Source organism: Marmota flaviventris, chromosome 13, assembly GCF_047511675.1.
Source record: "Marmota flaviventris isolate mMarFla1 chromosome 13, mMarFla1.hap1, whole genome shotgun sequence".
Taxonomy (NCBI): domain Eukaryota; kingdom Metazoa; phylum Chordata; class Mammalia; order Rodentia; family Sciuridae; genus Marmota; species Marmota flaviventris.
Window position 1 is genome coordinate 58071434 of NC_092510.1, and position 144179 is coordinate 58215612.

Genomic DNA, 144179 nt, shown 5'->3' on the forward strand with positions numbered 1-144179 from the left:
AACAGGACTCACTCCCTCAATGCTTTGATTTTAGCCCAGTGGAACTGATTTCAGAATTCTGGCCTCCAGAACTAAGAGTATAAATTTCAATTGTTTTTAAGCCATCAAGTTTGTGGTAATTTGTGGAAGCGGCCAAAACAAACCACACACACACACACAAAAAAAAAAAAAAAAAAAAAAAAAACCTAATGCAATAGTGCTAATCTTCGGTAGAAAGTGATCTCAATATATACCAGGCCACAGGAGACTGACCTTCTAGAAAATGGATTCCTGAGGGCAATCCCCACCTCTGGTGACTGTCTCTTGGCCCTGCTATAGAAAGAGGAGGGCATCGACTTATATGCTCTGAGTGCAGTGCTTTTGAGTCATACACTGTTAAAGGATGTTAACTCTAACTAGGAGATGTGAGCCCGGTTATGTGACACTTACCTAGCGAAATGTCCACTTACCATTAAACATGTATTTCCTGAGATTTTTATTTTGTGTTTAAAATCATCTATTTGGCTGGAAATTATTTAAGCAAATACCTGATACAACTATATACCCAACTATCTGGTGGCAAATGAAAAGCTCTACAAGCCTAGAAGAGATAATATTGTGGATAGGAAACAGGTGAGAAAGAGACAGTTCACTTACCTTTATTATTGATTAAACTTTGAAGGAATAAAACATATACTGTGGAAAACATCAGCAATTGAAGAAAGAATTGCTATACTTGTAAATCAAATTCATTCCACTTAAGAGCTCCATTATCTCCTGGTAGTACCAAAATTGAAAAGAGGTTATTGCTTTTAAAGGTTTAATTTAAATTTAGGCCCTTCAACAGCAAGTTCAGTGATTTATCACACTGATTGAATTCTAATTCTCTTACTATGCTGAATTCCAGAAAACCATTTCCTTCAAACATTAGTACTACTGAGACATATACCACACTTAGAGAAATGCCTTAATCCTCCAAAAATAATGTAATCTATACACGATTTAGTTGAGCAAGGCAGTGTACTGTCACATGGTGATAAAAGTAAGGTCCTATGTACAAGGAACACTGTGAAGTAAAGCACAGTATTTTTTTCCCCATGTAGTCTTCTGGTGGTAAATTTGGCTTTGCAAAATGAGAAAGTACCAATAGCTTAATGTGTCATAAAAATGGAAAATATTATATAACTACTACAGCACAGAGGTAACAATCTGAACAACTCACTTTTCTTCAGGAGAGACCAAATGCCCTCCCCTATTACCTCACTTCATCCCACATTCTACATAAAATTGGCTTACTATCTCAATGAATAGTAACACAAATTCAAATACGAATGTAGATTAATTCTACATAAAGGTTACAGTGGAGTTCTGCTAGCTATTGCACACACCATTTCATCAACTTCATGGGCATATAGCTAGACTGATTTCCAAGCTTCACCAAGAGTTGGAGTTGAGCAAAAGACTGAGACTTGGCCAATCAAACATAGGTACTGTGACAGGCAACACTTCCAGGCCTGGCCCATAATCCCCCAAAGAAAGAATTCCACACTTTTCCCTTCTGAAGCCCTGGGAGCCACATTAAAGGCAGCTGTCACAGCCACAAAACAGGAGCCTAAAGGAGTAAGAATAAAATATTGGCATTTATTTCTTGCAGTAACTAACATGAGCTTTACTAACACAGAGGTTTTGCTTGATTTCTTTATTTACAAGTTGATTTAGTCACAACAAAAATACACTGGGTATTCAACACATGCCATAATAAGAAAACAAAAGGAAAGCCTGTAAAACTCACCAAGTCAAGGAAACAACACAAGTAGATGAAGATCCAACCACACTCAGTCCTATGTCTTAGGAATGAAACAAGTACAAGGTTCTGGAAGGTTTTTTCGGAAATGTTGATTCAGAGAGTTCCCAAGGGAACATGACACCCAAGTTCACTCCTGGAACACAGGCATGGCAGACACTTTTCCAAACCACAGGGAAAACCATGCGCAACAGCTGTGAGTGCCACAGGCTTTGGGCCCCATGCAGATGGGACAGAGCAATAGCAAAGCATGAACCTACACAGACAGGCAGGAGGGTGACACTACTGCCTGGTGAGGCTGTCATGATCACTGAAAAGAATGGATCTTGCAAAGACCCTGAAGGCTTCTGTGGTAGATATGGGCACAGTTACAACTGTAATCTGGGGAACACAGCCACCATTAGAAGAGACCAGGGTTTCTCCTTTAAGGGTTAGGGTAGTTAAGAAGGCAAGGACTCAGTAACAAGTAGGTTCAGGTTTACAGGCTGGTCGAATTCTTATATCACAAATCAGAAGTTTTGTTTGTGACTTTTAATCCACCTTCTAAAAACGTACCTAAGGTAATATTTTCCCAAAGGTACAAATTCATTTATGCAAATCACCCCTGTCTAAATCTAAAAACTTCTTCAAAAAATTACTGGTACATATTAGTTATACAGTTGTAATAGCAAGTTTCTTTTTGATATTTGTTCATGCACATTGCTTTTTTATATTACTACTTATATCTTATCAGAGAATTTCCTTCACATCTCTTTCTAGATTTAGATTAAAGGAAATACACCACAAAGAAACAGCCAATACAAAGCAACATTCCACTCATCCAGAGCCTGGCTGTCAAACAATCATACCCATGAGTACCATCTAAAAAGTGAAAAGGTCTCCGAGCCAAAAACACATGCCACACCGTTTACTGCCTCAAGACTCGGTACTTTTCCCATAGGAAAGTCTCACAAAACCTTATTTTGGTAGTTTAAATTGTATTAAAGTAAAAATAATATGGAAAAGCTAAGCATCTGATTTTTTTAAAAGTTAAGACTATCTTCTAGGGTCACAGAAAAATTGTGCAGAAAGTTAAGAATCTCCCATTTACCGCTTTTTCCCCCTGCTCTACATACGTAGCATTTCCTGTTAAAATCTTTTATTAATGTGGGATATTTCTTACAGTGATGAACCACTATTGATACATTACTGATAACTTCAGTCACTAGTTCACATCAGGATTCATTCTGAGTTGTGCATGCTGAGTCTGAAAAATGCATGATGTCATGTACCCACCTTCATAGTATGATACCAATGATTTCATGCTCCTTGAAATCCCTTGTGCCCCACTAGTTCACCCTTGGAACATCTGACAACTACTGATCTTTTTATGGTCTCTGAGTCCTTTGCCTTTTCCAGAATGTCATATACAGATGGAATCAGACACTGTGTCACCCTTTGGAAAGGCTTCTTTCACTTAGCAATGTGCATTTATGGTTCCTCAATATCTTCTCGTGTCTAGAGAGCTCATTTCTTGTCACTGGATAATATTCCACTGTATACACAGCAATACTACTGAAGAACATTTCCAACATTTGCTAATTATGAATAAACATTCATGTGTTTGTGTGTTTTCACCTCATTTGGGCAAATAACTAGAAACCTTATTGCTGGATTGCATGGTATGACCATAATTAGCTTTGTAAAAAACCGCCAAACTGTCTTACAATGTAGCTATACCATTTTGCAATTCCAAGAGCAAGGAATGAGGTGTTTTTGTTTGTTTGTTTGTTTGTTTTTAATTACTCCACATTCTCATTAGCATTTGGTGTTACGGGTTTGGGGATTTTAGCTATTCTTAATAGGTGTCTATCATCAGTGTCTCATTGTTTTTTAATTTCAATTACCTAATGACATTTGAATTTGGCATCTTTTCGTATGTTTATTTTCCATCTGTACCTATTCTTTGGTAAAGAGTCTATGTAGTCTATGTGCATGTCCATTTTTTTTGTCCATTTTTTAATTGGGTTATTGTCATATTGTTAAGGTCAGCTTATTAATATTTATCTTTCAAGAATCATTCTTTTGGTATTATATCTAAAAAGTCATCACCAAACCCAAGATCACCTACATTTTCTCCTAGGCTATATTCTAAGAGATCTATTAGATCCAATCTGAACTAATTTTTGGGAAGGTTTAAGATTTATGTCTATATTCACTTTTCTGCATGTACCAAGTTGTCTAGCTGTTTCAGAATCATTTATTAAGAGGACTTTCATCAAATTGCCTGTGCCCCATTGTCAAAGGTCAGTTGATATTTGTGAGTCAATTTCTGGGCTCTCTTCTGTCCCACTAATCTAATCTTTCATTCTTCCATCAATACCACTGTCATGATTACTGCACCATTATAATAAGTTTGAAGTCAGGTAGCGATTTTTGAACTGTTAATTAGAAAAGAGAGAAAAAAAAAAAGTCCCACCATAGGAAGGTTGATAGGTGATGCATTAATCATATTTAACTTGAACAGAAGCACTAGTAGAAGCCAAGACCATTCTGTCAGCAGATACCCAGCAAGCAGATGACCTGAGCAGAGCCTTCAGATGACCTAAATGAATGAGTGAGAAACAAAGTATTGTCATGTTAAGCCAATGGGGTTTTCTATTACGGCTGCACAATCCAGCCGATTCTAGCCACAGAACCCTGGTCTGGGAATACTTTTGACAATCTCAATGAAGAAAAATAAGCACCAAGAGAATGCTCCTCTAAGTGTAGCCACAAAGCATTAGACATGGAACTCTTAAGAAATAAGAAGTCAAACCTTCAGCTTTGACTGATGAACATTTGGTTCTCAGATAACAATTTTTCAGCTGGGGTTGTGGCTCAGTGGTAGAGCGCTTGCCTAGCACATGTGAGGCAATGGGTTTGATCCTCAGCACCACACAAAATAAAGACATTGTATCCATCTACAACTATTAATAAAAACCCAATTATTTAGATATTTCAGGGAATCTGCACCCAATAAAGAAACAGCTGTTAGTCTGAACTTGAATTAGGCAGGGAATCTGACTACACCACACAGCATTCCCTCCTCCCACCACTGTGGAGACGCTGGAAGCATGGACAAGCCCCTAGAGTAGGCAGCTGGTATAGTGGCCACCAGGATCCGGAGATCAGTTCCCTGACAATCAGTGATTAGTTGTGTGTTTTGTGGAAGAAACTATGCTAAAAACAACTGGTAAGCAACTGAAAACTTTTGTACTTTAACTTTTTTTATCAATTTCATTAGCAGAAACTAAGAAATCCATGCCATCAAAGTAACTGATTCCAGAATAAACTTGCAGGGTAAAACAAGAACATGTGGGATCATCAGTGGAACCCTGATTGGCCAAAGGGAGACTATCTGCAGCCACAAAATATGGTCTCCACCAGATCCTTGGTAAAGAAGATCTATTTCATATCCCATTCTTTGAACTGTATAATTATTGTACACATTCACATTTTAAAACAGTACACATTTAAATGAATAACAGAGAAATCCTGGCAAACTAGCCGTGTACAGTCCAAAATTCAGTACCATGGTATAGCCACATCTATGTGTTTATGTATTATCCACGTCAGCTTTAGCAACAGAACAATGGGGTTGAGTAGTTACAACAGAGATTTTAAGTATTTAACATTTTGCACCTTACACAGAGAAAAAAATTTGATTATCTTTATTTAAAGACCCTATCTGCCACCTAATGACAATATTCTTGTATTTCTGGGAAAATATTCATGGCACCTACTCTGAGGAGAGGTCCTGGAAGTTTTGGGAAAGAAATCTCTACACTTCACTCTATTCTTCAAGTTCACACTGGAGGATCACGAGTTCAAAGCCAGCCTCAGCAATTTAGCGAGGCCCTAAACAACTCAGTGAGGCCCTACCTCAAAATAAAATACAAAAAAAGGCTGGGATGTGACTCAGTGTTTAAGTGCCCCTGGGTTCAATTCCCCGTATCAACAAAAAAGAGTAAAAAGAGTGCATTTCTCGATAGAAAATCAATTTCTATGTATATATGCATGTATGTACACCTTATTTAACTAATAAAAAAGTAGTTTTAGCAATCAAATATATGTTGTCTGGAAGTTTTATTAGGTTTTGTTCTTATTTATCTCAGTCATAATAGTAAAGAAATAATATTAAAAAACAATTAAGTACTGAAAGAATGTTTATAAAAGCAAAAAATAGAAACCACGTAAATATCCAATTTTCCAAGAAAAGAATGGCTCAGGTAAACTGGTGTATATACAATGAGTGACATGTTGTCAAGAGAATAATGAATTAGGTATGTGGGAAGTCATAGGGATACATCTTAACAATATGGTGTTAAGTGAGAAAAGCCAGACACAAAAACAAGATGAGTCTCACAATACTGTTTCAGTTTATATATTATATAATACTATATATATATATACACGCATTGAAAAGACAGGATATATGTCAAAATGTTAACAAAATGTAAGGAATAATAAAAGATTGTAATGATTTTCTCTTTTTGCTTCTGTAAAATGCAATGCCCACGAAAGTCTCAGACAAGAAAAATTTTGGCCTAAAATGTCAACATTGCCAATGCTGAGAAACCTTGACCTGGGCCTGTATTGCTCAAAGTGTGGTCAGTTGACCAGCAGTTCTCAGCAGCACCCAAAGTAGGTCAGAAATTCAGACTCTTAGTCCTGCCCTCAGATTATTTAAATCAACTGCACAAGACCTATGCTGTCCCTTAAGCACATAAAGTTTGAGAAGCACAACTCTCAGCTCCTATGACAACTGGAGTCAGGTATTGACTTTGTATACTATATACTTTTAATTTTTTCAACATGAATAAATTTTTGTTGTTATTGAAAACAAGGAAAATTTAGGAGATTACAGAGTGAATGAAAGGGGGCACAAGGGAAGCTTCTGGGATGCTGGTCATGTTGTTCCTAATCTGGGGGCCTGTAACACAGAAATGTTCCTTTTTTAAAAAAAGATCACAGAGCTTAAAAGAGGAGGGGGGAGAATGTACGCTGCATTCCCTATAGAATTTCATTCATTCAGCATTTATCAGCTGCCTCCTCTGGACTGGACTCCATGCTGAGCAATGAAATAGCATTAAAACTACAACACTTGGAAGGTACATTTACAGAGCTTGGTGGAACACACAGGCAACATACACAAAAGCACACAAATAACTACTTACATGTATGTGTGCTCTAGGACCTAATCAAAAATATCCCACCAAATTAGCTCAGGCAAAAAGGAAATCTACTGGCTCAGATTTCAAAGAGCTAAAAGCAAACCAAGGACAGAGAAGCATGTAGCTCACTATTACATATGGCAGCCTGTGACTTAAAATGTTTCCTTTTCACATTCTCTAGTGGGTGTGATTTTTACCACTCAGGACATTCAGTAATATCTGAATACAATTATGGTTGTCAAACCTGCAAAAATGCTAGTAGTATCTAACAGGTAAAGGCCCAGAACGGTGGTAGACACCCTGCAATGCCCACAAAAGCCTCAGACAAGAAAAATTTTGGCCTAAAATGTCAACATTGCCAATGCTGAGAAACCCTGACCTGGGCCTGTATTGCTCAAAGTGTGGTTGGTTGACCAGCAGTTCTCAGCAGCACCTAAAGTAGGTCAAAAATTCAAACTCTTAGTCCCGCCCTCAGATTATTTAAATCAACTGCACAAGACCCATGCTGTCCCTTAAACACATAAAGTTTGAGAAGCACAACTCTCAGCTCTTAGGACAACCAGAGTCAGGTATTGACTTTGTCAGGCAAGTCTCTCCCTGCATGACATCCCTTCTCTTGGTGCAGACAAGATTCTGCCTCATACAGAAATACCAGCAGCAGTGGGCTCCAGAGGCTCACGACTCCTACCTCCCACCTCAGGAGAGACACTGACTCTCTTTGTCAGGCGCTGAGCTTCCCAAATAATGGGAGAGGAAAGAATGGTAGTACTACAGAAAACCTACCTGGATCAGGAAGGTCCATGATGAAAATTCAAGATGATTTCTGAAAAATAAGGACAGTTAGCAAGATAAGTTAAGACATCTGTTAAATATTTAATAAGCACTATTCTGTTCCATACACAGTTCTGAATTTGAAAATGTGCTAATGTAAGGAACAAAGTCCGATCTTGCCCTAGAGGAACTTATATTCTACTAGCGGAGGAAAGAAGGGAGGGAGGGAAGAATCTTGAAAATAAAGAAAAGATGTGAGGGAACACCTAGGGCACAAAAACAGGTATTCCAGGAGGGAATCTTCAAATGAGGTAAAATTTAGTCTGAAATCTGAAGGATAGCAGTCGCTAAACAGCCAGGGAGAAAAACATTTTAGGAAGATCAGCAAAGGAAAAGGTCCTGAAGAGGAAGAGAGCTTGGTGGGGTCTAGCACAAGAACAGGGTTGAGGGGAAGGAGGTGGAATCCTAGTTGGTGGGTGAAGAAACCAGTGAGAAGCAGCAGCCATCCTGATGGTTACATTAACCCTAAAACTGAGCACCTAAAACAGGCAGGAGAATGGGGTCCTGAAAACTAAGGTGAGTGTTTCCAGGCTTGGATGCCTCTGTGTGGACCTCGGGTCTACTATTTATTAGAAGAGCAACTATCTCATAGAGCTGTGAGGATTCCAAGTAATACGTGAAGACTTATGGCAGGCATCAGACAGATGTAGCTCACTATTACATATCCCTGTGACTTAAAATGTTTACTTTTCACATCCCTAAATGGTCACATTTTAGTGGTTATGTCAGTACCTACTGTAACCTTGATTTTACCACTTAGTCCAAAAAGCCTAAAATATGTACTATGTAGCTTTTTACAATACAAGGCTGTTGCAGAACCAGGCCCCTAAGGAGAAGCTTTAGGAAATGAGAGCCATCATTGCCGTCTTTTGCCCTCACAAAGAACTTGACTTTCAGGTAGACACTACCAGAGGCTCTTTCTACACCCCTCATGTAACCACTAACCTAATTTTAGAGTTAAACCACAGGCAAGAACTGTCCAAGAACATGCACCTTTAATTCTAGAATTAAAGCACAGAACTCCATGTCCCCAAAGCCTTTATACTCCACAAAATAAGCCCTCTTTTGTTTTCTCAGCCAGATATTTTGTCCTCTGCATATCTGACATACAGATATTTAAAGATGGAACTGGGTGCATTTATAACATGTTGCTTATTATATGCCAAAAATGAAGAAGAGTGGAGAAAAAGAAAAGGAGGTTGTTTTTGAAGGTGGTACTCATACCACTAAAAAGTATTCTAAAAGCTGTTCTCCCTTTTCAGTTTTCTATAGCGAATATGTTACTTCTGTAATAAGGGAAAATACATATTTTTTATAAAGAAAGCAGAAATAATCAGCCTCACCCAGAGTGTCTACATTGTACTTTTTAAAGACGGCACTATTTTGACAGCCAAAAAAGACACTTAGGAATACAGCATTACAAATTCAAGATCATGTCTATGAACTTGGCTTGAAAAAAAACCCTTTGCAAAAATACAACCTACCATCTGTACGATGCATTCAAAAATGATTAGCATAGTATGAAAAAATAATGCTGGAACAGCAGAATTTTTTCTTCCTTCATTTTTAAAGACTATTTGCTGCTCAGTATTCTTTTCAGATTTCTCCACAAGGTATAAGCAAAGGCGAAATGGAACATTAGGTTATGAAGATGGAAACAGGAAGTAAACAAAGATGAGAAAGGAACATAAATACTCTTCACTGAAGATGTGCTTCTACTCTAGAAATTTCACCAAGTCCAAGAAAGAATCTTCGAGTGTGCCAATGTAGAGAGCTACCTCTGGGAAATCTCTCATTTCTGGCTTCTCATGTTAAATCTGAGTCCTACTTACACTATCTCAGTCATCCAAATCCATACCATTGTTCTGACAGTAGAGGACTCTCACTCTGGTATCACTCAAGGTGAGTCAGCACAGTTTGCAGATGCAGAGCCAGGAATGTGCCCCTCAGGGGACTGTACACAGAGCCAGGACAATGAAGCTCTTGAGAGTCCTCTGTGGTCTCCAGCCCCTGACAGAAACCTTGTGCCCTGGAATCTGCTTCCTCAATGATCAGGGTACTGTCATGGGACAGTTCCTCAAACTCTCGGGAGTCCTTAGTAAAACCAGAGAGTAAATTCCCAGCACAAGTCATTCTATGCTTTTGAGATTTGGATCACGAGGTCAAGGTCAAGTCTATATACTCTAGGAAAGTGAATTTCAAATAATATCAGTTTTGAGAAATTATAACCACCGACTGCCGAATACACAAGCATAAGAATCAGCAAACTATTTCTATAAAGGGCCAAATAGTAAACATTTTAGGTTTTATGGGCCATATGGTCTCTGTTGCAGCTACTCCACTCTGTTTCAGGGCAAAGCAGTTATAGAAAACACATAAACAAATCAGAGTGGCCATGTTCCCATACAACTACTTATGAACACTGAAATTTGATTTTCTTATCATTTTTGCAGGTCATGACATATCCTTTTTTAAATTTTTTTTCCTCAGCCATTTAAAGAAACATAAAAATGATTCTTAGATCCAAGCCATACAAAACAAAGCAGGATGTTTGAGTATATCCTGACCAACTGTCATATTCCACAGCCTACCATGGAAAACGCAAAAAGCAGAACAGTTCTTCATAAGCTTGGTCATACTTAATTCCATTACCTCTTCAAACCTAATCTTCCAAAATACTCCTCCAACGGGTTCACGTATCTCCACCTGACTTATTTCTGCTGCCATCATCCTGCCCACAGCCTCCACCTCATCTGTACAATTCTTTGACCTTCAAATCAGTCTCCACCCAGCACAAAGAGTGATGAGCTTTAAAAGAAGTATGGTCAAGCGACTCCTTGCTTAAGTTCCATGATGTCCCCCCAAATATATATTAAAATGAATCTGAAATCTCTTATGATGTACAGTAGGCTCTTTTTGTTTTTGACTCTGCATGATGGCTCATTTTGTGTCAGCTTGACTGGACTAAGAGATGTCTAGCTACCTGGCCAAATGTTATATTGAATAGATTTGTGAGGGTGTTTCTGGATGAGATTAACATTTGAATCGGTAGACTATGTAAAGGAGACTGCCCTCTGTATCAGTCAGGATTCCTCAGAGAAACAGAATGAATATGATGAAAATACATCACTATTCACCATGAGACTTATTATAAGGAATTGACTCAGATGATCAGAGAGGCTGAGAAGTCCCACAAAGTGCTACCTGCAAGCTGACAGACCTAGAAAACCTGCAGATGCAAATTATAATCCAAGTCTGAAGGCCTGAGAATCAAGAGTGGTGATGGTACAGGTCCTACACTTCAAGGGCAGGAGAAGAATATCTCAACTTAAGCAGTCAGAGGGAGAGAGATGGTACTCTTTTGTCATTTTGTTTTATTCAGGCCATTAATAGGTTAGATGCTCTCCAGCTACAGTTTGGTTGGTCAATTTCTCAATTCACCAATTACAAGGCTAATCTCATACCTGGTGATAATGTTCAATCACATGTAACCTGGGCATTCATTGGCTCGGTCAAATTGACACACAGAATTCATCGACTCACCCTCCCTAACAGGCATGATCCTCATTTTATCAGTTGAAGCCCTGAAGAGAACACAAAGGCCCACCTCGCAGTGAGTAGGAAGGCATTCCTCCTGCATGACTGCCTCTGAACTGGGACATTAACTTTTTCCTGTCTTTGGAATAAAAATGAAACGTCAGTTTTTCTGGGTCTTAAGCCTGAGACCCCTGGGCAGGAACTACCCAGTGGCTCTCAGGATTCTCAAGCCTTTGGGCTCAGTCTGTTACTGTACCACCAGCTCTTCCTGAGACTCCAGCTTGTTGACTCACCTTGCAGATCTTGGGCCTTTCCCTCATACATGTTTGTGTGAACCAATTGCTTAACACAAATCTCTTACACATGTAAACTCTATTGCTTCTGTTTCTCTGGAGAATCGACTTAAACAACCATGAAGTGTCTCACTGCTTGTCTCTCACTGGCACACAGGATGCTCTTGCCATATTTGAGCTTCTGCATGTTTCATCTTTCATGAATGCTCACTCTTTTTACCTTCTCAGTGTCTGCTTAAATTTCTCCACCCCAAATATTTATTGAAAAATGGCTTCCTCTTACCCTCCATCAAAGATTCTTGATGATCAGTCTTTTGTATTTTTGTTTCCCTCAAAACATTTATCAAATCTGTAATGATCTGACTATTCACTTCCAGTAGTCTTCCGTCAATGGAAGGAAAGCATCATTGCAGTCTCCACCAAACACTGTGTTCTCGAGCCTCAAGGCAGAGCCTGTCTCAATACCTACTCTAATTCAATGTGGTGAAATAAATGAATAACCCAGTTTATAACTTCTGTCATCTTTCTTGGGTATCCCACTTGATTTATTAGAAAATGATCTTTGTATGAACCAGATGATCTGGGTGATGATAAATGTCCCCCCAACAAAGATGAGGCCTGTTCTCCTACTCTACCATGAAGTCCTTTGTCCTCTTTATGCTATTCTTGCTCTTCATATACATCACTGAAATGGGGCCCTACTAATAAAAGGGGCCACATCTTCCCACTTACACAATTAACAGTTTAGTCCTCCCTAAATAGTTCATATTAGGAACTGTCTCTCCTACTACCAGCTCATACAAAGCTCAGGTTCTGGGTACATCCAATTCCCAGACACATGGTAGGTGCCTAAGAATTCAATGAATGAATCTACTTATTTATACTACTTCCTCATTAATTCAGTGGCTTCTCCCAAGTCAGAAAGATCTGAGGTAATAATGAAGTATCAGTAGCAGGGATGAAAATTAATAGGTATAAACTTTTAACAAGAACAATCTTTGCTTAGAAAAGTAGCATCTGAGAGCTTACCAATTTAATCGCCCTTTCCCATGTAAAAATTAGTTTTCCTCTGTTACTCTTGACTGCCTTGGCCGGGTGCACACAGGCATTGTGTTCCTTACACTGACCTGAGAGCTCCTACTTCACAGCACAGGAAGCAAATGAAAGCCAGACAGGATTTGCTGACTTGTTTGTGGTCAGTTAGTGGTGAAGCAGATGAGCTACTCACTATTGTAGTTCAATTCATCCTCTAAGCCTCTCCTGCTCCACAAACTGCAACAGAAAGAACATCTTTAATTTAGGTAGAACAATCTGATCTCGGTGCATGCTGAAACTTAATTGAAGATAAAATAACCTGTCCGCACTAGTTATGTGAGTTCGTCTACCCACACCTCAAAGTCCCCAAACGAGGCCAGCCACAATCGTCTGAAACCTGAAAGCAAGTCAGGGAACTGGGTTCTGGGAAAGCTGCCTTGGCCAGAACTGTTCTATCTTAGGCAAAATCACAAGCCTTAAAAGATCTGCGGGCTATCTATGCCTGGGGGAGTATTCTGCTCACTAGCTCTTAAATGCATAAAATGTGACTGGAGTGTGAAATGTATTTATTTCCTGTACAACAGTTTTTCTAACCAAGTTAGAAGACCCCTTGCACCTACTCCACTGAAAAAGGATTAATCCTGTCACTTCTCCAGCTTAAATTTCATGCTGAAGAGCCTAAATTTGGGGAAATCAAGGCAGTTATTTTTATACCTGCCCAACTTTCTGTTAACACAAATAGGAAGATCCATGGTGATGACTCCCCAAAATCTCTTTAAAGAGATCCTTGATTTAACACTACTTATGACTGGGCACTTTCCCTTTGAATATTATGCTTTTCACAAAGCAGCTCCTGGAGGTGTAATCAAGGACTGTAGTGAAACTGCAGGTATTCTTCTTTCCTAGCTCCAGATAACACTAACTATGATGTTTATTTTTCAGCCATCTGACATAATATTGGGGTGATATGTCTGTCTTATTGCAGTAAGAAAACCGGTTACACGGGTCACACTTTAAGTGATCAAGTCTGGCCACGACAGCCAGTGCTGCTTCCAATTCATCATAAATACATTCACTCCTCTTGCGTTTTTACAAAGCAATGCGGTTCAGTTGGTATTGCAGTTCTTTTTTTATACAATACTCTTTTATTTGACTCAAAGTACACATTTGTTAGAGATTGCTGAAAGTCACAAAAGGAAGGAGGGCATTCATTGATCATGCATCTCCTCCTAAAGCTTTGTTTCCACAATGCATGGTAAGTGCTAGAAATGAAGAAATGTCTCAATTTGCCTGCACACCTCCAACATGGTTTTCTAATAAGTAAGGCTGCAGGGTAAAAGCATTCCTTAGCATTTGACTAGTGAAGACTCCCACAGCTGCTAAGATTAGGTTTCTAGCAGGACTTCCCCTTCTCTCCTCAATTGCATGCATGAAAAATACAATCCTCTCAGCTTGATTCCATCTATACTTTCTTTTCTGAACTTACACTTTTGTTTTCTTTAGATTGTTTTAAAGTCCATTGCAATAACAAAAAAATAATGACACTGTCACAAATATTCTTACTGAAAACTACTGTAGCTGGCCAACACAGCTAAGATGGTCAGTCTATCCAAGAAGGCAGGACCAAAGGTGACAGGTGCAATGTCTATCTCAAGAATCAATACAGGCTGGCATTTCTAAACGTAAAATAAATAAGCGAATGAGAAAAGTTTTCTAGGAGCAATTGAATACAAAAGTCCAGAGTTAAATAAAAAAAATGGGTTGTTTTCTGCAGAATTCCTCTAAGCCTTTAATATTTTGATATGTATTATGAATCTTTCAAAGATTTTCCCCACTGAATTTTTTCATAAAATACAACACCATGTAGGCCAAGTGTTCCACAGAATAAACTTTTGGAATCCCTGGAATAGACCCCTTAAAAGCATCAGAAATAGTTCACTATCTTTTCTGACCCTCTCTCATACACACTCACCTTTCTATCATAAAGGCATTTTCATACAGTGCAATGTAAAATACAGCATTATAACAGAGAAGACACAGGACAATGAACACATCTCAGAATGCTCTTATTACTCAGATTTCCTACTTGACTGGCATCTTGGGCAATTCTGATACAAGCCTTTCCTCCATTGCACAAGGTGATTTGACAAAAGCATGAATGAACAAAATGAAGGGCTGCAGAGAAGTGTGACTGCCACATCTGTTAGCAGCGCGTTTGGTAAGCCTCCCCTGTCACTATATATATTCAGAAATAATGACAAAGAAATGTAGTTCCTCCGGGCAAATGAAACGGAGGTGCAAATTAGAATCACACCTCCAGTCTCATTTTGGTATCACTTCTTGTCTGGATAAACAACACTTACTCTCACTCTCCTACTCGTGGCAAGTAGCCACTGTTAACACTTGCATTAGGGATCAGTCACAACAAATTACAGTTAAGTTTCACACTGCACTGCAGGAGGCAGCCCGGGGCCCCAGGAGAGTGGAGTGAAGCTGGGCTGCATTACCAATTTTGAGATAACTAGCATTGGAGCTGAAAGGGCCCCCGTGCCTCAGCCACATGAAGTGGTTAAAATTCTAATACTCTAAGTGGTGTCTTAATATTTCTGTGTATGGTAGTTTACTATTCTCTGTGGAGAGCAGCAGTGGGTAGCTGCTTGCAAAAGGGGTGATTTTAATCACCAATCATTTTCAAGAACACAAGAGATCAGTGGTACTCGACTGTGAAAGCTTTAGTGTAATGAGAAACTGCCTGTGTGGATTAAAAACACAAACAGATTTCACTTCAAGATAATTGTGTTAGATGCTAAACTTTCAGGACATGGCGAGCATCTATAGACTATGAGCCACATTTAAAAGAAAAAAAAAAAAACATTGGTAATAAGAAGAAAATAAGGACTATTCGCTCAGATCATCCATAGATTGGCTCTGTCTAATGGCTGGGCAGAAAAGGGGGTTATATAACTTGAATCCTATATGGCTAGTCTATCAGTTGCTTAAGTAGGGCAAAGTCTGCCTTTCCCAGTGAAATACATAAGGGAAATCTGAGGGTAGGGGGAAGAGTCCATAGAATGCATGCAACTGATCTCTTCTAAAACACAAAAATGGTAAAACAGAACATTAAGAAATCTTAAGAATTGTTGGGTGCAGTGGTGCATGCCTGTCATCCCAGCAGCTCGGAAGGCTGAGGCAGGAGAATACTCACAGCTAGTCTCAGCAAAAGTGACGTACTAAGCAACTCAGTGAGGCCCCATCTCTAAATAAAAATATAAAATAGGGCTGGAGATATGGCTTGGTGGTCAAGTGCTCCTGAGTTCAATCCCTGGTATCCCAAACCCCCCAAAAGAAAAAGCAATATTAGGAATCATAACTATGTGTAATTATGAGAAATAAGTATGGTTAAATTGAAACACATGCAGAGGAACTCATTCACTATCACCAGACTTGCTACTTTTTGAGGCATATTATTTACCTCGGGTACCTATAAGAAGCTCCCTGAGTGATCTCCGAAGATGGAAAGGAAGGGTTTGAGGTGCTTTGTGAAATGGAACCACATGATTTTCCAAGATCTTAGAACAGGATTCATTCCATAATTAGGCAGACTAAGAAGGGAGATAAAAGGTTTTCGATATTCCTTAACAGGAAGTCAAATATGGTTGGGTCTATTGTAGGTGTAGTTCTCTTTCATAAGGCTCCTGTTGCTAAGTTTCAGGTATCTGCTAGCTCTCAGAAGTAGGGAAAAGTTATTGGAACTTATAATTTGAACATCCTTTCAATCATGCACTCGGGGACACCCATTACTATAGATGTTCTTTCTGATTTATAAGAAATCATTATGTGAAGGACTCCTTGCACTCCAGAATTTGCATTGCTATTGGTGGCTCTCCATAATGGCAGCTGCCATGTGCCACATCACCTAAGAACTGGATACGCACTGCATCATCCTTCATAACAAATCTATACGGTAAGTGGTAAGTGTGATGCTCATTTTTACAACGAGGAAGTTGAGGCTTAATAACATGAACTAAATTACTCCAGGTAACAGCAAGTAATATGGCACAGATTCAAGCCCAACCTGTTGACTTCAGTACGTGTGTGCATGTTCTTACTTAAAAAACTACTAGGGGGCTGGGTTTGTGCCTCAGTAGTAAAGCACTTGCCTCACATGTGTGGAACACTGGGTTTGGTCCTCAGCACCAAATAAATAAATAAATAAAATAAAGGTATTATTGTATCCAGCTACAACATTTAAAAAAAAAAAAACTACTAGGGACAGTGGAAGGAATCAGATTTGAACAAATCACCACGTACACCTCAATGAGTTTAAAACTTAACAGAGCCAGGTGTGAGAACCACTAACCATTAAGACCACAACAGATTCTAGACCTAGAGCAGAGGAGGCAGAAGGTGGCATATGAAGTGAACCTCAGGAAGAAAAGGTTCCCTTTTCCTATTGAAATCCTACTCTCCCTCCCAGGCTCATCAGATTTTGGTAAGTGGAAAAGGATACTGAAAGATGAAAGGGGAAAGTAGAGTGCAAATACAACAAATGAAGCTCATCTGAGAGGCAATGAAGATGGCAAACTATCCAGGCTGCTTGAGGTGCAAATCCATGAAAGGTAAGAATGGAAAGGCAGGACTGGGACAGTTGTGCACATGGAAAATGCTTTGGACTGTTCCATAAGATGCTGTTCCATAAGACAGCCAGATTCCAGCAATGTCCATCCTTGCAGCACCATGTAAACCTCTTCTTTTCATTTCCCCAGGCATTTGCCTTTCCTCTCGCCTGGCCTACTGCAAGTCACTTGGTCTCTAAGTCTTCTTACCTCTCAGACTCTGCCACCATCTTTCATCTGCAAACCTGACCTCACAAAGAGCCTGCCTGGATCTCCATAACTTGGCCCCAAGCCTCATTTCTTTACTTTTTAAGTAGATAACATCTTAGCTAAGTTCAGCTTGATCCTCTTCCTAAACAGCTAAGACGGCTTGGGTAAGACACCATCCATCAACTTATTTCCTGCTCCCAACCCTGTCTCTCTTCCAGTGTTCTGTATAGCAACAAATGGGCAACTGAATACATAGCAAAACCAAATCAGGATACTCAGCATCATCCCAAACTTCTATCCTTCTTCACTCTGGGTCCAAATATAAAAAGCTACTACAGCTATTATTCCTAATTGGACTGATTTTAGAATGAGATGCCATCATTCCTCATTTGCTTTATAGCCACCTTTAAACTGATCTTCTTAATCACAATCTTAACTTTCTCTCCCAATCCATTATCCAAAATTTTCACCCAAATGATCAAATTGGATTGTATCACCCCCCTGCTTAAAACTCTTCAAATATCCCACTCACCCTGGGGGTTAAAAAACAAAAACAAAACCAACAACAAAAAAACAAAAACAGCCAGGAGCGGTGGCACACACCTGTAATCCCAGTGGCTCAGGAGGCTAAGGCAGGAGGATCTCGGGTTCAAAGCCAGCCTCAGCAAAAGTGAAGTGCTAAGCAACTCAGACCCTGTCTCTAAATACAAAAATAGGGCTGCGGGGGCGGGGTGGGGTGGAGTGGGGTGGGGAATGTGGCTTGGTGGTCGAGTGCCCTGGAGTTCAGTCTCTGGTACCAAAAACAAAACCCAAAAAGCTAGTGTTGGTGTACAAGGCCTGTCAAGGTCTAGTTCCTGTTCATACCTGTGAGCATTGCCCCTTAGTATTCCCTCCCATGTCCTTATATTCTACCTAAAAAAAAAAAATTACTCGGACATTCTTAAACTCACACTTATTCCCTTTCTCACCTCCTGACCTTTGCACCAGCCCTGCTTTTCTTCCACTCACCTTTCTGAGTCCTAGCTCCCATGATACTTCTGCCAGGAAAACTGGTCTGCCTCCTCACACCTAAGTGAAGTGCTCCCCTTGTGCTCCTGTACAGCACCCTGACAGACCTGCCTTGCCATTCCGTGATGCAAATGCGTTTCTTCTTGTCTTTCTCAATCATTCTCTTAAGAAGCTGTTGAGTATCTCATCATGAAATCCTCCCAACCTCCCTCTCTCTCTCTCTCTCACACACACACACACACACACACACAACCTATTTTCTATATGAGCCAATAAATGTACCCATATTTGTATATTATTTGCTCATTGTTCCTAACTTGCTGCAATTCTGAAGAAAGATGTAGAATGGTTCTTCCAATTCTGAGAGGCAATACTAAAATAAACTATATATTCACATAATTTTTCTCTACTCGCTTCCTTTTATTTCCTCTACTCTTAGTTAGCAAGCTTGGCTACTGGTCCTCTGAGGGATTTCACAACCACCTGTCAATATGAAAATACAGTGAGTTAACATAATCACAAATTAGTACAGACATTGACTCCACCAACCATTTTTCATGAGACTATAAGAATTTCATGAACCAACTAAGGCCTAGAGACTGCACTAGGAATAAGACAGAAAATAAGTCAGTATTCACCTCTCTGTCTCACAAGAGTTCTTTACCTTCTCTCCTTCATTCTTCTCTGCTGTCCGACAGTGAATTCTCCTAGCAAAACCAAGATCTGACGTGCACAAGGCACTGTTGGCATTTGGGTTTGGTTTCCATGTATCTCTGACATTGAGACATTTCAGTGGGGCATAAAAAGGTGCCCGATCGCTTGACTTATGTACCTAAAAAATTAAGTCTCACAACAGATACATAAATATTAATACTGTCCTTTGCTCACCTACCAAAAAGTATTGGATATAAGAAGGCCCTGTCTCTGCAAAAACAGAACTTTCAGATGGGCACAATTACCACCCCCCTCCCAATGGAGAATGAAGAGAGAGGAAATGATACAAAATAATGCAGGAACATTTGACTATTCGCATTCTAGCTTGTACACAATTTCTCATTCACTTGCCTAGACAGTTAACCATCAGTCTGGATGTAAAGAATTAAGCCCAACCAAGAAACAGGAAGTATCAGCTCTGTCAGAAGTGTGTTTATTTTGGTGGCTCACATCTGCAGCTTTTTCCCTTCAATGTTTCCTTTCAGAACCAAAATGGGGAAGAGAACAAAGGTACTGGGCCTAAATCCATCTGTGATTGTGATATGCTGAACCACCCACAGCATCACAAGAAGGAAGTCATTAGTTTCATACTGAAGAATTCCAACCCACATACGAGCAAATCCTAGAAGTAAAGGAACAGTCTATTCAACATAACTAACTTTATTCAGTATACCTAATGACGTCCCAGGACTGAGTTAGGCGCACCCAATTTGAAAGAGGCATATCTAAATGGATGTGTCCTGACTGACATTCACAGACACCTGATGTTCCACTAGGAGCCTAACATCAGCATGCAAGCTTAGTGTCATGTTGTGTTGATGAAGAAATTACTTCCAAATAAGAGGCTCCGTGAATAAACAGATAACACTGTGGAGGAGGATGGGTGACTACCTGAAGCCAAATTTACAAAACCAAAGGATAGAGAGTTCACAATATCAGCCTTGCCACCAACTACACTGCATAAGTATAAATCCTTAGCTGGGAAAATCACCCACATAAACTAAATCCCTTTGGTCTGGGAAAAAACTTTGCAAGATGCATCTAATGGGCCAAATCCTGCTGGCCACCTTTTTGCAAATAAACTTTTATTGGAACACAGCCAGAACTGCCTATTTGCGCATTATATACAGCTGTTTTTGTATCACATAAAAGCACAGTTGTAGCAGAACTCATATGTAATGGTTTATCAGCCCCTGGACTCCAATGGTGGACCACTTGTTAGTGCTCTATAAAACTAGGATCTGGATAAAAATTATCTTGTCTTGATTCTGCAATTCCTTGAAGACCCCAGTACTTCAAAGATTTAGGGTTGGCCCAGAGATATTCCAATTCTCTACTTGGAAACACTATAGGAACAGGTCCAGGTGGCAACCCTACAAACCTGAACAGATGCCTATTTTTCTTCTGCCCATGAGACAGATGGTCCTCAGAGAGGGGGAGAAGAATTTGTCCATAAGAGAGAATTCTCTGTGCAGCACTAATTTTGGAAATATATCCCTGGTCCATCTGGCCAAGGAGGATTCCTTAGGAGTACCTTTGCTATTCAAGTTTGCTTAATATTCAGGAGGGGAATCCTGGGTTCCAAAGCTAGAACCTCAGGCATTTACTCTGTTAAAAATCTTCACAAAGCGTTCCAACTCTGCCCTTGATAGTAAATCTCAAATAATCATTAACAACAGAAGATTCTCAGGACGAAGACAAGGACAGTGCCTCATTTGGGCACCCCATTTCAGAGAATTTGTTTGCTTTCCTGACAGTAAATATTCTAAGGTGGCGGAAGTAACACCACATAGGAGCAGTAACACCAAGTAGAGGCAGAAGCACAGTCTACCTTCTGCTCTGACAATAGCTAGCTCTCCTCTGTTAGGCTCAGCAGTGCATCTCCTCAGGAACCACTTGAACTCATCTTTGATATCCCAACCTTTTTATTCTAAAGGGTATTTCTCCCTCACCAACAAATCATAAATGTGTGGTTAATTAGAACTCAGACCTGACAATTCTCTCTATGCCATTACTAATTCTCTATAGCATGGAGCATTGGTCCATAATTAGCAAAGAGATAAAATGAAGATCAGATATGGGGGAAGTCAGGCAACTAGAAGCAGAGATATTAAGAAACTGCTGACAGGGTTGGAACATCAGGGGTACAGCTCATGCCTAGCACGTGTGAGGCACTGGGTTCGATCCTCTCAGCACCACGTAAAAATAAATAACATAAAGGTACTGTGTCCCTCTACAACGAAAAAAAAACTTTTAAAAAATAAAAACTGCTGACAAGATTCTTTCCACTTAATCTCAGCCATCAACCTTCTGAAGATGATGGACTCGGGCTTAGATTCCAGTTCTACCACTTATTACCCTGTATTTTCAGGGCCCTTGTCTATGAAAGAATAACCTAGTATTTTTGACAAAGTATGAGGAATAAGGGAAAATGCATATGACTCATTTAACTGTCTGATTTACAGTAAGCCTTTAATACATACTTAATTGCTGAGCAAAGTTTCTGCTAAGAGAATAGTTGCTATCAAGAGGCAGCCGTGAGGATAGACCAGGGAAGAAGTCACTAGGAAAGTTACCTTTCATGACTTCCTTCAGAGTCATGTTTTTGAAGACAAAAGGAGATTCTTATTAGTAAAGATGTTACATGCTACATTCACTCTTCCTATGGTCAGAATTATTAACATTCTTTCTTCTTCTTTTTTTTTTTTTTTTTTTTGATACCATAGACAGAACCCTGGAGTACTTAACCACAGAGTTACCCCAGCCCTTTTCATTTTTTGAGACAGGCTCTCACTAAGGTGCTTGGGGCTTCACTAAGTTGCTGAGGCTAGCGCTGAACTTGGCAAGTCTACTGCCTCAGCCTCCTGTGCTACTGGGATTATAGGCATGCACCACTATGCCCAGTATGATTCTGATTTTTAAAGTGTTTTTGGTCCCATGCCATCATGTGGAGTCACTTTTGAGCCTAACAAGGCAATTTAGCATTGCCTCATATGGTTTTAACACCAAAGAGAAGGACAAAACCACCTCAAGTAAGTGGAGGTATTAAAATGTAGCTTTAACATCAGGAAAATAACATAACTGAGCCCAATGTAGAAAAACTTACTTGGCTTAAATTCAGTCTTACAACCTTTTAAGAATATACTATTTGCTTACAAAATTTGACTCCTTGATCTTCCAAAATTATAACACCCTCTATCTGAGATTCCTAGACACATGTACAAAATGTAGGGACAGGGACAAATAAACAAATCATAAAGCAAAAACAAAGAGTTGGTTTTCACATATGAAAAAAAGAAAAAAAGTTGATTTTTCATGACAACCAGGCTGGGGACAAAAATGACAAAGAGCTTTACAGAAGCAAACCAACACTTGAATTGTATCTGGAAGCAAAAGGGGCAGCCAGGACAGGCTACAGAACAGCAACAGTGACTTCTGGTTCTAGCTGCTGTGAAAATCATAAAGCTTACCTCTGGGGTAACTCCCTGAAAGCAAAGCAAGACTACCCACCCACCTCTCGCCAGATGCCTCTCTTATTCCAAGCTCCATGGGTTTAGGCTACATCTGAGCTTACTTTCAACCATGTTGCGAGCTAATTACAAAGAATTCAGAAATGTGGGAACAAACTGGGAATACTGTAGGCTGCTCTAACAAACCTTAGCACCATCTGCTGAAATATTAAGATGCTTGTTTTAAAAGTTGGCTGTCAGAGAAGGAGGCCACAGCACAGGCAGTGGGGAAGTTCTCTTTAATAATTACTTCTTTCTTCTTTTTCCTGTACACAAGCAGTAGGGCACTGAGCCAAGGTGAACAGTCCAGAGATAAAAGACTATCTCTGCTTACCTTCTCTGGGTCCTGGTGCCAGCAGGAGAGAACCCAGAGCCTCAGTCATCAAAAGAGAAAGACATGGCAAAAGGTCTGTGGCATGTTTGTGTATCTCAGTGATCAACCGTCCTTTGGGAAATTGCATAGGGATATCATTCAATTCTGTTTTTAACTAATTGGCAGAGAGACAGTCAAAGTGAACATGTACCAAGGAAAGATATCCCATTTATGATTTTTATGCTGGTATAGTGATTCCTCAGGAACTTGAGACTTGCGGGATTTGGGGCTCCCTTTGTTGATTAGATGTTTCTTTTCCAACAGGAACAGGTGAAAACAGCCTCAGGTCCATAGATGAGGACAAGGCCAATGATCAGACTTTTAAGGGTAGGGAAAGCAAAGGGAAGCCTTGCATCATTTAATGTCACCATCAAAAGGCTCCACACCACAATCACACCAGTGGCCAGAAAATGGACAACTATTTGCACTCTCCCAGCACAGAGATCTACTCATTAGTCTCCTCTGAGTAGTAACAATGGTAATGGCAATAATAACAGTGACAGCAGCATCTAACGTTTTTTGACCATGTTCCAGGTGTTAATGCTAACACTTTCACCTGTAATTTATTGTCTTGCAACATTGTGAGGACGGTACTGTTTTCTCAAGTCAGAGGAAAAGAAAACGGATGCTTACAAAGATTAAGGACCTTATCAAGGAATTCATCAGCTGGAATGGGTAGAGCTGGTATTGAAGGCACACTGTTTACTTCAGAGACTGGCTGCTCTTATAACCACGATGCTTGAGTACATGTGAACAGAGACTCAGAGAGGCCTTAATTCATGAGGGAGCACTGTCATAAGGACAGAAGTGACCATAAGGAAGACAGGACCAAGATCCTAACTACATGCTTCAAGGAGCCACACTAACTGGAGAGGCTCCAAGCAACAGAGATTTGTGGTGCTCCACTGTTGTGAGCCACTGTTCCTGAGACAGACTCAGCTCTTCTGCCTATTAACTTACTCCCATTCTCCATAACTTGCCCAAGTCACCCACTGGTTAGCATCTAGACAGCTTGTCCTTGAGGCAGGTACCACTAGTCCAATCAGCTGAAGGCAGGTAAAAAAAAGCCTGGCCAAATAGGGCTGGGGTGAGTCCCAACCTCCGGAGTTGTGAGAAAGAGAGACCAATGTGGACCGGGCTTTGAGCACAGTGGGCCCCATGCTGTTCATGAACCACAGAAGCAGGTCTGCATCTTAATGGTGTCCAACCTCACATGCCCTTAGCAGCAATTACTTACACCCAAAAGAGTAAAGAGGATTACTTCTTAGTCTCAGTAGTCTGTGAGGAGTAACCACATAGACGAACAGACATCAAGACTTTCCTACTAATAAGGGCAGAAAAATACCAATGAGGACAGACGGTTAACTTAGGAAAGGCTTTCTTCCTCCTCTTTTGCTTTGTGTTTCTTTTTAAAGTCCTGTTGACAAGAACTAAAAGGTGCCTGGGTCTTGATTTCACTTACCAGGAGGCTGGTCATTTTTCATCATTATGTAGAGGGGTGGCTCTGGGTTTAGGCCAACCATCTGTCATCCTTCACAAGCCTCAGGGATTCACAGCAGGACCAGGAGAGTTTGCCAAACCTCTGAAGCAGGCTCTCAGGAGAGGGTTGACAAGTCACTTCCCAAGTCTGGGTGACCAGACAGAAAGACCAGACCCACACATGACTAGACATGCCTGACATGCTGGTATGATAGGTGTCAGCAAAAAGCAGTGTTGCCCTTCAGAAGTAAAAGGGCCTACCTTACAATAATTACTATCAGAGCCATGGATGCTACCAATACACTCCAGAGGTCTCTAGAGCAAAAGGGCTAGAAAAGCTCTTGCGGTAAACCAAATCCTGCTCACACAAGCCAAAGTTAACTTTGTAAGCATCAGGCTGCAACATAAGCCAAAAGATCAACAAACTTTCACACTAAGCATTAAGTATCTGCTGAAAAGAATGTTGAACTTTAAAAAGGGTAAAACACTTAGATCCACCTCCCCCCAAGAAAATTAAGCTCTCAAGTCATGGGTATTGAATGTCCATAAGTTAGAATGCACCTATTAACAAATTTCATCCAGGTGGCGCTCAGCACCACACAGCTCCCCACAGTCAGTTTGTAAAGCACAAGGGAGGCAGAGGGGCCTTAAAGTAAAGGTGCATTTTATAATGCTTTGTATGAAATGTTACAGTCCCCAGACCTTCTGCTTCAAAACCTCTCCAGTCACTTTTAAAAGCACTTTTAACAGGTTAGGCATGAGAAAGCAGGTCAATAGGAGCCAAGTGTGATCCCAGGCACTGCCACTCACCAGCCTTGTTATATCCAGCAGGCCCCTCAACCTGGGCTTCAGGTTCTTCCTACTAAATACAATCTCACCTGTAAATGAGTGTAATAACACCCGCCCTATCTATTTCATGAGATTCTGGGGTTAAATTAAAATATACATTCAAAACTTTAAGACCTTGAGGCAGGTATTCTCTTTTTTTTAATTCTCAAATTTTAATTTAATTTTTAAGATATTTTTTGGGTTTTTTTTTTTTTTAAGTTATACATGACAGTAGAGTATAATTTGACTTATTTATACAAATGTGGAGTACATCGTATTCTAATTAGAATCCCAGTCTTGTGGTTGCACATGATGCAGAGATTCACTATGGTGTATTCACATATATACATAGGAAAGTTATGTCAGAATCATTCCACTGTCTTTCTATTTTGACATTCTCATTTTTAAAGCCCACATGGACTCAAACCTACTTTACTCAGCTTTCAATGAAACAGGGAGTACGCTGAGAAGAGGTTCTTGTGCCCAAGTTCAAATCCCAAATTTAAATCTCAGCTCTGCAAATAAATCTTAAGACACCTGTTTCCTCAGCTATTAGAAAGTGGAACACAACTCATTTTGAGAGCTGAGAGGGCTAGGCTTATAGTGAAACACTGGCTTTCTTCTAATCTCATGGTCCCTTTCAACTAAAACCTCCAGAATTACCTGGCGGTTTTTGGGTATCATAATATCTTATGTAGTATGTAGATACACATGCAATGTCTAAATTGAGCACAAAGCACAGATTTTCCTATCACCACACATTTTTCAGAAAATATTCTTGCAATTTTTTTTTTTTTTAACTCTTATACTATCCTGAAAAGCACACCTGCATAAACTGAAACAAAATAAATTTTGTAAGGCGTGGGCTTTTAAAATTCTGACACCTATCATAGAATCTTAACTCTTAGCAGTTACTTCGTGTATCTATAAGCAGGTTACTTCTTATTATTAAAAAGATTTAACTGGGCTGGGGCTGGGGCTCAGTGGTAGAACACTCACATAGCAAATGTGCCGCCCTTCAGCACCATATAAAAATAAACAAATAAAGGTATTGTGTCCAGCTACAACTAAAAAATAAATATTAAAAAAAAAGATTTAGCTGAAAATTAAGGGCATTTGAGTCAAACCTTACATACCTAAAGTTTACCTACAGCAACTTGCTAAGCACTGCACCTACTACAAGAATGAAGCAACTGTTTTCCCCTTTATTAACACAATCAAGTATATAATGTCAACACAGAATAATGGTTCAAATGTCACAGGGGGAAAATCCTTAGAAAAAAAATTTACTTTTGGAGAGAGAGTGCATTTTCCAGTGCCACTCCTGTTTAAATATTTCCTGATACACATGAAAATATATGTCAACTCAGAGTTTCATCTTGACAGGAGCACAAACGCACCTATTAAAACCCATCTACTATCCACATCGTAGCAGATTTAGCTGTCTGGCACGGGTAGGAGTCTCCACTTCCTGACCACGCTGATCAACAGACTGCTTGTGAGCCTCAAAGGTACCTACGCTCTCAAAGGATAAACACATAAAAATGCCTGAAGGCAAAGCAGTAGGCAGCCAAGCCGAGGCTGCCCGAGAACTGCTCTAAATCAACTTAAAAAGGAAAAACCGGATGGCTATGTCGGTTGCTGAGATCTGGTCTGTTTGTTGTACAGTTCTTGGCAAGAGGAGCAATGAAAACTTATCAGAGTTCTTAGAAGGAAGTGGAATTTAAGAAAAGCTGAGATGGACAATTTTTTTTCTTCTTTTTTGATGGATAAAGAGGGCAAAGCTTCTAGCCAATCCATTAAATGCTTTACAGGAAACTGTGTGAGCATTATTCTCCTGTTCTATTTATCTTTATACAGATATTCATCTCTCCCAGTGACTATAGAACCGTTTTCTATCAGCCTTAGGCCTCTGCAGTATCACTTTTCAATAAATAAATGTGGAAATACAGTGAATCCACATTCAGTCCTTGATTTAAAAAAAAAAAAAAAAAAACCCAAATTGGTTGCAAAGGATCTTAACATCACTGCGCTCCACCACTCAAATGATATTTGAAATGACCCTGTTCCATGGGCCATCCAATCAAAAAGCTGCAAGATACCCTGTGAAAGCACAACTCTCAATGCACACACCCCAGGCCAACTGAATTAATCTCTGGGTGCAAGAGTCTGTTTTTGCAAAGTCTTAGGTCAACCTTAAGCACACTCAAGTTTGAGAAATGCTGCCCTACAGTACTTCTTCTCAAACTTTAATCCGTACACCATCACTTGGGAACTCTGCTAAATGCAGATTACACTTCAATAGTTTGGTGATGGAAATACAGTACATCTGCATTTCAAAGCAGTTTCTAGGTGAAAATGCTGATCCATGGGCCACACTATAATAAAAGCATGTTAGAGAACAGAGTCCAGGGCTTTTATTCTGGGCACTACAATTATTTATTAGCAACCAGTTTGGAAACCAAGATTATATGATATTGAAGCCCCTGTGGTGGTGATGGTAAGTAATCAGACCACTGCCTGAAATACTGTGCATTTTAGACAAGCTTATGCCCTCTAATTTAGATAGAGAGTGCTACTAGAAAATGTATTTGAATATTTCCAGGTATCATTTCACATGTTTCTAAATCACAGCCTGGTACCTGCAGGTTTGCAGTTCTAATCACACAATGAAGGTTCAACATTAGTCAAGTCAATTGCTTCTCCTTTACCTGAGTTGCTCACCTGCCAAATAAGGGCATTTATACCAACACATCCACAGGCTTTTGTACTCCTGCAGCTATAATAACACACATGACCAACAGTAAAAACAGAAATAGCCACAACTGCTACTGAGATAAGGACTATCCACACACAAAAAAGGATAAGATAACTAGACAAATGCTCTCTTGTCTCTGAAGGCAGACAAATGAAGATTTTAATCTGAATTCTATTCCACTAAAGCTTGCTAGTTTTTGGATCACAAGGCAGAGAATTATCTGGGTTTTGGTCCCAAAATTTAGTCGCTGAATCATGATTTAATTCCCAAATATACCATTTATCATCCACCTCCCTGGGAACAGAGAATTCTCTTTCCATCTTATTTGGCAATGATGAAAGCAGCAAAAACACTGTTTTATTTCCCCATAACTAATGTTTTCCTATCTGTGAAATGGGGTTACTATGTACCTTTCAGAATTACCATGAAAATAGCAATAACCAATGTGAAATGCCCAGTCTAGTACCTTGGTCATGGCTGAATTCAAAAAAGAAAGCCAATGTAACAAGACAGGTTTTGAATGCTGAAAATCATTTGAACACATTCAAGAAAAAAGACTTGTCACCAGATATGGCCCCTTTTTGGACTCTGATCCCAAATAAACCACCCTTCTTTGGCTTATCTAGTTTGTGGTGCTGTGTTCTTAGCAACAAAAAATGAACTAATATACAGGCATAGGATCAACACCAAATTCTTGATAAAGAAAATAAATTTTAGGGTAAGCTAAGTCTCACACACTAACTTTGAATAAGTAGCAGTAACTCAGACTTCATCCTTCCTTAATAAAAACAAATACATAACCATTCTGAGTATTTACAATACACAAAGCACTGTGGTAGACACAAAGAGAAACACCAAGCTAAACTGCAGAAAGATCCCACGCTAAGGAGTTTTCCAGTCTAGAAAGCTAAAACATGAATAAAGATGTCTAAAATATGTTACAGAGCACCCCACTGAAAAGAAAAAACTCTCAGCTGGTGGGCTGTTTCCCAAGAGATTGATTTTTAGCAGTAAAACCAAGTCACCTCATTTAAGGGCACAAGTCAAGTATCTCCATTATGGCCACTATTCACCACCACCATACACAGTGGCAAGACTACAGACTCTGACATTGAGGTGCAGCTCCAGCTCAACAGTTACTAACTATAGTCCTTGGACAATGTTTCTGATATCCTGCCATCTCATATTTTTCCTCTGTGAAGCAGGGAATAATAGAATGCCTCTTTTTGTGTTAAATGAGATATTGCATACAAAGCTGTCACATCTGAGATTTTTGTGTGAAGACTGGAGTAGGACTATGCAACCATGAGCTTCCTGCAACCTGAAGAGAACACAATCAAGGAGGAGGAGGAAGAGAAGGAAATAGAACACCTCAGATTTCCTCTGCTTTCAAGTTAGGTCTAGCCACTAAACCAATGGTATGTCTGCCTTGGCTAAAACATCCCTGGTATGGAGCTCTTCTGGAACTCACTGTACAGTCACTGAATCAGAAAGCTGAGGTGCCTGAAGAATCTCTGTGAATAAGCTCCAAAGTGGGTCCACACATACCTAAGTTTGAGACCTACTGAAGAAGACAAAATGTCTTGTAAACATTCAGACATTTGCTTTAGATGTGACTCAGCTGAGATCAGATGCTTTACTTTGAGCCAGATACTGTGCTTCCCCTTGATCTGAAGTTTTGCCCTCTGTAATTTCAGGTATTCCCCATCAACAAGAAAGATCAGTACAGTATGAGATGTTTTCAGAAAGAGACCCCATACATATAACTTCTATTACAGTATGTGATTTCAATTTTTCTTATTTTTTATTATTGCTAATCTTACTGTGCCTAACTTATAAATTAAATTGTATTGTAGTTAAGTATGTATCTCCCCCCCCCACCAAGAAAAATAGCAGTCTCCAGCTTATAATTTTATGACTTTATGATGCCATGAAACAATACAGGTTCAGGAGAAACTGCACTTCAAAGTTTTACCTTTTTCCCAGGCTAGTGACATGCAGTACAATACTTAAGATGCTGGGGAGTGGCTTTAGCTGCAGCTCTCATTTAGCCACAAAATCACTGGGAAACAACCAGTAGTCTGATATACAGTGTTGCCAAGATATGATGCTAGGTAGGTGAGGTGTATTCAAAAAAGCATTTTTTACTTACTCTATATTCAACTCACCATAGGTTTACCAGGACATAATCCCATCATAAGTCAAGGAATACCTGTATACACAAAGTTTGCTATCATCTGTGGTTTCCGGATCTTATGAAGTATCCACATATAAAGGGATGTAAAGAAAGGTCCACTGACCCAAAGTCCATTCAGAAGTCTTTTTACTGGAGTTCCTCCTGAGGGCTCCTGCTCAGTATGTGGAAAGGGAAGCATGACAGAGGGGTGTCCTCAGCTCTCACTGGGACATCTGGCTTACCCATCTATCCCTCTTCATGGTTCCTTGTCCTTCTCATCTCACTTATCTATACCTCTGTTGGGTCTTACGTAATTTATCCAAGATGATGATGTTGTCATACTGCTTTCATAATCAAGTCTGAGTACTAAAAAAAATTTTGTCTAAAGGGCTGTGGATGTATAGCTCAGTGTTAGAGCATGTGCTTAGTATGTCTGAGGCCCTGAGGTGGATTCCTAGAACCAAAAAAAAAAAAAAAAAAAATCAAACAAAAAACTTGTCTTACAGACATACTTCAATTCAAAGACATACTTCAACTGCAAAGTCTTCAATGTTTCAATTTTCAACATTTCAATTCCAACAGTTTCTTATATTCAGTCAGTTTCTTAGAACATGAGAAATTGTCTCAAAGAGTTTGAAGAAACAAAGAAACAAATCCATCAACAATTTGTATTACCACAACTAATCTTCTTTGGAAGGGATGAGGGAAGAGTGCATTGCATTTTGCAGAAACTTTTGTGTGGTCAACTCAAAACATGGAGACTGTAGTATCATTTTTAAAAAGTTATCTAAGAGGAGAGAAAATATTCACAGAAAAAGTCAATTAAAATTACTAGATGAGGTTTTTATTCACCAGTGTCCATACCTCTCCAATTATATGAAAATTATTATTGGAGTGGGGTGTGATTAAAAAACAGCCATACCACTTGACTTAGTAATAGTTCCAAGCTGGCTGATCAAACAGATTGCCATCTGGTCAATCAACTGCCATTTGAAAGACTGCTCTAAAAATATCTTTGTATAAGTGTCTAAAATCTCATCAAAATGTAATGACTTCTCATTAATTTATGCTAGTTAGCTACCAAGGACCAAACTTTCAGTGTACACTTTAGATGCCTACTTAAAATATAATTATCAAAATCCTCCAAGATTCCTCAATTACTCCTCCCTGAACAGACAAGGCAACATACCCTGATTCTATTCTTTTCTACCAACAAACCATGTAAACCAGTCTTGTTCATGAGTACAATTTCTACCAGCTTTTAAAATAGAGTTGAGACTATTAAGCTACTTCAGCTACCAGTAAAATACAAAAAAAAAAAAAAAAAAAAAGCGTTTTCTTATTTGCAGAGTGAATGGGTCCAGTACAGAAAGGTAAGCAGGTGGCTGGCTACTCACCAAGCCTGAGCCCACCTACTCTGCAGTGAAATGGAGACTATTTGGAATTCTCTGCCTCACAGGTCACCCCGGAGAGTCAGATGAGAAATTATGTAAAGGCACACTCTTGAGTCCTAAAGCAGCACAGTTATTAAGCAGGCAGAGACACATACAGTGCCCTCTCAAAAGGATACTCAGAGGCAAAAGTACAGGCACTATAAAAATAGGGAAACAATCCCTTCATTTGCATTGCTGTTTCTAAAGTGTCAGGCATTAAACTGGAGCCAAGATTCTCTAAGAAGCTACTCTAGAAAAAGACATAAATCAGTGGGCACCAGATTGTATCTGTGAATCTCCTTCTCATACTCACACATGCAGATTATCCCACAAAAGCCCCAACAAGTCAAGAGCAGCAAACAAGAAGTAAACACAAAAGTCAAACTTCCTGAGAAGACAACATACTATCTTGGGATGAGTCACATCCAGGTTTGCACAGGGAGAATTCAGAGAGAAAGGAGCAACACACATTCTCTCTGCACACAGCAGCCACAGCCATCCTGGTCTCCACAAAGCAGCAAGGTGTTTAAGTGGCTCTGATCAACACAGCAGGCTGATGAGCCCACTGTACACTTGATTTGGCTCAGGCTCGCCCAACCAAATTTGCTCACACAGTAGACTCCAGAAACATCACCCATTAAAAACAATCCAAACACAGACTCTAAATGTGCATAAGGCCTTTTGTGATCTCTGCTGGAGCTTATGGTATCTAACAGCTGCAACTGTGACTGTTCTAGCTAATTGCTCTCAGCAACAAAAATAAACAATCGCTCCAGGAAGAAGACAGTACCCGCCAAATATTAATGAATTTTTTAACAGAAATTTCAAATCTTGGTTGAAAAGCCTTGCTAGTGGTAAAAGTCTTAAAGAACAAGCACAGGGTTGAGGAGGCCCAAAAGTTAAGTCCTTATTTTGTATCTGATCTACCCCTCCACCCACTCCCAGCCCCCCAAAAAGGAAAAAAAAAAAAAAGGAATGTGCCTTGCGTCTGGAAGAATTTAAGCAATCTGAGATATTTTAACTCATGTATAACTTTTAACATATGGGGGAAAAAAGTCGCACTGATTGGAACTATTTTTAAAGTGCAGCTCTATCATAAAAATAGACATTTACTCATAAGGATGCTTGAATAGAGAACAAGCCCAATCTACGTCTCATTGTTAAGAAAGGGGTGAAAAAAGGCTGCCGTGCTTTCTGGAGAGCCGCTTATGGTCCGCTTGTGATGTCATGGCAGGATCCAGGTGCACTCTAACGAGTGTCTTTCAGTCTTGTCAATCCTTTTAAAAGTGCCATCAGCTACTTCTCTGAGCACATGCAATAAGGAGCCAGTATTTACCCAGACTCTTGCAAGAGAGAAGATCACTGCAATCAGAGACCCAAGGAAGAAGGAGGAAAAATTACTCACCCACAATTGGGTTCAGCGTCCTCATCCTCTCCTACTTGTCCCCACTAAGGAAAGAAGCATTTTTTCTTGCTATGAAAAGAAAGAAGTAGTTGACTTATTGGTCCTCTAGGACATCTACTTACCTTTGTCCAAAAAGAGAAAAAGTATCTGCATACTTCTTTCCCCATCCAGGAGGACCCTGCTGCAGAACAAGCTTGACTCAAACTGCCCACCTACGGCACGGTGGTGGCAAGCAGTTATTTTAGGCATCACCATCCCCAAAACTGAGGTTTGCAGAGACTGTCCTGGTTTCTGGACTTCCTTTTGTCTTAAGCCTTATATGGCATGGAGAAATGGAGTTGTAATGGGAAACCTTGCAGAATTCCAGATTTTTATTTCTTCCTGACATAATGTCAACAATGATCAATACAATAAAAACCAGACAACAGCTTTCATTTGACATGCCTTAAACCCAAATCAGAATGCATTATTTTATGTCTGTTAAAATTTTTTCAATACACTAAAGAACAAAATCAAATGGAAAACAACCTTATTGAAGGGAAAAAAAGCAAATTTGAATGTTTAAAGTGTATGGAAAAGATGATATATATAATTACAAGAAAAGTGATAAATAGGGAATAAAAAATCCCTTTTTCAGGAGAGGATGAAGTAAATATTGACTTGTATTTTATGTACTTACTATATTTTCTACAGTGACTATTATCTTTGATTGAAATCATTCACAAGGATACAAATGATGTGAAGTGAATCCAATAAACGACATGCATTTGCTTATGTTCAACTTCTAAATGCCACACACATCTCCTGTAGCATTTCAGAAATTTGGCTCCACAAAAGGACACAGTTTATGAAAGTCAATTATGTTTATGTTTTAGTACTTCAATGATAATGAAGGGCACAGTTCCAAGAGTTAGGGGAGAGCTGGGTTAAAAGTGCCAGGTTTCAGGCTAGCAAAAGAATTCTGGAGAGCCTGAAATTCTCTGGGATTGACTCAGACATCTACAAAATGAGGTGCTGACCAAGACTCCTGAAGTGTCTTCCAGATCAAGAGTGAAAAATAGACAAAAATTCTATCTTCAGCCTAGAAGCAGCACAGTGACTGGTACAAAGTGGGCACTTGACATACATTTAGCAAAATAATGGGAATTAAAAATAAATACACATGTATTTTAAACAGAGATTTCCACCCTGTGTTCCATGGTGTGCTTCTGAGCTTGGGTGTGGGTATAAGAACTGTCAAGACAGAGTTCTCTCAGGACAACAGCCCTTATCATTTGGTACTCAGGCTGTCTAAACTTAATCCAAAAAATATGAGTTGCAATTTACTTATAGAAACAAAGAGGTTTTCTTATGCAATGTATGGATGTAAAACAGGCAGTTCTCTAAGAATAACTTCTAAAAAACGGAATAAGTTTATGTATAGTTGAGTACATACAGAGAACACACCACAGTAATCATTCTTGAGATAAAATCTTGCTAAAGAACATTTACTATAATACTTGCAATTTGTTTCATCTTTATGGCAATTCAGTCTTTCTGATGGTAAATGGGAATTTTTGGTGTGAACCTCTGAATTATTTCTTGTAATTATTACTTTTGCAACTTTGAAAAACCTATTTTGGGGGAAAGAAGATGATTTATAACATATATATAAATGTGTGGGGGTTAACGTTCCACACAGTACTCCATAGTGTTTCTTGATATGACAGTTTTAATTTAGGGCCTAAGAAAATAAAAGTTCTGCATCCACTGGATGTCTGAGCACCTGTATTTATGATTCATGACCTTCCACCCCCATTCTCCTAGACAACTTTTGTGCCTTTACCTCTATACAACGAAAAGCCTGATATCCAGGTAATAAAGCTACCTTGCTGTCTGTGCTTCATTCCAAAGGCTGGTCACCCTTAACGTAGCTGCTGGTCTCCGCATGTCTGTAAGTCCACAAGTCGGCTGGAAACACACATTCAGCTACACAGGAAAGACTGTCAGAAAGCAGCAGGTCATGAAAATCAGTTAGAGATAGCCCATGGTAACAACAACCTGTAATGTCCAGTTCAAGGGCCTTCCCTACCAAATGAACAAACCCACCAGCTCCTTTCACTGACTTAAATGATATTTGTTTTATGTGGCTCTTTATCAAAGGAGAAGGGACTGCTATTAAGCTTCCAAACAACAAAAAGCTAAAAATCTGTCAAATGAAAACCTCTCTTGGAAACATCTGAGAAACATTTGGATTTTATAATTCTCTTCTCAACTTTGATACAGGTGATGCTTGAGTGATATGGGTAAGAATAATGTGAAATACATGTGCAACCAAGTAAACCAGGTACTATGGCACTGCACAGAGTATAAATGCTAAGAGGATCACTCTATTAAGTCATTCAGTTTGAAAAGCACATACTCTGAAAAATAATCAGTCCAGCATTCTATTTTGGGCAGATTTTAATTTTGTTTGGTCTTTGGACATGTCATACTGCTCACCGTACTGCTCACCATACTGCTCCAAATAAATGCCTCTTCTAAAAGAAGGCAATATCTTCGCTAGCAAGTCCTATACAACTTCCCAATTCACATATAATCTATCTTGCCAAATAGTTTCAAAGTTGCAGTAGGAATGGGCAAGAGAAAAAGGATGAAGTTTCAATGAGCAGTAGGTACTATTTCATCATGAACTCAAATTTCTAATGACTAATATGAGCTGCAGTTTACTTATCTAATGACTAATCTCAGATTAAACTAGTCATGTTCACAAAAATGTTTAAGGAACTCAGTCTACACCGAATATGACTTAATAATATTAACTTCCCCCAAAATATTACAAATGGACAGAGGCTTAGCCTTGCCTTTGATCACAGGGTTCTCTTCAATTCCCTCCCTCAACTTCTTTTCCATCCACCCACTCTTAATGGCTAGCTCAATTGCTACCGCTGCTGTATGGCTTGGCATTCTCTCTGCTAATCCCCAGCACACACCTGAAGAGCCCAAGTTGTCCTCTTTTTTAAAACAATGTCCTCAGTGACAGCACTCTTTCCTTTCCCTGTTTAGTTATCTGTAGAAGTGGAGTAAGCAGTCTCAAGGACAGGGTCCGTGAGGGTGGAGGCTTCTTTTCCATGCATTCATGCATGCACAAAAATTTTCTCACATTTACATCTAACAGGTTGCTAATAGATATTTACTTGAAAAAGTAACATCCATGTTTCTGAAGGTTAGCATCAATTTAGTCCTGACTTACATCGTTAGTTCTTTAAACTAAAAGTAACATTAATACCAAGTTCGAGACCCTAAGGTTGTAGTGTGTCTTATAAAGTTGAGTGGATGCAGTCAAGCACGTTCTGATATTCAGGTATTTTGGGCATATTAGTGCTTACCAAATTGTTGCTCTATGTGAGACACATTTAGAGAGAGTAAGAAGATCCAACCAAATTCCTCAGTTGATCCAACCATTCAGGTATGTAGAGTCTTATTGCGTATTATGAACTTGTAATTTTGCCTCAGAAAGGATTTGGACAACTTAACCAGTATGGGTGCATCTGAAGACTTGCTCAACTAAATAATAACAGGGTACTGAAAATTATAGAGGTGAGCTAAAAATTAAAGAAAGGCAAAGACGACTCTGTAAGAAGAGCAGGCTGGTTCACATCTATGAGCTGTAAAATGGGTTTATAAACGGTACAGCAAATTATCTCGACTGCTTATCGGCGCTCATGGATCTGATATCATTGCCAGCCATGCATTGGTGGCTGGCTGTCCTCCTTTCTATGTACTCTCCAGGAAGGTCAGAGGGGCATTTGTTTGTGTTTACAGACCAAGGCACAGCACAGTAGGCAGATAACCAAAATCCCACATGGACCCACTAAAAAACAATGCTAACTCGAAGAACCAGACTTCTGGAAATATTAACTTCAGTAAGGTCCTACATCAACACCAACAGGCTGCCCATATTCATGGTGTAGAGGTTTAAGCCTTCCAATTGAAGGAAAAAAAAAAAAAAAACTTGTCTGGGAATTTTCAGAGGAAGTATGTAAAGCACACTATAGGCAGAATGATACTGGACTATTCATTGCAATGACGAGTCCATATATGCTCATCGTGCAAATAAATTATGATTTCATCAATATTTCCATTTTCCGCTGCTGCTTGAGATTCCAGTTTGGTAACAAAAGCAAAAAGGAGTAAAACCACTGCCTTTTTTTCTTATTCTACCCAATAAAAGCCAAAAGCATATTGCTCTGGAAGTACATTAAGAAATCCAAATGTTGAAATTTTAACATACCTATTGTTAAAATATGTGTTTTCGTTTCATTAGGTAACCCTGGGAGGAAGTACTTTCAAGTTTCCACTATAATTTATTTTTGATCCTCTTATAAGTGTCATAAATCTTGCAATCTATTTTTCAAGAAATGATTAAATTGCTCACACTTTTCCTCAGATCAGATTAAACTAATGTAAAATGATGTTAAGATTACGAATTTATGTCAGCCACTCTAACAGTGAACTGCAATACCATTCAGATGATTTGCAAGCACATGTGAGGAAGGATTCCAAAGTGGGGGAAAGAAATTTCTCCCCACAATACCAGCAGTTTCACAAACCTCCTTTACTAAGAATTTTTCCAATATCTGCTCAAATATAAAGGAAATACTGACATGAAAACCAGTCAAAATACTGATAAAGCATGCCAGAGGAGAGAGGTGAGGGGAGGATATTCCAATGTCTCCAAATTACGAGTATTAAATTCATATAATAAAAAAGGGAGTATGGAGATTGGAGATTAATTGCATGTTGAAAGAAAAGGAAGCATCTTGTCACTCAACTGAGCTCTTGACTACTAGGTTGCAAATTTAGGACAATTACTTTAGAATGGCTTTTACCAAAAAACTCGACAATCAAATTAAAATAAGCCATTTGGTATAGAATTTTTTAAAAAGTACTTCATTATTATATTTTCTTAAATTCTAGAGAAGTATAATTCTCGCACAGAACACTAAGGAATCTTTTTTCCATTCATAGATCTGTTAGAGTGTGTGTTTCAAGAATTGAACATATGTGTGAAACACTGGGTTGACAGAGTTCCTGATTTGTAAGCACATGAACATGTGTGTTATACACACCCACCCTAACCTAACAGAAACTACGTTTCTGACTTGAGTCTCTTAATAATATACCAATTGTGCAACTGAAATAAATATTGCATACCAACATTTACTCCCATGGATAAATAACACCATGCCAGTGGAAATGGTGTAAGTTACCATCATTCTACTGGGTTTGTTTTTTCTTTAGCTCAAATAAGTGTGAGTAATTAACATTTGTGCAAAAGACTGAAGGTAAAAATCATAACTACAGAATAATATCAGTATCTGATTTTCCAAACTTTACAACTAACAGATGGAAGTACATGCTCCTATAAGAATTAGTTTATTAGAGAGCTGACCAATCAGAAAGTATCATTCAAGCAAGGACCCCCCTCCCCCCAGTTCTACTTCAATTAACTTGCCTTTTGGAATTCTTTAACACTGCTTTCAACTTAAGCTCTGAAGGAACCTCTCTTTAACTCAAGACAGTAAATTTTATTAGAGCACAGTAGCCCCCCCAAATGTGTATAAAGACCTACTCACCACACTGTTCTTTCCCTTCAACTTTGTTTATTGATGTACTGAACATGAAAAAGTACAAAGAATTCAAACACAAAAGAAAACATGTACAGCCTCTTAAATACTCAACAGAATATATTTTCTATTCCAACAGATGTGAAGTAAGTCATACTGTACAACTTCAAATAAATACCAGCCTTACATTTTATTAAGTGCTCTGATAAACACTGTAAAGTGAAGCACAATTTGCATGCCCTCTCATCAATGCCTCGGTTTGCTACAGTAGTATAGGAAAGAAGCATGTAGCTGCTGTTTTCCCCTGAGGGAAACCTTATTTTTTTTTTAAGTATATACATGTATTTTATTTATTTTTTTTAAACGCAGAAGGTTAACTCTGACAATCTAAATGCACCTAAGGATATGAGAAAGTGCTAAGCCAATTGATCTCTGAACAGCATTGAGTGGGTCAGCATGAAAACTCGCTTATTCACTTTAGCACGCGCCTCACAGTATATGTACTGTACTATACTGAAATTTTTATAACTACAATTTTAAATAATAAAAAATAAAACTCAAAGCAACCGCAAAGATAATGTACAACTATGTTATGCATAGCACATTGCCTGTTCTAGGGGAAGCATGTGAGCATCTCAGTTTATACAAAAAGCAGGACGTAACTATATAGTTCTCAGTGCATCCTGATGAAGGCAAATTCTGCCTTCAGCTTTTTTGAAAATTTATTATAAGCTAGATGCTAATCAGAAAATATTTTGTATTTTTTAAAATTTCTTTCATACATGGTAAAGACTTATTTTATTATTTCCCCAAATAGTGGTTTAAGCATCATACAAAGTTAAATTTCAATAGCATACAGATATTTATGATTTTTGTATGAAAAATGTAAGGAAATTTGTTCAAAACCTATGGTTATACTCATTTTTCTTTTTTACCACAAACATATTTATAAACGAAAATGTAGCATCACCATAAACAGCTGAAGCTAGACTATCTACAGACAAAATTAGCAACGAATCTGATGCACTGTAAATTCAAGTCCTCAGGACAACAAAAGTGATTAAGCAAGACCTCAAGTAACAATGTTAATGCCATTTACAAAGGAAAAAACTGATACAAAAACATTCAAAACCTGAACATCACTTGGCATGTAAGGGAAAAAAAAAAATCAAATTAGCTGAAAGGTTCATAAACACAAGGTCTTATTTACATTACACAAAGCTCAGGTGTTAGCCTTAAACGTAACTTTCAAAATACCTTCAAATATATCCAACTCAGATCACTTTTGCCGATTTGCTGCAGTACAAATCATGTGCAACATCTTTTTTCCTTAAGACAAAACAATTCTTCAAACAATACTGCAAGTACATCACTAAACACCATGAGCTCTATCTGAAGGGATTTCTTTAGGAAGAACAGATTTTTTCCCCCGTCTCTTGGTAATTTAAATTTCTTGCCTGCTCTTATATATTCTTTTGTAAATTTTTTTTATTTGTTTCAAAATCACAAATCAATGTGAGCCACCTATCACATAATAACCAGGATGATCAGACGCTCCACTGGTGATTACAAAAATGAAACCAGCAGTGTTTCCCTCATTGATTCTATTCCTTTCATACAAAGATCTCAAAAGTATTTTCTACATCATAAATCTTTCTAAATTTTCCAACCACTGCAAATTTCCTGGTAAATTTTAAAAGCTCACTAGGTGTCATATGAAGAGATTTCTCAAAGTATTCAAGTCAAAATATTTGTTCCAGGACCAGTAAAAAGTTTCTCCAAATTTTCTTTTTTATAAAAATAGATGCTTTTTTTAAACCCACATCAAAGAGGCTCTTATCTCTTTGGCAAGGTACTGCTTTACGAAAAGTTCTCCAGTATTCTTACAATAAGCGTTTATAATGTAGCCCCCCCCTTCCCCAACCCAAATCATAATTACAAAATAAATACTGTTTTTAACTTCATAAATAAAAATGTAAACTTCAAAATACTTTTCTTAGACATAACAGCAATGCTTTAAATGTAAACCAAACACAAAGCTAATCAGAAAATGAAAAAAAAGGGGGGAAAATAAGACACAACCAACTGAAGAATTACAACACAAAGCCTCAATATTTACTCACAGGTTCAAGGCAGTTATGTAAAAAGAAAAGAAATGTCTTCCCTTAGCTGAAACACTTTAAAAGGTCCACCTTCTTCAAAGAAGGCAATAGAATGCAATGTGACAGGTAAAAACCCTGTACCTCTTGTCCATATTCAAACATAAAAGATATTTAAGAAGTTTTAATTCAAATACTAGCAATAAAAAATCTCACATATTTCTTAGGATGCTAAGTAGTCGTTTTATCCCCATCTCAACACTGACTTACAAAGACATTTACTAATGTATAAAGTTTCTCTTAACTTGCCTTTGTTGTATAGTTTTCATATATAAATGGACTGAGGACAAGAGCTCATTAGGCTTTGTGCGTTTTGTTTGTCTTAAAGGAGACCTGCAGTACTCTGTCTCCCAGACGGTATCCATTGAGGCTAGCTATCGCCATGGCGGCCTCATCATAGTTTGTCATAGTCACAAATCCAAAACCTTTGCATTTATTGGTGTTAAAGTCACGGATGACCTTCACGTTGGTGACAGCTCCAAAAGGCCCAAACATTTGCCACAGGATACTCTCATCTGCATCGGGAGCCAGGTTGTACACAAATATACACCACCCTGTTCCAGGGTGCCCAGGGATATTAATTCCAGCCAAACTGGTCATTCCATCAATGGTCATTGGAGAAAACCTACTAAACAAAATAGGGGACATACATGCATGTACACACACACACACACACACACACACACCAAAAAAAAGAGAGAGAGAGAAAGAAAAACTGGTTACAGCAATGGACTTTTTTTCCATTTTTTTTAATCCCCCCAAATTTTAGCAATTCTCCTCCCCAAAAGATACATGTATAGCTATTCAATTTTTCAATCAAGCTATGTGTGGCTTGCAGTGACATGCTGCACTATCGAGGTATTACTAAACTACGAAATGGTCATTACTTGCTGCACTGAATAATACCATCTACAATGGCAAAGAAATGTACTTAGAACGGGCTTCATGAGGTATGCAGGACTGGGGAGCAAAAATCAACACAAATAGAAACATGCTATAATGTTACAACGCAACACTAAAATAATGGGTTTTTATATGACCAGGTGGCATCCAGTGGTATAGAAATATTCCATGAGTCAACCATGCTTCAGAAAGCAGCTTTTCATTAGATTAACATGCAAAATAAAATCCAACACAAACTTATGAGGGTAGAAATATCACTCCCCAAATCAAAGAAACTAACTGTGGGAAGGGATTATGAATATCATGAACCTCTATCATTACCTCTTTACTCCATAAGCCATATTGAGCAGATTGTCCAACCTGCAAAACACACATTTAGCAAACTTCAGTTTTAATGTTTCCCCTTGATGTTGAAGAAAACTGGGCTTGTTACTGCCACGTTCCAAGGGGACATCTGTACATTACTTCTATGTGAAGCCTCAGAAGACTGGGTCTTTTCACATTCCTGAGAAAAGGGGTACCACTGCCAGCTTGTCCAATGAATAAAGCCAATCTCTACAAGGGTCAGTGCAGGGGAAACAGTGGTGGTCATTTGAGGAAACTACTTGGAGGAAATATGGAAGCTCTGGAAGAGTTAACATGTGTGCTCTCACTGAGCAAATGCTGGGTGCCCACAAGTACTTTAGTATTGTAAAATTGCTTTACTAATTCTTGAAGATATCAATACACACACATAGACTGGGTGGCATGTCCAAGAACATAGGGCTAGCAAAATGAAGGAATTAATATTCAAACTCTGAAGTTTATTGAATTCTTTAAATTTCCCTTTATCTCTCAGCTTTGAAGGATTTTCATCTTTTAGATTCAAATGGGTATAATTACAGATAGAAATACCTTATGGACCATCTTGCTTAATCCTCCCATTTCTTAAATATACTCTGCTAAGGTCTAGAGAAGGACCTTAGCTTTAATGAGCAAAAAGTCAGGAGCTTAAGACTCTGAACCTGATGCAGTGTTTAACTGTGCCATGAAAGGTATAGGACCATTTAGTTTTAAGAAGCTAGGCAAGAGACAACCAACTTGAACTTATCTTAAAATAATTTTTTTCTTCAATGCTAGAAATTGAACCCCGGGCCTGGTACATGCCATTGAGTCACATACTCAGCACTTAAAAATTTTTTTAAAAGAAAGTGATTGGGATAATTACATACTTTTCCCATTGCATAAATTAGTCTTGGAGTCTCTGATCCTTCCTGGTTTTGTTAGTTTCAAAAAAACTAATGTATAGCTATATGACCACCATAAGCTGCCACAATGCTTAACACTCCCCAAATGCCAACCCAGGTAAGGGGGCACAAATATTTTCTTCTTTTAACACCTCTGAAAGATTAAGTTTGAGAAAAGTATCAACCTTTCTATAGAGCCCGAGGTACAGGTTGCAGCACATATGAATAAGCAACTACCTTTAGTCCTATAAAAGCCCAATCTCTCTTCTGGTCTTTTAGAAATGGATGAATGTTTTCTATGCCCATCCCTGCCCCCAATTTCCACTAGGAATTTATGTGTTTTGCAAAAATGAGAAAGACTAGGTCAATGTAACACGAACTAAGAAAATGGAACAAATCACCATGACACAGGATCCTCTTCTGGTGTGTGTCTTGTCCCACTACCCTCTCAATGTACCACTAAGCACAGTGGACAGGCCTGGGTCACTGCTGGTTAATTATATATACCTGGTGACTAAATAAAAGCAACAAGGTTACCAAGATTATAAGCTACTTAAACCAGGATGCAAACTACCAAAAAGACTGGTTCGGTAGACCTGTTGGCACATGCAAGTGGTAGAGCACACGTATGAAGAGAACCTATATGTAAGGTCTTTGTGTTCCATAGAGATGATGACTATACTCAAAGATGCCAGGCCTCTATACCGAAGAATAAAGGTCACAAACACCGTAACAAAGATGAGTGCAAATTGGCATTACCAATTTGAAAGTTATCTGATACAGAAAACTGCATCAAGCTGCAGGAATGAGTAAAGGATCCATCTGGATATGATAACCTGAAGAACAGAACAGCACCACGAGGCCTCTGTCCAAAGTGCTGAAAGGCCAGAATTCAGAGGCATCTTGTTACTTCACTCCAAATAGAGATATGCCATCTACATCTACTAATTGTGTCCTCAGGATGGGACTGCCATGATTTCCCTCCACCCACATAGGACATCAATCTCAAGTCCAGAGACAGAATTTGCTAAAAGTTTTCAGTACTTTAAAGTAAAAACAGAGTGGAAACTAAACCTGCCCCAGAACTGAGAGAAAGACATCTCAATCCACCCCATCCCTGAAATCTCCAGGCAGGATGTCTAGGACTTTTACACAAGCATCTCTGAGGACCCTCTGATGGGCCTCACATATGCCCTACATGTGAAGTCCTATGAGACACCATGATCTTCACTGAATTCTTTATTTAGCTCCTACTTTAGGAAAAACTCAGTTTCTCAGAATTTAAAAGCAAGTTATCTACCCTTCTCCTCCCCCACTATCAGGAAATGTAGGGGGGGACATGGATTCAGGAAACTGGGCCGAGACCCCATTGAAACCCTCTGTCTATACATGGCCCAGTTTTCCTTGTTCTCTCAGTGTTATGCATCCATGTTTCCAAAGCAGCTTAGAGCAAGCAGAGGGTCCATCACATGAGCATCTCACAGCACAAGCCTAGTGGCAGTTGGGAAACTATATACTAAGCAGCGACAAGATAAAATAGTTGATTGCTTGGACCAAAGAACCACTATTACTCCCTACAATTGTGTGTGTGTGTGTGTGTGTGTGTGTGTGTGTGTGTGTATGCTGGGTCTGTCCATAGCTCGAGGATATCTTCCATACAGAGTCATTTAAAAATGACCGTCAATTTTTAAGTGGAGACCAAGCCATCAGAATGACTCAAGTTTGCATGCTGAGATACTATACTATGGGAAGTAAATGTTAAGATTCCATCAAATACATACTTTTATTACTTAAAAATAACATTCTTTACTTATATTTTAACAGATGCACTGCACCCAAGATCTGCATTCAGTCCCCATGCACCATGCATGCTTCCCTACAGAAGACTAAGCAGTCCTCAGAGGGCAGAGGTGACCAATGGCACCATCATCTGTCTTTACCCTGTACATATCCCCTTATAAATAACTTTAAGTGGATTTGGAGGATTAGATTGGATAACCTAGCTTTAATTAAAATTATCTTGACTTAAAAGGTAGCTTAAAAAGGATTCCCATGTTGTGGAAGGGGAGGGGCAATCTAGTTGAGAATGATAATAGTAAGAAAAACTAAGAAAAGGGAGAGCCAATTATCAATTCTAGTATAAGCCACTTTCTGAAGTTAGACATAAAATAATCTAACATGTATCACATGAAATTAAGAAATCAAAAACTATCAATAAATCATGATCCATAAAATATTGTTATTGATAGTTTTTTTATGGATCTTGATTTAAAGGTATGTTATTTACTAATACATTAGGTGAATAAAATATAAAGCCAGCCAACAAGAAAATCAATAACACATTTGATATACTGTACAGTTCATCTTTATTCTTTCTTTATTATCTGATCAGAGTTTATAATTTAATGTATATCATAGCCCAAGTCCACATGCACATATAATTTATGAAAGAGCACACACAAACATGATTTTATCAATAGGAATTCAACTATAATTACTTATTACTGGAAATATTCTGAATACACCATATGTTAGATAAAGCTTTCCCATTTGAAAGCCAGGTGTTTATAAATAGAGAATAAAAATAAAGTACCTGCCTAATTTTCAAGAAGCATCTGACAGACTGTGGGAGAGGCTATATTCAAGTAAAGAAGTAGTGAGGAATCAAAGTCAGAAATAAAAAGTATGAAGAGACTACTAATGAATAAAAAAATAAAATTCTACAAGTAACTGTTATCAAAACTTCTCCAAAGGACTGACCAAAGCAAGATGAACAAAGTACCCCCTCACCCAATCAGATGGGATCATCTGTCTCCTATGAACGAGGAAAGTTATCCCAGAGGCTCGATACCAGTTTCTTCCAAAAGGAAATTGTGACAATGCAACCAGCAACATGCCCTAAATGCAGCTCAAGTACTGACTGAAAAGACTCTTTCAACAATATATATTATATAGGCTCACATAAGCTGGCATTAATCTAGATCACCTCTGATGAAGCCTGAGCTGCTCCATCAGAAAAGAACATGAAGAGATTTGGCTTAACATTTATTCAGATATAATGACCAATAATATACTTAAGGGGCTGAAATTGAACTATCCTCCCAAATAAATAAGGCTTGTCTTATTTTGAAAACTATAGTTGATTTATTGAGCATATTAGATCAACAATGCTCATAATAAGAAAACTTACTAGTAATGGGAGTTGACTGAGTCATAAACCTCACATGGGCACTTTTAAACCTGATCCTCATTTACATGGATTTAATTTTTTATCTTATAATATGTGGTACACTTTTGGATATTAAAATCTCCTTGACTATTATAATACTTACAACTGTTTTCTCCAATCCCTCTCAACTCCCAATGTACTATAACATAAAGTGAGACATTATCTAAAATGTCTGCTTGAAGGTGACAAACTCAAAAGCTGAGGGCATCAGAACACAGACAAAGCCTTTGTACAGGGCACTAGACCTGAACTATGCAAAACACCAACAAAACACTCAAGACCCTTCATTCAAGGGACTTTGTAAATTGACAGAAGGGTCAACCTTTATTCAACAGAATGACATGGGGGGAAAAAAAAATCCAGGTAATGACAGCCAAGGTAATGACAGCCAAGTTAGAGAAAATGAACAAAAGCACAAATCACATCAGGTTAAACCTGAATTCTAGAAACAGATTCTCTAATACCCATTCTAGACCAAACACCTTCACTGAGCACACTGGAGAAGTTCACATTTGACTCTCTGGACAGAAACTGGAGGAATGGAGGTGAGGAGAGAGACAACAGTTAGGAGTCTCAAGGAGGACTGATTCCATTTGCCATCTCTTCAGTCCTTTGGCCCAGCCTTGCTCAGAACTCAGTCTTGGTTCTAACACTGTTTTACTTAATGATTACCACAGAACAAAAAAAGGAGCTTAAATCAGAAAAACAAATTAAAAATAACTAAAACCAATAGAGTTTTCTTATAATAGTGTGCTGAAGTTAACCAACAGGCTGCCAAGGAATCACCTGTAAAATTCATTTGGGCTTATCTGTCCTCAATTCTCAGAATGCATACATACATACATACATACACACACACACACTACACCACACAGAAACTCATGGAGGAAGATGCCATGGTGGAAATCTACAGGAAGATAAGAAAAGCTCAAAATGAGTATTATGTTATTTCTTTCTCCATCAGGGCAAGTATCAAGCAGCCTGATGCATCTCTCTTCTAGTCCAACTGGCACTACCATCCACCAAAGTCAAAGGTGACACACACTGCTTTTTTCCTCACAAAGTTACAGCAGCAGAGCTCAATCACATAGGAACCCAATCACCCAGTTCAAACATAGCCTTTGACAGTACCATCTCTTCTGCCATGGGAAGAGCCGATTTAAGTAGGAATTCAATGTGGTGTTTATGGCAAATTTCTTTCTCACATTTCAGGTAACATACTTGAATATTTTTTAAAATAAGATATTATGAATGATTTATCCCACTCTCTTGAGTACTCTAAAACCCCAATGAAAAAAATACATGTGATTTAAGTCAGAAAACATAACTTCCATCTCATTAGGTCAAGTTTGGTTATATTTTTGCTAATTATTCTGTCTCAGGAAAGAAATAAAATTAATATGTGCTTGTAATAAAAAAATATGTGGGGGTTAGATGGCATTATGGCTATAGTACACCATATGGCCAAAAAGGATATTAAAAAAATTCTGGAAAATAAAAACTGACTAACTTGTTCATGAAACCAGAAACTGTGCTCTGTTGAATTTCTTAAAGTCTCTATTTTCACATGCAAATTAGGGATGGTTTTGAATGATTTCCTAGGTTGGTTGTTATCCCAGGATTAGAGTAAAACTTGAAAAGCTGAAATATTTATACCTGTCAATGAGACAGTTCTTCCTTGGGTTAATGTCCTGGTCATTCTATGGACTACAAAGAGGTCAAAAATTACCACCCTCAGGCCAAATCCACACAGCCACCAAATGCTACATGGTCCAAGAGATAAGAACAGCTTTTACATTTGTAAAGACTTGTTTACTTTAAAAAAAAAAAAAAAGACATTCAAATACTGTATGTAACTCATAAAGCTAAAATATTTACTATCTGGCCCTTTACAGGCAAAGTTTGCTAACCTCTAACCTACAACAACAACAACAAAAAAAGGAAAAAAAAAAAAAAGGGGGGGGGGGGAGAATCCATTTTTAGGAACTTAAGTGTATTAGCATAGGTTATGATTTTTGGATGATGTATATGCTACAAAACAATAACTCAAAGAGCTTGACTTAAAAGTTTTTTTGTGTTTCAACTTCATCAAAAGAAAAACTTTTTACAAAGGGGAAATAAATCAGAAGCTCTGGAGGCAGTTTATTAGACCATCTGTAGGTTAGGATTTCTCAATTGATGTTTTAGGCCAGATAAGTTGTTGTTGGCTATCTGTACAATGTGAGCTATTTAGTAGAATCCCTGGCCTCTACCCACTAGATTCTAGGAGGTCAAAAACATACAGCTCCCAAATTATGCCAATATGAATATCTCCAGGCACTGCCAAAAGTCCTCTAGAGGCAAAACCACCCCTGGTGGAGAACCACTGTCCACTGTTGTAGATAATTGTCCTTTTGTCTCCACTTCTAAATAGCAAAAGAAAACTATTCCCCCAAGTAGATTTTTTCCCATTTAAAAAAGAAAAAAACGACATTAACAACAAAACAAACCAAATATCCTGTTAATAAAAGCACTGGACAGTAAACCTGAGCATTCTCTTTTAGCTCAGTAGCTGGGCATGAGAACTAGACCAGACTTACCTAAAACGCTGAGCCTGCTGAGCTAGCGGTCCTGGATACCTTCTGTTTGGAGACTGGTACAGCTGGGAAAGGATGGCCTGATTGGTTTTTTGGCTTGGATTATTAGCAAACTTTACAGTGATTGGCTCTGTGGCACCAGGAGGTTTCTGGCCATTTAGGCCTTTGATAGCTTCTTCTGCCTCAATCCGCTTGTCAAATCGAATAAACCCTACACCCCTTGATATGCCTATGGTAGATGTGAGTAAAGATATGGGGAAGAGGGAGTGGAAGGAGAAGGGGAAGGAGAGAAGAAAGGATAAATTAATTTTTCCTTCTCAAGAACATCTTTTCACTCACATAAAGCATTTGCCACAAAATCACATCAGAAGGAATGTTTTTCCTTAGCAATTCGATGCAGAATCATAATTCCGCATTTTTTAAAATGCATGAAGTCAGCTAAACAATCTGAGTTATCACATGCCTTCCAATAAGCCAAGACAACGAGAAAGCACAAGTATGTCTGTCCATGTTTTCCCTCACACACTCCCTTTCTCTCTCCCATGCACTCTCCTTAATAATGTCAGCAGCAAGGATCAGTTCCATTTTCCGAATGTACTATGGAATAAATAGTTCAGAAGTAAGGGGCCCAACAGCTCCCTTTCTTGTAATAAGAGCAGAACCAGGCATTTACTAAAAAATACATGCACTGTAGTAGAAAGATACACTTTAGCTCAAACTTTAAATAATATATTCAGCTTAATAATATTATGTAGGATGTAGGTCCTGGAAAAAAAATGTCCCAAGATGGTCTTCTGGTTCTCCTAAACTCCCCTGTATTTCTAATGAGCTAACTTATATTAGAAATGTAATGTTACATGGAGGAAAAGAGGGAAAGGAGGACCCAGCTCTTAAAAATAAGTAAATAAGTAGAGATTCAAAGCATTCTGGCCTCTACTGCATTACTCTTAACTATGGAAGACCATTCCTGTTCATATTCTCCCCACTTTGAGAGACAAGAATGATAAAGCAAAGGATGGCCAAGAACCTTTTCAGCTTATGAGAGATGGCAGAGGAAACCCAGCTTACTCCACAAAATTACTGTGAACAGGCTAGTGGGGTGGCCATGGCTGGTCACCATGAGGTGAGCAGCAGGATAATGCTTTCCTGGCAAGCAAGTAGGCACTAATGGCACCAATCTGGGACCAGCAGGTAGAAAAGTACCGATGATTCAGAAACTGTATTGATGAAGAAAAGGGGAGTTACTAAGAAAATGCACTAGACCATCATCATTTAGAGGAACTTTATAAAGAAATGAAGGTCTACTTGCCTTACAGTTAATTGTGTATAAGGTCAATGGCTCAGAATTTTCTGAAGTAGATAAGGCATTTTTTTTTCTGGATGCACTTAATCTCAGAAAGCCCTTATCACTTTACCTTTTGTATGTAAGCTATATTCATTGCACATTATTACCACCTGATGGCTAAATAACAAAATTGCAGGTTTTCATTTTTTCATTTCAGGTAAAGTAAGTTTTCCTTGAAAGCCATAAGTATGAAGATGAAATTACAGCAAATATATCCCTTCACTTATCTACTACCTCCTATTAAGAACTAATGACCACTAGGATTCAGCTGTTCCATTAGGAAAGCATTAGATTTGCAATGAAATGGCCTTTACACAGGATGAGTCACCTAAACTGGTGGTCCTAAAACCTGAGCATGCATCAGAATAATCTAAGAGCAAAATGCCCATCCTCTGAGTTTTATTGAGTAGATATTTTGGGGGGAGGGGTCCAAGAATTTACAATTCTAGTAAGGTTCTAGAAGGATGCTAATGATGTAGGTATCATATCGACCCATACTTGAGAATCACTGACTAAAACACAAAGTGGTGAGCTAGGTCCACCTGTGATCCCACATGCTCAGAATGAACTATCAACTAGTTAAGAGGTGAGATGGGCTTTCTGTAACATATATGAAGTCTACTCTCAATTTATCAACTTCTCTTTAAAATGAATTAAATAAAAAGCATGAATGATATGAACAAAATAAAAAAGGGCATTTTTGTTGCTTTGAACAAATTTTATCAGGATTACTGTGTCTGGATTTCTATTTGACCCCCCCTAATAATCTATTTGATACAACAGTATGATAAAATGTGTAAGGATTATGAAATAACTAATGCAGCTAAAACCATATTGTATATGCTCTTACTTGACTGAATTTTCTCATGACAGCAAAACCTACAGGCCATTCTTCCAGGCATGTATACAGTGGCAGAAATCTCTAACCACAAGTCGAAGGGTGGTGCTTCCTATGAAGCCAATTACCAGCACATAAGGGCAGAACAGGCTCTCTTGATCAAATTCAAATCAACTACACTGATCTGCAATTGAAGATTACAAACTCAGCCTAATTTTTATTCTAAGGCTAATCTGCTACTTTCTTTATTAAAAAAATATTCACACATTGTAATATGTAAGGGTCTTAATGTGGCTGCTTGGAAACACAGTACTATGGGTGATCATTTTTCCCCATGTTATCATGATTCTCTATTTTTTAAATGTTCATAAAAAAATGAGTACTTCTGCTGTAAAAATATGCCTGAATTTTTTTTCTAAAAATCCATAATCAACTGTCAGCTTTTCTTTAAGAAGTACTGACAGAAATGTTACCTTATATACAAAAGTTTCTTTAATAAACATATTATTCTTCTCAGTTCTGTTAAAAGCTGCATTAGGCATAACATAAATTTTTAACATTCAAAATTCTGTGCTCTTACTGCATATGACTGTACAGTACAGCGTGGACCTGGAGAATAGCCTGAGCAGCAATCACCAGCATGGTTGTAGTGTGATCCTCCCTTGGAGGACTAGCTGCATACTGCTGCATTAAACTTTGCTCTTTACAAAAATAAGATTGTTTATTAGTATTTTATAAGGAGAATGGGGGCTTTTTTCACGCAGTGGCTTGGAAATGAAGATTATGGCATCTATAAATTTATTACAAGCCATGAAACAGGCTTCAAACCTGCACCTTCAGGGTGGAAATGACTCAAGCTCACGCACTACACTCCACAATCTATTTTTGTCCATGCATATTTATGAACAATTCCAGCAGAAAATTGCATTTTCTGGCCCACATATACCTTTGATGTGTTCTAGAGGCAAGACTGCGGCATGGGAAGACAGAATATTTCACAATCTGCCAGCTAGAAAGAGCAAAAGACTGTCCAGAACCACTGCCTACTCACCAGTGACCTGGTCGACAAGAATACGAGAAGTAATAATGCGTCCATATTGTGAAAACAGCTGTTCCAACTCCTTCTGGGTCATTGTTTTCGGAAGCCCGCTGACATATAAGTTTGCATCTCTGATAGAAGCTGAACTTGGGCGAGCATAAGAAACCTGGAAAAGGGGAATAAAATTAAGTGTATATGCAACTCAATCACTTCCTTTCAGAAACTCAAAAACTGCCTTTAGTAACTTTTCCATAAACAGCATATAACAAGCACTGATGCTAATGTTTACCCGATTTGCTCACTTCTGGGGAAATTCTAGACAAATGGCAAGGGCCATTCCTCTGGGTAGAGAGGAAAGAGCATTTGCCACAAGAGGGTGTTTAAGTTCTCAAAACAGATCAGGACCACTCATGGTAACAGGCTGTCCTCAGCGGGGCCAACCCCCCAAAATAGAGATTTGGGGCCATCACTCAGGCTTCTAAATTCATCAGATACATTTTTATAACCTTTTTTCCAGCCTATCCTAGAAAGATAGGATATAGATGGCATGGTGGTACCACATTTCTAAATATTGACCCTTTGTCAGTAAGTGTGCCCTTTTGATTTAGGCCAAAAGAACTTACTTTCTTCCACAAATTCCAATGCATAAGTGAGCTACACCCTCTATTCTCCATTATCTTCTTGTCTGCAAGTCTTTATAACCTGGATTTTCAGGTTCTAAGTCCTTGTATTGACTTTGCTTGCCTTGTTATGTATTCTCAAGATGCTTCCCATCTTTGAACTATAGTATTCTAAATCTCAAGGATGGAAGACAAAATAGTTTGTTTATGATCTCCACTGTTGATGTCTCACTCATCACTGTATCCTCAATGTCTAGTTAATGCCCAACAGGTGATAGATACTAAATTTGATCAGTAAAGCCTATCCAATATCTCCTTGATCCTGAGGGTCCACAATTGTGTCCTAGACCAGAGCATTTAAAGGGGCAGTTCATCAAGTCATCTAGATATTTTGCCTAAATCATAATCAAGAACTCCTTTTCCCATAATCTCTGCCTGCCAATATTTAGACAGCTATGAGTTTCTTGAGTTATTCCTGACCACATTCCCTTTGTTTTGACTGTAAGCTCTTCTGGACGAGCTAAGGGCAAAGAAATTTCCATAATATAATCTATATCCAACATTATTCATAAAAATGACTAGTGCATTTAACTCTGGGACCAATTTGCCAGGGTGTCATAATATGATTACATGAGTGCCCATCTTTAACCTCATTTGTTACCCTTAAAAAGAACTTTTAGCATGAAACACTCAATATTTTCTCCTTGGTTTAAATTATGCCAACAGCTATTACTTTTTTTTTTCCCTCCCCAGAAACAAGAAAAACAGACCAGATTTCTACATTACTTTTAAGTTCTTGCTATCTTTCACCCCTTCCCCAAGAGTGTTTACATTTAATACTCCTATCCTATCCTACAAAAAGAAGGAATTTGAAATAGTGGTGTCGAGAGAATAAAACACTATTCAGATATAACTTTTTTCTCTATGCCTAAAATAACAAAGACTGGGAACTTAAACATACGTGCAAAATAAGAAATAGAGGACAATTTCATGTGATTTAAATGGAATCTAGTCTTGGGATTGCTGTAACTGCTAAATCAGCAGCCGCTTAATTATATATGTATTCAATGATGTGACTAAATGAATATCCAAGTTCTTATCTAGACGACAATTCCCAATTTTCAAAGGAAGCTGAAAACCCCACTACTTGATGCCCACGTCCATATCTAGGACTCCATGGCTTTATTTCTGAGGCAGGGAACTTCTGCAAGTTATACATCAGTGCTCCAGATGGAACATGTGACTCAAGTGTTCCCCTTGTGAAGGGCCACTTCTGTGGGCTCCAGAGCAAGCATTATACATTCCCAAAGGAGGCCGACTCCTGAGGCCTTGAAAGCAGGCAGCAGAGAGCAGGCAGGCAGGCAGCCTTTACATAGACTCTGAGCACAGTGTAAGGCAGTGTAACCATGGTTAAAGACCTCTAATCAGTGTGCCTGGACTCAAAACTAGGTTCGCTTTTCATGGATTCTGTTACTCTGGGACAAATTCTTTAAGCTTATTATACCAAATAATTGCACTTTCTTTGTCTGGTTGTTAGGAATAATTAAGTAAAATAATTTCTAATACACATGAAAAGCTGAAATGTGTAATGTCTAAAAACCTAAGTGATTGTGTTATGAGTATCATTTTACCACTATGTGCATCTGATATTTAGGAAAAGACCCAGACCATTAAAGTTTAAAGTAACCTGAGTCCATTACAGTGTTCCAGAATAATTTACTCATGCAGGGATATTCACTGCTTTGTGCATTTCAGATGAGTGTGGGTGGAGTGTTTTAAAAGTGTCCTAAAATATATTTAGAAAAAAAGGTTTATATTTAGTGCTTATATAAAAGCTTTGAAAACATACCCAGGTCAGTTATGTTTTCCTTTTTATTTATTTTTTCTTTTCCCTTCAATATCCAGTCTGTAGTTCACATTGCTTGATTCCCAAGCACATTAAAAGGGCTCTAAGACAAACTTTCTCAAGACGGCATTTTTCAGTAACCTTGTCTAAGAGCTGTTTGCATTACCACAGGCAGGACAGAGATGACTAAATTGCATCATGTAATAATGGACTTACAGTTATGCTTATAAGGGTCTGTCATTTAGAAAGCATTATCAAATACAGTATTCTGAATGTGCCTGGCAACAACACTGTCAGGTAAACAGGGTTGAGATTATACATGAAGTAATTTCTGGTTAGGGAAACAGGCAAAGATAAGGTTATAAGGTATGCCTAAGGTTATACAGAGCTGGTGCTCAATTCTTGATTCCCACTTTGATGTTCTCGACTCCCAATCCTTGTCTCCTCACCCAGTTCTCTCTCCATAGCATCATCATACTATGGAAACTACCTTATACATTCCCTTGTTCAAGAATTTGGAAAAGTTCAATATATATATAATGGTTAGTTCAAAGTTATTTTATTTCATTTTTCTTTTTTTTTAATTTTTAATATTTATTTATTTAGTTAGTTAGTTGTCAGTAGACACAACATCTTTGTTTGTATGTGGTGCTGAGGATTGAACCTGGGCCGCATGCATGACAGGCGAGTGCCATACCGCTTGAGCCACATCCCCAGCCCTCATTTTTCATTTATTTTCTTAAAATAACTTTTCCTCAAAGTGGTTAATAGTTGATTTTAACTGGAAAACTGCACATGATAACCTAGTTTTATTATGTTTTAGTTCTTAAAAATTAGCAATGCCACCCCAAAGCACTTCCAGAAGTAGAAGAAAGGGAACATAGCTTTCCATCCCAACACGACATGTTTGCTGTTACTTGGGATGAATGCAGCTCCCTCTACCTCTGGTCTGTCATCATCCTCCCTTCCAGAAAAAGCAAAACATTTCTTCCATCTCAAAGGATTTTTAGTAGAAAATGTACTTACACCAAAGTGAGAGGGCTGGTTGCAGTGGGATAAGGATTTATACTTTGGGGATTTAAATCAGTTACCAGACCAAATTTTATATCTAGTAATTATCAGCAACCTTCTCCACTCTGGCTTTTCTGTGGATTTGGAACTTGTACAGCCACCTTGTGTTAAATTGCTCATCCAGAGAACCAGAGGGGCTATCTTCAGCTTCGAAGTGTGAAGCATGCCTGTGGGTCTTCAAGACTCAATTCCCTTGGAGAAGACTCACGAGAAGGTTTGCTTTAAGTGGCAAATTCTGCACTAGAAAGACTTCAATACAATGAGCTTCCAGCCTACACCCTACTGGGGTCTAAACAGCTTCTTTCACCAAGTGCAAGCTGTTCTCCAATCTGCATTCACTGGATTAATATATGGGTTTGGATTTTAAACTTTCACTGCCATTTAAACAGGTGAATATATAATGCCTGAGGAGCAAGGTTATGAAATGTCAAAACTACTAAGTGAAGGATCTAATTTAGGAGGCAGCCAGAGAGTCTACAATTTAAATACTTAAAGATGATACAGGGAGAACAAAACTGAACACCAAATCTACTCCAAAGATAGCAATTTAAAACTGAGGTTTATTCTGCAAGTTCTCACAACCCTACAAGTGATATAATAAACTGAGACAAGCAATACTGAGATGACTTGAGGGTAGAGGAGTAGAGGCATTTAGAAATAAAAGGCAAATAAATATTCTCACCCATGGCTTCTTAAATTGGACTTCGCAAATGAGATTAGACTGGACAAAATAGAGATAAAAATAGATTTATCAAAGTAATTAGAGGTCTCAAAAATGAAAAATAGTTTGAAATATACTATATTGTAATTAAAAACTCATTTCTTCATCAACACCTAAAACTAATTATACATTAAACATGCAAAGATAAATGACATATACTAAGAGTGGGCTATCAAAACACAAGTTAATCAAAATACACAGACTTTAAGGAATGAAAACATCTTATGGATAAAACTGGTACTTTTTTAAAGTTTAATATCCTAGTACAATTCTTTCAACAGAAGTCCATCTTAAACACCTTTATTCAAAACACAACTATTTTCATTTCTCTGATTCATCAGGTAGAAAGATTAGTGACAGTGGACATTAATACTAACAGATTAAAGTGATGAGGTCCAAAAATAAAGAAAGCAATTCCTTCTTTTTTTAAACTAAGAAGCTTTGAAAAACCACCCACTGACAAGATCACCATTGAACAACTTTTATCACTTGTCTATTACTGACCCAGGACTACAAACATTAAACCTGAAAATTAGATTCTTGCCACTTTAGACTTTTTAAAAAGCTCCATTCAATCTCCCCAGCTAAGAAATAGACAAGGTCATAGCTATTCCTATTTAAACTGCAAGTTAATTGCTGTTCATATCAAAAAATGGAGTTTTGATGGGACTATCTAAAAAATGACACTATTACTAAATAAAAGTTAGCTCTGGCAAGCAGCAGCAAAGGTCTTGCAATAGCATCATGGCTACACCGACAACTGACTACACTGGCTCCTCCTAAAGAGCCCAAAAGTACCTTACACAGAAGGGGTGATCTCAGCTCACAATTCAGGCCACAGACCTTACAATTCACCCAAAAGGAGTGTGTGTGCTTTGATCTGCTTCCAAACGCAAAACCCTACCAGGAACAGGTTTCAAACACACATCAAGGCATATGCATATCACAGTCCAAGACTGAGTTTTCAGTAAGGAAGGGCATGCTTCACAACGGGTTGCAAATGTAAGCCCGAGCAGTAAGAAATTAGATTAGCTCCAACAAAGGTGTTAGAGCCAAAAGAGATAATCACAGCTAACAGGAAGGCTTATGAAGGGTATTTCAGATTAGGGCAGTTACCTTTGATATTCCAAGATACAGGATTTAGAAAACTACTTCAGTAGAAAATACATATGGAACCTCAATTTTACGTAAACTGAAATTGTTTTAAGACCTTAACTAAAGTGAGGAGTTCAGAGATACCATGGAACAACATGTGACGGTATTATTCTCTGCTTAAAATCCCTCAAGGACTCCCTAATGCTTTGAAGATTAATTTTAACTTTCTTAGTCTTTTATTCTCAGGTCATTGCCTACCATTTTTTTTTAAAAAGCGCACAACCTCCAAGTTTTCCCAAGACTTCCAACTCCCTCACTTCCCATGTTAATCGAAGCTGTTCCTTCTTTGAAGTTCATCACCTAGTCCCTGAAGTCAATACTCATCAATCCTGCTCACTGAAGTCTTGCAATAGCATCATTTTCTTAGCTGTATGTACCCTGCTCTCTATATAATATTTTTTCTCTTATATACTAGCTACTTGCCTTATGACTGGCTTACCTCCTTGAAATAAGAAACCTTGCCATCATCCTACCTGTCATAGTAGCCACAATCTGTTGTCATAGGTGATGATGCTTTGAATACAAAACAGACTAAAAACTCTATCAAACATTTTAAAAATGGAATCTCATTTCTCAAATTGGCGATACAAATCCCTATAGGAAACAATGTCTTCAACAGAATAACAAGTTTTTGTTTGTTTGTTTGTTTTGGGGGGTCTTACTAATTTTTGGAACAAAAACAAAATGCAGAGATCATTTAGGTCAAATTCTTTCTACTCAGATAAGGAGACTAAAGCACAGAAAGGCAAAGTGACTTATCCAGAGACAAAGGAAAAAGAGTTGGATGTAGGATTCAGAGGTCTTGACTCTCAATTGGTGCATTTTCCATTACACCATTTGCTAAAACAAAGCCTTTGAAATCACAAGTCACTTAGCTAAAGGACAGTTACTCAAACGATGATCAGACATTTCCAAGGGGATACCAGAAGAGAGATTGTAAAGAAAATCTTGCTTTTCTAAATAACGCATTTTCTTATACATATAAAGAAACATGAATTCATCAACGTTGAGTGCTTCACTTAGTGGTTATAATACTTCTAATAATGGCTGAGATTAACTTAGAAGAGGTCTGAGAAAAATCTAATATTTGGAGGTGGGCAAAGAAGAGAAAAAAATATGAACTGAAGACCAGTGCCTTACACCAACTAAAATGTACCCAAAATAGTTGGAATCTTTTTGCTATTAAAGAATTTCTGTCTTTAAAATAAATTACATAGAATCAAAAGAAAAGAAAGGCAGCAACTGGTTGTTTATACTAGGGAGATGTATCAGCCTCACATTCTTTTCAAGTTTTTGTGCAATATCATCAATAAATGCCAAAGTGATTGATCTTAGCTTCAACTTAAAGATGAAACTAAGTGGTGTTTTAAGAACTGAACATATGACATTGTTGAAGATAATGCTAAAACCACTGAATAGCAAAAGGACATTGGTTGCAACATTTGTTTTAGGCAACTAATCAAACTGCAGACTCGACAAGTTATATTTCCGTCTGCAAGTCTTAAATTCAGCCTGTGAAAAATCTACCTTGAGCAGGGTTTATTAAGTCCTACCTAAACTGTTTCATCCATGTGTACCAATTAAATGAGAACCTAAGAAGGCTGTCCTGAGAGACATTTTTATTTTTTATTTAGGTGTGATAGCTGGTAGATTATTGTTCATCCTTAGTTATAGCAGACGGTTGGTTCAACATGGGTGTCTCATGTTGGTAAATGCAAACAGAGAGTATTTGGTAAATATATTCTTAAACTGTGACTTACAACTGTCTTCTTAATTCCTAACTATCTCTGCATGTTTAAAATAAGTATATAAAAATAAAATTGGGCGTAATCATCATCACCAATTTATGAAAGAAAAAAAAACAGATCTCTGGGGTCAAATAAGACAGAGAGGAAGCTTTGGCAAGGAATGATGTACATAATTTAACAGAAATGCTGTTCAAAGTTTACATAATGAGGTATCTTCCAAATCCACAGCAATTATTAAAATCAATTTGAAGAGTACAGGCATTTGTAAGAGGATGACAGATGAGTGTGCAGGACAGCCTGAACCCTGATTGAGGTCTGAGGCTGTGTTATGGCAGTAGAGTCACCATTCGGCATCTTTAAATGGGCTGACTGAAAATCCCCACTTTCTTTATCCAATCATACTTACTAAATAAACATAATATTAAATATATATTAATTATATACTAAATTCTCCCCAACTCCCCCACTCTCTATCATCTGTTAGAACCTAACCCCAGGTGAGGAAGACGCAAAATGAGAAGCAGAGGATATGTTGGGAAAATAATAGAAGACGTTACAATGGACCTCACAGAATAACACCCAGCTCCAAATCAGGGTTATGTGTGTTTCTGCCTGTAGGAGACAACTTATTTACCTAATGTGTCAGTGTGATTTCCAGAGAGAAAAAATAAAAAACTCTGGGCTGGTTACTCTAGCAGGTAGTAACATAACAATTTTTTACTTCAGACATTTTCATCACATATATACTATTAGCTGGGTGAAGTGGCACATGCCGCTAATCCCAGCAAATTAGGAGGCTGAACCAATAGGATCACAAGTTCAGGGCCACTCTTGGCAACTTTGTGAGACCCTGTCTCCAAACAAAAAATAAAAATGACCAGAGATGTAGCTCAGTGGTAGAGTTCCCTGGGTTCAATACCTCAGTACCAAAAAAAAAAAAAAAAGTTTGAGAGCCTTAACAAGGGAAATCTCAGTACTTAGTAGTCTGTACTCAGAGGTAAGGATTCTTTAATTCTGCCAAAAGGCCAGACTACCTCTGGCGCTTCCTTCCAAGACAACAACACTGAAATATAAGGCGGTTTTCGTCGTAGGTTTTAAGCTCCTAGAGGTTGAAATGTTAAGTGTATGCCTATTATAGAGTCATACCCACTGAGGAGGTACTCTAGCAGCTGGCAAGTAGGTATCCTGCATGGCCTAGGCAGGAGCTATTTCTAAAGTTTTGCTCAGTCAAGATGATTATAAATTGTGATACTTACCCCAAACAACTTGGCTTTTTATGCTTTCATGGAAACAATACAGGCTAAAATGGCTTACTGAAAAATAAACAGTACTCATCTATTTCTTAAAGAGCCATTTTCTAGTAATGGCTTCTTAAGGGTTCTTTCAAGATTATAAAACCTGATCATAGGACATCTCCAACACAAGCTATGTTGTTATCAAGAAAATTATTAGAATTTTATCTCTAAAAATGTTTAAAATATAATTTGTATATATTTGAATATCAAATATGCCTAAAGCATTATCAACAAATTAAAATACTATTAGAAAATCAAAGAAAGACTATGGGTTGGATGACATTCGTAAATTGAAGACATTTAAGAATAAAAGTTAACTAGTTGGTAAGGCATGGAGAAAAAGAACCATTCTTCTCAAGTCAATTCTGGTGGATCAAACACCTAAGGGCTTGCACAGGCTCATTATCTAAGGCCTAAGAGGAAAAAAAATATATGAAAAAGACACTAATGACAGACAAAAGTATGGGCTAGTGGATGTTACAAAGAAAGAAAATCCTCATAAAGGGACAGCCTTAACTAAATACCCATCTTTTGCAAACAGCTGCAGCAAGTCCATTACACATTCTTTGTCTAACCATATCTTCATCGCATACTTATGCTTACCAGGAATTGCCAGTTTTGAGCCACCCACCCGAAGTTAAAGATGATCAAACAACAACAAAAAAAGAACTCCACAGAATGTTTCACTTTTAACTGTACTTAAATTGTTTTCTTTCCAACTTTGAGCACATTGGGCAGGTCTCCACTGCTTCTTGTGAACAATATTTAGAAACCTCCTGATGTAGAAATTATAAATAAAAACATAAGAATTCTTTAAGGTACTTGGAAAACAGGGATCCCTTTTCCCTCAGAGAGCAGACCACTAAAGAGAAATAAAGGAAACGTGCAGTGAAAAATAAGTGCTTTTATGGTCAAAGAAAAGTTGATAAATGACAGGATGCAGGGCAGATGGAAATTAGAAAATAATGCAAGGCATAAAGAGAGGAATTAGACTTGCATATTGAGGATGAAACCCCAGATGAGTCAGAATCAAGATTTCTGTGAGCTGGGTACAGTGGCACATGCTGAGGTGAGAGGATCTCATGTTCCAAGCCAACCTCAGCAATTTAGCAAAGCCCTAAATAACTAAATGAAACTCAGTTTTAAAAGAAAAAAGAAAATAAAAAGGACTCAGGATGTCGCTCAGTGGTAAACCACAATGGGTTAAATCCCCAGTATCCAAAAAAAGATTTCTGTTGACAAAGTTAATTCTGCAATGGTGAGTTGGGGGCAGATTCAGAGACCATAGATATCAGTCAGGGTGAAACTTCTATGAGCAGAGGAATAACAGTTTAAATGTGGGGAAGAATCAGCTGACAGAAACATAGGAAAGTAGAATACATGAGTTTTCCCATCATAACCTAGGAGGGAACAGTTGAAATCAGTGTGGCAGTCAAAAAGCTCATTAAATACCATATACACTAAGTTTCCCCTTTGTTATGTAACCTGGGGAAAAAAAAAACTGCTTCACCACAATGTTAGCCAAGCTACCCAAGTCTTCTCTGACCTACTTATATATACATTAATGAAAACATAATGATCCTATCTCTGTACAGTAAATACTGCACAGGCAAACTTCATCTTGGTATCATTTGCAAGTAGTTTAAATGAGCCCCAGGTCACTGTAGATCTTTGCAGAACAAGGCAAGTACATTTCTGTGATAAAATGAATTAATCTATTCAAAATTCATTCCCATAGTTCCTCAATAAATTAAGTCTTCACGAGAGGGGAATAAATGCAAAATATGGAGCTAGGTTCAGTCAAATATCCCTACCAATCACTTATGTAAAATGCTATTACGTGACAGAACATGTGCACTGAGTAGTTTTCAGATATGAGTTCCTTCTAAAAGGTACATCAGATAAAGGCCTCTGTGTCTTTGGATGAGCCATTTCTCCATAATACTTTCCTTTTCTTCACCTAGTAAAATATATTTTGTAAAACCCTATCACCCTTAAAATTATTGCAGAGACCTCCAGACAGCCAGCAACATGGCCATTTCCATTGTAGTCCACCTTCCCCACTGCACGACATCAATGACAAGACTACCCCTTGTCTTCTTCTAACACTGTTCCAACATTGAGCTAAGCTGACTGGTACACACTAAGCACTCAAAATGCTTGTATAATTAAGAATTTATTGAACTGCCGACAGATATTACCTGTCAAGACAACATAGCCATGGTTATGTACTAACAACAACAACAAAAGAAAAAACTTGTAATTAAATACCTTTTAAAAAAATTTTACACTTGAGTCAGGTGAGGTGGCACATACCTATAATCCTAGTGATTGGGAGGCTGAGGTAGGAGGATCATAAGGCCAAGATCATCCTCAGCAAAATAGTGAGACTCCATCTCTAAACAAAAAATTTAAAGGATTGGGGCTGGGGTTGTGGCTCAGTGGTAGAGCTCTTGCCTAGCATGTGGGGCCCTGGGTTCGATTCTCAGCACCACATAAATGAAACAAAGGTATTGTGTCCACCTACAACTAAAATATTTTTAAAAAACACACACCAAAAATAAATTTTTTTTAAAAAAAAAGGACTGGGGATGTAGTTCAATCAAAAAAAAAAAAAAAAAGATAGTTTCACATTTGTTTGTGCTTGCACTTTGTGTAGTAAAAAGCAAAGGGGGAAAAACATTATATTGGACATGAATAACTTTTAAGATTTGCAACCTTCCCTAAAAATTTAGAGACTATTAGTCTTGTTTTGGTTTCACATAATAGGGCCCTAAGGGGAAAGAACTCTTAAACATGAAATGATCATTTTTTACTCAACCTTTAATTCACCTTTAAAGATGTTAACCCTTGAACATCCAAAAAAAATTCCTAATAATCTTCCTCCTCTTTTGAACAAAGATCAAGATTTTTTCCCCCAGCAGTTCAGTCCCCTTTAAAATACCTGTTTTAAATTTAATATCTGTAGTCCATGTCTATATTAATAAGTAAACCATACAATATCCAAGGCTATTTTAGGCCTGACCTGACTCAGTTGCCAGGGATCTAATGTGTGTGTACATGCACACATATATCCACACATGAAATGTTAGGAAACCAACTCCTTTTCTTTCAAAGTTATCTTCGACTGTCTATGCCTTTAGCTCTCAATCAGAGCAAAACAGACATCAGTGTGAGATACATACATATCATAAATGAGAAAAAAAGGGGTAACAGAAATATTATAAGCCCTCCTCGCAGAGCCGAAGAAGTTTTACCTACATGTATTTTGCAGACCTGATGTTAAGTTATACAACTATGAAGAATTTATTCAATACATAAGGGGATAACCCCTAAAACATTACTGAGTGTTTTATGACTTTAAATCTACCAAGATATTTCTCTCTTAACGTGATTAGACATTGGAGAATAATCACAGGGAAAGCATTTTTTTTAAATGAACTGATTTGCAAGACTAATAGTCTCAAAGACGATCCTTCATTCTCCAAATAACTATTAGACACCTGAGCTGTATTTCCCTAAACAGCTTTAATAAAAAATAATTACTGTATTCCTAAAGCCCTTTGAGTGTCAGTGGTGAAGATCCTACAAGAGGGTTTTAAAGGAAAACATGACAACCTACACAGTACACAATAAAGAGGCTGTATCATTGCCATTTATAGAACTCGCTCAGAAATGTAAAAAGAGGGTAGAGAGGAGGGGACAACCACCTTTATCTTTGCTCCAAGGCAAAGTGCTCTTCTCCTGTTTCAGATCTGTGGAAGACCCTGACTTTACCTTGAGAATCTTGTCCCCAGGTATTTAATTACCCTTAATGATCTGGCACTGGGCCCTTTTTCCCCAAGTCTCACTGATTGATAGCATCAGTAACTGTTGCTGGCTGTAATTAAATCTCCAAATAGCATCCCCTTTACTACTTGGTAGATCAATGCCCTTTAACACCAAGGTAAGAAGTACAAAGGTGAGGGTATTTCTAGCCCTTCCTTCACAGTCCATCTGACACTGTGGGTCAGGATAGTGTGCAGGCAATGCATATTTCACAATTCCCCCAAGACACTGCTTAACAAAGAACACCAAAGAAAATACTTGGTAGTAAAAAGTTCTTATTTTTAAAAAATATTTATTTATTTATTTTTAGTTGTAGTTGGATACAATTATTTTTATGTGGTGCTGAGGATTGAACCCAGGGCCTCACCCATACTAAGCTACAGCCCCAGCATGAAAAATTCTTATTAATCTTTTTTTTTTGGGGGGGGGCGCAAATCTGAGCAGGATGAAACATTCTGAACCTTTGGCAAGAGTATGCCCTCCTATTATATAGTTGTGGGACAAAATTCAGTTCACAGGGTCAATGGGTTTCTAAATTAAGGTTGTATATAATCAGTGTTGTCCTAAAAAGTTTATAGCATGCTATGGGTGGGAGGCCTTATGATGAGAGCTCAAATTCCCATTTATTCAGGCCCTAGCTTGAATGTGCAAATATCCAGATATTAAGAAGGGTGGGAGAGGGGTATAGATGTGGGGAGTGGCTATAAAAGACAAATTTTTATTTAATTGAAAAAGCAATTTTCATGATCTACAGAATCACAGTCATCTTGGTTCATATTAGTTATCTCTGAACTCAAGACAAGAAACACCCATTTTAAATGGATGAGACCTGAACAACCATATGGCAATTCCCCAAATACTCTCAGAATCAAATATGCAATAAATTATATTAATGTATTGGTAAAGTATTTAATGACCTTCAAATGCTGAAAGAATATTATTTCTTGGGTAAATCCAGTATTATATTCATTAAAAGCACATTAATTAGTTTCAATCACTCAAGGTAGTTTAACATAAACCACAAATGAGAATCTTGTTATTTACACGCAGATATGTTTTGAAACAAGCACCACAGAGTACTCCAATGCAAATTGTTAAGGTACACTAAAAAGTGGTTCTCAGGGCAGGCCAGCACCTGTTTTAAGAATCACCTGTGGTGACCCATAAAATACAATTTCCTTGGCCTCTTCATTTAGTAGATGATCAGATTCAGCTGGGGCCCAGAAATCTGAATTTTATCAACCACTCCTTCCTAGCAATATTGATGGACATGAAAGTCTGGGCAGCCCCTTGCATAATAGATGTATAATAGGTGATTTTCAAACTCTGGGGCTTATTAGTATTTCCTGGAGAGTTCATAAAAATCAGATACCAAATCTTCCTCCTTACCATCCACTGATGCTAGTTTCTGAATGAGACAAATTCCCACATCACTTGAAAGCATTTATAGAAAATACAAATCAACATATGCAAAAATGTAGAAGCAAAACAAAGCCCATAAAACCCATCCAAAAATAATTTCTAAAACTCGGACTGCTTGGATGTGACTGCTGGGTTAGGGAGCCCATCAGTCTGGCCTGCCCTCTGTGAAAAGACCACTATGCTTGGTAGAAGCCTTTGAGGTGGAAATCACTCTCAAATCTTTCTAGGAATGGGAATAGAGTCATTTAGCTAGAGCAAGCAGGGACAGTAAAACTGTTAGTACAGACATTTAACAAAACTCATGCAAACTAATGCTTTTCCTGAACTATCAGTTTTCAGGACCATGTGAGTGCTGTTTGTCCTTGCCCTTCCTGTGGTTTACCTGATGGCCATTTCTGGACTCATTAGTAACCTCAGAACCTGAGCAGGAAGGATTAAATTTCTTATTCCTGTGGGAGGAAGAAACTTTGCACTAATGACCAAATGAAAAAAAAAAAACAAGTAAAAAAGAAAGGAAGAAGGAAAACAAAGCACACCAGAAGATTTATTGCTTTTTCTCCCTAAACCCACTTTTCCATAACATAAATTACAATAAATGCTAAAATAGCTGAAAAGAAAAAAAAAAAAGAAAGAACTAAGCTACGCACTGCAATTATTTCCTTTAGAGTAAGGGTAGCTTTTTCATAATTCCTCCCCAGCTAGATTTCTAAAATAAAATTTTGACATAGAAACAGAAGACCAAGAAACAATGGAATATTCCTGATCATTGCCTTGTGTAATTAACAAGACAACACAAGTATGTTCTGCCCTGATAAGTGGTATTCACAGTGACCCTATACGCTGGTACCATCTCCAACATGGTACTAGATTTCTTTATGAACAAGAAAACTAGACCAAGAAAGAGAAAACTGAAAACAAATCCAGAACTCCAAATCCTGCTACATTCCAAGGAGTCCTGCAAAGAAGTGGGGGAGAAAGGGCAGGCAAGGATCAGACTTTATGTATTGTGTACTTTCAAAATTTAGTCCTCTCCACTTGCCCATAAGCAACATGTCAAAATACTTCTGGAAACAAAACTTTCATAAACAAGTCTGATGTAGCACTGTAGCTAAAAAAGTGATGCTAAAGACAAGTTGGGAAATTCTGACAAAGGTGGGTGAAAAGAAATGGACCATCCATGCTTTTCTAAAGAGCTTATACAAATTTAAAGAGATCAACACCAGTGTACTTTTTGGTCATTTTAAAACTAACATCGAAGATTCTCAGAACCTACTAGAAAAGCATCCTTGAAGAAGGGATAGTCTCCTATAAAATAGATCCAGGAAGTTGTTACAGTAATTCCTTTGTTGTTCAATTATAATTGGAAAAAACTGATCAACATTCACTCACCTATCTTCTAAATATGACTTCCATACACCAGTTTTCATCCCAGACTGAAGTTCTGGACTGTCTCAAGAGCTCAACCTCAAAGACAATGTAGCTCTTCCACCCCCTCAACCCTATTAATTCTGTTCAGAGTCTCAAGACACTGAAAGGCCCCCAAGAGTATCGGGCTTATTTATACTATGTGGAACCTACAACCTGTTCTAAGTAAATAATCAATAAACAACATGAGGTAGGAGAAAACAAAAGCTATCCTATCAGCCATAATGAAGTCAGTAGTGCTATTAGCACCTATTAAGAAGAGTAAGTCCCTTACACTAAGCTTCATTTCATGAAAGAAATTAAGTATATGCCTATCAGAGACCATTGCTGCTTCTGCATGAATCCATATAAAAAGACAGAAGTCCTCTGACGTTACTATGAAAAACAGACAGCAAGAATGAAGGGCTCCATCTTTGGAAGCCAGCAGCACATTCACCTTAACTCTCAAGCTAGCTAGGACAGAAAAGACTGTAGCCAAACTGGCCTTGCATCACCTTTCCTGGGCTGTAAATGAACTGAAGCCCAACCCTACCTTCCTCTTAAACAACCATTGAAAAGCAAAGTGCTACAGAAAACTCGGAATGGAACCACTGTTTGACCCAGCTATCCCACTCCTTGTTTTATACCCAAAGGGATTAAAATCAGCATACTACAGTGACAGCCACTTCAATGTTTATAGCGACTCAATTACAATAGTCGAACTATAAAAACAACCTAGATGCCCTTTTGACAGATGAATAGATAAAGAAAATGTGCTATACATACACAATGCAATATTACTCAGCCTTAAAGAAGAATGGACTGATGGCATTTGCAGGTAAATGGATGGAGCTGGAGAATATCATGGTTAGCCAAATAAAGACTTCCAAAAACCAAAGGCCAAATGTTTTTTCTGATATGTGGATGCTAATTCACAGTAAGGGAGTGGGGGGCTAGGCAAGAATAGAGATACTTTGGGTTAGACAGAGGGGAATGAAGAGAGGGGAGGAGATTTGGGGGTAGGAAGCATAGTAGAATGAATTAGATATCATTACCCTATTATTAATTATATATTATTACATGACCTAGTGTGAGTCTATATCTTGTAAAACTAGAAGAGTGAGAAGCTGTACTCCATTTATGTATAATGTATCAGAATGTGTTTTATTGTCATGTATAACTAATTAGAACAAAAACAAAAAAAGTGAAGTTCTAAAAGTGCCTCACTGAGATGCTTGTGGAGATGCCCATTTATAGAAGAGTATAAAGAGCCAAGGAGAAGAGTGCTGTTCAGGTGTAAGGAGTCCTGGTCATTCAGATCAGTATCAGTTAATCCTGTCTCCTTGCTAGGGTAGAACCCAAAAGGATCTGATTACATGGCTGTACTGTATGGTGGAGCACTTGAGCCCCTTCCTCAGCCTCGTTATTATGAGACAACCAATTTTATACTTACCATTCTAGGGCCTACAAATACCTCAAAGTTCCCACAGACTCTTAAGTGATTAAATTTCAAAAACAGAATCTCCCCCCTCCAAACAAACAAACAAAAAAAAGGAGCAATTTCCTAAAACCACACAAGAATGACTTCTGTGCCCTTTCCCCCACCTTTCAACAAGCACAGGATCACAAAGAGGCAGCTTTTCCAAAAGAAGAATTTATAAAAACTAAAATTCTCCACACTGGTTACAGAAAAGAAACAGCAAGGATATTGTGGTATGGACCTCACTGTTTAGGCGTCTACCTGGGCCATTGACTTTCCTGTGGAGCAGCATGCTTGGGTAACAAAATGATCCATCAACTTCCTCCTAAGGAAGATGGGTTCAGTCAATTACTGAGGCTCCCACCATCACCCCCCACTGTGGTCCACAAGCAGGGATGGGCAGAAATCCAACTGGGGACCCTGCCACCAGGCACCCAGGTCCTCACCCCTCCCTCTCTGCTGGCTATCTCCATTGTAAATAACTCAGGGAAAATATCTGAAGAAAATTTGTTTGAAGAAGGACAAGTTATTGCCTTCTGGGAATTCCCAAATGTCATCCAACTCTCACTCTGGCAGTAGCTGGAAGGAGCAGGAGGAACACAATAGTCCCAAAGGGAGGACAAGTAAGTCAGGAACCTATAGGCCACCACCAATCCACACTAAGACCCCACTAGGTAAGGAAGAAACCTCTGGGCTTTGTGTGTCAAAAGACCCAAGCTCATAATGGAGCATTCTAAAAAACACATAAAGGGCATTACATAAATAACACATTAATCAAAAAGTCATCCCTATTTCTCACCTCAAATAATGACCATGTACTACTGGACTCTAAAGGTGTAAGAATTTTATTTAAACATACTGAAGAGTTTTTGTTAAGCAGAAGTAGCAATATTCTGTTAAAGCCTGACATATGGCTCTAGAATATTCTTCCAAACCACAGATTAAAAAGAAAGTTGGGGTGGGGATGTAGCTCAGTGTAGAATGCTTGCCTAGCATGTGCCGATTCTCTCTCCAGCACCACACACAATATATGAAAGGAATTATGCACCAGGTCGGTCTGTATTTTTAAAAAGACAAAATCATTTACTCAATGTTTCCATTCTTGCCTCAATTTTGGCATATATTGTTCCATGAACGTTTTTGTACTCCACAAACAGATCTGCCTAGACATTTATTAGGCTAGCATTTCATATAAGTTTTCAGGAGATTTGAGGCCTATCCTTGAAACTATTATATCCTAATTTTCCAAATCTGTTCAAGGTAAAGGTAAATAATGGTCCATAGACAAGTCTAAAAATGAGGAGTATAAGAGATGATTTACAAATTTCTACACTTTGTACCATCACCAACAATAAACCCTCAGAAGAAAAAAATTAAGAAAAAGTAAACACACACACAAAAAATAAACCCACAGAAGCAGTGAGGTGTGATGCTGAGATATGGGGAGTTGAAGTACAAAGCCAACTTGCCTCTCTTAATGAATACTCAAGCCCAATTGTATCACTGTTCTGCTGAAAACTCTGCCCATCTCTCTCACCTGAGAATCAAAGCAAGTCCCCTTTGCAGCACACTCAGCTTTTATTATCCCTCCTCACTCTCAGGCTCACTCCCACATGGGCCTCCCATCTTGCTTTAACAAATTCCAAGTGCCTCCTCTAATGCCAGCTTTCAAACTTCCATGCCCTGCACTGTGTCACTCTCAAAATGGTGACATTTGTCTCAAATCTCTCAGAACTGTGCTGCAGGCATTTTATTAGAGCACCTTCCAGGTGAGCAAGCCCTTGGCAAATTTACATTCCATCTTCCATGCCCTTTCCTTCCCTACACTAGGGTCCATTTTACACAGCACCTATATGCTATTTCTCAATAGTTAGAACTAAATTTTACAGAACTTAAAATGAAAAGAAAAAAAAAAAAAACAGGCTCATCTCAATAATCCTAGTGAAAAACGGTAGAGCTAGAACGGTGTTGCTCAACACAGATTTTACTATTCTTGCTAACTCTTCAACAGTGGTAAAGGGGAGAAGTTAAAACTGTCAACAGAATAGGATGCTGCCTGTCACCCCTAACCACTTCATTCCACAGGATAAATATCATCTCGTTAAAAAACAATTAACATGTAATTTTTCAGAGACCATGAAAAATTTCTCTCCCCCCAAAGATATAAATAATATTATGAATAGAAGTTATTAGTAAAAATTAATTATTCTAAGTCAATTATTGGTTGAGTATTTCGTACCCAAAATGTTTGGAACCAGAATTTGTTTTAGATGTCAAATGTTTTCAGACTTTGGAATACTTGCACATACATAATGAGATAACCTGGGAATAGAATCCAAGTCTAAGCACAAAATTCATTTGTTTCATGTACACCGTATACACATACCCTTAAGGTAATTTTATATAATAGTTCTAATAATTTTGTGCATGAAATAAAGCTTCATGGTGTGGAATTTTCCATGTGTGGTGTCATGATGACATTCAAAATTTCCAGATTTCGGAGCATTTCAGATTTTCCAATTTATACCCATAACACATTATACAGCTATAAATAGAAACTTAAATGGTTAAAACATTTGTCCAAGATTGCACAGCAAGGTGACTTAGGGAAAATAAGACTTCAGAAATACTGTTCTACATTCTTCTTATATTCAGAGTCCAGTTCATGCTAAACAGATTTTTTAACTGCAAATATGACATTTACTAATTGAGAAAAAGATAGGCTAGTTAGAAATAAATTTAACAAAAAGTTAAAAGCAATACAATAGTTTAGAATTAAGGTTTATTAGCTTTGCTTAATTGCTGTCAAACTTTAAGGATGGGTATTACTATTAATATTTAATATTTCAATTACTTATAATAGAAATTTTCCATATGGGCTTAAATAGAAATTAATTATCTTTAGGCAAAGGTAAGTGTAGCATGTTCTATGCCTGAATGATTAAGAAAAAGATCGATTTCATCAAGACCAAATTCAGGCAGTTTTTCTATGCTGGTAGTATTTCTAGAAGGGGTTTTCTTTTGTGGGTAGAGAAGAGACTGGTTTCTAAGGGCAGTGCCTATAAAAATAAAAAATTCCAGGCGTGCACAGTGATGCATGACTATAATGCCAGTTCCTAGGGAGACTGAGGCAGGAGGCAACGCGTGTGAGACCAGCCTAGGCAACATAATGAGATCCTCCCTCAAAATAAAAAGGGGATGAAACTAGAGATCATTATGATAAGTGAAATAAGCCAAACTCAGAAGGCTAAGGGTCCCATGTTTCTTTCTCACATGTGAAAGCTAGAGGAGAAAAAGGAAAAGAAAGGGTGAGGCAGGGGTCTCATGAAAATCAAAGGGAGATAAGTAAAGAGACCAGGGTGTGGGAGGAGGAACCGAAGTGGGAATTGCTGCAGAATGATATTGGCCAAATTATATTGCTATATTGTGTGTGTATATGAATATGTAACAACAAATCCCACCACTGCATATAACTATAATGCACGGATTTTAAAAAGTGGAAAAAATAATATAAAATAGGCTTGGGATCTAGCTCAGTGGTAGCATGCTTGCCTGGCATTATGCGAGGCCCTGGGTTCAATCCCTAGTCCCATGAAAACAAAAAAAGAATAAAAGTTCTATTCCTTGAGATAATGGCTCCTATTTTCCAATTAAAAAAAAAAAAAAAACTCCTCATGAATTCTGGAAAACTAGAGTTTCCTAAGCTACCTGTAGAAAAGGCAACAGCTGGGAGAGCAGGCAGCAGTCACCCGGCCACTTCACTGTACTCATCATAATCATCTATCCAGAGCACATGATGGGGACACATGCACATACATGTTTGGAAATGATTTTATTTTGCAAAAGTAATGATTTTACTTCTGATCATGAATTGAAGTCTGCACTGCTTTAATCCAGAAATATTTCCTATTATACTTACATTTTATCAACACTTAAGGTACCCTAAAATCAAAATGAGCAGAAAAAGAGCATGAAGCCTGAGACGAGTATCAACCACTGGACCCCTGAAGAGTCCACCAGTGGAAAGGTTCCCATGGGGACCAGAGAGTTGCTGATGAGAAGCTCCTGCCACCACAATACCATTTCTGATGCTGCAAAGAGATATTTTTTTGCCCCCTGGGTAGCTTAATTGTACATATATTACACCTTTTCTCTAATATTTGAAGCTAACACCTTGTAACAATCCCACCTTTTTTCACCATGTCAATATCAGGGACCACGTGGGCAAGGTTCAAACCACAAGAGCTACCTATCATGTAGCTGAAGGATGCTCTGATATCCCTATCGAGATAAGATGCTAGGACTTCTCCCCATTTAGGAAAAAAGTGTTCCGTAGGAAAAGAGAATAACTATATTGAGATTTTTAACCTACTAGTGACACTCTTGAAATAATTCCAACATGGACATATTAAGTTTTCTAATTTCTAATCCACGCTTTCTAAAAGCAAAGACTGTTTGAATCATATTAACCTCCAAATTCTAATCTAGCATCTAGCAGACTCAAGAAAAAAATTGAAGTAGTAGTCTGGTTAAAAGAATTAACCACAAAACGGTTACCAAGGCAAAAACTAGAAGACAAATGGAACTTTGCACAAATATCAAACAGAAAACCCACCAATAAAAAGGTATGTTTTGGCAGTTCCTAAGTGGTAGGCCTCAGATTTGCTGTCACAAATTATCTGCCATTGTGCTATGACACACACACCTATAATCCTAGCAACTTAAGAAGCTGAGAGGAGAAGAAGGCAAGTGGAATCCAGCCTGGATGATTTAGAAAAAATCCTGTTTCAAAACAGAAAGAGCTGAGGATGTAGCTCAGTGGTAGAATCCCGTGGGGGTTTAACCCCCAGTATAAACCCACCAACCAATCCTTTCCTAAATCTCATCTGGAGATGACCTAATAGAGCTGAAGTGGGTCCTGCAACCTGTATTTCTCTCACTGCCCATGTGATTATCATGTAACCAAGTCTGGGAACAACTGCTTTAGGATCACACAGTACCTGAGGGACTTTGCTCAACTCACTGCAGAAACAGCAAGTACGTGTCATTTATTCAACATCCCATCTATTACCCGAAGCCCTACTGTGCTGATGCTGTTAGGAAGCCCCAGGAGAAACTGCTAAATAAACCACCGTTCACAGCACTTGATTCACTATTTCAATATTCCAATAACCAGGAATTTTACCAAAGTCATGCTAACTGTTAAGTGGTATTTCTTGTGTCTAATTCTAAACTCAAGGGGTACTCAAACACTTGTATACTGATAAATAAAAATAAGCTGCTACTTTCTGAAATAATGCATGGTGCTATGGGCGAGAATTTTGATGTAGGTATCAGAAGACAAATATTTGAGTCAGTTTTGTGCCTGGTGTTTTAAGAGTACCATGGTCTTTACTCTTATTGGGGACAGAAAATAATGCTTATACCTAAACCACAACATGATTCCAAAATTTCTGTGGCTCCTCATGGAAAAAAAAATACCAAGAAGGGACCCAGCATGAGTTGGAACAACTCAGCAAGGCAGCAGCTGCAGGTGGGACTTCTGATGGGCTCCAAAAGATGGACAGCTGCAACTCAACCAAAAATGAACGGGAAAGGGTGCACCAGGAAGTGGGAGCCCCAAGAGCATACACACAGAGACTGGGAAGAGAGCCACTTGCAAGGGAAGAGTTAGTGTTACTACATTGGAGAACAGCAACGGCACTGGCGACAAGTCCCCAAAACTGAGCCAAATGATGTGGTGAAACAAGAACATGACAAAATTCCTTCTGAGGAGTAACTAGAGGATAGTGGTATTTTTAAAGATTAGCCTGACAGCCATCATCAGGATGGACGAGAGAAGAGAAAAAGAGACTAACTTATGAAACAGCATCCCCAGGACTGGAAAGAAATACAGCTTGCAAAAGGTACTTATAGCTGTGAACACTTAAAAAATCTGTCTCAAGACCTTTGCAGTAATACACAGGACCTGTCTAATTCAAACTAAGGGGAAAAATGAAAAAAAAAAGGCAAAATTGGTGATATAGACTTTTGGAAAGTGGTCTGCTTTGCCTCTCAGTGGAATCTGGGCCAAATTGAGGATACCAGCTGATATCTGATATTTTTACAGGAACCAAATGGGGGTGGGGAAAGTAGTAGCCTGCTGCTCACCCATCACCCCACCCGCATTTCAGAAAATCAGAAGAGGAATAGCAGATGTCACAGTATAAAAGCCACAAGACATTACTGTCCTTTCTTCCACATTTTCAGCCCAAGCAGTTGGGCTCTGAAGAAAGAAGTCTGGATCATGGACAGTAAGTAAGCAGCTGTCATCAATGGTCTCTTGAAAACCTTGGACATTTCTCTTAGGGGGATCAGTTTCCTCTGCATTTCTACCTTATTCTGAATCATTACAGCAGTTGGGATGTATGCAAAAGAACTAAAAATGAAATGAGGATGACTTGTCTGGAGTGCAGAAAAGGGTGTTTCCTGGGCACAGCCATTTCAACCATACATCCCAGGCTTGTCTTAACCACATCTCAGGTCCTCAGCCTAAGACACACCGATATCCAGGACTCCTGCTAATTTAAGCTGGGGAAGGGGATACCTGCACAGATATGCAGGAAAGAGTAGACAAAACAGTCTATAGACAACTAGATGCTGGATGTCCTTCATATATATACATATGTGTGTGTGTGTATATATATATTTTATATATATATATATATATCATATATAATATTGACTATTACTTATTAGTATTATTAAAAGATTAATATCTTGGCACAAAAAATACAAAAGGTGTGAACAATTCATAAAAAGCAATTTAGATTTTAACAAAATTCAAAGGAAACTTAAGTCTTTATTATCTTTGTATTAAAAATCTAATTTTCCTTCAAATCTTGATAACACAGTAACTAGTTCATTTTCTGCCTTAAGGGTAAAATCTTTTTCTTCATTAAAAAAAGTCCAAGGAACACACAGAATTCTTGGACACCTTACATTTGAGTGCATTTGGGAGCCACCATGAAGTTTTCTTTAGCAAAAACACAGCTGACAGGACTTGTTTTTTTATGGGCCAAGAAATATAAAGTAAAAGATGTCAAAACTACCCAGGGTTAACAAATTACCTTAACTGACAATTCTAAAATAAGTAACTTTTAAGCACAAAGATGACACTGCATTTCCAGATACCTGAAAAAAATGAGCACAAATCTTCTAGACAAGTCTCTAAGCAAGATGAATGCCACAGTCAGCCTTGACTAACTTCCCCTCACCACTTCAGGCTATAGTGTGAGCTGATTTCTTAAATCACTGGTAGAAAACAGGTTCCAACTTGATTCAATTGATAGAGGTTGTCTGGAACACTATTTTGAAAAATATTTGGGAGCCACATCTAGACTCAATGAGAAAGGGTGTCATGATTGATTGGCAATGTCTACACTGGGCAGGAGAGTAAATTGACGGTATGGGTTCTAACAATTTGCTAGAAGCAACATCACTTGTATTTTCTAAAGGAAAAGAAATCTATACTATAAACTAGATCAACTTCTTATCCAGAGAGAATCCACATAAGAATTTCAAAAACACACTAAAGCAGAGAAGTATCCACAAAATTATTTACTATATGTCTTGAAAATAAAAATATAAGAGGAAAAAATAGCCCATGTATCAGGTAAGCTTTCTAATCACCTTCCTCAAAGCAAGCTGAAATCTACTAGAACAGAGTTAGATCACAGCCCAACCACCAAATCCAGAATGCTACCTGTTTTTGCATGACTGGTGACCTAGGAATGTTCTTTACATTTTTTAACTTGGGGGAAAAACTTTGTGAAACACAAATATAAATTCAAGTTTCAGTGTCCATACATAAAGTTTTCTTAGATACAGCCACATACATTCATTTATGTAGTGTCTATAGTTACTTTCATGATTTCAGGGCAGAGACTGTGAAAATTCTAGGACAAGAAATTGTGACAGAAGCTACACTTGCATGCAAACCCTTTATAGAACACAACTACCAATCCCTGCACTCAGGACAAGTCTAAGGATTTTTCAAGTCATCTGGCAAGTAATTCTCTTTAGGCAAGGAGATTTAATTCAGTAGGCTTCATGAAGTACTTGTTTAGCCACTCGGGCCTTTGCTAATGTATGACTACAATCACATATAGTATTCATTAATAAAGTTTCCCCATTGTGCTACAAACAAAAATATTCTGTCTCCCAGAAAAGTGTTTGTATGGGCCCAAAATAAATACAGGAAAGGACTATGAGTAAACCTTAATTTTTTTAAACTTCTGTTCTACAAGCAGATTTAAAGAACTTTAAACATACTTTTATTGTTTTGGTTTGAAGTCTCAATCCATTCAGGGTGTTGATAGCTTTCTCTGCATCCTTGGGGTCAATGTAGTTCACAAAGCCATATCCCAAGCTCTGCCCTGATGGAAGGGAAGGGGAAAAAGGCACACATTAGTTCTACACCACTGACCAGCATGTTTTCTCAAAGGAACTCTCCATCATTCTTACAGAATTATACGTGCAGTCTTTCTTCAACTCCTGTCTACTGTATTTGCAGTTGAAATATCAGAACTCTTCAAGCAGTGCCATTTAAAACAAACAAACAAACAAAACCCCGCACACATCCCAGGGGGAGTTCCATCCGTACACAGGGCCTGCCTAAGCCTGAGTGCCCTAGCAGGGAGGCAACATTCAGCTTCAGCAAACAGGTGCAGATCGTTGTGGAGCTACTGAGAGGGTGTAACCAGCAAGACCTCTTCAGCTTCTGTTTCCTTATCCATAAAATGTGAAGGTAGCAAACAAACATCAACCAAGAATCTGTCAGCATGCTGTAGTAAACTGCACCTGGGCACATTTAACAAGTATAATTATTTCAGAGTCTAGAACAGTAAAGACTGTGTGTGTACGTGATGTCACATGCCACATTTCAGTCAAGGATGGACTAACATATGAGATGGTGGTCCCATACGATTCTAACAGAGGCCAGACATGGTGGCACACGCCTGTAATCTCAGTAGCTGGGGAGGCTGAGGCAGGAGGATGCCAAGTTCAAAGCCAGCCTCAACAACTTAGTGAGGCCCTAAGCAATTCAGTGAGACCCAGTCTCCAAATAATATATATAAAAGGGCTAGAGATGTGGCTCAGTAGTTGAGCACCTCTAGGTTCAATCCTGGAAACAACTACAAAAAATTTCTAAGAGTTGAAAATCTCTATCACCTAGTGACATAGTGTTATAGCTATGATAACAGCATAGCATAATGCATTACTCATGTTTGTGCTGATGCTGGTGTAAACCAACTTACTGCACTACCATTCACAAAAGTACAGTACAATGATGAACAGTACATAATACTTGACAACGATAATAAACTATGTTACCGATTTCAGCATTTCCTATGTGTTTAATCATTATTTTAGAGCATATGGCTATTTATTAAAATAAACAGTTTCCTACACAACAGTATGCCATGTTACGCCAGCAGCAGCCTCTTGCATCTTGGGTTTTCCACATTTTGATGGCATGAAGAGGCCACATCATGTGATTAACCTATACCTTCTAGGTTTGTATAAGTATACACTATGGAATGCATAGGATGATAGATCTAATAATGTATCTCTGAAAATGTGTCCCCAGCATTAAGCAACACAAGAATACATATACACATATGCCCATTTATTGTAGAGGAAGGTTTATTCAAATAAACTCAAATCTTCTACAGGGTTTTTTTATGATTTAGTAAGGAATACAAGAAAACACGGACACAGAGGTTTTACTGAGGACATCCTAACCGACAAGAACAGCTGGAAAGGAGAATAAAGCATAAACAGAAACAAGACATTGACAGTAAGAACTACTTCAAAGCAAGTCGTCGTTCTTCACCCCATCATTTGGGTCCTCTCGCCTCTGGCTCAATGATGCCCCAACTTGCAAAAAATAGGAGGCATCAAACATGGGTAAGCCACATCACTCCCAAAGTCTCAATATTCACCTTAGGCAAAGTTCCTCAGTTTAAAAAGGTGTGAAGCAGTATACAGGTGACAAACATGGGAGTAAGGAAAGGTTAGACAATTAACAATTCCTAGAAAGTACAAACACTTTTATTAAATACTATTGTTCCATCAGTTGAATAGTAAAGCAAAGGTTTTCTCCTTATTGGGGCACTTGTAGTCCAAGTAGCTATGAAGATGGGTATTTAGGACAGCTTTTTTATCAAAATGTATTTTCTTCTGGTTTTTCAAAAAGAATGAGGAGGACTGGAGTTGTGGATCAGTGGCAGAGAGCTTGGCTAGCATGCATGAGGCACTGGGTTCGATCCTCAGCACCACATAAGGAAAAAAAAAAAAAGGTATTGGGTTCATCTACAACTAAAAAAAGAAATTATTAAAAAAAAAAAAAAACCCTCAGAGTTCTTCCCAATATCAAAAAAAAAAAAAAAAGTGAGGAGGGAGAAAGTTAAAAACTCAGCTCATTTTGTTTCCTTTGCAATAAAATTCAGAGGTTTTATTTCACTCACAGTTCTTAAAAAAAAAAAAGGCTCAAATTAAACTATTGTATTTTCAAGCATGCAGGTTTTTTTTTTTTTTCCCAATTTGACAGTTCATTTGTCTACTGCAAGCAGGGATCCCTCTTATGAAACGTGTTGCAGTTCCACTGTCAGTGAACAAGATTCAAATTGGCAGAACACAACAAACTCTCAAGGAACCAACTAACGATGGAATGAATATGGGCTTTGGAGAGAGATGCACCCGAGTTCTGATCTCAACTCACCCATTTACCAATTGTGTGACTTTGAAAAAGCTACTTAACCTCTCTGAACCACAGCTTCCTAATCTCTAAAATGAGGATAATAATTCCTACCAAATTAGGTACTTAGGTGGTGAGGATGATACTCAATATTAATGTCAATCACCCTATCAAAAATTAGTATGAAGAAAATTTATCTACTACATGTTAAAGAGTTTTAAGTGTACTAACAAAGTTTAATTGGGAAGGTGCTATAAATATAATGGGAAAAGGAAAAGGCAAGACAAATATCACAATTGCGTAGTTTTGTCTCACTGCTCTTCTATGACAAAATAAACCAAATTATCCATTGTACCGCATAAAGAGTCCAATTCTTCTACCTACTGACACTACCCTTCCACCCACGTTATAGCTCCTTCTAATCACAGTGCATTCTCAACCTCAGCTGCACACTGGAATCATCCAGAACACCCTGAAAAGCAAAATGATGCCTGAATCCCACAGTCAGAGATTCTCATTTTAGTATTCTATTATGAAGTATGGGAACCAACTTTTTAAATTAAAATCTTAGTGATTCTACTGTACAACAATTTTGAGAACTGGCAGCTATAGGGGGGCTTCTGGAAATCCTGAGAGGGACCCAATACTGAAGATGGTCTGGGCATGTGAAGTGACTATACAGAGAAGGCCACCTTTCACCAGCTGCCCCCCCTTTTATTAAGGGGGGAGGTGGGGACTAAAGATTGATCACAGAGGCACTTTACCACTGATCTACATTCCCAGTACTTTATTTTGAGACCTTGCTAAGTTGCTTAGGGCCTCGCTAAGTTGGTGAAGCTGGCCTCAATCTTGTGATTCTCCCGTCTCAGCCACAGGACTCACTAGAATTACATGCGTGTACCACTGCATCCAGCTACCAGTTGCGTTTTTAAGATCTACATGGATGCTTTTTTCCTAAACCCTTCATGTTATGAATTACTTAGGAAACTGTTCACTGGCCTCCTAAGGTCAGTATGGGGCACAGCAGTGCCTGGTGGGGCTGGATCACTGTATAAAGTGAAAAACCTGTTTTGTACTCACTTTGCTACCTTCCAGGCTGGCCTCAGAGTCTTTCCATTTAGCAAAGCTACAGGTATCAAAGATTTATTAAATGACTCAATGAGAAGCTTAATGATACAATTTATTTAACCAAATGTATTACTTTTGATACACTGTCAGAGAGTCCATCCATGAATGTGTCTTTGACTTGACTCACACAATTATGGCTAGGAAACAAATCAAATGTCTACAACCTATAATCTGACTATATCGAACAAATATTTGTCATCAAATAACCTCTCCTTCTCGTAAGAATTTTCTAATTTGACTAATGGCATTATTAGTAAAAGTGCCATCCATCAATTAGAATGTGTTCAAAGGAAGCAAAATTTTACTATTATCCTACGCAAAATAACATGAAAGAGGCTATCTACTGCTAAAAGGCTGCACTCTAAATCCACTGTTGGCATATTAAATTAAAATGTTGGCATATAAATGCAAGGAAGTTTTGAACTTTATAGATTTTTGTTTTAAGTCAGCCAAGTCAGCAAATATTTATTAGATGCCTAAAATATACAAAATCATCACAGACAGTACTCTCCCCATTCTCACCTTTCAGCTACATATAATTTGCTGTTCAGTTGTAGTCTCACATTAATCATGTTTGATATTTAGAAAAAGGTAAAAATTATACCTAAAGCTTGGCAAGGTCAATTTGTTTCTATGATTCAAAAAGAAAAAGCATAAAGTTGTGATGTAAGGCCTTGTAACCCAGGACTATCAATTGCTGTGTTCTCCCCTGAATCTAAAGTACTTTCAACATGCCTGTAATGCCACCAAGCATCTTCTTACAAAAAAAAAAAAATACTGGTTACCCAGAATCTCAAGTTTCTGTGTATTTTTGTGCAAATACCAGTTTCACTATATATGGATTTCCAAGCCCACTTTTCATTCTTTTGACACAAATACACACACCCCAAAAATATATTGCGGGGTTAGGTGTCATGCAGGGTACCAGGGACTGAATTCAGAGGCACTTAACCACTAAGTCACATCCCCAGCCCTTTTTTTGTGTGTTTTATTTAGAGACATGATTCTCACTGAGTTGCTTAGGGCCTCACTAAGTTGCTGACGCTGGCTTTGAACTCTCAATCCTCCTACCTCAACCTCCCAAGCAGCTGGGATTATAGGCATGCATCATCACACCAAGCAATAAATTATATCTTAATTTGTAAAACATTTCTGGTTATAAATGAATGCAGATCTTTAAAAAACTAATAGTAGTATCAAAATTAAACACCAAGGAAAAGACACTTAGCCAGAATCCTCTTTCCCACTCTCCTGTTCATCAGTTACCCATCATCATGAGCCACCAGGAAAAGCTTGGAAACCAAGTGCCATTGATCCGTATCATCCAAATCTATTTTTCAACTCACTCTGAATTTAGAATGTGCATATTGATAATCCTAAAACCAAGAAACACTTCTTTAAAAATTTTATAAAACTCTACATTTAAATTCCAAATATAACCATCATGGAAACCAACATGACTTAAAAGAAAATTCTGACTAAAATGACAAAGCTATGGCTCTTCCAAAAAAGAGCTTTAAGACAAATAAATCTCATCTTTAGAAGAAAAAAAAAAAATCTCCCTAGCAACTGAACATCAAGAACAGGGTCAACACCACTTGTCCCAGGCTAGCCTCATAAACCACCTGTGCTCGCTTGATCTCAAGGATTCTGCAGCCACTAACCCAAGGCCTAGACCTTTACACTTCTAGAACTCTGCCATGGAGGAAGCTACTTGAAGAATAATACGACCTCTGACTTTTGACAGGCTCTCAAATGCATGTCACAGGAAAAGAATCCCTTTTTCACAAAAGATACGGGAAAACATTTTTTTTTTAAATGCCCCTGGCGAGGAGAACTGTTATAATGAACACGTTGCTTAGAATCAGTCAAGTGAACACAGTCCCTCAACACCCCTCAGGCCTCTGAAAGGGACTCAGGACCATCATGAGCTACACAGGGTCAGAGCACAAAAACAAAACAAGAAGGGAATCTGTTTAGTGACACAGTGCTACTGTGGGAAACACAGCAAATGCCAATTTATCCCAAACTGTGCGTAATTCAAAGCATCGGCCATTCCCTTGCCACCTACATTGCTTTTAATAGCACACTTTAATTAAAAATTTAATTGCATATTTTAATTAAAAACACACAATCTTCTGGACCTGTTTCATTGAAAGGTCACTTTATTTAGTCTTTTCTATTTAAAATTACTACCGATGTTCAGAATATCAAATTACCCCCTCTGGTCTAAAGCTAAAGGCAATAGATTGTCATAATTCTTGATTATAAACCTGGCACATTAACTTTATTCAACCAATATTAAATGAGGTGCTTCTGAACATGAAATTGTGGGAAAAAGTTACCCTACATATTTCTCACCTGCATTAAGCATCCATCTATTCAAGGATTATGGGAGGCCTACTCTTTGCTAGACCCTGAGGACTCAAGAAGCTCCTCTTCATAAAAGTTTGCAACGTGAGACAGGGAGGCAAATGAACAAATTCTACAGAGCAACAGTGAAAGTTAAAGAATAAGGGGAAATAAGAAACGAGAGATGCAAGTGGGGAGTAGAAGGAGGGGCAGGGCTGCTATTAAAATACCATAATCAGAGATTTGAAGGAAGCAGCCCACAGACTAACCACCAAGGTGTGCAAGCAGACATCCTTCAAAGTTCTACCATGCAGCTATCAACGTTCTGCCAGTTCAACCAGCAGAAGGTGCTTCTCCTCTGCCATTAACATCCCTTCTCATCTATTATTCTGATTGGATTACTGTTCACTATCCCAAGCAATCAATCACCCCTTCCCTAAGCTCCTAGTAACTCTAAAACCAGCCATCCTCCACTATATAATTTCTGGGTGACCTTCCTAAAACACAACTCTGACCTTGCTCTGGCCTCCAGTCATTGCAGGCTTCTTGCTTACTTCCAATCTTAGCTCACCTTCCACTAAACCTGCGCCCTGAAGTACACATTCAGTTCCCAGTGCCTGGAACAGATATCCAGAGCTGGCCAACTGTCACATGTCCTATGAGACTTTTTCTGAGACCCTTTCCTGCCATAACCTGTCCTATTCAAACGTACACTCTTTAATACTCCTCCCTAGTCCTCTCACAGCCCCTGATTTTAACTTTTACTATGTATATGTAGTGACTTAATCTGGATGTCGCCCATCCCACTGGACTGCTGAGCAAGGGCAGGCTGAGCCCAGTTCCTGACAAAGGCAGCCCTAGTATGTACTTTATTAAGTCAATGTTCAGTGACTGAATAAATGAAAGGAGGATGAACAAATGGAAGAAACAGCAGCACCTGCCTTCCAGGAGCTTATGGTTTAGGAGAGAGTTGCCCCTATAAATATGTTCCCTGTGTCCCTATATAGGTGTTTTAGAGTACAGGTGGAGAGAGACAAGATGCTAAAATGTTACAGTATTCTGTCTTCTTAAGGGAGTGATATTTTTTTTAAATAGTTCATGTAAAATTTTTCATATAAAATTTTTCTATAAATACTGTTAAAATGAAATCTCAATTTTGAAAAATAATGTCATCTAGAGTAATTTGATAGATTTACATAAATCTGTTTCACAAATCTGTAAGTATGAATTATGGGATGTCAGCATATAATTTTGTTGAAAGTGCTTTTTCACTAATATAATTAAGTCTGCCGAGACTATTCATGCACAAGTCAAATAAAATGCAGAGTGAATTCTGTAAAAACCTGGTAGTTGAATCAACAATAAAAGGTGACTACACTGATTGATGTGTATCTATTATTTCATTTAGAGCAGTAGTAATGTTTTATGAAATAAAAGAATAAAAGCAGCATGAATCTTTTTTTAAATTCCACAGTTATCAGAAACAGGTCATCTATGGTCCTGTGTGTCAAGCAAGACTCTTGCAACCCGAGGTCCAATAATACTTGGGGGAAAAAAAAATGAAAAGATCTGCTGTCTCCAAACACAACCCCCATATAAAGCTGCACACCTTAACAACAAAAAAGGGGCAAATAACTTGCTTTGGGTAAATTCTGATTTCTGAAGAAAAAATTTTTATGTTTTTAACAAAGATTTAATTCTCTCATTGTAACATCCTTCTTTCTTCCTCCCCCAAACACACAATAAAGTTACAAATATGCTGTCATTTTTCAGATGGACTTTCTGTTCCTGGGCACCCATTATGTATGTCTGTTCAGACAGGCTGTGCACTATAACTCTGGCACCAGAGCAGTGTGCTCCAGACTTTACCAAGGAGCTTTCTTAATAGTTCGGATCTGATATACAGCAAAACATGTGCGTACCACACAACAGGGGAAAGGTTTGAGAGAATCTTTACAAGAACAGAGGGATGCAATCCTCTGTAGTCACGTTTCTCTCCAAATTTTAATTCCTGACTTAGCTGGAGTCTCCTCCAATGCAGTATGCCAGATGCCCTGGGTCCTTCCATTTAAACACTCAACCAGTTCAGGTCACATTAAACACTTCCTCCTTGCTGCCCTCTAATAAGTAAGATCAAATGGTGAGGTAGAAGACTGGCAAGCTCCTATTACTACAGTGCACACCAGCCTCTCTGAATGCTGGAAGCATTTTTACCAACTTCCCAAAGGATATTAATGGGGATTATCACAAGGATACAGAATTCAACCTAGAGACTCACATAATACAGAAAACAGATGGCTCACTCAAAGACTCATCTTCTACCCCTATGCTAACAAAGCTGGCCTCAGACTGAAGGACCTAACATTTTCAAATGATATTCAGAATGTCAGATACATGGAAGAGTTTAAATTTTAACTTTTCTGCTGAAATAGGAGTCGTAAATAGTGGTCATTTGGTAAATTACCTAAGCACCCTAGTTCTAGAGGGAGCAGTTATGTCCTCAGCACCACGGCACTTTCCCTTCAAGTTCATTTTAATGGCCATATCTGTCCCCTGATTATGCAACTGGTAAAGTTCTATTTCCTATAGTTCCAGTCCCAGTAATTATGAATTTGCTGGCAATGCAGTGTGACCTTGCTTAAGTTGGCAAAACTGTGGGTTCTTAATATATCACGTTTCCAGACAACATTAAGAACTCCCACACAACTCAGTCTTAGGCTATCGAGAACAGAAACAGCATATTAAATTCTCTAAATTCTCATCAAGTATTGCACTGGGTACTAAGATGTCTTACATCCAAGCGGAAGATTATGAAAAATTATCTTTGCAGGAAGTGAGAAAATAAACCAACTCCTTTTGGCACATATGTCTTAGGATCAGACTCTTGACTTGGAGCAGATTCTCTAGCTTGAATGGGCGTGAAGTGGCGGAGCATCCCAGCACCAAAACCAAAGCCAGGTCTTTTTACTTATTAAGTGGTTGTTCAAAAAGAAAAATCAGCAGTTCTACCTTCAGACACTGCTGCCACCATGATGCGAGCAAAAGCCAAAAAGCTGGCAGGTAGCCAGAAAAACCCTACAGTTCAAAGAAAGTTAGGACACCAACAACAATTCCAGGCTGATGCACAATCTACTTTCAGTTAAAGGTCTGGGCCCACTACAATGTTCTCACTTGTTTGTTGATCATAATGAATGATCATAATGTTGATCCAGACCCCACCACCACCACAAACTTAAGTTATCTGATTTATCCTGTGCTTACTTGAAAGGCAATGGAGTTATTCAAGTAAATATCATTTGGGATGAGGGCAAAGGATCTGTATTCCTCAAAATAGTACTGTGTAAAGAAGGAAACCAGTTAACAAATGTGGTAGTAAAAAGGGCATCTGCTGTTGCCTGCACTACCAGCTGGTGTCAATCTTCATATGGGCACATGCACACATTCAAAGGGACCAGCGAGCAGTCCATTAAGCAGCAGCACAGGTTCCGTGTGTTTCTTTCTCTCTGTAAGACATCGTTTTTTGGGTGGTTTTTTTTTTTTTTTTTTTTTTTAAATGAAGATATTCCAAGAAAAAACATTTAAAGATCCTAAGCACTATAATTAGCTCGGTGCCCTTTTTTGAAATTATACCAGAGTCTCACAAACCCCTATACAGAGGTCCCTCTCTTGTCCAGAAGAATGGGAAACATTACATAAAACCCACCAGGTCCACATGATAAAGAATTTTTGTTAGAGATCAATTTTCTTCTTAAATATATGTTGTTGTTACTTTTACCCCAAATATTTCTCATCCAAAAGTTAAAGGTTCAACAGCCCAAATTTTCCAGTATGGAAAAGGTCAGTAAGTTTGTGAGGAAAAGTGCATTCCCTATGTCCCATACGCACTTCTCTAGCTGCCTGAAAGCAAAATACTGCTACTTAACACATCAAGCAAATCGTGATCCTTATAATTCATATACTATTCATTCTAACAGAGCAGAGTAAATATATATGTACCTACTTTACAGATATAAATCTAGAAGTTCAGAGACACTAATTAACTTGCTCAAAGACACAAAGCTAGCTAGTAAATGGCAGAGAGGTTTCAAAGCCAGATCTGAACTTTCCAAACTTGGTCTTCCCAGTGTACACTGCATTGCCTTTGACCAAGCTTGGGAATTAGTTTGAGGCAGAGTCCTATGCATCTAAAGATCACAATTTTCCAATCAGAATACTTATAATCTTCAAATAAACCTGCATTTTACTTCTTGTTCACTGTCATATAATCAATTAACTGAAACTTCACAGTTCCTTCTTAATCCACGAAGAGACCACATATGAAAGAAAAATACCTTTTGAAAGGAATATTTTCCTGTAGGAGAGCAGACCATTTAAGCCCTCAAAACATATTCATCATTACAAAACAGATACATGGGAAATAACTGCATTATAACAAGATTCATTTAAAATGGGTCTTGATTTACATACTCCTTTTCCAGAAACTCAGAAAGTAATTCTTATGGCTAAAGACAAACATGTTCCACTACTGCCAAAACCGTCTCCCACACAAGACACTTCTCTCCTCAGCAGATTGCAGTAAAATGCTTTCATACGCATAGTATGGTTTCCTGGCTGTAGAAAAGAAGGTGGGATCAATACCACATGGTCCCTGCCCTCTAAGATGCTCAGAAATGTAAACAAGGGGTGTGCAGGCATCTAATGAACTCGGAACAAGTCAGGTTAACCACTGGGGTTTCAGGCATAACCAAGGATGAACTTGAAAAATCAACTCTGAAATGTGTCAAGACAGAGATGGAATTCAGGCTTTTCCTAACAGAGAAACTAAGGAAATAGGAATATAAAGAAGGTGGCATTTGTGCAGAAGCTTGGCGACACTCAGGCCCAAGTCACCCTGCACAGCTCGTGGTCTGTGTAGAGATACTTGAACTGACTTCACCCTAAGAGCAGAGCTGCACCACATGACTCTGTAAAGTGGCCAAACTACAGGTTGCACCAAGCAGTAAGGGACACTGAACAGAGAGACAGGCCCCAGACAGAACCAGGGAGAGACCAAGAAAATCCCAAGTGCTGATCTAGGACCAATGGGAACTAAAACAACAGAAGTCAGAGGATGAAAAGCCTACATCAAGTCCCTGCAAACTGCCCCAATCCTCAATGGCTAACTTCTATCCAGATAACCCAACCCAGATCTTCCCATTCCAAGGCACACCCCTTGCTGCGTTTCTCCAAGTCTCTGTCAAATGTACTCTTGGCTCATAAGGAACATAAAAGGCTCAAAAGATACAAGTCCACATTTCCTTAAACTGAACTTCTGGACCACATATGTTTTACCTTCAATTGACCTTCCACAGAAAGGGCCAGAAAGGAAAGGTAAGGCAGGCAGACCCTGGAGGGTCTGCATTTCCTTGGCATGACAGCTTTTTACCTGTTTAAAAGTAACAAGAGAGCAAGGACCCTTTTAAATTACAGGTTAATACCCAAAGATTAATACAGTGCACCAACCCCATATACTTACATGTATTCATTCATTACATGTTTAACAGTTAAGAATGACTCCGACCTTCAAAAATCAAAGCCCAAGGTAACTGCCCCAGTGAAGGCTTATGAGTTTCTGAGGCCTCCTTTGTATATCTGCAAAACTGTGTGGACTTGAATGCTTTCTTCCTCCAGTTAAACTGCTATTATAAGTGGAGAGATAGTACTAATAACACCATAAATAGGCAAAAACTACCATAAGCAATAAACCTTATTTGACATTTTGTGTGTGAGTTATAATATTATACATAACTACTAAATGACCCCATCATGTATCATATGGTGACATCAAGTTAAAAAAGAGTGAGGGAGGGAAGGTGGTTGGGTCACTAGGAAGGGAACAGTGGAGAGCATCACAATATCAGGAAGGTTTCAATAAAGTAAAACATTTCACCTTAAAGTGACTGCTACAAAGTGATATATACAAGGCATCCACCTGGGGACAAGTGTCCACTTTAGTTCCTTTCATGTCAAAGAAAGAGCAGAATTAAATTAGTGATATTTTTAGAAAGATAAAGGAAGTAAATTTCCAAAGGACGTTCACTGTCCCCATTCGACACAAAGATTTAGGTATAAATAACATGTGATTTTCTTTCTCTTTGTGTAGAACATTTTGCTTAGTTTATATTTAATGAAGAGAGGCAGTTACATTTTCAAGAGGGCAGGAGGAACATTTTTTCCCCTCCCCATAAATTTAAAATAGTCTCACAAAAGCGTGATTTTTTTATGCCTAGGAGAAATACCCAAATGGCCCAATTGTGTTTGGGCAGGTTGGGATATAATTGCTGAGCATAACGGAAACCTATTTAGACACTGCACACATAGCTTCAAGGACCACAGGAAAGCTGCCCTGAAGCAGTAGAGGAGAAAGAACCCCAATGGAACATAACAGACAGAGGAAGGGGAGTAGTGCTTGGCAGAAGTTGTCAAGGCTGTGGGTCGGACAGGAACCACAGCCACAAATTAAGTCAATGAGGTACTTTGAGGGAAATAAATACCCATTTTGCTTTTGCTAAGGGACAGCTTATGTTACAGCAAACCACTCTGAAACCACAGGGCAATTTGCCCACCAATTAACAGATGGCTTCTAAAGAGAAATACAAAATGGTGCAGCTCCTACGACTGTCACATTTGTATCACACTTAGGTAGTTCTTCCCAAATCACCTCGTTTAAAAGTTGGAAAGATTACCTATTGTAATCCCCCAAATTTAAATTCACATTGGCACTTGGATGAAGAAACAAATGCTCAGAAAAGGTTTTGCCTAGACAATAAGCCATTAAGACACAGAAATAACGTGATAGCAGCTACATCAGTATCATAGTAAATACACCATCATACTGAACCCGAGAGGCACAGAAGCTTGGTTTTTTTTTTTTTTTTTAACCATGATTAAAAAGCATATTAACAATGAAATACTTAAACCTCACACCCAGCAACTTGGTCTACGGAACTATTAGGCCAATTTAGGATACACCTTTCCCACAAAACAGAATAGCTTTATAGTTTACTACCATTTTATCCTCTCAAGGACACCTAGGAATCTACAAAAAGGTCAGAGGTGTTTAAAAAAAAAAAAAGTCTTACTTATGAACACCTTAATTTAACTCATCTAAAAATGTGAAATAAAATGCTTTCTTTCATCTACTGCTACTGAACATACTTGATTTATTTCTTCTCTGGGGGAGGTGCTATGTTTTGATGGCACCAGATTAAACAATATAAAGGACCATGTGATGTAGGACGTACCTTCTATATGTAATTTTTCAGCATTTAATGGGTCATGTTATAATGGCAACTCTACTAATATTATTTTAGGATCATGGCAAAGACAGGTGGATTAGAACAACCTATCTTGTCATCACAAAATACCCCCTAAAAAAAGGGAGGCATTTAAACGCTTCGTGCTAAATAGCTTTATGACTTCGAGACCTACATCTGTTAAATGGCAACTCATTTGTGGAAAAAAAGAAATCAAGGCTAAAGGGTAAGATGGATGATATCACCTTATCAAGTAAGCTTCACAATAAATTCAGACCCATGTGTTAGTTTTGTTAAAGAGCTTCCTACATTGTAGAATGCTATACAGAATGTGAGCTATTCAATTAGAAGAACACACTCAAAGAAATGAAGTTTTCACTAAAGACTGATCTTTCAGCTCATTCCTATTCTCAACAGCCTTTAGTGTCAAGGAGTTTTCCTATTTTGTTGCTTACAATTTCTTCCCTACTATTTATAAAGGAACTGAGAACCAAATAACTATTATATATTGTCAATTCATCTCTTTTATTTGAGGAAAAACTTGAAATATCTTAAGTATGCTGCCTGACCACTTAACTAGTCAAGCTATATTCCCAAATACAATACAACCTGTGAAGTTCTTCTAGGTTTCCCTAACCAACCCTAACTTTAAGGTGTTCCTTTATATTCAGATTACTAAACTTATTTTTCTCAAGCAAGATTTTGTTTAGCAAGAAAAAATATATATACTCCAAAATTAATCTTAATACAGAAATCCCATGTACCTTATTGGAGTTCTTTATCCTACCTTCCTGCTCCTCAAATTATACCCAATACTAACCTTCAGGGGAGAAGAACTTTGACCATGTTTAAAAGGCTGTCTCTTATACCTACAGTTGTGATATACAAATGTATAAAAATCTTCAAACACCCCTGAAATTATTTCAGAATCAGATAAAGACTGCCTGCCTCTCAATATCATTCTTTTGAAGAAGGTAGAGGGATAAATTTTTTTTAAGTCACTAGAACATTAAAAATTTTAAACACATATTATATTCAGGCCAGGCACAGTGGTGCAGGCCTGTAATCCCTGCAGCTCGGGAGGCTGAGGCAGGAGGATGGCAAGTTCAAAGCCAGCCTCAGGAACAATGAGGCGCTAGGCAATTTGGTGAGAACCTAAATAAAATACAAAATAGGGCTGGGGATGTGGCTCAGGAGTCCAGTGCCCAGTAGTTCAATCACAAGTTACCCCCCACCGAAAAAATACTCCACATATTAGATTCAATTGATTATTCCATGCTACTTAACTATCTTAATGTTACTCCTTCCACTGACAAGATAGAAATTAACTAAATTTCTTCTCTTTCTTAGCAATTGAGACTTTAGACTGAATATTCAGAAACAAATATCTAAAGATTATAGTTATAAAATTTGATTGTTATCAAATGACTGTCTCTAGTCAGATTTTAAATTTTACAACTAAGACATAATCACTTTCCAGTCTTGAATTGCTATTCCAACACCCTTGATCTTACTATTCTTTAACTTGTCCCTTTGTTTGCATTCTGTCTACAAGGAAAAGAGAGTAAAATAAAGTAAAGCAAATTTATCGAAAACTACAAATTAAATGACCAGGAACTAAGATACATTTTTACAATTCCCAAAGGAAGTCTGTTTGAATACACAGTCTATTGCCTAATGAAGGTTTTCCTGCAAAGACTTTCTGTATCATCTTCTGAAGCCTGGTGACATCTTGGCCAGGTCTTTCCTCTGTCCCAACCTCCACCATGTTTTCACTTACAGCCTCTCAACAGACATCCCATTCTACTCCTGGAAGCATATACAAATATCTTTAAGGCTGCAAGAACAGAAAATTCACCGATTTTTAAACAATTACACTTACGATTCTGCATCAACTACTTGTTAGAAATAAACACAAAAAAATAAAAGTAAAATCAGACTTAAAATCTCTTGAATGAGAAGTGAGGACTGTTTAAAAAAAAAAAATGCACAATGACGTAGATCCCTAAACCCAAGGGACACCAAAAAATGTAATGTCTCTAAACATAAACATCCCCACGAGTTTGAGCACCAAAGGGCTTTAATTAAATGATGACTAAGTCGGCAGAAGGAATAAATAATGAAGGTCATTCATAGGCAAGATTGTTTTTCCAGACACGTGGCTCATATCAGCTGCAGTAAGCAATGGACTCCACCAAGTATTTCCTCTGAAAACTAAAAGCTAAAAGTGAAACACCCAGAAAGATCTGGTATGTCTGAGAAAAGCCACCATTGCTGGTGCTCAACCCTCCTGAGGTTGTTCTGAAACCGAGGAACAAGAAGCAATCAAATGGGAGAGAAGTTGCAGAGGTTTCTCAAGAGGGGCTATCAGTATTGTCATTGTACCTACTCTTCTACTTTTGCATAGTTACATCAGAATTTTGGTTTCCTCCAACACTGACAATGCTAAGCAGATCTGAGCCAACTATATAAAGTCACCGACAAGTAACTTCATGTTATGTATGTGTACTGTAAAATACACATACATACACAACTATTGAGACAAACTCCTTCACCATAGCTATGGTGAGTGCAAAACAGGGACTTCTAAGCAATTGCAAAAGTTACTTTCTTACACGTGAAAGTAGGATCAACAACAACAAATAAGAAGCTGTCCTTTTGGTGTGTTCAGTAAGCTGACAGAAAGAAATATAAAATCACACAAAAATTATTTCACTGGAGTCTAAATTATAAGTAATGCAAATCGACTCTAGCAAACTAGCCAAAAAGAATTTGTTTTAAGAGACGCAGAAGATTTTCAGAAGGACAGGCTGTAAGCCAGGCTCCTCAGAATTAAGAGGCAGGAAGTAAAACCACTACTTCCAAAGACAGATTAGGTCTCCGTCACCCCTTACCCTTCAGTCACTTCCTTAAATGCCCAGGTCCTGACAGAAAATGCCCAATTGACTTTTTGAGTCCTCTGCTGGCTCTATGACTATACTACAGCAGGGATAGAAGGAACTGCCCATTGGCTTCTGGCATTATCTTCTCACCAGCTGTATACTAGAAGAGACAATTCATATATGGAAAGGGCCTAATAAAATGAAAGGATGAGACAATTTTCTCTTGAATCCAAGGAAGACCTTCAAATCTTTCCATACAAACCGCAAAGAAAAACACCTCCCATTTTGATTGAATAAAGGATTATACTGAATATTAATGACCAACTCATAAGCCAGTCTATACTGCTTCTATACCATAGCTCCAAAACAAGACAAATACCAGTTTAGAACATTCTGCACACCCACTCCACAAAATGTCCAATTCGCTCCACTTCTGGCTCACCCTAACCAGCAGGAACCACCACAAAAAGTGATGTTACCAGAATATTTCATGACTCAGGCTCTCTTCAATGGCTACCATTTGAATCAGGAACACAACACTGGCTGATGTTCTCCAGGACACCTAAAAACCTTAGACCCAGGCTGCCAAACAGTCAAGCTGAAGTCATCTTCACCCATCTTCCCAACACCTTACGGTTTCAGAGGTAGTAGACCCCAGGAAGAGGCCTCTAGAAACTCGCTATGAATATAGGTACTAAGCAGGCAGCGGAAGAGAAGTTTACATGAAATTGAATTAAGGACTAAACCATGGGGCTAGGGACGTAGCTCAATTGTAGAGTACATACTTTCCAAGAAAGGTCCTGGGTTCAATCTCAGCACAAACAAAAGGAAAAAAATTAAGAAATCTTAACCATGAGGAGCATTATCCTTTTTTATTAAATTCCCACAAAAAGGAAGTCTTTCTGTTAAGTCCCAACACATGCAACTGCTTTTCAGTCGTCAATCATCAACATTTGAAAATAAATACAGTCACTAAGAGTGGAATGATGCTCCTGCAGCCAGCAAGCATTTGGCTGATGCTAACAGAGAAGGCAGAAGGCCAGGACAAGAGACCTATGATTAAAAAGACTACTCTGCTCAGTATCACAAATGGAAATAATGTAAAGGCAGAAACAGGCCACAGACCACCTACCTCTAAATTAAATGTACTTTAACATCGCCTCCAAACATGCTTCAGAAGACCCTTAACTCTTAAATTACAAATTGCTCGTCATCCGAAAAAAAAGAACGGTTCCACCCTGAGTGTTTGGTTGGTTGATATTTTGGTGGGAGATTTTTTTTGTTTGTTGCTTGATGAAGAATGAGTGGAATGAGTATGAGGGAAAGGAGAGAAAATAGAAAACCTAAACCACAGAAGGGAGTCCCTACTTTCCTTTGTCTCCTCCAAGTGAGGAATGGCCTCCTGCCAAGATTTTCATCAGGTTTTCAGCAAAAAAAGGATCATGAGAGTAAAGAGAAGGGAGTGTGGGGATGTGGCTACTGTGTCCTGTGTCCCCAAATCCCACACGAGATTCATTCCTGAAATGCTCTAACTCTCTGGGGAAAATGTGAAGCAGAAAACATGTAAAGAGACTGATGCGGAGCAAAACCACTTAAGTTCTTCTTTCTGAATTGCCATGTGCATGTCATCCTCTCTTCCTCCAGGTGGCCTTCCATAGACGTTGAGTGAGAGATTAGAGGCAAATTCCACTTGATTAAGACAAGTCTAAGCCCAGATGAAGAACTGCAAAAGGGGAAGATGGAGACCCTGCAAGTAATCAACAAACTGATCATATACTGTACAAATTCAGAATTTTAATTAGGTGTTTCTTCTATTGGAAAAGTTGCAAGATGTAAGTTTGAATACAAAGAAGCTATTTATTTCAGGGGTAGGAGTTGGTTCCTTAAGCCAAATGGAGAGAAAGGGAAATAAAATACACAGAAGATTCTATAGCCACAGGCAAAAAATTATCATCTACCTAAAACAATCACTATAATTTACCTGTAAATACTCTGGCATGACCAATAGCATAAGAATTCACTTATGTGAGGTACCTAAATAGGCAAATTTATAGAACTAGAAAGCAAAAAGGTGGACAAGGTAGAGAGGTGGAATGTTATTATTTAGTGGATACAGAGATGTCCGTTTGGAATGATGCAGTTTCTGGAAATAGATAATGGTGATGGTTGCAAAACACCATAAATGTTCTTCATTCCACTGAACTGTATGTTTAAAATGTTTAAAATAACACATTTATGTAATGTATATTTTATTACAATAAAGTTTAAAATGTGTTATAGATCAGTGTGATGTTATGTAGGCACAAGTTGTGTAAGCCTTAATTCTAGGGGTGTCCATGTAAAGTTCTATTATTAACATAGTCCAGAAGTAGTTAACTAGCATAAAACAAGTGTAAACCTATCTAATATCCAAAAGTATAAACCTCTATACTCTCCACATTTAAATCAACAACCAATCCTCTACTAATCTGAATAATGAGTGTCAAAATGAGTTTTGTTCTATAATCCAGTTTTTGTTAATTAGTGCAATTGGTGTTAGAACTGGGCTCTTACTGGTAAAATTAAAAGTACTCAAGATATGTAGAGGGGCTAAATTAGATACACCACCCACCCATCTGTAAATGGGGCACAAGAACCCAAAAATGGCTTAATCCAAGATGGTCCCATCTTGTGGATAGAATCTGTAAGTATTAAAAGGAACCAGGTCCTGGACTTTGTTTAAAGGGATTTCTTATTTGCATAATGCAAACTAAGAATACAGGATTTCATCTCTGGGATATTACCAAACTCAAGTGTAAATTTCATTTAAGGTTCTCCAATGCGAGCGAGCGAGAGAGAGAGAAAATGAGAATGAGAATATGAATATGGGACACACAAAGACAGACAACTGGGACTTTATCAAGCTCACAATAATTGATGAATCACTTTGGGGCTAACTGTTAATATCAGTATCTGTGGAAGAACTTGGCTTGAGACCTGCTTTCATCATAGCCTGAAGAGCAGCTAAGCCCGCTCCTTTCTCATTGGTGCTTACATTACCTACCCAAAACCATTTAGAAGCTGTACACCTTGAGCTAACTTAAGTCCACTGTAGTATCTCAGCCCTCACTAAGAGGGGAGAGACAAAAACTGTAGATTCTTGGACACCCTCCCAATGTTGATGGATGTATACAAACACTATTTTCTGTAGCACTCAGTGAACTAGAGTCTCAACTACACAAAAGCGAAGCCCAGAAAATTCCACATCTGATTTTAAATAATATAACAGGTTCATCTTAGAAGAATCTCCAATGTGGAATTGAGGGTGTAATACATTGAGCATTTTCATGTTTTGCCAAGGTGTCCAACTTTCAGCACTTAAACAAAATCTGTTGATATAAACTGTACTAATAAATCAATATTGCCAATTCTGTATTTTAATCTTATTGTAACATGAATGGAATTGCTCCTGAAATAAAGGCCTAGAAATACTAAGACTGTAAAGATTTAAGAACAAACCTAGTTTATTGTCTTGAGATTAAGATGTTAAATCCCAAATCATTTTGCTTGAGAAGACAATTGCTGGCTCTACCCTCCATGGTAGAATCACTTGGCACTGTGTGTAAGGAGAGCCAACTCAATACTCAAGTTCACAAAACAAGAGTCACATAACTTCAAAGTAAGACTTGAGATATCATTTAGGATACCTACTTTATTTTATGCACAAGAGAAGTCAACTGGCTTCACACATCATAATCAGCCCTTTAGGCACCTTTTAAAGTAAACTAAGAGCAAACTACAATTCATTTTGATGATATAAAAAACGTTCTGGCAGACTAATTCTAGGACCAGGAAGGAGGAGTCAGAATACACTACCTAGAAAGCCATCAAGACTAGATTGAAATCACCATAATGTGAAAAAATACAGCAGCTATTGCTGTGATCTTGGGGGAAAAAAAAATGGAACAATTGTAGTTTACCTATTCACATGCATTGGTTCCCTCCCTGAAATTTTAAGGTGAATCTTTCTCAAGATAAAAGTTCAAGGACAAATAGATTATAAAGAATAGAGGGCATCACCTAATCTCCTCTACAAGGTAATAAACAATCAAGTCCCTCTTCCCACACCAAGAAATGCAGATTTCAGATGAGCTGGAGGAAGGGGGTGGATACAGGACTTGTAAGCTATATACACTCTCCCTTCAAAATCCAAGCATTATGTAGAAAACAGTTCCAACAAAAAGTACAATGATGAGAAAAGAACTCATTAACAGCTAAAAATAAACTCTAATTCACAATATGCATAAGGGTTTAACAAAAAGGGAAAACAAGATGTAAAATTGCATCTGCTAAGTTAACCATGCCCTCATGAAAATCGCCCCTCCACCCCACACAAAATGAAATCTGTAAAATCTGTGATGACTGAATGAAGCAATGCTTTCCATGTTTTTGATGAATATTTCAACAGAGAAGAAAACAAAGATAGGAAAAAAAATTGCTATTGCTATGTCCTCTAATCTGCTAACACTGCAGGAATACTGGGCTTCTGAACTGGATACTCAAGCACACATTCCTATTAGAACATTTTATGTGATGAAATCAGAATATTTACTGATAGCATATGCAATTTATTTTGAAGGGATATACATCTTAAGGAAGAAAATGTCAATAAAAGTAAAACTTAGCCACAGTTTGTCTAACCAATATTTTATGGCTAAATTTAACAACCTGTTCAACTTCCAGGCAAGTTAACAGCCCATTGGGGAAGGTTGGCTGATAGTACCTTCATGTTTTAAGTCAAGCAAATTCATTCTGAGTAACATGAACACAATACCACACAGAGCAATAGCTCCACACTTTTATGCTCTTGTTCAGAGAGGCTGGTGGTGAATCATCTGTCATTTTTCTGGGTTCCCACATCTTGTCTTTTACTCCTATTCCTGTTTTGTCCCACCCTAGAAAACCAAGTATAGAGGCTAAATCACCTAGAAAGCTGAGGACAGAAAATTAACTCTGCATTCTTCCCACATCATGAAGAACTAAGAATTCTAGGATGATAGATCTAGCTGAAGATGTCTTTCCAAAAACTGCTTTACTCCAGAAAAAAAAAAAAATCTGTAACTGTCATGTGACTTTATAAAAATTAACTGGTAAGAATAGAACAAGATCAAGTACCTTCTGTGTTCCCTATTCTATGGAACAAACTGAAGCTTGGAGTCTAACAGCTCACATTAAGCCCACAACACAACTATGGGCCAGGTTGAACTTAAATGCAAGCATAACAATGTTCTTTTTTCATGCTAAAGTCTCCAAAACCGGTGCTCCAGAGACCAGCTCTCCAGCTGCAGAGGAGGCGATGAACTTTCTATTTTAACCCTACCTAGCACAGGGAGGATTCAGGCAAACCTTATTACCAACTGCATCATGCCCACCTCACAGGATAGTAAGGAACTCAATACACTTAACATACCACCATCTTGCAATTTTCTTTCATTGAAGGAGGCATAAAGTATAAAGCAGAAACCTTTATTCTAATTTAGAATACAAAATGATCACCCCTCAATTAGCTAAAGATAAAGATGATGTATGTCATAGGATATTACTCAGGAGTTAGATTCCCAAAAGGTACTTTTAACTGAAGAACTGTGTTTTTCACAATACTTGGAAGAGCTTACAATGCTAGTTTGCTGCTTACTGCCTGCAAAAAATATTTGATTACAGATGCTGTCACCAATAAAAGGGACCTCCAATAGTGCCAAAAAAGAAGGGGGAAAAAGGATCAGGAGTAAAACATGCTCATTAAGCCACTGTGTAGACCTGACAAATCAAATGACACAAGTAAAATGTCAGGAAATATTTGTTAAAGTTGACCTTTTTAGTTGGAAAGGTACGCTGAGGGTTTCCACAGTCTTCAAAATTCAGTAGCAGCAGTGTACTTAGCTGAAAGTCAATTAACTTAAAAACAAGCTCTAAAGAAGTTGGCAAATTCTGAAGCACAGCTTTAGCTTCAATGATCAACTATTCTGTTCAGGAATATTCAAAGGAAATTTTCCAATACGTACTAAATACAAATGTTCCACTCTGTTCAGGATTTAGACAGACAGAACAAAGGGTAGTGCTAAGATAAATGGAAGAAATAGGATAGTATAAAAATAACTAAAACCATCAAAAGAAAAATGGGTTGATTTTATACTACATTATTAAATTGGGGGGAAAGGCAATTTCATACCTGAGGAAAAACAGGATTTTAGCATTCTCTAGATTATAAAAGAATTCAGAAGTGGTGTATCAAAATTTTTTTTTAATCTTCTCTCATTTTGGTTTCTCTCTCTTCCACACTTACAACCATTACTATGACAGCCACTACAGAAATAGAGAATGCTTTTTATTCTGTACCACTATTCTTCAAGCACACAGTCCTACTGGAACATTTTATGTGATAAAATCAGAATATTTACTAATAGCATGTGCAATTTGTTTTGAAGGGATATACATTCTTCTAATGCAGAGGTAAACAAGACAACCCTCAAAACAAAGGTCTGGAATAAGCAAACATGTGCACTCATGCCTTACTAAATTATGAGTGCGAATCCTTGCAAGAGAACTGTAATTTCATTTTGTATAAACTGAAATACATGAACGAAATTTGTGGTTTATAACAAACTTCCAAAGGAATAAAGTTAAACTAAACTAAAAAGATTATGTGCCTAAACTCCCAGTAAGATAGTCTTTCTACAAGTCCCAGGGACAAGCACCAAGAATGCATAAAATTACAACTCCTAAAATTCATTTACTTCATAAGTTCAACCTTATATTCCAAAAAATACTCTTTAAAAGCTATTGGATAACTGCATAGTTGTGAGTTGTAAATATAATATTGCATTTTTGTTCAGAGGAACTAACTATATAAACACAAAGATGAACACCTGGGCTATATTAGGGAAATAAAACTTCAGACTATTTACCCATTAATGGGAATAGCACTATTTTAAACTTTTCTGTTTCCTTATAATAAACATTTTCTCTTCCCAGCAACTAGCCATTAAATGTCTCACCACCATAGGATACCCAAGGAAGCAGCTTTTCTGTATAAGTCTGCTAGCTGGGAGTTAACTTACTTCATGATGAAACCCAGAATATGCCATCCTAAGACATTCCACTTTGGCTTTAAGTATTATTTTAAGCTGATGGCAAATGAGAATCAACAGATGCAAGAATTCTCTGCTTTTCCCCCTTTTGCCCTAAAGAACAAATACCCACATGAAGGTGTCCCCTTATTCATACTGATAAGAGGAGAAATGACTCTTATCATTAGAGATAGAGTAGACCCAGATAAGTCTGCATAAAGAATCCATGGTAAAAATAATTCTTCCTTTGGTAATTGTCTCCATGTATTTTTTTAGTCACTCACCCACAATATATCATCCTTTAAAACCCAAACCTTTCCTTTGTTAAAATGTTATAGAAGCCCCTAAGTCGAACTGCCTCTTTATATTTCACTTATTTCTATGAACTCTGGAGCCTGTGAAATACTAATAAATGTCACGTGTCTTTTCTCTAATTAATCCGCCTTTTGTTACGTTTAGTATCTGAGGACCTACAAATTAATCCAACAGTAGAAGAAGTCTTTCCTCTGACAAGAACGAACTGTATTTGATTTCTTAAATTTTATAAATTCTAGTTTCATTATCCTATAATTGATCAAAATGATCAACAATAACACTGAATATTGTTCCATAAAAATAACCAAGTTCAGCTGAAAAACAACCTTGACGAATAAATTCAAAAGGTATTTTTCCAAAACTTCATAAAACAACTCCTATAGTGGTAACATAGAATTTTTAAATGACTGATCATGACCTTTGGAAAAGAAAAAGATACAATGGGAGATAATTAGACCTAAAGACATATTGATAAACAAAAAGCTTTTCTGGTACCTTTTATCTGTTAAGAGATGTTTCAAACTTCCCTCAGGGATTCCACAAACTCAGTACAAATTTCTTTTTATACAAATTTAGCCAATAAAATCTGAAAATAAATTCAAACATACTGTATTCCAGTTAACACATCTGGAGCCTCCAAAGCATTTACCCCTGGCCAGCCAAGTTATCTGTTTCCTACAAACCCAGGAACACACAAGCCTTTCCATCATCTTTCTGATTAAATAGCAAACACTGCAGAATAAGGTGTTTATTAAGTTACTACCCACCCACTCGCCCAACCACCCTGCTGTTTTCAACTACTTGTCTGTGAGACTCAGGTATCTTGATCTCCTTACTCTGGACCTATCCTAACAGACTCACTTAAGATTGTAACTGACATACAGAACCATATTTTCAAATTAATGGTCATCAAAACAGCCTGTGTTCACTGTGATTGACTGACTTTATCACAGCAAATAAATGCTATTAAATTTGAAGGTATCCATTAGACTAATAAGAATACCACTTATCTGTTTAAACCCCAAGGAGCTAAGACTGTCTTTATTTAAAAAAAAAAAAAAAAAACGGGTTGGGGGAATCCTATGCCACTAAAATAACATTTCAAAATCAGTATTCCATAGAATAAACAAGATCAAAACTAGCTTTAAAGTTCTCAGAAGGGCTGGGGTTGTGACTCAGCTGTAGAACGCTCACCTAGCACATTCGAGGCCCTGGGTTCGATCCTCAGCACCACATAAAAATAATAAAATAAAGATATAAAAAATTTCTCAGAAAACTAATAACCCTTATATAAAAAAGATTTCACTATACCAACGCTTAACAGTAGAAAAAGAGGCCTGGGTTACCTACAAGGCACCACCTGTTTAGAGGTAGTTGACATCTACAAAGTCTCCTTAGGTCCCTATAGTTTACATTGTTTGTCTACTTTGCATTTTATTTTTCCCTCTTGTGTGAAAGCTTCTAGGTGGAAGCTAATGGGGTCGGCACAAGTCCCACCTCAAACAATTCACGTTGTAAAAGTGAAGCATCACACCAGGATAAAACAAGCAATGCTCATTATCTAAAGCCTCTATAATTGTCTAGCTCTTCTTTCAGAAGAAAAGAAAAGTAACCATTAGAGAATGATCCATTCCGGAGTTCCAAAATACTAGCTACACAGACATACACACACTCAGGGAACGGCAGGTAGTCAGTAAAGTCACAACCTCAGAACTTTCACATTCAACATCTCTAGTCCTGATCCCCAAGAATGAACTCATCAGAGACCAATGCTGAGGAGAGACCAGCACCTGAATGCCTGCCACAGAATTAGGCACTGCAGAGACAGCACCTCTCCCACTTGCCCCAAGGGGACTTCCAAGGACACCAGCAATGCCCAAAATGGATGGGCTTTGAAATCACCTGGGAACTCTCTGAGAGCAAGGTCCAAAGGCATCCCATATATATATATTTTTTAATTCCCTTAGGTAAAGATGCGCTGATGGATTCAGGAGACAGTGCGCTAAAACATCTTAATTCAAAACCACAGATAATATTTCTAGGAAAGCATGGATGTTCTTGTTCATTCTATATATCCTTCAATCCTTTCCCTCATGAATCTTCTATCTTCCTTTCAAAAAAAATAGGCCCACAAAATCCCCTCCTCTTGTTGGATGTGTCACTATATCTTCATGGTTATGCTTAACTTTAAAATGAGTTCATGCCTCCAACAATAGGCTAAGAAGAAAATCCGAATAGAGAATCCTAAGACAATATTCTGAACACTTCTCTATGCTATGTAATAGCTGTGTAGCCTTGAACCAGTCATTTCACAAACCTGGGTCTCTCATCACTTGTTTGCTGGAAAGAGGTAAAAGGGTTGGCTAAGGTCACCTACAGGGCTTTTTGGCTCTACTCATTCCTTACAATAGAAAGTTCATTTCACTCCTCTAGAATGCAGCATCAGCAGGTGTCAACAACTTGAAAGTGATTTAAGAACTCTTAAGTATAGACCAACATCAGCTAAGCTGTGCAAGCAACAGTGGCTTTTTGTGATGAATGCCTATAGAGAGGAAACAGGCTGAGGCATAAAGCTGGGCACCAGCCCAAAGAGAGGGCCTGACAAACAGCACAATAAATAGAATATAGGCTAGAGAGAAGGTTATTGTATTTGCTTCTGAAGATATTTCCTAATGTACCACACCAATCCTCATTCTATCAAAATAGTGACATAATTTGCTAACACTGACAATTATATGCTCTCTTCTTGAACTTGGGAAAGAGGTAGGTACACACATTCCTAACTAGGTATTTTTGTATCTGGGATATAATTTTCTAATTCATCATTAAATTAGGTTTAAGAAAAGTGAAAGGAAGAATTTCAAATCACCTTCCTAATGAGTGATTCAAGTTTTCATATAACCCAGATAATTACTGTTCAAGCTGCTATAATATCGAAATACAGAAGTCTGACCCAGCTGCTCCCTAGGAGTTGAATAATTAGAGAGGAAACCAAGAATCCTGACCTGTCTCTAAAATATGTACTGAGAAACTACACAATATGGCCAATTCTAAACTCAATAGGGCAGGGTTCACATTCCCACAAATTTCCTTCGAAATCTTCCTAGAGGTGTTAATAGTAAGTCTTAGAAATATATGCCTACTTCGCAACATAAAACCACTCAGAACTCAGTATTTTATATGTACCATCTAACAGACTATTTTGTCCAATACAAACATTTATTTAAAAGTTCAGAATTTTAAAAAAACAATTCTAAGGCAATTTTTGCTTAAAGCTAAATGAGTCAGACCCTTTTGAAAGCCATTTTCACTCATACTACAAATAAGATGTCAGTAAGCTAAATAAAAACAGGGTTACAGAAGTAGAGGTATGCAATACTCACATGTAGCTTCTCAGTTTTCAAACTTATACTTCATTATCACTTCATTCATTTTATGAATATACTAGTATTTTATTGATGTGATCAGGTTAGGGAAGAATTTCAGATTAAACTGTCTGATAACTACAATGACTTCAAAAGCTTTTATAGCCAACATGTTCAGTGGAAATTTAGTGTTGGGGGACACCACCCACCCCTGTCAAATAAATTCTGTAATAAAATAAGGCTGGGTAACTAAATTGAATGGGTTTTATTTACTGCACTTTATAGTGTCTTTATAGTTCTTAATATGCTAATTATCTGCAGCATGTATAGAGAACTATTGCATTTGTCAGATTTTTCAATGGGATACTTATTTTGAGGAATAATTATGATTATCTCCTGAAGCTTAAAAAACATCCTGCAACTAGGTTATCAGGTATTTTAAAAAACTGTATCACAGTGGGGAAATCCATTACCTCCGTCTCACTGAAAAGGTAATGAGGAGAGGATAAGGGGTGCAGCAAATGGACAACAAATAATAACAGAGTTTTTCCAATATCTAGCTGGGATATCAGATTCTTTTATTTTTACTATTTATTTATTTATTGGTATTTGGGTTTAAACCAAGGGGTGCTTAATGTGAGCTATACATCTTTAGCCCTTTTTAAATTTTTTTTGAGACAGTCTTACCAAGTCACTGAGGCTGGCCTTGAACTGGAACTACAGGAGTGCACCACCAGACCTGGCCTTCATGCATTTCTATTACCACTGTTCACTACACTGAAGCTGGAGAGGCAAGGGTGTAAAGATGCAGAAGTCAAATTTATTCTATTATGTCATATAACTAGTAAAAGGTTTGTGGAAGAATAAGATAATTCAAGTCTGATTGGAGATAAGATTTGAAAATCTATAAAATGTTTCCCATAGCAATTGCTTAATACAAAGATGTAAGATTTAATATTTTCATTTACCATTCCTTGTCTCATAACAAAGAAATGTGATTTTATGCATTTAAGCATTTTTTTAAAACATTTTTTAGTTGTAGTTGGACACAATACCTGTATTTCATTTATTTACCGTTTTTATGTGGTGCTATGGATCAAACCCAGGGCCTCGCACGTACTAGGTGAGCGCTCTACCACTGAACCACAACCCCAGGCCCCATTTAAGCATTTTTAACGGTATATGTGGCTATTAAAACAAACCACATAATTTATATCACAGTCTTCATGCCATTTATCACATTTTATCATTTATGTCAAAGAGGTTAGCAAATGCACATGAAAATAATATTGTTTGCTAAAAACAAAATTAAAAAGAAATTCACAGAGATATGAAGGAGAGCCTTTAGTTCTCCACCTTTTCCAACTTTTCAAAAACTGTTTCTTTATAAATTTCACTATGCTGCTCAGTCTCATTTTGGAAAAGAAATTGAAAAATCTCATCCATCTGATTATCAGTAGTCAATAACAAAAGAACTTTCCTGATAATATCAATGCAAACTTTAAAGCAATATAATTGGTTAAAAATATAATGATTTGGTATGGAATGATAACGATCAGCTTTTGTTTGACTCTATAAATAAATTCCCTCTGTGAACTTTAATCTTTGGCTCAAGGAAACAGGATAGTGAGGCCAATCAAGTCCTGGTGCTAAATCTAGGAACTCCCATAGAGAGAATGATCCCTGAGGTCTTGATGACAGAACAGCCAAAAGTATTCTCTCAGAAGAAATCCAAACTGACCTGAGAAACAACCTAGTGTGACCCCTTTTCTGCATTCTACCTCACTTTACCAAGAGAACCCTGAGGCTAAGAGCTGACTTGTCCAAGGTCCCACGATTAATTAGGAGTTCATACTCCTGGTCTCATTCTTAACACTACACTCAGTATTCTTTACTGACTTCAAATCTTTAGTTTGGTATTTTGGGCTTATATTCAACGCAAATGAATATATATTAGCACTCAAATTTACAACATAAAATATGCAAGAGGCCTATGTATGCTTCATACAATCTTAATGTTTGCAATCAACTAGGGGTGTGTGTGTGTGTGTGTGTGTGTGTGTGTGTATGTATATGTGGATACTGCACTTCAAAATTTTCATGCTTTGAAAGGAAACTTAAAACTCTAAAGTTTCATTGTTCTGAACAATCAGTAACAGAAAGTCTAGATGTGAATAACAGCAGTGCTGAATGATTTCCAAATAGCATACTTGTTAAACTCTCATATCCTGAAACATAACCCTTTCAACATGAATTATCTATATAAAACTGCATACCTGTTATTTTGTCTCTTACAAGCTTACAGGACTCTATTTCACCAATGCTCCCAAAAAGACTCTTTAGCTCCTCCTGTGTCATGTTCTGAGGAAGGTAGTTGACTATTAGGTTGGTCTTGCTGTCCTCTGTGTTCCCAGAATCAACTGGTGACGAGCAGTTGTTGTTTATGGTGGATGGACCATTGGCTGTGTTATTGCAAGTTGGCCCATTAGACAGTTGTGTTTCCATGGCAGCAATTACCTGCTAAAAACAGAGAAAACAAGAAATGTCAGAATTCATATTTCACAACCTATTAGAGATTCCATCTAAGAGTTTAAACACTTGTCACTAAACACAAGTTATTCTGCTGAAATTACAACAAAGCTTCAACAAAAAGGGAAACACCTAATTTTTACTTCATATTAAGTTATTCAATTAAATATTGCAATTACATTTTCACATATATATTCCATACATGCACATGAGCACAACTTAAATCTTGTGAATTTTCTAGCATCACATTCTTGCTCTACTCACGTAGCCTCACTCACCTGCAGTGTCCAGAGTACCAGAGGGCAAAGAATGAGCCCTGGCTAAAAATCATACTAGAAAATAAAAGTGCTTAACATGCTACCAAAACAAACCAAAAAAAATGACCTACTAAATCTGAAGAGGATTTTCAATTAGCCTAAGAAGTTCAATATTCTAAAACTGACAGACATCCATTAACTTAAAATCAAGGAGCAAGAGTACTGTAAAAAATACAAATTTGTCAACATGTACTGTTTTGGTTACATATTGAAAATGTTTTTCATATTTGATTGACAATATCTTATACCTCACCATTGGTAGGAAATAAGAAAAATGTTATATGTTAGGGAATGAAAAGGATTTATAGGGTAACTTAAAAGTGAAGCTGTATTTTATCTACCTTGTAGAATGTAATAGGCCATTCTTGTCAATCTTGGCAGTTAAAGATCACCAACAAGGGAACTGAACTATAGCATCGAAATAAAAATCCCCAAACAATTCAGTATGATATTTTCCTTGACTGAGGAAAAAAAAAATATCCAGTCCACCAAAACAACAATGTAAATAAATCAATTTTTGCAAACAGACCAGCCCAAGGAATTTTCATTTTAAGGTATCTATAAACTCCAAATACCAGGTAAGTGACAGAATTGGGGGAAATGGCCTCAAAATATTCAAGCTACTCTACAAAAATCACTTATTAAGCAAATGTGGATCTAGTCCCCTAAAAACCAATCCTATTATTCTTTGAACAAGAATCATAAACCATAGCCCCAAGTTTTCCAAAAGCATTTTCCAATGGTTACCTAACTTTGGACAGCCAAGACTGTGGGGGAACCCAAAAATCAAAGCATCACTGAAAGGATTATCCTTTGCATTTCATTCAAAGCACCACTCAGTTCCACAAAGAACAACTGCTCAACGTGACAACTCTAAATTGATGGAATGCTAATTTTAGGGAATTTTTAATATAGAAAAGGCAAAGAATCTGAGGTAAAGAAAAAAAGCAAAGGAGAGGGAAAGAGGGCTACCATTATGACTAAAGAAAAAAAATTGTTGTTTTTAAAGTAAATTGCCTAAGAAAAATAAACGGGGCACATTAGTGGCTAAGAAATCTCTACTGTCAAGAGATGTTTATAAAAGAAGGCAACAAAGACAGATCGAGACTGGTTAACTAACCAGATTGAGTCTGGTCAGAATGGACAAGAAATCAGTGCTGTCAAGTTAAAATACAAAATAAAAACAAACAAAAAGACCAAATCCAAAATGGCTAGGCAGTATCATTAGTTACAACTTGTAACCTTTCCATGATTTCATCTCACTTTCAAAGAATTAGGTATTTGTTCTCCAAGCTGCAAGCTACCTTTTTCAGGTGAATATTTTCAGAGAATAATTTAAGGAGGTCAAGGAAAATAGAGAAACCTTTGGAAATCCTTAAGAAAAAAAAAAATCAAGTAATTCAAGATATGGGTTTTATTATACTTAACAAATCTATCTGAAAATTAGAAGGTAGGTTTCAGATTTCCTAATAAAGTATAACTGTTTGAGTTTGTTGAATGTTAGTGGACTGCCCTTCAGGGGGTTAACCTATGCTGAGCAGTTATGAAAACAATGAACTAACTACAAGATGAAAGTGCCCAAAGCCATTTAAAACAAACCACTATTCAAAAGTTAGGGTATGTGCAGAAGCTATGAAAGCTGTAAATGTGAGATTCGGACTAAAGCTCATTGGGATGGCATTTGAAATAAAGTGTTCACTGACTGAAATTAGCAGGATTTAGCAAGGACAACAAACACTCCTCACTTAATTGCACATTTATTTCCATGTTCAGGTGGCAAGAATGAGCTCCTAAGCCAACATTCAAGTGAACAGCTGCAGTAGGCTGTGTGCACTGAAAATTACAGCATCTCTCAGCTATAGGACCATCTGCTCAGAATAAAATGATACTAATGTGCTATATTTTACAAATAATGCATATTCCATTGATAGGCTCAACACAACTGTTCACAGAATGCAAAGTCTTTCAACAGTTACTGGGCAAATAATTTCCAGCCAGATTTACAATTTCAACTTTTTTTTTTTTTTTTTTTGAGCATCAGGAATTTTAAATAAGTTCAAAATGTAGTAACCAAAAAAATACATAGTAAACAGAATGTAAAGAATTACGGTAACTTAGTATTCAGACCATACCAAAACTTTTTGTGTTTTTTTTAAAAAAAGCATGTTGTCACTCTTTTGAGTCTGTGCTAAATCCTAATTTAGATTATAAAAAGTTACATACAAGAGTATGGTTCTGATCTACATATACCACTAGTTAAAATTGCAATGTGCTTTAAATCCTAATGATGGCCATACCATATAGGTTAAATATAAGAACAATTAGTATGCCAAATGAAAGGTTCAAGTGTTTGGTATGGCCTCAGCACTCCTGCAACATGCTAAAAAAAAGTAGCCTACAGAATTTAAGAAAAATCCCACAGACCCCAGTCCAAGGCTCTGCTGCCCACGAACCACTTCTAAGCAGAGAAGCCACATCACACAGTCTGACTGCCATGTTAGTTTGGAGTTGCCGTCTGCAATATGGACACAAAAAGTACCGTATGTTAGATGAGCAAGATAATGCAACAAATCAGTTTGTACAAAATTTACAGTGATTGTATTGATATTCCCAGCACGTCCATGCAGTGTGGCTTAATTGAATTTGAGGCAATTCCAATCTAATCTTTCTAAATTCATTTTAACATGTAGTTTTCTTGCACAAATGTAAGCATTTTTAATTAAGAGCCTGATTTTAAAACAATATTAGCTAGTTATCTTGGCATCTATCCTAAAAACTACCTTAAACCATCCCTCAAAAATTAAAAAATAAAAAAAAGCAAAATACTGCATGCTGTCCTTTCTCTTAAGGGCGTGGGAGAAGGGAGGAAATGTGAATGAAATTTTGTAGTGAGAAAAAGCGATCATGCAATTCATAAGTGATTGCTTTACATAAAAGTATGCTTTCCCCAAAATATCAAAAGGGCATTAAGAGAAGCTATATCTGCCCCACTGTTACATTATACTACAAATGATCCTTAATCCTGGGACTTAAAATTAAAAGTGAATGGAAACCCTGTGAGGTTTTTCTGCCACTATAGTCAAACTATTCTCTAACAGTTTCACTGAGAGTTGTTCACATATACTAAGAGGCAGTAAACCAGCATCTTTCAATTGAAATAATTGGACCAATAAATAGGATTGTTTGGAGTAATGTTTGTATAGGATGTCAGCGCTGTCCCTGAACAAAATCAAATGAACATTTTTTAATATGTAAATTGTAAACCCAGCACGATTTGAAATTAGTGCTGCCATGAGGCCTCCCATATAGTTAATGGGCCATTTACCACTTATTACAACTTGCCCAAATACTAAACAGAGCCATGATATTGGCACAAAAGCCAAAGTTTACTTTTCAGCCATACACGCAGATGCTTTAAATGGTCAGTATAATAAAAAAAAAGTTTTTTTGATTCTTTGAAAATAGACAATGAATACCAAAGGAGGGCCAAAAATGTCCCTTATGTTTATAACTTAAAATTTTCATTCGATATTTCCATGGCTATTAAGTGATTCATTCATGATGCTAGGAAGTACAGTAATAATGGGCAATGATGGATTCCATTTTCTGGCATCTACCAAGAGGGTTTAACATACTTTTACAGGATGCCATGAAAATGTTTTACTCTTCTTCCCTTCTCCCACTGCAGCCAGAAAATTCGGCCTGACTCTGTTCTTTATTTTCCAGAAAAACTACCTATAGTCAAACTGAACCTGTGAAAAAGTAAAAAAAAAAAAAATTAAAAAAAAGTGCTTTATATCCATGAAATACTACAACAAGAACCCAAGTGTGGTTAGACCACAGGACGAGGGCAAAAGGACCACACCCAGCAGGTTAAACCAAGCCTAGACTTATGTCCAGAAAATCCTTGGGAATGAATATCTAAACATCCCTCACTACATAAAAACCAGATTCAAATATAATGGCCTTAGTCCCTTGTGTTCCATAGGAGGTGGACAATAATGAGCTCATCTATTGACACCCCTCCTTCCGAAAGCCCCAGGGATATGAACAATCACTTTACTGAACCAACTAGCTAGGAAGGCTGTGTATGGAAAATGATTCTACTGCACTTTTACATTTCAAACACCCCAGACAGTATCTCCGCTTGAGGCAGACACATACCTTTATGGGAAGTTATAAATAAGTTGCTCACATGGCCCTTACCTTTATGCTGGCCAACAATTCAGTTACTAAAAATGTAAAGCTACTTCCCCTTCACTTAAGGACAGGCGATTCTGCTCTACTCAATCTACCACAGACAACTGGGCTGTGTACTATTTATAGATTCCATTGGCTCTGAAACTCTTTGGAAGGAAAAAAGGCCATATTCTACTGAAACAGAGCCATTAGTTTCAAGACTTAAAAAATAATGTTTCAATATATATTTGCCTCTTAATTTAGAGATCAATTGTGCCAATTCAGACTGGTTTTCCTCCTATCATTCTCTATATAGTAATTTATGAAAAGACACTTTAGCACAGCTCAATTTAGAATATTCTACATCTTTGTGGGCTCCAAGAGATAATAATGAGGTATTAGTTTGGTGGGAGCATGGATTTTAATTTGCAGGGAGAGAGGAAGGCAGTCTAATTTTTTTCACAGTCACCAAGTTTACTTCCAAAAGGCTATAGAGGCTTTTTAGGTTGATTTTTCTTTCTTTCTTTCTTTCTTTAAATGGTCCACTGTGTACTTCAATATCTATAGTTTCTTGCAAAAGTGGAATTGTGGGACTAATGCTATTACTTTAGTTCTCCTATCTGGCAATACTAAGAATTAGAGAAGTTGAAGTGGTCCAATAGTTCCTGATCACATAAAAGATTTCTTGAGAAGTCTCTATCTCACAATCATTCCTAGTTTTAGGGAAAAAAAAACTCTGAAAGCTAAGACAATCAGCTTCTTCACTATTTTCAAACCTTCAACAGACAACCACCAAGAAAGACAAGACTGCTAACCAAAATCATCTTAAATATATTCTCAGAATTCTCATTAAATTCACTTGGTATAGTATCTGAGAAGTACAAGTTTCCACAACCACATGATATAGTAACCAGAGTTCTGTAATTAAAGGCTCAGCAAGACTGGAGAGATGGCCACTACACAGCATTTGCTAAATCTATGCAGTTGATACCCACTCCATTGCTATGGTTACCTTTCTAATCAGGTTCTCACCCTCCTCTGGACCACCAGATTAGAACCTCTAGAAAGGTCCTTCCTCACCCCAGTGCAAAAATCAGCCTATTCCTAGGAGGATTTTCTTAAACCATCAATGGCTCCCTATTACCTATCATTTACCTGTAAGTTACTCAATGGAAGTGGTATAAACACCAGTGAGCCTCTACAACTAATCTTCCAGCCTGCTTATTCAGGGACCTAAAAATCAAGAGCTCTTCCTTCTCCCTCCAAAAGTCCAGTGCTTCACTCCCTGCCTTTGCTCATGCTATTCTGCTTGCCTCCAAGATCCGCACCCCAATCCACCCTATCCCCATGTCAAGGGTCTGTGCAGGCAAAGGATAAAAATAGTTTCTTCAAAAAAACCTAAGGACAAACCATATCCTTAATTGCATGCAAATCTGGTAGCTTGGTTTTCTACCCTACTTCAAATATTTCATACCAGAGATAATTATGAAATCATACTTTCAATTTTTGGCGCATCCCACCAGCCAACCTCAGCCATTTAAGTCCAGATTTCTATTACACATTACAACAAAGGAAACCATTGATTTTTCAAGCAATCAGTTGTATGGTTTTATTTCAAGAACCTGTCTCACCAACTTGCCAACTCAAAAACATGGAAGCCAGGACAAATCCAAAATCATGACATAAAGATGTTCCAAGCTTCTGACAAGGTTATAGAGATGTGTCATGTGAGATTTTGATATGATTTTAGGAACAAGAAAGAAGAAAAGGTAAATTCAGAAGAGAAAAAAAAAAAAAGGAAGGGTTTTTGACACAAAGACATTTAGAACACAGGGTTCAAGTCATGGCTCTCAATCTTATGTTGACTAGAAAAGCTTAGGTAAACACAAATGAAAACAATCTCTGTAAAGAATCATGGCTAGAGGCAAGGACAAGCATCTCCCAGAGTTGAAAGGTACTGTGTGGCTAGTGACCTTGGTCTCCACACTAACTTGCAGCCAGAAGGTTCTCCATACCTAAGGTAGCACAGCACCAGGTCAGGGCATTCCAGTGCCTTCCCTCTGATCACATCAAGTCTCTCTCTCTCTAAAGGCCAAGTTACAAGGTGAGCTGAAGACATCTGTCTCTCAGATTTAAGAACTAAGCCCAGCAAAAAGCAAAAGCAAGAAAACCCACAGCCTTGGCCAAGAAGCATCTTCCTTTAGGGAACTTGAGGCAAGAAAGTAATGCACACAAAGCAAGCAGAGAAATCATCACAGAAGCTCACAGGTGAGCACTGGATAAGTAGCCCTTTGGGTCCTTAGTCTGGGGGACACCATTCTGAACAAACACTTTATCTTTCTCATTCAAGTCACTAAAACGGCATGTTCAAGATACATTGCCGGCTTTACTGAATTAAGAGAACAGTTAACCAAGCACTGAAGTCACAGGGCTAACATGTCAGTTACAAGACAGACCCATTAAGTTTGTTTTCTTTAAATCTTTTTCTCTTATGTTCCTAAAATAATTTGTGACTTTAAGCTTCAAGGTAGTTCCTCAATCCTAGAATCCTTGTCAACTCTCCACCCCACCCACACCATTTTTTTTTTTAAAGTACCAAAGATCAAACCCAGGAGCACTTAACCACTGAGCCACATCTCCAGCCCTTTTTTATTTTGAGAGGTCTCGCTAAGTTACTTAGGGCCTCGCTAAGTTGCTGAGGCCAACTCTAAACTTGTGATCCTTCTGCCTCAGCCTGGCAAGCCTCTGGGATTACAGGCACAAAGGCATTTAGAAACACATCAGATTCAAGTCATGGCTCTCAATCTTATGATTATAGGCACACTGTAATTACAGGCCTGCTCCACATTCACCAGCTCTATGGATTCCAACAACCTCAAACTCAGATTTTTGTCCTTAAGGCTAACATACGTTCAAGAGCTACCAGAAGAAGTCACAAGAATGTTCTTTGGCAGCCAACATCATCTCTTGGCCCTTTATTGTTCCTATAAACAAAATACAATGTCTCCAACACCAGTCTTTCTGAAACTTCAGTTTAGGGTCCCAAGTACTTCCCTACACTCTAAGTCCATTAACAGGCAATGGGAAGTAAAGATCTGCTTAAGCTTCATACCCTGTTCATCCATTTGACAAATATACATATACAACTACCATGGGCTAAATTCAGTACAAGGTGCTTGAGTTACAGCAATGAAGTAACACCCTGGTATCTTTATCTGCAATGAAAATATGGAGTGAGAGGACCTGAGAATGTGTAGACAGGGCTTGGGTAGCTTCAGGTTGAAGGAAAGGTTGCAGTCAAGGTTTGAAAAACATGTGAGCTGGCTGCTGTGATAGGTAGAATACTGTACCCCTTCCTGCCCTCCATGTCCACTTCCTACTCCCCAATGTCTTTGAATATGTTATCATACATAGTGGGGGAAATCATGGTTGCAGATGAAATTATGGCTGCTAAATAAACTGATCTTGAAAAGAGATTATCCTGGAGTATTCAGGTGGGTCTGATGTGATTACAAGGGTCAGGAAAGTCAGCATCAGAGTGATGCAACATGGGAAGAATTTAACAGGCCTTCATTGGCTTTGAAAGGGGTCACCAGCCAAAGAATATGGGCAACTTCTACCAGCTGGAAAAGGCAAGGAAGCATTTTCCTCCAAAGCCTCCAGAAAGAGCTCAGATGTGCCAGTACATTCATCTTAGCCCCCAAGGACCCACTTCGGTGGACTCATGGCCTTCAGGATTAGAACATAAAAAATTTGTGTACTGTTAAGTTTACAATACTTTGTTATAGGTATAATAGGAAACAAAAACAGCCCCCATGGGACTATCAGAAGAGGATCATTCTAGGTAGAGAGACCAACAATGGCAAAGCTGTTCAGTGCAGAAGAATAGCAAGGGAGAGTAGAAGGAGATGCATCAAAGAAGTAATGAGGCCAGACCACGTAAGGCCTAGAAGGCCACTATAAGAAAGGAAACCATGAAAGGTTTTAAGCAAAAGAGTAGCATGTGGCTTCTATGAAAATAAATTGTGTGTGGGTGTGCAGGAGCACTCAGCAAGTTTGGAAGCAGACTAGCTGAGGAGCAACTGAAGTAATCCAGGGGTAGGATGACAGTGACACTGGCCATGGTGATGTCAGAAGAGAAGTTGTCAGATTCTAGATATGCTCAGAAGATTCTGGATAGCAGTAAACTCTTAAAATCCATCATCAAGAAATTAGTTTAGACTCCAAGTGCTCACATATTCAGATAAACCACCAAATGTTTTATTGTGTGCTAGGGACAAGAGCACATGAATAAACAAAGAACTTCTATAGATATCTGAAATGGGGGGACTGTCTTTTAAAAAACCCAACATATAAAAATCTGAGTTTATAAATATTGAGTTATTCACTATATAATTTTTTGAGAGAGAGAGAGAATGAATATCTTTTTTGTAGATGGACACAACACAATGCCTTTATTTTTATGTGGTGCTGAGAATCAAACCTGGGTCCTGCACGTGCTAGGTGAGCGCTTTACAGCTAAGCCACAATCCCAGCCCCATATGTGTGTATATATATATAATTATTTATAAGAATTCAGCAACTGATTCATTTAATAGCAAATATAAAATCAAAAAATCAGTAACTTCAAAGATGCAACCACTGAACAACTCTCAAATTCAAAAGAACCCCTTTAAACATTCGAAATTAAAAATCAAAAAATATTTCAAAGCTTCCTCCCTGCTCCCAAAGTTTAAAAACAAAGTAGACAAAAACTAATGAGAATAAATTACAATTTTTTAAATGGAAATAAACTTTTAAATCTGTATTTTTCAGTCAGGTCATTTATAATGGTTAAATCACAGGTTAACTCAATCTTGGTTATAGGCTGGAACAAACTAAACTGTTACCTTCTGGTGATGAATCATTGCAACCTCATTCTTTCATTCCAACCTCAGTGGGCCTAATTAATTTCCATGCCATTATTTGGCTATAGAACCTAAAAAGGATATGAGTACAATAAGAATAAAATCAACTACACCCACAGCTTTTGTAGCAGAGTTTTTGTTTAGTACAGGCAGATAGATTTCAACTGCTAAATTAAGACATTTAACATAGTAATCAACATAGAAATTGGATTAACTTCACATTCTTCTAGGAAAGTCACAGCTATGGGGAACACCCTCAGGATAGTACCAGTTGTGAAAGGCTGATTGGAAATCCTCAAATTAATCCCAGTAGTTAAGTATTTTCATTAGGGAGGTTAAAACATAGCTCTTCTGTAGGACAGAGAAACTAAAATACTGTCATATTTGAGCTCCAGCACAGGAAGAATGCCTACTCTAAAGGAAATATGAAAGTCAAGGAAGGCTTATGGACACAATAACATTTTTTAACTCTCAACGATTATAAAGAGCCACAATCCTCCATCTGTCCACTGAGACTAACATTTTACTCTTCGCTGTCATTTAGCAGGACTTACAAAGGAAGCCAAATGCTACAGTTAAGTGTTCAAGAAGATTATACCAAAATAATGGCATCTCAAGTATCAACAAAACAAGGTATACATATTTCCTAAGTAATGCTGGAAGACTAAAATTTATTTCTGTAGGAGTTTGGGGAAACTGAAAATTAAGATGTGGTATCCCAGGGCATATAAGATCTTCGAATCATTGAGTCACTATAGAAAGCAGAGAAATGCACTCTTCCCCTGTCCATTAGAATTCTTGATCAGTACTCACTGCCAGCTTTCTCCCTCTCTGAAATGTAGATCACCTCACTTACTCGTATTTGCTTATAAAACATTCTGTTCAGTTGATGTGTTCAGTGATGAGACTCCCAAGAGATGTACACTTCCGATTTAGACCGACTATAAATTACTTGGTAAGGAAATTTAGGGCATCTTAAAAATTCTTACCAAGAATGTTATTTACTTCCTTTGGTCCAGCTCTTCTTCAAAAGGCAACTTTCCTTAAAGACTACGTATCAGCTAGGAAAAAACTCTTGGTACATCTGACTTTCTATGGAAATTAAGCTCCTGGTTATTTACTACATTTAAAAAAAAAGACAACAATTGCGTTCAATTAGTGTTATTTTTACTCCTAGTGACTCCAAAAAGTTAAGACTGCTGACAGTATCACAAGGAAATTTGTAAAGAATGAACAGAAGATTTAATGCTTTTAAAAAAAGGAACAAAAGTCAATGCTATACACTATAGAAAAGGTAAGGCCCTTCTCAGCCTCAGATGCTATCCACTTACATCCACACAGGTCGACACCACCAATCCTAGATCTCAGTTATCTAACAAGGAAGGAGACAAGATGCTGCCGCTCTAGACGACTCCTGACCAGCGCACCCAGCTAAGTGCCTCCACTCCTACTTTCATCAGACTTCCAGCTTCATGCTATCTCAAAAGCCCTTTTAAAGTAAAGCACATTTAAAATGAATGCTTAAGGATCTCTCCTAGTTTGCAGGGGCAAGTTTCTCCACCTTAGAGATGAATAACGCGGCAATTCTTTGAGCATAATAAATGTGTAATATAACCAGAGTGTGTACATATGTATTTCCGACAGTTGTTGAGATGTGGTAGCCATTTCCCATAGGCTGAAGGAGGAGGATACAGATGAAATCACAGGCTACATTTTAACATCAGAAAATTAAGAAACAAACTACAAAAGCACTTAGCCTTTGAATTATTTCCACTCTGGAAAGGGGAGGAGGGAGTAAACAGGTATGTTCTCTTTAAAAGCTTTTATTATGTACACATATTTTGACAGATACAATGTCAAAGCACTTTACAAACTCTGAAGAGCTAAATGAATATTAGGGGCTATTATCATTATTGATGGATCAAGGAAGATGCCACTTTTAAATGCTACCAGAGAAAATCTCCTCATCTGTCTTTCAAGTAAGGCCTGGTCTCCCTGAAATAGGCAACCAGGCTGCACAGTTCTGCCGGGAGAGTCTTAACATGAAAAGGGAACAGTGCGGACAGAAAGTATGGTTTGCAGGCTTTCCATACTGTGATTGTCAGATCCTGTCCTGGGCCTGCAAAGCAGATGCTATGTTAAACTACATTTAGCTCACAGTCACAAATGGTGACTAAGAAAGATAAAAATTTTTACTTAAATTGCTGCAATTTTTAACCCCCGACCTCCAAAGACTATATTTAAATATATTGGGTGCCAATATTTTGAGTGTTTCACATCTGAGTTATAGCCTTTCTGTTTTAATTTACCTTATTTTTACCTTAATTTTTTTTTTTGGGGGGGGGGGGGGGTTGAGTCCAGGGGCGCTTACCAATCAAGCTACATCCCCAGCCCATTTTATTTTAAAAGTACAAGTCCTTCCTCCAAAAAGTGCACACACCTTCCATCCTCCCCAATTTCTCATGCTCAACCTCTTGGAATTTTAATATTTAAGATTACAAATCACTGCCCTCCTTGCTCTTTTTGCCAGTAAGACTCCAAGGATGATTCAAGCAATCTTTGCCTTGTAAATGAGAAATCTGAATATAAGTCAAAGAGAAAGGCACTACAGAAGTCTCATCCATGACTGTACTGCAGACTCCAGACTGACAGTGTGCACATTATGAGATCCATCACATGGTACCAAAGTGTATACAATTCACAACTCAGGGAAATGATTCAAATATATTCATACATCTTTCTCCTATCATGATTTTATAAGCAACCTAAATTTATAAGCAACCTAAATTTCAACATTACTTGTTTATGTCTGCACTGTGATTTTAAAGAAGTTTAATTTAAAAAGAAAAACAAGACATACTCCTGAACTGTCCATAGGACTTGGGTATCTTTTGCTACAGAAAAGAGGTCAGGTGATGTGACTGCCTTTTATAGCAGAATTCAATGAATCCTACAATCGAAAGAGTACAGGAAAAAGTGGAGAAGGAAAAGAAACTAGCATTTATTGATTCCTTGTTCGGTGCCAGGCCTGAAGCTAGATATTTTACAAACAAAATCTCATTTAATCCTCTTGTGCACTTTGAGCTATACATATTATCCTCAATTTACAAATGAGGATTTCAATACACAGGTATTGAGCAGAGAAACTGCGATTTGAAAACAGGGCTGAGAGTATCAAAAGGCTCCGTTTCCAGGCTTCCCCCACCTCCCATCTATCTTCTATTCCATGGTACAGATCCACCCCAAAATAGTCAGCATCCTACAACCATCTCTCATTGTAAGACTGACTCAAGTTGTCTAAAAGCAATATCTCAGCTCCCTAGTGAGGCATCCAACTTGACCTGGTTCCCACTCACCTCTCCATCAGCATGCTCACTGCTCCTGGGCACACAATAAGCTCAAACACAGTCCCAGTAGTTCCTCCCACTACCAGGCTGCTTCCCACTGTTGCTCAACCTCTTTTCTCCATCTACAATAGCTTCACCACCTTTCTTCTCCTGACTAATTGAAATAGCCTCAGCATAGGAAGAGGGAACACAGTGCCTGCTGTGAACTGCTGAGCTGGACCAGATAATTCCTCTATGCTCCTGTGAGCCCATATCTACCATGTAAGCCTATAACCTCTGTCACAATAAATGCAAAGAGTTAGAAAGAGGATGAATGACTGTGAAGTGTAATTCAAGTGGCAAATAAAAACTTTTGCACTTATTAATCCATGTGGTTTTTTGCATTTCTTGCCAAGTGGGGATACTTTCTACTGCAGCCTTATGCACCTGAGGAATCCAAGTCATCTCAGGTTATTTGTAAGGCAGAAGACCTTCATGCTCTGCTACTAACACACACGTACCCATTTCCAATTATAATACTCAAGTTTATAGTGTAAGCTCATACTTTAAGTTGAATCAGCACAAACAACAAAAATCCTAGCAGCAAGCCTTTGTTACAATAGTGCAAGCCTTAGTAACAAAGGGAGAAAGGGGAAGACAAGTGTGTTCCACTGTCATCACATCATAGTTTAAAATAAGCAAATCTCATCAAGGATATATGAAACCAAGACCACATTTGAAGTTAACCCTTCTCTCTGGCCCAGCAAAGTTCTGATGGGCAAAATATCACCAGGAAGAGGAAGGAGTACAAAAGAAGCCTCCAAGACCACAAAGTAATAATTTCCCTGAGTTAAGGCACCTGGCACTGTGCTGGACACTGACCAAAAAAAAGGTGAACACACTTACATTCCACCCTTCACAGGGCTTCTCCTGAACAGACCTGCACCACAAGAAGTCAAAGGCATACAAGGAAGCCTTTCAGAACTCACAGACAGGAATAATAATCTCTCAGGCTGACCTATGCTAAATATTTCACTATCTAAGAAAAAGATAAAAAGGGCAAAGTCACTGCTGCTATGGAAACTACCACCTCTAACTTAAGCATCTGAATTTGGACATATATGTGAGCAAAACATAAATGAAGCATTTTGCTTCCCAATGTTCAAAATGCCAGGGGAAAAAATAAAATAAAATGCAAGAGAATAACAGGAGATTGTGCACAGTATTCACAATGTATTTCACATCAAACTAGACTTCAGCTTCACCATGAAAGTTTGAAATTACAAAGATACACTGGCTCAATTTTTTCTGGTTTAGAGTTTCTGAGTAACCATTTCCTGCTACAATTTTATCCCATATAAAGAGCAAGTTTCTGTAAAAGGATTCTCAGTGCAGGAGATTTCACATGTAAACTGCTTGGCAGTAAATCCTTCATCATTGGCAAGACTTTTGGAAAGTACCTACTACATACCAGGCAGTCTGCTGGTCTAGAGCAATTATACTGCAATTGCTTTCAGAGCAGCTAGAAAAGAAAATTTTTCACAATCATCACTACTTTAATCTCACAAAATTTGGATAAAATGATTATTAAGGAAAAAAAAAAAGAGGGACTGGGGTAATGGCTCAGTGGTAGCACACTTGCCTAGCATGCGTGGAGCACTGGGTTTGATATTCAGCACCACATACCAATAAATAAAATAAAAGTCCATCAATAATTTAAAAATATTAAAAAAAAAAACTCTTCTGAAGGGACCTATGACCCCAAACCCCAAAATTTTCACTATTTTTCTGTAAAGGACATGGAGATCTACTCAAGTACATTCTTAGATGTAATTTAAATAGGTCCTTGACTATTCAAGTACAGTGGAAAATTACATGCCTGTAACCCCAGTAATTTGGGAGGCTAAGGCAAAAGGATCACAAGTTTGAGACCAGCCTCAACAACTTAGCAAGACCCCGTCTCAACATAAAAAGGAAAAAGGGTTGGGGAAGTAGCTCGGTGGTAGGGAGCTCTTGAGTACCAAGGGCGGGGGGAGAAAGAGACTTGATTTTGATTGCCAAGCTCCGGTTGAGCGTCACTATAAGGGAAGGAGAATGGCTTAGAAATGTCATTTTTATATACCCTCTGCCCTACCCACGCATGCTTTTTTAAAGCCATCTTTTGTCAAGCTCACACCCAAGATTCACACCAAAGACATGGGGACTGCAGGCCCTGGAATTCAGCTGAGGAATGAGGACACCATTTCTCATTTTCCATTTCAAGAAGAGTAAGGATAAGAGGAAGGAAATTGGTGAGGTATAAGAAAGAGTAGTAAACTAGACAGGAAAGATGTTCCACTGCACTAAACATTCCGAAAGTTACCGCCACAGGATCGAAAAAGAGCAACCACTGCGCATTGCTGGCCAGATGTGGCAGCATCTCTCTAATTGCTCTAATTGAAAATGGTCCAAATCTTGACTTGCTAATACTAAAGATACTTGACCTTCTACATTAAAAACTGACCAAAATGCAAACACATGAACCCTCCCATCAAGGCTGGCTGCACACTAAATAGATCATCATAAACATTGCCAAAAACAGCCAGGTGGCCACTCTGGCATTCTTCATGGTATAAAGTGCATCATGTAACAAATGGCATGATAACTAACAATCAACAGTGCCCCTGACCAGAAGGAAGAAGAGTCTGGGAGGGGGGAAAAGTTGAAAGTCTTAAATAATATATTATGCATTAAATCAATGGCAGAGCTGATGGTTAGTCAGTAAAACCAAAAATGAATAAAAAACAATAAAGTCTGTTTAAATGATTCATGCACAAAGTTGGAAAGAGGTTACAGAAAAATAACTGAATGGAGAAAAAAAAGGAAAGGTACTCAAAAAATAGTCATCAGTAACCACTTATTATGGTTTAGATGTGATGTCTCCGGAAAGCTCAAGTGTGGTTTAGAGGAGAAATGACTGGGTTATAGCCTTAGCCTAATCAGTGAATCAATCCCTAATGGGATTAACTGAAGTGGTAGGGTTTGCTGGTGCAGAAAGGAATTGGGGCGTGGCTTTGGGTATATATTTGTATCTAGCCAGTAGAGTCTCTCTCTGCTTCCTGATGTAAGCTGCCTTACCTCTGCCACAGTCTCCCGCCATGATGTTCAGCCCCATCTTAAGCCCCAAGGAATCCAGCCAACCTTCTATGGACTAAGACCTCTGAGTCCCCAAATAAACTTTTCCCCCTTATGATTATACTGGTTGAGTCCTTTAGTCACAGCACTGAAAAAGCTAACTAAAACACCACCTATGACCATGAACATGCCTCCTGGGAGGAGGCCAAGGGAGAGATAGAAGCGGTGAAAACAAGCAGTCCTGTATTGCTCCAAGACCTGAAGGCCAGAATTAGGAGAGGAAGCAGGAGGGTGGATACAGTCTGCACGTATGCTATTTGGTCTATCCACTGTCTTTATTTTAATCAGTCATGTTCAACATTTAAATTTTACCATTTTTTTAAAATTTAAAAAAAAACTCTGGCTTGTTTTTAAAAAAATAAAGAAGAGGTGGTGGAAAAGGGGAAGGGGGTGGAGTGAAATAATTGGCCACAGAGTCCACACTTCCACACAGCTACTGCCCATCCAGTTACCCATTATAAATGGGGAACGTTTTCTCTAGTTTTCCTCAAATTGCCTTGACACCCCGGTCCCCTCTAGGTCTAGGGCTGAGTCCCAAGTAAAAGAGTATCATAGCCTAGTGACTATTCGTGCTCAGAATGTTAGTTTTTCTACCATGGTGGCAGAGAGGTGCAGAGGTCAGAGAACTGGAGGTGGCAGGGGCAACCCTCATATAAAATACTTGGAAACTTCACTGAAAGCACAACACTGAGATGCAACAGGGGTGGGCAGGGTGGGAGTGAATTAATTGAACTATCTAACTATCTGACATATTCTGGTCTGACGATCTTTGATGGTCAACCTCATCGTCTATAAAAATGTCCCAGTGATGAGCTTAACAAATGAGGTGACAAAGCACCAAGTCTGTATTACTGAACACCCTACTATGACTACCACATACACTCCAAGCACTCTAAATTAAGAACCATGTGGTACATTTATGGTTCCTTGGACTTGGAGTTGAAACCCAGCTTGTACACACACACACCAAAAAAAATCGAATACATCCTGTCTCTTCTGGGGACTATGGAGAAACATCAAATGTTTTATCCCCAAAATGGGGTGTGGGGAAGTTAGCATACACAAAAGGTGAAAATAACCTTGTATTACACCAGAAGCCCTGAAACTAACATTAAACAGACTTGCAAGTTGAACACCCATAATCCAGTTCATGATATGCCATAAATTTCATGTTGGAGGTAGGGCAGAGGAAAAGCAGAGATCCAACATAATTGTAAAAGAGCCATACTTAACACTTTTTCTGCTGCCTTCCTTCAGTTTACCCAAATAGATCCCTGCGAGAACCAACTTAAAGACTGAAACAGGACAAAGGTGGAATGAAGGCAATACCAGGGTGCACAGAAATCCTCTGGTGACAAAAAAAAAAAAAAAAAAAGAAGAGAGAGAGAGAGAGACAGAGACACAAAGCAAAGCCCTGCCTAAAGACTGGCTGCTTCCTATGTAGCAGGGTGAATGGATGATTTGGGGGATTAATGGAATGTGAATATTCAAGGAAGGGCTCCTGGTTTGCTTAAATACATAATCTAATGCATCCCTTGGCTCCAGAGCTGTTTTATTTCCTATTTCAAAGTACAACTACTACAAGACTGTCTCTATGTCCATTTGGTAAAATCAAAGCAATTACAATTAATTAACTCACCATCCTTTCTTATTCTCTAAAAATAACAAATTTTCTAGAAATTGAGGTTTGAACAAAGAAGGGACAGCACGATGCAATGCATACTGATGTTCTCCAAGAATTCTTGATCTTTCACAGCATTGAAAGTTTCAGTAATTTCAGGCAAAGGCCAGGAGAAAACTATACTTTTCACCTCTTCTCATTAACTAAAAAGCCACAGCTAAAAATAAAAAGCTGAAGGAACTCCAAAACTGAAGTTTTTATAGGGCACATTAAATTATTCTCTATCAACTGCAAGTCTTTAAGGTTGCAGAGTATTACCTTAATGCTACTATTTCCCCCTAGAACCCATGGTATTTTTCCTTTGAAACAAACAAACAAAAAAACCCAAACTTCCAGTCCAATCTCTCTTATGAGTTAAAGTATGTCTCCTAAATGTGCAAGAACACATCACCCATTCTGAAAAAAAACTGAGATGAACTTGCTCTCTCTTCTTTCGGGCCACACTTTAAACATGAGCTGAGAAGAGGACATTCGGCACAACGATCATTTTACATTTGAATCTGGAATCAAAACAACAGTCCCACAATACAGAACTTACTAAACAGGACTAGAGGTTCTCAAGTTTTACTTGAAGACATTAATAAGTGTTTATGGTTCTCCCTTGACACCTGATTGTCATCAAAACTTAAGGTAAATTTCCAAGCTAATAATGTGGAATTTGGCTTTCACATACCAAATACCTCCAATCTGATAAAGTATCAGTCCTTATGGGTCTTTGTAAATTTTCTCATATTTTTGGTCATGACCATGACCTTGTAAGAATTCAACTCTAGAATTATAAACTCTTAGCTCACATGCATAACTATGTTGGCCCACACACCAAGGTTATCCTTATATTCTTCATGAAGTGCCAAGGTTACAGAAATAAATGCACTGGATAAGTCTAAAATCAAAATTATCAGATGTACACACAACAGCTCCCAAATATAACCACTACTTCCAATACTTAAACATCAGAATTAATTGCATCCGTAAATCTTGAAAGGAAGGCTTCAGACTGGGGGTATGGCTCAATGGTAGAGCACATGCTTTGCATTCACAAGGCCCTGGGTTCAACCTCCACTACCAGAAATAAACATGCAAAAGATGATAAAAACTTTAGTTCTTCAGAGAGGTTAATTTCAAGTAAATAAATGCTATACAGCATGTGGGAATTTTAAGTTTTCACATTAACCAAAGTCAGAATTAGGAGTGCACTGAAGGGAGGAAATAATCTCCTTCCAGGTCCCAAATTAACAACTACAAAAATACAGAAACAGACCAGAGAGAAGTAAAGGCAACATGAAGTCCAAAGAAAATGGCTACCAGTCCTAATATATTTCTTAATAATTTGTCAAGTGACCTCTTGACAAACTTTTAACCTTAATACTTTCCCTTATCTATAAAGTACATTTTTTAACTCTGCATACTAAATAGATTTTAAAGTAAGTTAAATAACAGACTAAAAAACAACTTAATAATAACTGTCAGATACCATACAAAGTAAGAAGGTTAGTGTTCTTAAAAACACTAACCTATTGAGACTTATTCTTTGCTCTCGTGTTCTCCCTTTTAACACATTTCTGGCTTATGGTAAGATTAAGGTGCCATAATCACCTTGATTTCTTAAGAAAAATCAAGGTAACAGTAAGACACACACACACCTGCATACATATCAAGGTTTTCTTTCTTCACTTACTCAGAAGATTTTTTTTTTTTTTTACCTTAAATTGATGTGCTAGTAACAGGAATTCTGTCATATTATACATATTATGTTCCAGTACCAAATTATTTACGTCATCAAACCACAAAGCACTGGGTATCTGAAAAGTTCTTTAACATGAAAATGTTCAAACCAAGAGTCAAGTCAAACATATATTACTGAGCAACTGACAGTGATGTCCAGATGCCAATTTAAGAATCATACACTATAGATAACCTATGAAAATCATAGCCAGAGCCCAAGGGGGCATCTGCTCAGAACCTAGCAGAGTATTCAATACAGGGTCTCAGCATGGTCACCAAGCTGACAGCAAGCTGTGATTGATATTAAATGTTTGGTATGTCAAAAATATATATGAGATTAAGCCATTTAAAACAACAAACTATGAACTATAATTTATCATGTAAATAATTAGTATGTACCATCCTGCAACAAGCAAATCACTATGTACAGTCAGTCGTATACTTCCTGGTACATTCTGATGAGGCAATTCTACCTAAATTTAGAGATTAAGTTCAATTAAAAGGCTGCCTAACCACTAGTTTCCTAAATAGACTTGGGCACAATGAGAGCGCAAAAGTGAAGATGGAGATCCCATGGCAGGGAAAGGCCAAGGGGGTCAGGGAGATAAGCAGAAAGGAAGAACGACTGCTTTGACAGTCCTGTGCATGTGCTATCAGGTCCTTTCCTTCCTCCTACTTTTGCATCTCTGCAGTTCACTGGGCCCTCTTAAGCTCTCCCATTTGAGAGTTCAGCCAAGTTCCCTGATACCAAGATCCTAAATAGGTAAATATCTGGCTAGAGAGGGAAAGCCTACTTCATCTTCTAGGCATCCAACAAACTCACATCTTCAAAGGGCAAGAAATACAGAATTTTTTTCAATTGCTGTAAAAGGTAGTCAACCTCTACTCTGAAATGGTAGTTGTCCCACTTCCAGAGGATTCATTGGCAGAATTATCCTTACCTCATCTTAATACTTCATCTTACCTCATATCTTAATACTTTGGCTATTTCTTGTCCTTCTGTCTGTAAGGACAGAAATAGCCAAAGAGAAATTAGCTTGTAAACATAAAAGGAACAGCTCAAAGTGTCAAAAATGGAAAACAGCAAGATCTCTGTTCACTATCTGGGAACCACTTAAATGGAGAAAGTGTAAGCAAAACCAAAGTTGTTAAACTGAGAAACACAAATAACTTCAGAGAGCATGACAAACCCGGACAATTGTGGATGACTACAAAGTGCTCACGCATCAACCTGAAAACAAGGAGGTTACTGAATAAAGGCATCAAGCTTCTTGGAGATGGAGCTTTCTAATGAGGCTTTAGTCACAATGAAAAGATCAGAGAAAAATAGATATACCTGAAATACCAACACATTAGAAGGACAAAGACATCTGCATTCATTCTAATATGCAAATTCTGTAATACGCAGGGCATGCTGCTGGCTACTCAAGATGACTCAGATAAGGAGTTCCCACTTACTGTCTAGCAAAGAACAGAACACATGCAGAACCACAACACAGGACACAATCTGGTAATGTGAGAAGCAGGGATTATATCTGGATGACAGTGGGGGAAAAAATCAGAAAGGCTCAAAACAGAAAGGACATATGCACTAGGCTATCTATTGTCATTTTCAAACAGGGTCCACAGCATCAACAAGACAGGCATGCAGTGAATTCAGTAGGAAAGACAGGTTTTAAACAAGGCAAAGGACAAAAGTCATGTTTAGATTGCACTCCGTGCCATAAAGAACCGGGTGCTATGTGAACAAAAGAGTGATCGGAAGAAAAGACCCCTCTCAAAAAGAGGACATTTAAGCCAACACTTAATGAAACATATTTAGATGTATTTGGTCTTTGGAGGGTAGAGGACTGTGGCACACAACAAGGAGAAGATATAACCTGTGCCCAAGGAATCTATTTCTAGGGATTTAGCCACACATGGTACAAGCCTCCATAGACAGAAAGTTACAATTACAGAGACTCAAGATGCTAGAAAGACTTTGAAAACCTTGTGACCAATCACTCCTTTTTTCACATGAATGAAATAAAGCCTAAGACTAGCTGAATGTCACTCAACTAAGTGGAGGCAGAGGTGGGGACCACCCTTAACTCCCATTATATCATATGGCCAATTAGCTTGTTAATCAGAGATTTAATCTGAAAAGTCAGAGCTCAGTAAATTGGTAATGTACAAGGAACACTTAATATCTGCAGGTGAAATACGCAGACCAAGTGCCAAGCTGGGGGAAGGGGTTCAGTTCATGGCAAAATGAGAAATGCAATTTTTTTTTATAAAGTAAAATGTAAAATTCAATTTCTTTTCAGAAATTATCTATATCCTACTTGTGGATGTCTAAAAAGCACCTAGGAAATGATAACGATAACAGAATGTGTCTATTTTAAATACCCTTCCCTGGCAAAACAGAGTTGGTCAAGCCAGCAGCCCCCCACACCACCACTGGCCACACACATTTACTTACAGTACTGCTCAGGAAACAGGAACACCAAGAACTGTTACAAAGTGTTGGGGAGAGACAGGGAGTTCACAGCAGCACTAGTCATCATACAAGAAAACAAAAATGGTGCTTATCAAAGAAGATAAACAGGAAGACACAGATATTCAGAGAACTCAACCACAAACAAGAGGGTCCAGGAATAGACCAAAGTATATCATAAACTGAAAATTTCTATAAATTCTGTCTTAGGACACCAAAAAAAAGGGGGAGGGGGGACTTAATGGTCTTTGAGTTATTGCAGCTCCCTTTAAATCCCAAATATTGTCAAAATGAAACATTAGGTTTTAATCATTTATTTTCCAAGGCTCACACTGTATTTTTTAAGGGCCCAGGGTGGGGGGGTTCAGAATAGAGTTACTATGACTCAACCCTCACTGCCTTGTGCTCCATTAACCCAAACTCCTACTCCAGGTACTAATCAGTTGTAAGGAAGAAATCTAGACCTATTCTGCCAAGTAGCAGCTGCTCAAGTTCTGGGTCCACCTGTACACAGGTATTTTTGGAGTTTGTGACTAGCTCTGGCCTAAGCAGAATACCAGGCCAAAACTGAAAAGGGCAATAGGGTGGAAGGGAATAGTCCAGCAGTTCATGAAATTCATCTTATAGGAAAGGAGATACTGGGCCCAACCCAAGGAAGCTTATCTCACCCGTTTCACTTCATTTATATTCTCTGATGAAGAGACAGTGACCTAGGTAAGAATTTCAGACTTTTGTGTCCTTGACAGTACCAAATAAGATCACCCTTGAAGAGATGAGGTCTCCCAGAATCCTGACTGATCTACTGGAAAAACAGCCTAGCTGATCTTTGCTGTTTTGGACACTGTCTCAAGCTAGTTGAACTTGAGATTTTTAAATCTTTCCAAGGACATCAGAAACATTTGTGTCTGTACTGGAGCATTTCTCTCTGTTACTGAAGAAAAGTCACCTTTCAGAATTGCCATGAAAGCCCACGTCATGTACGCTATTCTTAAAAAAGTAACATAGAAAAGGAAAATGCCTTTAAGAACAAAATTATACTATATAACAGTCAAGGGGAACTGTAAGAAAATTAAATCTTCATACCTCATTTATTCAAAATGATGTAAGCAGTGAAGACCTAATTGATAGAAAACTAGATAGCTTAGACTATTTCAGGCAAGGCACTCAGCTGAATGAATATTTCATAATAATATGTATAAGGTATAAATGATTTAAAAATATATGTGGACCCTAAGCTATAGAGATGGCAACAACTGAATGGTGACTACTGACATATGAGAAGGCTAAGAATTGAAACAAGACAGTTTTTTTTTTTTTAACTCTAAAAAAATCAGTTCAATAAAAATCCACCTTTTAAAAATGGAAAGTTATTGTTTTCAAGTGGTGTTGATCTACCCTTCACCACTGGAGGTAACATTTATCACTGAGAAAGTCACCCTGAAGCTATAAGAATTGTGGAGCAAAAACTAAACTGCAAGGTAAAAATAGGACTAGAAGCCTATTAAGACAATAATATAAGACCTTAAGTGTTCACAAGGTGTATTATCAGGAAACATGCAGTGGTTTCAGCAATAGAGACTTTACTATGGGGAGGGGGAGAGAGAAAAGAGAAATCTTTTAAAAATACAAGCCACTGAAATCTCAAATTAACACCCACATGACCCAGTTTACTTTTCTATTCCAAGAAGTTTTGATGCTGTTTCTCTAGTTCTCTTTGGAAGCTTCTTTTCATGTCTAATAGATTTTTAAAAGGTGTGCTTTTACTTAAGCACAGAATGAAATTCATCACTGAGGATCTTGGGCCTATAAATAAATTTAATGGGAAAAACATGAATTCATACATGGGGCAATAAACAAACAGCAACCGTCAGAAGGCATATGGGCATTTTGTAAAAGAGGTTGTTCTTTGATGTTAAGACTATTAGGTTAATTAAGGGTGTGCCAGGTAGTGCGCTAAGCCCCTTTAAGATACACTAACCACATTTGATCCTAAGAACCTAGCAAAATGGGTTGTTTTCAAATGAAGAAGTGCACTGATAAAAAATAAACTTTTCTAGAACCACGAAGTTGCCGATTCAGGTCTATCAGATTCCAAAGCACAGCTCTTCACATCTCATCAGTAAAGAAGTTAAAATAACCAATGCACTGCTTCACCCTGAAACAATTAAATAAGAATCTCTCCTAAGGGCCCAGTCACTGGTACTTTACTTGGTTATAATGTGCAGCCAAAGTGGAGAGCCACTGTAAAGACAAGTGGACTATCCACTGGGTCATGATGAACAATGAGTCAAACAATCAGTCTTGGGAAGGCATCCAGCTTTTAGGCGAAATGAGACTTCAAAATACATCAGTGGAAGTGCCCAGGCACAGCAGGGTGAGAGCAAGTTCAAGGAAAATCTGACCAGAGGCTTTACTCAGAGCAGTAATTAAAAAGGTAGAAAAGGTAAGCTAGAATCATTTGCTGAGAGCACAAAGTACAAGCTAGGAAATCCATATTTCAGACTACAGGTAAGAGCATGAAATGATATTTTTAACTGATATAACAAAAAGAATGTGAATTTTAAGAAGAGAAGGAAAAAGTAACACTTGTCTAATCTAATACCGATAGGAACACAAAATAAAGGAAGGGGAAGAATCAAGGAGGGCTTGCTGAGTACTCAGATGCAGCCCGGTAAGCACACCCATGAGCTCAGGGGTGACCCTTTCTAGCATTCACCATTCTAAGCTTCAATTTTCTTGTTTAGAAAGTTGAGAAAGTCATCATATCTTCTTGCTCAGGTACTGGAAGAAATAAATGAGATAACCCAAGTAACAGAAACCAGACCAAGAGCTTCTGTATTTTAAGAGTATACAAAAACAGTTCCCCAAGTTTTTCTTCTTACAATTAGATTTTTAGATGGCCTTGAAAGACCCAGTAAATGAAGAACAGAAGCTTGGCCTGCCTGTCCGGTTTCTACACTCAGTTTCCCTCTTCATCAGTCTAGCCAGTGTCCAGGTGCTAGATAGAGCCATGAGCAATGGAAATGTCTCCTAAATGTCAGGCACAATGTACCTACCAAAACCAAAATCATCATTTCACGTATGACCAGGCAGTTTATATATCAAATGATGTGTTACATTTACATAAGATGGACAAATATACATTAAATGATTATATATAATCCTTGGAACCAAGAATTATATAGGAAACACTTAAATTTGGGATTATGATTTGGATAAATTTTCAATTATTACTCAAAATTACCTATACAACTTAAAACCTGGACACATTGCCAAATGATAGGAAATTTTGCAAGTGACTAAACTATCTAATTTGCATTCTCATGTGCCTTATTATGTCTTAAGATGACTTCTACACACTCAGTAGGTAATTCTTTAGCTAACTGATTTTGAGATCCACAATCTAAATGGCAAAAAATCGCTTCCTTAATAATTTCTTATATTCTCCAATCTATTACTTCTAGTCATTATGATGGAAACCTGAGTGGATAACTACTGTATCTTCCCCTGCCCCAGAAAAGGACATAAATATTCTTAAAGGGGGGAAAGAGGGAACTAGAGTATAGTGTTAACTTCTTATCTTCCAAGCCTTTACTAAATATCACTTACAAGTGAGAAAGATATTTGAACGTTTGAAGTTGTTTTTAAAAGAGTCCTCTATGTTCTTTTTAGCCCTCTCTTCAGCGTATAGACTCTTTAGAATGCTCAGAGGTCCAGAGAACTATGTTCCTACAGTGAAGTAATTACATTAATTTCTAATGTCTGAAACCGAAGTTTTCAAAGAGAAACAGCTATAATGCTTGGATAACCCATTAAGACACACACAAAATGGCAGCTGCTGGGAAGAATTTTTAAAAACCTTTCAGCAAACGCGAAATTTTCTAAATCATTCTTTGGTTAGAGAATCACTCTAAAAGAAACGATAGGTCCTACTGCTGCTCACTTGTACTGGAAACAAAATAGATCTAACAGGTATAATGAATACCAGTGAGAGATCAGAGAGGGATCCTTGAAATAAACTTTTGTGACTGAAAGGGTAAAAGAGAGAGAGGGCACAAAAATGTTCCGAAACACCTGCCTGGATGAAAGGACAGCGGCTATTTCTACCACACCATCTGAATCCACATTCTCAGAGACCCACACGCCCCTATTCCCATTTGGTGCCTGCACAGGTAAAGCAAAAATACATTTTTGGCTTTGAAATGGATTTCTACTTAGGATTAATTACAGGCATATCAGCTGCTATGGGAATTCACTTTCAAATAAAATGAGGTCACACTAAAAACCAGAGTAAAGAAACTGGAATAACACCCTTCATCTCATCTCACAAACACCTACAAACCTCAGCCCAAAGAAAGCATAAAATCCCACTGCAGTCCCTCATAAGCAGAAAGTTCAAGGTTTGGATCTCTGATGGTTATCCTGAAGAGACAGGAAAGCAATACTAACTAGGTCAGGGCGGGTAACTATAAACTAGCTAGCTAATACAACTGAATTTTGGCCATTCGTCCTGGAGCTCTGGCTTTATGTTTTACATATAATGGTTCCTCTGCTAATTTTCCCTTTAGTTTGAAAACCAGAATCCCATTAAGAAGCTGGGATTTGTAAATACATGCTCTGAGAAAGTATACAAAGAAGACAACAAACACCCTAAACTTCACATCTCTCAGCATTTCCAACCCAAATTATCAAAGGTCCCATCGTGAACCTCTAACCTCTTCATGCTCCTGAGTAAAGGGGGAACAGGGTCTCAGAGCTGCAGACATCCCATAGAAACATTCCCAAGACCCTCGTGATATGTGGCAAAAGCATCGTGTCTTTTAAATATAAGTTTGTTTTAAGTGGCTTTTAAAGCATAAGCATGGGGCTTTTAAAAGCAGTTTGTAACAAGAGGTCAGACTATAAAATTGAAGAGGTTAGAAAAGAAATCAATTGTATATCAACCATCCATTCTACATGGCCGAGTTGGTCAGGAACTGTTGTAAACAGGAAAGGAAACAAACCTCAAAGAGGAAACACCTCACTGTGAGGGTGGGAGCTAGAAGCCTTGACCAACAGTAAAGATCAGAAAGCATTTCCATTCTATACTGAAAAAGAAAAACTCTCGATCAGAAATTCAGGAATAGAGACTCATTTCTATTCATCTCTATAGAAATTAAGTGTCCTAGTGTTTAGGACCGAATTATATCTCCCAAAATGTTGAAACCCTAATCCTCAATATGACTATTTGAAGATGGAATTTAAGGAGATAATTAAGATTAAATGAAGTCATTAAGAAGGGTGCCTCATCCAATTGGACTGGTGTCCATACTTGAGAGACCAGCGATTTCTCCATCACCACACAGAGGAAAGGCCACATGAGGACACAAAGAAAAGGTAGCCTTCTGGCAAGCCAGGAAGAAAGGTCTCACCAGAAACCAAAGCTGCCAGCACCTTGATCTTGGACTTCCAACCTTCAGAAATGCTGAGAGAAGGTCAATTTTTATTGTCTAAGCCAACCAGGCTATGGCATAGTATTATGGCAGCTCAGGTTGACTAATAAAACCCCCAAGCCAATTCTTTCTTTATTTCAGTCACCTTTTTCTTCCTACTGCTGCCACCCCATCTTTGAAGACTCCCGGGATGGTGAACCTTAAGAATATACCCACTGAACAACAGCCCTTTCCCTTTTGAATCCCTGTTGTCACCTATCCACAACTGTTCATTCTTCCTTCACAACTACTAACAACCAGTCCTCAACCTACAATTCACATGACACCAAGCCAAGCCTTTATCACCACATACACTGCTTCCTGTATGTCCATCCCACCTTTTTTTTTTTTTTAAGGTGGTGCTGGAGCTCGAACCCAGGGCCTTATGCATGCAAGGCAAGCTAGCTCTGTACCAACTGAGCTATATCCCCAGTCCCCTTCCACCCATTCTTCATTCGGGTCTTCATGTATTTGCTAACTTCAACTTCCCCAGAACATCTTATGTTATGCGTACCATTGGTAGTTTTTAAGCAGGAATAAGGCCTGCATTCAGGGATCTTTTCAATTTTCCAATTTATCTGCCCTACTGCTTTTCTCCTGCCTTCTCACGCAAAAAATCATACACAGGTCAAAATGACCCATAACATTCTTGTGAATATCTCTTGCATTTTCTTACTCCCTTGCTTTTATTCTCATTGCAATAGTTTAGAAAGTAACCCTCTGCTTACTTCCTCTTTCTAAATGGTGGCTGGGAGAAAAAATTTAATGAAAAAGCATCACCCAATCACAAGGGAATTCTTTCCAAAATGTTGCTCTGACACACAACTATTTTCATTCAAACAGACTTTTGGCCCCATCAATTATCCTGCCAGGTGCTTGCTTCTACAAGATCTGAGCAAAAGGGAAATAATATAAGCAATATTCTAAGACTTAGAAAAATCACAAATTTCATAACATGTCCATAACTCTACTTGTGGTAGAGAATAGAGAGGACACCCATGAGGCTTTGGCTGGACTTTGAAAATAGGCTTGAAAACAGAAACTACTTTTTATATCTGAGAGCCAGGAATGTTTTAACTTTCACACATATCAATTTTGATTCCATATAAATAGGAAATAAGGGAGACGTGACACACATGGAATTCAGGTTTTTGGTTTCTCACCATCTCCTGTATTTATCCTAAGTACCTGATATGGTCTAGAGGCCCTGAGAGGTAGCCACAGATTTGATCTCCAAGGTTACAAGTCTGCTCTCAACTGTCCTTTTTTCCCCAAAACCATCACCAAAACCCTAACATCAAAACTTCTAACTTATATAATCTCTCAGATCTTCCCAGTTTCCAATTATCCCTTCCCTCTGCAGAATAAGCCTTTTCAACCCTCTTTTTATGAAAATATAAATGAGCTTCATAACCTTCCCTGGATCCTTATTGATTTTCACCACATGGGTGGCAAAACACGGTAACATGCTAAGATTTCCAACAAACTGCATACAAAGCTCTTGATCTTATATGTTCCCCAAATAGCCTCTGTCCCACACAATGGACTTTCCATTTCCATACTTTCATAACTGCTATTTTCTCCCCTCGGCATCTTCTCCCCACTAGCTCCAATTTGCACTCACAACCACCACTACAAAAAACTTTGCTTAGCTCCTTAAAGTCAGAACTCCAAGGACTCTTTCCTGATACCTTAGCATACACACATCAGAGACACCTATAAGATCCCCCAATGGCTTACACCTGTATGTGGCAGTTCTTTGAGACTCAACCCAGGTTTATACTAAGAGAGCCTTGGCTTTTCCATCGCTCTGGTCCAAATCAAAGTGCACAGCATCACCCAGAGACGCTCCAAGGTCACCCACTAGACCAGGGGCACTCACACTGCTCCACAAGATTACCCTTCTACCTAGGCATGCTTGGTAGAGATGATACTAGGCAGATCTACAATCAGGGCCGGGAATCAGGCACAAGCTGAGAGCACAACATTAAGGGACTTCAGTGGCTGTTTCCTGGAACACCAAGTGCCCAAGAGGGATAGGCCATCAGCTTCCCATCAAGAGAAAAGAACCACCCACTTCTATGACAGATTGACTGTTAAGCACATGCACAGCAGGCCTCTTGCAGGAGAAAAAGCAAGCTGTCCTGCCAGAGCTCTCAAAAGCATCTGAGGACAACAATTTATTAAAGCGGTAAGAAAGATATACTCTAATACATACTGGATGGATAACTCTATCTTAAATTCAAGGTTGAATCAGATACCCTTCCTTTTTAAAAAGTTTTAGAATGAGAACTCCAAAGTACCAAACATTTTCACAACAATTAACTACATCAGTCAAACAAGAATAATTATTTAAAATTACGCAGAGGTTGTATAATCAATCAGAGCTTGAACACAATACTGTTCAAGGAAATCATATGAAAATGCATGTGGTTAAATGCAACCTAATCTTTTCAGAGCCAGAACACCAACCAACTGCTCTCCCCTAAAGTTTGGGAAATTTTACTGACCAATGTTACACAGAGAAAGTATGCCAAAGTATGTATTAATCTTTTCACCCTGTATCATTTCAATGATATGCAGAGATCCAGAGCTATATAAGTATATGCAGCTCCTAGAAAAAAAATTAAAAACTAAAAGAATCAACATCTCTAACTGAATTTTCATATTAATTTTGTCTTAGATACAAAATAAAACACCTATATATGCACCTTATCAATAATTATCAAAATAAACTGGATAAGTAAAATAAAATTATTGCTCTTTAGATGTCAAAAGAAAACATTTCTAATCAGTAGTTTTAAAGCCAACTCTTTTGAAAAACAAATTAAACCCCTACTTCATACATAAAAGTCAGAGGCTCACCATGATAAAATGGATAATTTATCTGATCAGATTATTTGCTTCGGGGTACTCAACCACTGAGCCACATCCCCAGCCCTATTTTGTATCTTTTATGTTGCTTAGTGCCTCACTAAATTGTTGAGGCTGGCTTTCAACTTGCAATCCTCCTGACTCAGCCTCCTGAGCTGCTGGGATTATAGGCGTGAGCCACAGCATCCAGCCTGAGCTAAGACATCATTTTTTAATTGTGAATCCTCTTCACAGCCTGCTCTGTGGCACCACCACCTCCTCATAAACTGGGGAAATGCAGAAATGGATGCTTCTGAATGACTTTCAGGATCTCAATATTTCCCATCACCATATTTTGGAATATCATACAAAGCAAGTGTGTCATTTCTTGGATTTTCTATCGGGTCTCGATTTCACAAGACACAAAAATTCAAAGAGTAAAATATTTCATTAATCCAAGGAAGGGTTAAACTAAAAGTCAAAAGTCAAGTAACTAACCTTCTAGGTCCTACTATAAAATGCTACTCTCAGAATGGTGATCGACGTTACAGCGAGCTCTGGTCAAGCCCAGGTCTTCCGGCTTTCACTGGGTGATTATGGCTCCAGTTATTTACAAACGTGGAAGCTTCTTACACATGAAAGCTCTTAGTTCCAATAAGCTCTGGGTAACCTGCTATCTCCATTTTAAAAGCCTCTTCCTCACAATTACCATCCATTTGAAGAGTGATCTGACCCATACTCTGTCCTTTGAGACATTACATAAAAGGACTCTCACCTACTCAAAAATCAATCTTTTCAATTAGATGAAAACTTAATGAAAGCTGAGATCATCTTGATGAAAACAAAATACTGCCAAAAGGCAAAAGCAGCTTTACACTCTAACAGTAATGCCACAAAGTTGCCAGATTATAATTCTGCTGCTTAGTCATTATGGCCCAAAGACGTGTGATTTGCCTCACTGCGCGATGACTTTCCGTAAGAGATCCAGGGTTTAACATCTTTAAACAAAGCCCTGACATTCTCGAATATATACTTACAGATGTGGTTCTCTGCACAAGAAAATATTTAATAGTTCTGTAACTAAGGCTCAAAACAAAGATGAACAGTCCAAATAAACAAAAGGTATTCTGAGAACAACTATTCCTAACTTGGCCATTGATAAAGGTTACTATACTGACTGGCTCAATATCACCATAAAATTCAAGAAAGGGAATCAATTTGGGCTTGCTTATGTACTCACTTTAACCCCATTTTTCTGAGGTCCAATATTATTGATGTATCTGAGATAGCTAACCATAAAGAATGAGGCTAGGGACAGTGGACTACAAAGCTCATTGATTCAAAAGCATGCCATGGTAGTCAACTTAGCTAAGTGAACATAGACTGAATTAACCAGACCGTCATGTTTCAGTGTCCTGATCTGTTCAACAGCTACTATGTGCCCAGCTGAGTCCTAAGGTGCTAAAAATAGAACTTAAAGAATTTAAGATTTGAGACAAAAACAAAAAAACACCAAAATCCAGAATAAAATCTACTTTTTTATTTTAGCCCAAAAGTGAACCTCCATTCTGTTCAAGAAACAAACCACAAGTGTTTTCCAAAAATTACAGCAGAGAAAGCACTACAGAAAAAGAACTATTTTCTAAAACTCTAACTTGAATCTTAAAACATAAGCGACCCTGAAATAAACACACACAAGTCCCTAACAGATTATAGCAGCCATGTAAATATAAACACAAACTAAGTGAGAAATTGTGCCAATTGTCTTTTGTGTAATAAAGTAAATCACATGTAACCCGTACAATGATCCTTGATAACAGATATTAGCAATTAACATCTGAGATTTAGGATGCTGGGGTGGGGATTAAAAATGGTAGAATAAAAGCTAGAGGCTGACATGAGATGAAAACAGTGTCATGTAGGATTTGGGGTTGCTACAAGGAACTATCTGAACAAAAGGTATGGAGTAAAAATTCACTGGCCATGTTAAAAGGAAAAAAATTGACTGCAGTTGTTTATGAAGTAAAAAGTGCATTTGGAAAATAACAGGGAACTGTGAGTGGCTAGAATGCTTGAAATCTGTACTATGGGCAATAGGGAGCCACTGAATTTTTCGGGCAGGGGTGTCAGAGCTAGAACTGTCCTTTATTTCTTACAAGGTTCTAACATGAATGTAAATCTTACAAGGTTATTTTTATCTGAGGTGATAGTTCAGAAAGTCAATGCTAAAAAGGCTGCAAAAGCAAAATTGTACTCAAATTGATCCACAATTTAAGTCTAATATGTAGGCACACAGAATTCTAGAATAGTCGTCAAGATCGTGCACTCTGGAGCCAGACTGGTGAGTTCTTATTCTAGCTGTCATTTACCATGCCTTTGAGGTAATAACTTGCTACAGTTGACTTACCTATAAATGGGAGAACTGTTTACCACCCATATCTCAGAGTTCTATGAGAACTCAGGTAAGTAAATGCATGCAGACTGTTTAGGACAGTGGCACAAAGAAAAAGCCTTCCAATGATGATGACACAACCACTTCTATGTACCACATCCTTTGACATCTGAAAACTTATTGTGAAACTTCATATAAAATGAAGCAATGTTGACTCAGAATTCATATGCCCCTGTAGGGGCATATGAGTGGGAAGGGAGATAAGGGAGCAGTAAAATTTCTGTTCCTATCCTACCAAAAACATACTCTAAAAGCTAAATACCTAGATGAACACTTTCTTTCGATATACCTTGTCCACCTTCCCCCTCTTAGTGGTTTAAAATGGTTCCCAGACACACATGGAATTAAAATTCATTATCTTAAGACTGCTTTAGGAAAACCAGCCATCGAATCTGCTATCATCCATTTTTATAGATATAATTACAACCTAATAGGTATCATTTAATCAAGGTTTCGCAATTCTTAAATCCCAAACTTGATCATCTTCCTCTTGATAGGTACACAAAATTTTCTCCCAGATGGACGTCATATAAAGAACGGAAGTACTATTAAATCCCTTATCATAATGGCATTCTTAAAGTGCTAATTATTACCCAAGTATGACAGATATAATCTTGAGAGTATAGAGCCTAACAAAGCCTAATGTCAACTCACAGTGGCTTTTTTAAACTTTCCACCTTTAACTCCAACTACCCACCACAGTGACAGGAATCCTTCATGATTTATAAACAAGAAAATAAAGTAATGAGTAGCAGCACCAACTCTTGTCCTGGCTCTAACATAAGCAAGTCAAATCTTTAGAGAAAAGCAACCCTGTGTTTTCTCCTTTCCCATCCCACATTTGAGAGAGAAGAGAGACCCTAAAAAGTGAAGTGCTCTCCTAAGACACTCAGGGTCAAACAGGAGTAGAATCCAAGTGTCCTCCTACACAAAACAAGAGTCTGCTGGCAAACTCCACCACACCACAAGGGTAAGAAAACCAGAATGACTTTGAAGGTCTACATTTTCAAGTCAGATCACTGTGTCTCTTACATCTAATTACAATATCTATCCCCATTTGCAGCTAAATAAGATTAATTCTTAGTCACTGATCCTTAATAGTAACTCCAGCTACTCCCAGAAGCCAACACCCTCCGTTTGAAAGAGATGCAGATCACTAATTAGTGTATCTTCTATTGAGAGCCTCTAATTGCCTTACCACACCCAAGTCCCTTCCGGCTAGACTAAGATTCTTTACAGACCTAATACACCAAAAGACAGACACAGTTAGGCAAAAAAAAACCAAACTATTAAGTAGAAAATCCTGAAAGGACTCTACTTATCACTGAAGAGAGAAATCTAAGCCCTTTCGTTTCCCCATTCAATTTTTCCTCTCCCAAGAGTGAGAGGTTTTCCAGCAAACATAAACCAAGTAAGTACTTTGAAAACTTAGTTGTCTAAGGACTCCATGGGTGCAGACAACAGACCTGCTCTTGAATTACGCAAGGTTTGAAGAATTCTAAATATTACAGAATCAAAGCCCTTAACATCAATAGTTTCTCCTATAATATTCTCATTTATGCAATTTATCTGTACTCTTTGAAGAATTCCAATTCAGGAATAAGGAAAAGTAGCTACTTCTTTGGAGAGCTCCCCTCTAAACTGTCACCATCAACTTTCATGGTAGCTAGCCTGATTCTCAGCTGGTAGGTCAGACCCTTGGGCTTGGAGAGGCTAAGCAACAGGAGTAAGGACAGAAGTCTTTAGTCCAGATGTCCAACCATCAAGAGTGTGCCTGTGGAGCTGGGGTTGTTGCTCAGTGGTAGAGCACTTGCTTTGCAAGTGTGAGGCACTGGGTTCGATCCTCAGCACCACATATAAATACATAAAGGTATGTGTCCATCTACAACTAAATTAAAAAAAAAAAAAAAAAAAAACCTTCCTCCCAGCTTCTCTAACACTGGCAGGCACTGTAACCAGGCTGTAGGCACAGCAGGGCCTAAGCTTACCCCTTCACATCTCAGGGCAACTCAACTCTACTGGCATAAGCACATGCCTCCATGCTTCAATGCCAAGAGACTGAGACCTCTGTAACTTGTTCCCCCAGCCCCCTTCCCTCTCATTCAAAGATATCACTTTCTTAAAATAATAATAAATAAAGTGAAAGTTAAAAAAAAAAAAACTTTCAAAGGACATGGGTCATATGACCACCTTTTACTAAAGCTAACTCATTTTGACTTAAGCAGCGTGAGAATGGAAAAGTTTCAGATTAACAGGTTTCAGTGAACACAGAATATAGACTCCTCTTCTGCAAATATATTCTACAAAATTAAAAACTTGACTTATTGAAAATAAGTTACAGAAAAAGTTAAAAACTAAATTTTAGTTTAGTTTAGGGAATTTTTTTTTTTCCTAAGACTAATTTAAATCTATCTTCATTCAACCTGGGTACCTTTAAGGAGCATGAATGTTGTTAAAATCTCCTCATAGGAATCCATTCTCATTTATTAGGCACCAGCCATGGGAAAACTGGTGGTAGCATCTTCTTCCTCTTATGAAGCAAGAGTACCTCACATTGGGCTTTTCAGATGAAGAACACATCACAGTAACCCAACAGAGATGGACCCAATAGAGAATTCAAATACACCCCAAACATTGTGAAGTACATAGCACAACCCTCCCTCCCTTCCGTCTTTGCTGCTATCTCAGTTTGGAGCTACCCAGCAGATACAACAGCCTTCCAGACTTTATTTCTCAAAACAGCTCTTTGCTTTTGAACACCTGAAATATGAACTAAATACAAAAACCCAGAAGAAATACAAAAACAGCACTACAAATTTAGTATTTTAAAAAATTAAAAGCCCACTGCTGCCTTATTTCTTTAAACAAGGCAGAAATTTTATCAGGTTCAAGATTTCATTTTTACAGCTATAAGGGATTTCCAAAATAAAAGTAATTAAAGTTTCTTATCTTGAATTTTATATTTGAAAGGAAGAGTTTTACTGCCATTTGTTCAATAAATACTAAGCTCTATCTAAAAGGAACTACGAGAACATTAAGAATGTCTTTGCTTTCCAGGGCTACACAGTTCTCAGAGCATTTAAGTTCCTATAACCACATATTCCAGAACAACAACAATCCTTACCTCCACCAGCCAGGCTACCCTCTACAGGAGCCATACTTAAGACTTTAGTTTTAAATGGAAATAAATATTATTAGGAGTGCTAGATGCCACTGTTATGACATTTCTTGATCTAGTTTAGCAACAATGTTTGGGAGCTTCTATCAAACTGCTTAAAAAATGTCTAAATCAGCAAATTTGACTTTGGGAAAAAAAATAATTCTATCAGAATGTTTTTCTGTGTATGATTTCACATTTAACAATTAACAGGCACCCCTCACCACCACACTCCCATTCTGCACTTTTAAAGGGGAAAGTGACTACAGTGGCATTTTCTTCTCCCAACAACCAGGAGTGGAGAAGTGGAGCCCTGTCTGATAATCATGGTTTATCAGCTCCTTACCAACCTAATCTCTTGACTAATTAGGAGGGAAAATGAACGCAAAGGAAGGTTTAAAAAGAAGTGCAGGCACGTTCAACAACTGACAAAAGAGGTTAAGATTCCATATACACCCACAGTACCATTTAGTCAATTTCTATTTAAGAAACAAACTAGGACAATGAAACCAATATAGGATAAAGAAAATGCTTAGGTGAACTACTCCAAGGTGCATTTTTAGCACATGTGACCTTCCAAAGCACTCCAAGTATGTGTATGCAAATGTGAGGGCATGCACATATTTATAGAAAAGTGTTGAGAGCACTATTAAAAAATATATATACATGAATAAATCATAGAATATTAGTGGTACAAGACCTTCCAAAAGCTAGCCCACAGTATCAATTTTAGGTAAGGAAAGCAAGATCAAGACTTGGACCAAGGTGAAAGTTGCTCATGACAGAGCCCTTCATGGCATTTAGGTCCTCAAATCCAAGGACAAGCTCCCCGTCAATCATTCTGATTTCATGTATTCATTCTCAACTTTACGTTTCTCTGGTAAGCTGGCTGCTCCCTCTTCCCAACAATGCAGACTGTTTCAAGGCTCAGATGGGCCAAGCCTTCTTTCTTTCAAGAAGCCACTTTTCTCCAGTGGCTCTCAAAGTGTGGTCTAGAAGCCCAAGGACCCCAGAGACCTTCTTCACAGATCCCTGCAATCAAAACAGAGCTTCCTAAAGGTCACTTGATCTCTGTTCCTTCATTCAGTCTGTTACAAGATGAGACTACAGTTGACTTGTAGTCACACATTACAGGGATGAACAATGAAAAAACTATGCCAATCTTATCACTTTTTTTTAGAACAAAATATATTCCTCATTTTGAAAATAGTTTTATTAATATGTAGTGGGTTTATTATTTTTTAACTAAATGTTTGTAGACTTTGTTATCTTAATTTCTAACAAGGTAAGTATTAATAAGCATAACCTAAATTACTGAGGCCCCTAGAAACCCGTTAAGTGTGTAAAGGGATTCTAGGACCAAAAGGTTTGCAAATTGCTGGCTGAACTCATTGCTAAATGAGTTCTCTTTTGTGGTGAATTCCTTTAGCACATAGAGATAAACCTTAGAAGAGCTTCCTACTGCTCTCCTTACCTTCAAAGGGATGTTCCTCCAATCCTGGAACTATGTAAACTACTTCTTTGCCCAGTATTACCCTGATTTACAAGAAAAAAAATGTTAATGACTTCAACTTCCTTTGATCTAAAATTCATCTAAAACCATGGTAGATATAATTTTACATTCTGACTTTCAGAAAAGACACTTTATAAAGCATCACCACAAATTGTTTAATGTCATACATTTACTTTGGTTTACAAAATGCTTGGGTATCTTAAGGGTCTCTACTAAAGAACACAAAAGCTGCTGGGTGCAGTGGAGCATGCCTGTAATACCAGTGACTCAGGAGGCTGAGGAAGGAGGACTTCAAGTTCTAGGACAGCCTCAGCAACTTAGCAAGGCCCTAAACAACTTGGCAAGACCTGGTCTCCAAAAAAAAAAAAAGGGGGGGGGGGCGCTCGAGGTGTGGTTCAATCCCCAGTACAAAATAATACAAAGGCTACCAAGTAGGTTTTCATTTTCATTTGGTGAACCCCAGTCAGGCAATAGAGCATCTTCCTTCTCCTCCCAGAAGCCCTGCTCCTCCTTCCCCAGGGATGCTCTTCATCACAGC

General features: G+C 38.0%; 1 protein-coding gene across 6 annotated transcripts; it reads right to left on the bottom strand.

Moving 5' to 3' along the window:
- Positions 1-41248: 41248 nt before the first annotated feature.
- On the bottom strand, positions 41249-109223 carry Elavl2 (ELAV like RNA binding protein 2). Of its 6 annotated transcripts, none has more exons than XM_027930915.3 (7): positions 109152-109223; positions 106158-106398; positions 77011-77114; positions 52120-52273; positions 48889-49114; positions 42176-42214; positions 41249-41576 (listed from the first exon to the last, which is right to left on the bottom strand). In XM_027930915.3, exons 1-7 carry the CDS (start codon positions 109221-109223, stop codon positions 41249-41251), a joined length of 1164 nt encoding a protein of 387 aa, XP_027786716.1. The 6 variants fall into 6 exon arrangements, with proteins under 6 accessions (XP_027786716.1, XP_027786713.1, XP_027786710.1 ...); XM_027930912.3 differs by having other exon boundaries at positions 41249-41579; XM_027930909.2 differs by having other exon boundaries at positions 106158-106401.
- Positions 109224-144179: the final 34956 nt, after the last annotated feature.

Excerpts from the sequence above, each read along its gene's own strand:
- Elavl2 (XM_027930906.2), bottom strand. The coding sequence starts at position 109,223 with ATGGCAGTCAGACTGTGTGATGTGGCTTCTCTGCTTAGAAGTGGTTCG. Across the intron at positions 77,115-106,157 it reads TGTAAGAGACAAAATAACAG|GGCAGAGCTTGGGATATGGC; the intron begins GTATGCAGTTTT and ends CCCTTCCATCAG. Across the intron at positions 42,215-48,888 it reads CAGCAGGCTCAGCGTTTTAG|GTTGGACAATCTGCTCAATA; the intron begins GTAAGTCTGGTC and ends TGTGTTTTGCAG.